The sequence below is a fragment of the Ornithorhynchus anatinus genome, chromosome 11 (assembly GCF_004115215.2).
Source record: "Ornithorhynchus anatinus isolate Pmale09 chromosome 11, mOrnAna1.pri.v4, whole genome shotgun sequence".
Taxonomy (NCBI): Eukaryota; Metazoa; Chordata; class Mammalia; order Monotremata; family Ornithorhynchidae; genus Ornithorhynchus; species Ornithorhynchus anatinus.
The window spans coordinates 3377973-3516373 of record NC_041738.1 but is presented as its reverse complement, the minus strand read 5'-3'; the positions used below and the strand labels follow the sequence as shown (position 1 = coordinate 3516373).

Genomic DNA, 138401 nt, shown 5'->3' with positions numbered 1-138401 from the left:
TTTGGGAGAGTGTGAAGAAGTCCCGGGAAGTCAGGGAGCGACCGTCCTAGTTCCTGGAACTTCCCTGCCTTTCCACCTTCTGCCATCCATTGTAACCCAGAAGGCAGCTCAAGAGTCGTAAGACACCCCTCCAAATGACAAAGGAGTGTAAAAATATTCCAATCTTCCTGGATAAAAGACCTCCGTTTACACCTGGCTGTAGAAATATCATTATCTTTGGCATTTCAGCCGTTGGTATTCGTCGAGCCCTTCCTGGGTGGAGAACACTGTGTGAAGCACTTGGACGAGTACAGTATAACAGATTTGGTAGACATGTTCCCTGCCCACAAGGACCTTACCAGTCTAGAGCTTCTGGTGGACCGAGATCGTGTCTACCATCTCTGTTAATTCTCCCAAGCACTTAAGTACAGAGCTCTGCACACATAAAGCACTCCAGAAATTCCATTTTTTTTTTATGGGTATCTCCGCCTCTTTTGAAGCTTCTGCAAAAAGCAGCCACTCTGTCCTCGATGGGCCACGCGAGGCCGGTCTCCGACGTCCTCGTCGCACACGGAATTAGTTCCCCTTCCTGACGTGAGCTCAGCAGAGCGCCAGTTCCCTCTGAGATGCCTCCTTTGGGGCACGGTACGGGACGGTCTTCCCGGTGCCTTTCCGTTGCTCGCAGTCCTCTCCAGTCACAAGCTCTCCGGTCACCACGGTTCTTTGGACCCACCCCTCGAGGTCTCTCCGAACGCCTAGCCCCCCGAGAGCCCCGAAGAGAATCCGACGTCCCCGATGCGCAGCCCATTACTTCAGTTTACTTAATAGATTTTCCGAATCGGGCCCTTTGGGGAAATCATTCAGAACCCAAGTACACTAAAGGAAGACATTAGCGTCTCGGTCTAGTTGTTTTTGCGTTTTAATTAAACATATCTCTGTGAGAAGGGAAGCCAGGGTAAAAGCAGCCCCCCGGGCCGGGTTGCGTGCGCTTACGCAGCTGCCGAGAGAGCTGGGGCGGAGGGGATACGAGCACGGAGCCCCCCCCCAACTAGCAACAGGACCGAAAGAACCACAATCAGGGCGAGTTACGGGGCCTCCGGGGTGACGGAAACAGCCGGGCTGACGGAAGCTTCTCGGACCGGGTAGGACTGAACCCGGAGGCAGGAGAGGGATAGTAGAACCGGGAGCCGAAAGCTGCCTGTTACACTGTACTCTCCCAAGCCCGTAGTTCAGAGCTCTTTTAGTACAGTAAGCGCCCCAAAATACGACTGGCTGACCGACATTAAATATATGAGGTCCCTGGCGGCTGGGACCCGATCAGATGCTTAAAACAGTGCTCTGCACACAGTAAGTGCTCAATAAATACCCTTGAATGAATGAGGCAAGCCCAGAGGCAGTCAATCCGTCGTATTTGAGTGCTTACACGCGCAGGGCACTGTGCTAAGCGACAGAGTCGGTAGGCATATTCCCTTCCCTATAGAGGGGGGATCTATCAGTCCGTGCGTGGTATTACCTGGGGTATTTATCGAGGTCCTTGAGGGTAGGAATCGTGTCTACCAGCTCTAGAGTGTTTTACTCTTCCACGTTTTTAGTACAGCGCTCGGGCACACGGTAAGCGCTCTAAAGATGCGATCGATGGGTCGACTGCTCGAGCCCCCAGTGTGCGCTCACTGAGTAATCAGAGAGGGATTCAGCGATCGAGTGGCTTGGCCCGGAGGTGGGTGGGACCCCGGGAAGAGGGGGGTAAGAGTGACTGGGAGGTGGGGGGCTGGAAGGGAGCGAGGGCGTGGAAGTCAGACAAAGGGGAAAGCAGCAGGCCAGAAATGAGAGGACTAGCTGCCCTCCCAGGGGGACAGACATCAGGGAAAGTAAGGAAAAGGACTGAAAAGCAACAGAAATAGCAGGTCTCAGCAGTGAGGAATGGACATCCTCCCTTCTGTTGTTCTCATCCGTGTTGCCGCCCCATCAGCCTACTCACTGGGCCGTGATAATAATAATTATGGTATTTTTTAAGCGCTTACTGTGCGCCAAGCACTCTTCTACGCGCTGGGGTAGATAGGAAGTAATCAGGAGGTCCCACGTGGGGCTCACAGTCTCAATCTCCATTTTGCAGATGAGGCAACTGAGGCCCAGAGAAGTTGTGACTCGCCCAAGGTCACACAGCAGACGAGAGGCGGAGGCGGGATTAGAAACCCACATCCTCTGACTCCCAAGCCCGGGCTCTTTCCACTGGGCCATGCTGCCTCTCGGTCTTGTCTGTCTCGCCGCCGACCTCTACCCTACGTCCTGCCTCTAGCCCGGAACGCCCTTCTTCTTCGTATCTGACAGACAATGACTCTCCCTCTCTTCAAAGCCTAGTGAAGGCCACATCTCCTCCAAGAGGCCTTCCCTGACTGCGCCCTCCTTTCCTCTTCTCCCACTCCATTCTGCGTCACCCGGATTTGCTCCTTCGATTCCCCCCTCCCACACCCCCTCAACGTTTATGTCCGTAGCTGTAATTTATTAATATTAATTTCTCTCTCCCCCTCTCGACAGTAAGGTCACTGTGGGCAGGGAGCGTGTCTACCAACTCTATGTTGTACTCTCCCAAGCGCTTAGTACAAGACTCTGCACACAGTAAGCACTCAATAAAGATGATTGATTGATTGATTAGCCCCTTGCCATTGCATTCTAGGCGATCAGTCAGTTCTCTCCCCCACTTCTTAATTATCCTCACTCCCCTCCCACTATAACCCAACCTGTACACTTCACTCCTATACTATAATATCGATGTGTTCTACATTCCTATCCTTGATCAGGAACTATAATATAATAATAATTGTGGTATTCAAGCATATGTGCCACGCACAGCATTAAGCATAGAAGATACCGACACTAAACTTCAGGTCGGACACAGTTCTTGTCCCACAGAGGGCTCACAGCTTAAGGAGGAAGAAGAAGAGAATAGGAACCTTTCGGTTAAATACATTTATCGCTGTCCTTTGGAGGTTTCAAAGGTGATCCTTCGGAAGAGATTTTCAATCGTATTTATTGAGCGCTTACTGTGTGCAGAGCACTGAATTAAGCGCTTGGAATGTGTAATTTGGCAACAGGTAGAGACAATCCCTGCCCAAGAATGGGCTCACAGTCTAAACGGGGGAGGCAGACAGCAGAGCAAAACAGAACAAGCTTTTGTTAACCCATGCTAGTGTGTCCAGTTAAATTCGCTAGATGGCCGACGATTCCCCTTGGCATGAGATGCAGCGAAGATCACCCCTTGCCAACGCTTCCCATCGTCGGGCCTTTCAAACGTTTCTTCGGGCCGCTCTTTGACAGTTCCCTAATTCCAGCTCATCGTGGAAAGGCTGCTTGGAGACCTCGCCCTGGCCCGTTCTCACTCGATCAGTGGTATTTACTGGGTGCTTACTGTGTGCAGAGCACTAAGCGCTTGAGAGAGTAAAATAGAACGGAGTTGGTAGACACATCCTCTGCCCACAGGGAGGACTTTCAGCCTAGAGGGGGAGGCTGACATGGACAGAAATAGTCTGTGCTCCACGCCCCATCCGGTGAAGCCTCTTGGAAGAGATGCTGTGCCTTCGTGCGGCTGGCGGTCTGGCTCGTAGCCCAGGACTCGCTCTTTGCCCCTCTAGACTGTAAGCGCGTTGTGGGCAGGGAATGCGTCTGTTTATTGTATTGTGCTCTCCCGATCGCTTAGTACCGCGCTCTGCACGCTCAATAAGTGCCATCTTCCGATTGATTGTAGTCTCCTGGGGTAAAATCCCGTTTCTCGGGTCAGAGGAGGGGGATCCCACAACCTCTCTAGAAACCTCCTGTTCTGTGTGAAGCTTCCGAGGTCCCGTTAACACCACACACCTCAGCCTCCGGAAGGTGGGGATTCAGGAATTAGCTCTTGCTTTGATTTCACTTCCCGAGGAACGTCCCCCAAAGTCTCACTTTTCCCCCGCCCAAAGAGATGAGAACAGCGGACCGGAGAGTTCCTTATTAGGGTGAGATTTTGCCAGTTAGTTTCCCCCCCGCAAGAAAAGATCCAAAGAGCGGAACAGATAGTTCCTTAGTGCGGTAAGATTTTCAAGCCCCTTTTCATAATCAGCTTTAAAAGTTTTTTGTTAATTGTGAGCGAGGTGTTTTCTTTTTTCTCCCAGATTCACTTAAGTCCGGAAACTAAGCCTAGAACAGTAGCATTGGCGTTCTCGGTAACGGACTGGGCCGTTCTTCCCTTTTACTGAAGTGTCTTCTGTGTCTCTAGGTGTGCACAAGCTGTGAAGACAATGCAGAAGCCAACGGGTTCTGCGTGGAGTGTGTGGAGTGGCTCTGCAAAACCTGCATCAGGGCCCATCAGAGAGTCAAATTCACAAAGGACCACACTGTCAGGCAGAAAGAAGAAGTGTCCCCAGGTGAGTCCCCCAGACCCCTCCCGAGAAGCAGCGTAGCCTAGTGGATAGAGCACGGGCCTGGGAGTCAGAAGGACCTGGGTTCCAATCCCTGTTCTTGTCTGCCCGTCTCCCCCGAGTAGACCGTGCGCCCGTCAAAGGGCAGGGACTGTCTCTATCTGTTGCCGATTTGTACATTCCAAGCGCTTAATACAGTGCTCTGCACATAGTAAGCGCTCAATAAATACTATTGAATGAATGAATGAATGCTCTGCCACACATCTCCTGGGTGACCTTGGGCAAATCACTTCTGTACCTCCGTTACCTCCCCTGTCAAAGAGCGTGAGACGTGTGGGATAAGAGACTGTGCCTGACCTCATTAACTTGTATCATTCCCAGTGCTTGGCATATAGTAGGCGCTTAAGTACTATTATTATTATTAATAAATATGATCAATTGATTGGTCTCGTGTAGCACCCTCCCCCCCACCGAGCATCCGCGCCCTTAAGGGCGGTGACCGTGAGGCTGAATTTCCTCTCCTCTGCTGGACAGTCTGAATGGTGTTCCACAATAAAGTAGCATTTAAGAATGTTTGTCGTTAGGTTGCCAGATATTGAATGAATTGAGCCTTTTTTAAGAGGGCCAAGTGAGACTGCCTGCGTGGCAGTAAACTCGCCAGAACTAGCCGGTAGAACTCATCTGGGGTTGGTCGATCCCGTCGATAGCGGTGAACGAGGAGGTGATCTATCTGGGCTCATTCAGTTCTCGGCGTGGGTTTGGGATTGATGATAACTCCTGGGATTGATAATAACCGTGGTGGATGGGATTTTTTTTTTTTAATGGTATTTGTTAAGCGCTTACTATGTAGCAGACACTATACTAAGCTCTGGGGAAGATGCAGGCTGGACACAGACCCTGTCCCATGTAGGGCTCACAGTCTTAATCCCCATTTTACAGATGAGGGAACCGAGACCCAGACAAGTGAAGCGATTTACCCAAGGTCACACAGCCGACAAGAGGCGGAGCCGGGAATAGAACCCAGGTCCTTCTGACTCCCAGGCCCGGCCTCTATCCAGTAGACTGTTCTGCTTCTCAGGGAGTGAGATCTGGAGCGTGGGCAATAGGTTCCACCCCAGATGACCCAGGGTGGGAAAGTCACCCCGCCAATCGCTGCCCTCTGAACTCTCCAGTATTGGGGGTTTGGGATCCTCAACTCCCAGTGGAATGTGGACAGAAAGGCTGGAGGGGCATATTAAGCCCATCGTAGCGGATCGGATTTTTCACAGACTTGCCAGCTGGGCCCGCCCCCCCCCCCCCCACCCGCCAACTCTCACCTAACAGCAATTCTGACTGCCGTTTCGTTTTTCCAGAAGCCGTTGGCGTGACCAGTCAGCGCCCTGTCTTTTGCCCGTATCACAAGAAGGAGCAGCTGAAGCTCTACTGCGAGACCTGTGACAAGCTGACGTGCCGGGATTGCCAGTTGCTAGAGCACAAAGAGCATAGGTGGGCGTTCTCGTCACCGGCGGCTCCACCGTTCGCGGCGGAGCGCCTCGTCTACAGAGTCGTTCGAGACCGGTCTGGGGCCCGCCGAGCCGTTCCTTTTACTGGGTGCCCCGTCTCCTTCCCCCCCAGCCCCCGTCGTCTCCGGGGACTTGGTTGATCTTGAAATAGGCTAAGTCAGGACAACCCCAATCCCCGGGTTATCGGAAGGGACCCGACGGCCCCCCTCCGACCAGCTTTGGGGGGACCTAGATCCAACTCCAGGGGCTTTTGGCAGCTCCCGCTTGGCTCGTCCCGGCAGGCCGCAATTGTTCCGTCGCCCGTGGAAAACAGACATTCACGCGGATGCACTTGGAGGGTCGTTTCGTCAGCCGGGAGTCGGGGGCCGGCTAGCGAGGCAGCTTCGGCCACGGAGGTCTGCAGATCTTGGGGGGAAGGGACCGCTTTCACCCCTCCCGTGAAAGGGTTTCCCGGCGTCGAGGGGTCCACCGTGACGTGGGGGCAACAGGAGCTGGCGCGGAGGCCGAAGGGCCGGTCTGCGGGGAGGGAGATCGGCGGGGACCAGACAGAGTTTAAACAGATTCCTGTTTTTCTGAGGAGGCTTTCCACCAAAGCCATAGGTGGAAAACCCATTCCACTCAAAATTCTTTTGAATATAAACCAAGGTGGTAATAATGATAATAACCGGTAGTTGTTAGGCACTTAACTAGGTGACAAGCACTGTGCGGAGTGCTGGGGCAAGCTACCAGATAACCGGGTCAGACGCAGTCCCTGTCCCACATGGGGCTCCCATTCTAAGGTGATTGCCACAAGCTATGCTAGAGAAGCAGCGTGGCTCAGTGGAAAGAGCCCGGGCTAGGGAGTCGGAGGTCATGGGTTCGAATCCCGGCTCTGCCACTTGTCAGCTGTGTGACTGGGGGCAAGTCGCTTCCCTTCTCAGCGCCTCAGTTACCTCCTCTGTCAAACGGGGATGAAGACTGTGAGCCTCAAGTGGGACACCCTGATGACCCTATAACTCCCCCAGCGCTTAGAGCAGTGCTCGGCACATCGTAAGCTCTTAACAGATACCAACGTTATTGTTAGATGGTCAGGATTACCCATGTTTTATTGTGGGTTTGGCCTTTGCCTTTCCAGTTGTTTTTCCCGGCTTTCGGACCCTCCCGTTAACGTGACCAAATTGTGTCCCGCAGGTATCAATTCATTGAAGAAGCTTTTCAGAACCAGAAAGTCATCATTGACACACTGATCACAAAGCTGATGGAAAAAAACAAGTACATCAAATTCACAGGGAATCAGATCCAAAACAGGTAACGGTCCGCGGTACTCGTGGTATTGCGGGGGAGTCGGCTTTGGGTGAAAATATTCCCCGGAGAGCCTTGGAAGATTTCCTGGCGGGAGATCTCCAGATATCCCTTCGGCGGGTGATGTGGAGGGATGATTTCCAAGTACTTGTTTCTGATGGGCCCGTAGAGTGACCATCAGGGCTTGTGCGGAGATCGGGGACACCGTCTGAAATCATCAGCGGTATTTATTGAGCGCCTACTGTGGGCAGACTACTGAGGCCATACTGCTCACCTCCTCCAAGAGGCCTTCCCAGACTGAGCTCCCCTTCTCCCTCTACTCCCTCCACCGCCCCCCTTCACCTCTCCGCAGCTTAACCCTCTTCTCCCCCCGTCTCCCTCCGCTCCTCCCCCTCTCCCTTCCCATCCCCTCGGCACCGTACCCGTCCGCTCGACCGTATATATTTTCATCACCCCATTTATTTTGTTCATGAAATGTACAGCGCCTCGATTCTATTCAGTCGCCATCGGTTTTTACGAGACGTTCTTCCCCTCGACTCTATTCATCGCCATCGTTCTCGTCCGTCCGTCTCCCCCGATGAGACCGTGAGCCCGTCAAACGGCGGGGACCGTCTCTATCTGTTGCCGACCTGTTCATTCCAAGCGCTTAGTACAATGCTCTGCACATAGTAAGCGCTCAATAAATACTATTGAATGAATGAATGAATGCTTCTACGAAAACGCCCCTTCGGAGAGCTTTCTACTGCTGGATCTCACAGCTTCCCCTCTTCCTTTTACCAAGCGATTCCATGAGTGGCAAGAGGCGGAAGACAGAATCCCTGTAATAATAATAATAATAATGTCGGTATTTGTTAAGCGTTACTATGTGCAGAGCACTGTTCTAAGCGCTGGGGTAGATACAGGGTAATCGGGTTGTCCCACGTGAGGCTCACAGTCTTCATCCCCCTTTGACAGATGAGGTCACTGAGGCCCAGAGAAGTGAAGTGACTTGCCCACAGTCACACAGCCCTGTACGGAAGCGGACCTCGGTTTTGCAAAGTCAGTGGGCCAGACCGACTCTCAAGCTCACCCACCCACGCGCACAACCCTTAAATAATAATAATAATAATGTTGGTATTTGTTAAGCGCTTACTATGTGCCGAGCACTGTTCTAAGCGCTGGAGTAGATACAGGGTCATCAGGTTGTCCCTCTTGAGGCTCACAGTTAATCGCCATTTTACAGAAGAGGTAACTGAGGCCCAGAGAAGTGAAGTGACTTGCCCACAGTCCCACAGCTGACAAGTGGCAGAGCCGGGAGTCGAACCCATGACCTCTGACTCCGAAGCCCAGGCTCTTTCCACTGAGCCACAAAAGCAAAAATATACTCAGGTCGCTTTTAGTCCTTCAGGAAGATAATAATAATAATTATGGAATTGAAGTGCTTACTGTGTGCTAGGCACTGTGCTAAACACTGGAGTAGGTACCAGCAAATCGGGTTGGACCCAGTCCTGGTCCCACGTGGGGATCACAGTCTCGATCCCCATTTTACAGATGAGGTGACGGAGGCACAGACAGTCGTGTTCATGTGGGACCGGGACTGTGTCCGATCCGATTATCTTGTGTCTGCCCCAGCGTTTAGAACGGTGCTGGAACATAGGAAGTGCTTAATGAGTACTCTCAAAAAAATGGGATTTATGGAGGGCTCACTTGGTGCAGAGCACTGTACTAAGAGCTTGGGAGAATATAAGATAACGGAGTCGGTTGACACATTCCCTACTCACTGTGAGCCTCACGTGGGACCACCTGATTACCCTGTATCTACCCCCAGCGCTTAGAACAATGCTCTGCACAGTAAGCGCTTAACAAATACCAGCATCATGAGAAGCAGTGTGGCTCAGTGGAAGAGCCCGGGCTTGGGAGTCCGAGGTCATGGGTTCGAATCCCGGTTCTGCCACTTGGCAGCTGTGTGACTGTGGGCAAGTCACTTCACTTCTCTGGGCCTCAGTTATCTCATCTGTAAAATGGGGATTAACCGTGAGCCCCACGTGGGACAACCTGATTACCCTGTATCTACCCAGTGCTTAGAACAGTGTTTGGCACATAGTAAGCGGATAACAGATACCATAATGATTTGACCTCTAAAAGCAACTCTCTTGTGCTTGCACTCCTCCATTCATTCATTCATTCAGTAGTATTTATTGAGCGCTTACTATGTGCAGAGCACTGTACTAAGCGCTTGGAATATACAACTCGGCAAGAGATAGAGACAATCCCTGCCCAATGACGGGCTCGCAGTCTAACTTTAAGGTCATTACGGGCAGGGAACATGTCTGCTAATTCTGTTGTAGTGTACTTGCCCAAGCACTTAGGACAGTGCTTTGCGCATAGTAAGCGCTCAGTAACTACCAGGGCTGATTGATTGATTGTTCTGCACAAGGTAAGCATCCAGTACACGGCATTGATTGATTGAGAGATTCAAAGCCACCGTCGGGTATAGAACAGATTAAAAACGACAGCGTTTATTTCAAATTTGAATTATTATTTTTTTTAAAGCCGTCCGGTGGCTTCCAACCCAGTCTCTTTCTGTCGTTTGAATTTCCAGAATAATTGAAGTCAATCAAAATCAAAAACAAGTGGAGCAGGATATTAAAGTTGCTATATTTACCTTGATGGTAGAGATCAACAAAAAAGGAAAAGCTCTGCTACATCAACTGGAGGTGAGTTGCCTCGGGAGCCCCCCCCCCCGGCCCGGGGCTCTGTCTCCGCAGAGCCCGGTGCCGTGGAATAACGGACCGGAAAGTCACCCCCCCGGGATTCCCTTCAAAGCCCGTGCCGTCCAGAAATGATGCCAAGCCCCCGGGGGCTCCAGTTTCCAACAGTCCGGAAGCGAATCCTCCCAAGGCATCTATTTGGTCGGTTGGCTGGCGTTTGCGTAATTCCGTTTCTCTCCTCGGGTTCCAGTTCTCCTCCCGTCTGGCCCGACAGTGGATTTAGACTTAACCGTGCATTACATCCCATGGATTTTCCTTAGAAACAGTTGCGTCGTTGAGCCGCTCAACGTTTCGGGAGCGGTCAGGACTCGGGAAATAGAAGTCTGCTCAAAAGACAGAAGAAGCTCGAACTGTGGGCAGGAAAGTGAGATCCGGCATCAGAACGCTCTATTAATGGGCATTTTTGAAGAAACAGTGGGGCCCCAGTAGTCTGCCCGCAGCCCAGTCACCAAAACTGGGCAGGAGCAAAGTCACTCGTATTTCTCGAGCACTTCCGTGTGCCGCACATCGTACTGAGCGCTTGGGAGAGTGCAACGTAAAAATAGACACATTCCCTGCCCACGATGAGTTTACGGTCTAGAGGGGGAAAGCCCCTCATTGATAAAACGGTAATTCAGGATTCGGAGCTGGCCGCCAGAGTAGCTGGGTAGCCATCGCCTTAGCCGAACGGCAGACCTACCCAATATCGATGAGTTTGGCCGAAAGAGTTTGAAAATCCGCCCGCAGAGGGGAAAGAGGCGTGGAAGGGTACGGTGAGTGGGGATGGCGAGAGGGAGATTCAGACGGTTTAGTCGCCAGAAGGGTTCAACAGGCCTTTCGGATTGGGAGCTATCCAAACTTTTCCTCATCTCCAACTCCCTTCTGGGTCACCCTGACTTGCTCCCGCTCCCCCTGTCCCCCACAGCGCTTAAGTATATATCTGCCATTTTATTTATTTGTATTAATGTCCGTCTCCCCTTGTGAACTCGTAGGCAGGGAAATGTCACTGTTTATTGTTGAGTTGTACTTCCCCAAGCGCTTAGTACTGTTCTCTGCAAGGGCTTAATAAATGCGATTTAATGAATGAATAATAACTGTGGTATTTGTTAAGCGCTCTTTATGTGCCAAGCACTCTACTGAGCCCTGGGGTAGATACAAGATAAGCAGGGCCAAAGTGGGGTTCACAGTCTAAGCAGGAGGGAGAATAGGTATAGAATCCCCATTTTGCAGATGAGGGAACTGAGGTTCAGAGAAGTGAAGTGACCCACCCAAGGTCACACAGCAGACAGAACGCGGCCGGGATTAGAACCCAGGTCCTCTGACTCCCAGACCCGTGCTCTCTCCCCTAAGCCACACTGCCGGTCGCGGCCCTTGTCCCGGGACGGGACCAGCCCACGGCCTGGAGCTTGAAAGAGGAGTCCTCCTGATAATAAATAATAGGTGTGGCTTTTGCTAAACGCTTACTATGTGCCAGGCTCTGTACTAAATGCCGGGGAGGATACAAACAGATTGGGGAGGACACAGTCCCAGTCCCACGTGGGGCTCATGGTCTCAATCCCCATTATGCAGCGGAGGTAACTGAGGCACAGAGTAGTGCAGTGACTTGCCCAGGCCACCCAGCAGACTAGGGGCAGAACCGGGATTAGAACCCATGACCTGACTTCCAAACCTGTGCTCTCTCCACTAGGCCACGCTGACAGGGATCATTTGCCCCAAGCAGAACTTTTCTGTGAGGCGTCCTAAAGACGGGCGTCTCTTGGGCACCCAGCCGATGGCAGGGGGTGCTTCGGTCCTATGAGGCTTCTTCCACAGCGTGGCTCAGCGGAAAGAGCCCGGGCTTGGGAGTCAGAGGTCATGGGTTCGAATCCCGGCCCTGCCACTTGGCAGCTGGGTGACTGTGGGCGAGTCGCTTCACTTCTCCGTGCCTCAGTCCCCTCCTCTATAAAATGGGGATTAACTGTGAGCCTCACGTGGGACACCCTGATTACCCTGTATCTACCCCAGCGCTTAGAACATTATTAATAATACCAACATTATCATTATTATTTTGTGGCCGTCGGTGGTCCCCCCGAAGGAGCCAGGGTTGGGGGAGCGTTCTGCGGCCAGGACGTCCGCCTGAGGACTGTTTTCTTACTTTCAGAGCCTGGCCAAGGATCATCGGATGAAACTGCTGCAGCAGCAGCAGGAAGTAGCCGGACTTTCTAAACAGCTGGAGCACGTCATGCATTTTTCCAAATGGGCGGTGTCGAGCAGCAGCAGCACGGCGTTACTGTACAGCAAGCGCCTGGTAAGGGAGAAGCCTCAGCACTTTCCGGAGCACCGAGCCCCTGGAAGTTCCCTCTTCGTATTTCTATTTATTTTCATACTTCCCTCTTTGAGAAGCAGTGTAGCCTAGTAAAAAGACCCCGGGCCTGAGGGGCAGGAAACCTGGGTTCTAATCTGCTGTGTGACCTTGCGCAAATCACTCACGTCTCTGGACCTGAGTTTCCACATGGGTATAAAAGGGAGATTAGGTCCTATTCCCTCCTTACCTAGTCCGTTCGGGGCAGGACTGTATCCGAGCTGATTACCTGGCATTCATTCATTCAATAGTATTTCTTGAGCGCTTACTATGTGCAGAGCACTGTACTAGGCGCTTGGAATGTACAATTCGGCAACAGTTAGAGACAGTCCCTGCCCAGTGATGGGCTCATGGTCTAATCGGGGGAGACAGACGGACAAAAACAAGACAACATAATCACGATAAATAGAATCAAGGGGATGGACACCTCATTAACAAATTAAGTAATCAAGAGCACATTTTTGATGCATTTTCTTACGTCCCGATCGGCCTCTATCAACTCACAACCGGGGAGCGTGAGCCGCCTTACCTCAGAAAGGTACAGCCGGAGGAAGCTGTTTTTTGCAAAACACCTCCACGGAATGCATCCGCTTGTAAGTCGAAGGAAGCGACGCGATGGTGACGTCGTAGAAACCCGAGACAGGATTAGTGTTGCTGCCTCATCTATCCTCCCATTTTATAGGTCAATTATTTGCTTGTGTATATTTTGAATGGTATTTTTTCAGCGCTTGCTATGTGCCGGGCACACGCTCACCAGGTTGGATGCAGTCCGGACCCCCACATGGGGCTCCCAGACTTCATCCTCATTTGACAGATGAGGTAACAGGCCCGGAGAAGGGAACGGATTTGCCCAGGGTTGCAGAGCCGGGATTAGATCCTGGTTTTCCCTGTGAGGTAGGCAGGGGATCAGTTGAGAAGAGAACCGAAGTCTGTCACCCACCAATCCAGTAGCGGCACTGGAAAGGGATCATTGCCCGTCCGGTTTGATATCTATTAGACAACTCTGCCTCCCGGCATCCTAATGCCACACTGACCCAACCAGAGTGGTCGGATGCTTTCAAAAGACCGATCAACCTTTGCTTTTGCACGAATTATCCGGCTGCTGAGGAAACACCGGTGGCTTTGACTACCTGCCACAGCCCCTCGCCCTCCGGAATGGTAATTGCCGAGCCCCCCAACGCCCCGGCCCTGCGTCTGGCCCGTGAATACGGGGCTTCCTCTCTTTTCACGGGTTCTTTCTAGAAGTATTTCCGTGCTACAACGTCCGGAGTCGTGGATTTGAGCCCTCCCCCGGCAAGCCAACATACCTCTCTCCCTTCGGTAGAACAGAAACTTGAGTTTCTCTTTCTGGTATCCATAAGGGGTCCGTTCCCTCTCGTCGACTGCTTACGGAGAAGAGAAGGGTTTCTCTTCGGTAATTTTTTCCCCCCTTGCCGACTTTCAGATTTCCTGGCCCAGAGAGCCCCGGTCCCCACTCCCCCTGCTGCGAGAATTTGCGGGCCGACCGTGTGTCCCGTTCACACCGTACTCCCGCTCGGCTCTGGAGACGGTTTCCTTCCCTTCTCATTTGAGGCCAAGCCAGTTGCGGGTGGGAGGGGAAGGCCGGAGAGAGAGAATGAGAAAATGAGATCGGTCCCTGCCGCGGCTCCCCAACCTCCCAGACCTCTCTAGCGGGAGCTGGCGATCTAGCGGAGAGTTTGCCCATACGGCAGACGTTCAGCAGCTCATTCTCCGGTCCGGAACTAAGCCACGTTTTTCGTCTCTCCCCGTCCTTCCAGATCACCTATCGGCTGCGATACCTCCTGCGGGCCAGGTGCGATGCTTCGCCGGCGACCAACACCACCATCCAGTTTCACTGTGATCCCAGCTTCTGGGCCCAAAACATTTTCAACCTCGGTAAGTCGTTCCTCCCGCGTGCCCCGCTTCAGGGGGGCCGTCCACCTCTGACCATCTGCCATGTGGCAAAGGAGAAAGGGTCAGGTCATCTGTGGTCTGCCACCTCCTCGTCATGCGATTCAGCCCCCCCCAAGGGGGATTGGCCGGACGTATTTTTGGCAAAGCGTCGTCGTTGCCAGTTAACCTTAGCCCGGGACTGGGCTTTTAAAGTATTTGTAAAGCACCTACTATATATCGGGTGCTGGTCTAAGTGCTGGGTTAGACACGGGGTCGATGCGTTATTGTGAGGTGTTTGTCTTTTGACACGAAGCGTGACCTTTGGGTATTGATAATCATGTGGATTAGGTCTGGGTTTTGGACTGAGTCCCTTCTGTTTTACTTGCCCAAGCGCTCAGCCCTGTGCAGTGCCCTCAGTCGGTACTGAACGCGTATCCTTTCTATTACTGCCAAACCAGAGGAAATTAGAGAGGTCATTTGGCTCTGAGAAAGGAGGAGTGAGCTGGAAGGTGTTGCAGTGCGGGGATGAGGCAGATTGAGGACTCTTCTCTTCTAGAAGAGAATAATCCGCCAATCTCCAAGGCCATTTAGGCTCTCTGCATGATGGAGGCAGGGGACTGGATCAGATGACCTCTCGGGGAACCATCCAGCACTCTGATTGCCGCAGTCGATTGCAAGGAATTTCAATGCTTAGAGATTCTCCCCTGACATATACACCGTTTCTCCACCCAGGAATAAAATGATGCCCACCCTTGACCTCTCTGAGGAACGGTTTGTCCTGGGTCTCTGAGGGGATTCGCGGTTACTGTTCAAGAAGTGAGCCTTCCTGCAGATTCCCCCAAGGGAGGGAGAGATTCGATGGGAGCGGCGAATCGGTGATGAAATTGCAAGCCCGGGCAGAGCGGGTGGAGACCCACCCCTACTTCGAGCGGAAAACGTCAGCTCTCGGGAAGCTTCTGCTCAACCCTGGCCTTTTCTTTCCCATCAGGCTCCCTGGTCATCGAAGATAAGGAAAGCCAGCCCCATCTCCCGAAGCAGACACCGGCGGTGGAGCCGAGCGCCCAGCCCCCGGGCGGCTTCGCTCCCAACCAGCTGTCCAAGTTCCCCACCCAGATCAGCCTCGCCCAGTTACGCCTCCAGCACATGCAGCAGCAAGTTATGGCGCAGAGGCAGCAGGTGCAGCGGAGGAGCGGGCCCGGGCCCGGGCCGTTACCGAGCCCCAGGGCGCAGGGCGCCGTCCAGCAGCCCGCCGGCTCCCATCAGGTAGTCCCCGGGCCGGGCCCTCGCCGCCCACGGGGCAGAGGCTTTAAAAATCTCATCGCTTCCCTCTTCCCTCACCTCACTGATTTCCTACCGCACTCCACCCCACACAATCAGATCGCCTCCCTTCTCCCTGGCCTCTCTGATCTCCTACTTCGCTCCAGCCCGCACACTTCCGCTCCTCTTAAAGCCGGCCCATCCCCGGGGCTTTGATCTCATCCGTCTCACCGCCGACCCCCTGCCCACGTCCGCTCTCTGGCCCGGAACTCCCTCCCGCTCCACCTGTGACAGAGCTCCACTCGTCTAATTGCATCTCCTCCGAGGGGGCTTCCCCGACTAAGTCTTCATTTCCCCGACTCCCTCTCCTCTCCACTTCCCCTGTGCGTTTGGATATTCAGCCCACTCTCAGCCCCACGGCGCTTGTAAACACAATCCTAATTTATTTTAATGTCAGGTTCCCCTCTGGACTGTGAGCAGCTTGCGTGATCAGTCGACTGGCCATTGGCACTTTGAAATTCAGCCTGTTTGTCCTCATGGGGTGTAGAATTTGTGTATCGATCAGAAACCGGGACTAAAGCGACCAAGCATTCCTCTTGCCCAGAAGTTCTTGAATTGCAGAGATCTAGAAACAATCAATACGTAGTATTGATTGAGCACTTACTGGGTGCAAAGTACTACACTAAGTACTCAGGAGAGGACAATGCAATAGAGGGGGGAGATGCGTTCCTGCCTTCGAGGAACTTCCGCTCCAGAGAGTTGACTGCTGCTCTTTGCCATTCAGCCCTGGATTATTCCCGGATTATCGAGAAGGTGATCGGAGCTGGGGTTGCCTGACCGAGCTCTGAAATTCCCAAAAGGAATTAGGGTTGGCCGGTGAGAACCTAACTCGCCGGCCCAGGCGGGCAGACCGTTTTAGGAGCTTCCGCTGGGGGATGATCTCCAGATCCAGGAGGCGTGGCCCACAGGAAAACACAGATTTCCTGAGGAAGTCAAACAGAAGGAGAATGTGGTTCCCTGTCACGGTCCCAGAAACTTGTACTCCCGCCTTAGAAGCCCGTATAGAAAACCCATTCAAATTTTATGAACGACAGCGCGTCCCTTCAGTTCGTGGTTGCCTGACGTAAAGCCACCAGTGCCTCAGCCATGGCATATGCCAAATATTTGCAGGGAGAAATTGGACCGTGCGTGCGAAAAGGGGTGTGATTTGCGTAAGAGCTGTTTGATTTGGATTACGACCGTGTCTGAACATCCTAACAGATCAACCGTTGCCTAGGAGAAGAGGTCGAACGTGGCACGGCTAAGCTAATGGCGTCGGTGCCCAAGCAGGCCTGATCCGAGGAGGTGTGGAGAATTCCCAGATTGTTCTCACAGCTTAATCTCACCGTGAGCAAGGGATTTTACATCGTACTCTCCCAAGCACGTAGAACAGTGCTCTGTACACAGTAAGCACTTGATAAACACCACGGGTCGATTTAGGGGAAGATCGGTTCAGGTCAGTGGATTGACACGCAGGAATTAAGGTGGGTCTCTCCTGCAGGCGTTGTCCTGGCAGAGATTTTGGGCGATTTTTTTTTCAACGGTGTTCATTAAGCGCGTACTCTGTGCTCAGCACTGTACTAAATGCTGGGATAGATACAGGCTAATCAGGTTAGACGCTGTCCGTGTCCCCTGGGGCTCAGAGTCTTAACCCCCATCTTACAGATGAGGGAACTGAGGCCTAAAGAAGCGAGGTGACTTATCCAAGGTCACACAGCAGCTAGGTGTGACCTAGCCAGAATTAGAACTCAGACCCTCTGGCTCCTGGGCCCCGTACTGCTTCGAATTCTTCACCTTAAAAATAAAGACACCACTGAGATTTCAAGTCAAATTTACTAATTTTCTTCCACACCCAGTTCCCCTAGAGGGTGAAACCCGAGGTCTTGCAAAGTCTTTCATGAAGAAAACCCCACATCGAAGTCATAATATGTGTGGTATTTAAGTGCTTACCACATGCCAAGCACTGTACTGAGCATTAGGGAAGATTCGAGATGATTAGGTTGGACAGAGTCCCCGGCCCACATGGCGCTCACGGTCTAAGTAGGGAGAACAGATATTGGATGCCCCCGGTTCAGATGAGGAAACTGAGGCGCGGAGAAGTTGGTGCTCACCCTGTCGCCACCCACAAACGCTTCCATAACGTGGCACGCCGAGCCCCAACAGGCTACCGTCGTCAGAAGAATGCTCCCTCCTCATTCACTAACTGCACACTCGTCCAAACGTGGAATTGGATGCGTTTCTGGAGGAGGAGGAGAAGGAAAAGGGCAGGACTTGGACAATCAGTGAAGTTCTAGGGAGAAACAAGATCCTGACACAGTTCTCTCTCCTCAGGAGGTTGGGGGATTGTCTGTCAGAAATCTCCAATTCTTTTTTTTGAAGCTGGTTTTCCTTGAACAGAGTAAACTGGCCCCCTATGTATAAGTAGCAACAGAAAAATTATCCCTCATCCCCGCTGACTTAGCTTTTCCAAAATGGTGCCAGCTTAGTGCCGGGAGGGGCGGTCCCCTGCAGGAGGACCATCGCCCCTCGTCGGGGCGTGATCTCAGTTGTCTTTTGCAGGCAGAATGCAAGATTATTTCACCGTTTCCACAGTGTCCCGCTCACGAAACAATCACCGTTTCTTTTTCAGCAGCCCCCTCCTCGTTTGATAAACTTTCAGAACCACAACCCTAAGCCGAACGGTCCAGCTCTTCCTCCTCATCCTTCGCAACTGAGATTTCCTCAAAACCAGAACCTGCCGCGTCCGCCCGTAAAACCCAACCCGCTGCAGATGGCGTTTTTGGCCCAGCAAGCCATAAAACAGGTAATGATTAACCCCACCTTTCCTCCTTTCTGTAGATGAAAAGAAAAGTACAAATTGCTTTTGAGTCTTTGCGTCGCGTCAGGTTAGAGGCGGAAACAAAAATGACACTTGCTCCATCCAGTCCCAAGTCGTAGAATGCAACATAATAATAATAATCACAGCAGTAATATTTGTTAAGCGGTTATTTTGTGTCACGCATTGTGACAGATTCCGGATAATCAAGTCAGGCGCAGTCCGTGTCCCCCGGGGGACTCACAGTCAGAAGAGGGAGAACAAGCACCGAATCCCCATTTTATAGATGAGGAAACCGAGTCACCGAGAGGTGAACGGACTCGCCGAGCCGGCGAGTGGCAGAGCCGGAGTGAGAACCCATGTCCTCTGATTCCCAGCCCCGGGCTCTTTCCGTGAGGCCATATTGCTTCTTTACTGGATTTAATGGAGGGGCTCCCCATAAATCTCTTCATTTCAGACCAGGGTTGTCAAACGAAACACTCCAGGATTCCCGAGTGTGCGAACACCCTTCATTGAGGTCAATAATAGTAATAATAATAGTAACAATGACGATATAGGTGTCCAGCGCTGTTCCAAGTGCTGCGGTAGATAGAAGATCATCAGGTTGGACACAGTCCCTGTCCTACATGGGGCTCGCCGTCTTCATCCCCATTTTACAGATGAGGTAACGGAGGCCCAGAGAAGTGAAGTGACTTGCCCAAGGTCACCCAGCAGACAAGCGACAGAGCCGGGATTAGAACGCCGCTCCTTCTGACTCCCAGGCCCGGGCTCTACCCACTAAGCCTCACTGCTTCATAGGCCCGGAAGAAAACTTACCGGGGTTTCCATCCGCTTCATCAACAGTATTTGGGCACCTACCATGTGCAGCGCCCCGGATTAAGCACTCGGGGGGCATTCCGCAGAAGGAAAAGATGCGATGCTTAAGTGGCCCCAGGATAATAGGAGACAAGCCCCCGGAGATAAGACAGTAGTAAAGAGAATGCAGAAGCAGCGTGGCTCAGTGGAAAGAGCCTGGGCTTGGGAGTCAGAGGTCACGGGTTTGAATCCCGGTTCTGCCGCTTGGCAGCTGTGTGACTGTGGGCAAGTCATTTCCCTTCCTCTGGGCCTCAGTGACCTCATCTGTAAAATGGGGATGAAGACTGGGAGCCTCACGTGGAATCACCTGATTACCCTTTATCTCCCCCAGCGCTTAAAACAGTGCTCTGAGACATAGTAAGCGCTTAACAATACCAACATTATTATTATTATTATTAGAATGACCGGAATAATAACTAATGGACTGAAGCGGACAAATAAAATCTTTAACGGAGACCTATGCATATGAGTCCTGAGATGATTAATTTGGGTGTTTATTAAGATTAACTGGGTGCTAAAGACTGGGGCAGGGACGATAATCAATTCACACAATAGACCCTGCCCCTCAGGGGCCTCTGGCCTCCGACTTGGCTATGCGCTCCACCGATGCAGGTAAGAAAGGGGGTAACTGGGGATTGCCTCACTGAGGAGGTGGCTCTTTTTAGGAAGACATCAGAGACAGGTGTCATTGCTTGAGAAAGCTGGAGGATTTCTAGGCAGAGGGAGGAGTAGGAATCAGTTCTGAGATCTTCTAGTCCATCTCCCTCTCTCTAGGTGGGATTTTCACAGAAATCACCCCAGCTAGTCAAGGGGTGACCTGTTACCGGTTCGTATCTGAGGAGGAAATCCTGTTATTTCCACCCCCCAGATCAGAATAGAGGACTATTCATTCCTGCAGAAATCCGCCACGTATCTGCTGTGTGACCTTGGGCAAGTTAATTAATTTCTTAATTTCCTCATCTGTAAAATGGGATTAAGAGTGTGAGCCTCATGTGGGACGGAGACCGCGTTCAACCTGAATGACTAGTATCTGCACCGGTGCTTAGTGTTTGGCACGTAGTAAGGGCTTAACAAATACCATAATTATCATTATCGTTACTATTAACAATGTAAGAGGCCGCAGCAAGGCAAGCTGCCAGTTGGCTTGTGAGGCGGGAACACGCTTGTGGAAGAACTTCGCCAACCGATACGGGAGACCATTTCGATCCGGACCCCCCAGGCCAGGGGGCCCGGTGACAAAAATGTTCTCTCTCTTCTCTCTCCCCCAGTGGCAGATCAGCAGCGGCCAAGCAGCCGCTGCCCCGTCGACCGCCAGCAGCACCACCTCCACACCTTCCAGCCCAACCATCACCAGTGCCGCCGGTTTGGATGGGAAGACGTTCGGTCTCCCCATGATCGATCTGAATTCCCCCATGGGAAGCACCTATACCCTTCCGTCTCTTCCCGACGTAAGATTTCGTAGAGCCAACCCCCAGTCCCGTTACCACGGAGTTTAGAATCCCCCAAGCGCAGTGAACTTGGAGAACCAGAAAGGGGTGATGACAAGGTCTGGCTGCCTCATTAATGGGCCTTGGGCCCCAGTTTAGAGGAGCGATCTGGGGTGTGGAATAGAAGTTGATGATTTTTTCCCAACCCCTGGGCCGCGCAGGCACGTGCGAAGTCGTGCTGCCGGACACGTAGCTGAAAGGAACGGGTGTGATTTGAGTTTTGGAAAACGAAACGAACAGCCGCCTAATCGATCCTGGGCTATCCATCTATTGAGGGCAGAGTGGCGCCCATATTCTCCTCTCCCATCCCCGCCCGGTCAAGGTGAACAACCGAATCAGATTGCATTATTGGCCATTAGGCCCCTCCTAGCAGTCGCGTAGCTTCCCACGATTTGTTTCTTTTCGTCCCTAATCTCTGGACTGGGGCTTCTGGATGTATTCAACCAAGGTGGAGCAGTGAGACGTTTCGAGTCCCGTAATTCTGATGTGTTTTGGGAAGTCTGTGATCCCAAACTCTTAAGAATGTGATACATTAGTGAGTTTTTTACTTCACAGTACCTCCGCCAAGGAGCCCTCGTCGAAGAGGGCAGTCGTATCCACTCTTACAATTCTGTGTACCTCAGTTTCCAAATGTCAGATGAGCAGGATAGTAGTTCCGCCCAACTCTAACAGCCTATTTTTGTGTGTGTGTGTGTGTGTGTGTGTGTTTCAAGATTGACTGTTCAAGCACTATTATCCTGGACCCCGTTTTGAGGAAAGATGGCAGCGTGGAGCATAACCAACCGAGACCCCCTTCAAACAGGACGGTGCAGTCGCCAAATTCATCTGTTCCATCTCCGGGCCTCTCAGGTACACCGTTCATCAATCAGTCGATGGTAGTTATTGAGCATTTACTGTGTGCAGAGCACTGGACGGAGAACCTGGGAGCCTACAATACCACAGAGTCAGTAGACACATTCCCTGCCCAGAAATGAGCTCACGCTGTGCTTGGGACTCAGGATCAGCCGTCCCAGGTTTCTCGGGAACGAAGCCGGTCCACTGAGACGAAATGCGGGGCGTTGAAATGTGGAGACGCTGGCTTCTCCCGACACGCGAGGGTCGGGGGCGGTCCAGCATTGCAAAGTCAGAAACATCTTGCAGCCTCCCGTCAGCCGTCCACTCCACGGTTTCGGTTAAGGGTCAGCTAGCTTTGGGATATATCTCTCCGGGGAGGACATTGCTGCGGTCAGAGAGGTCACCTCGGAATCCCTCTCCTCCTGGACTGGGGAGATATAGCCTAGAATAAAAATAAAATAGAATAAAATAAAAATAGCCCCCCGCCCCGGCAAAGTCTGGCTCATCTGTAGATGGGAAGCAGAGAGGAGGGTAATTCCTCTCTTCCTTTCACGAGACCAGAGGGGTCAGCAGAAACTACTTCTCCTTATAAACTGTGAAAAGCAGTACTTTATCCCAAAAGGAAGCTCGTTGAATTTGAGAACCTGGAATTAACAGAAGTTTTTGCAGGGCTGCTAGCAAATGCTCATGCAGTACCCGAATCAGCGGAGCCCAGAGTGGACGGCGGTCCATGGGCCCGAGGAAATTCGCTCTGCCTCCCCCAACCTTTCCCCGCTTTCTCGTCCGACTCTTTCAGGACCGGTAACGATGACTAGCGTCCACCCCCCGATTCGCTCCCCGAGTGCCTCCAGCGTTGGGAGCAGAGGGAGGTAAGTCTACAACTGGCTTTCGGTCCCGATCCGGGCACAGACCTGTCTTGACCTCACATACCCATTCCTTCACCGATGTCCCTCAGTCGCTCCGAACTGCTTCCTCGGGCAAGAAATTTCTCAGCGCAGTTGCCGGCTGTGGCGCGGTCCTGCCGGACTTCTTCCAAATCCCTTTTAGGCGAGCAGTCGGTTATCGTCCCGAACAGTTGTCTCGCGGGGAAAGAAACAGCTCCTTGGGTTCTCGGTAAAGTTGGCAGGGCCGCCGGGAGTAGGCTCGGCCCTTTGGGATAAGTCTTTTGAAAATCCAAATTCAGTGATTCCTTTTTGCCTCCTCGGAACAAGGGAAGGGGCCGTGTCCGTGGACTCTCCAAAGGGAGGTGGGATTTACATCTTTTCTGCCCCCACCGCCCCGGACAAATCGATCAGCCGGGCGTATTTACTGAGCACTTAGAGTTTGCGGAGGACTGTGTTAAGCATTTGGGAGATTATAACAGGGATGCTAGGAGGTTTGCTGGAGAGGAGCAGACTGGTAGAGTGCTGAGGAATTCCAGTTCTGTGGGGTTTGAGGATTCCCTCCGGCCCCCCTTCCCACTTTTTAGGGGTCCCAGTTGTCCCCCCAAAGTTCACCTGGTGCCGCGGGGGAATTTGGCATGAGAGACAGTATGCTCGCTGGCCACCATTTTTGATTAAAGACGTCGAGAGACGAGGGTTTCCAGAAAACCGGGGGGTTCCCAGGCGCTATGAGAGTACTACAGTCCTTCTTTCTTTTCCCTTTCACCCCCGCCCTCCAGCTCCGGGTCCTCCAGCAAGCCGACAGGAGCCGACTCTACCCACAAAGTTCCCGTCGTCATGCTGGAGCCGATCCGGATCAAACAAGAGAACAGCGGGCCTCACGAAAACTACGATTTTCCCATCGTTGTCGTGAAGCAGGAAACGGAGGAAGAACCTAGACCCAATGTAAGACTCCTCTCGAGGGGCAGGACGGGTGGAAAGGGGTTGCCTTTCAGAGTCGTGAAACCCCGTTCCCATCCAATGATGATGATAATAATAATCGTAACACTGCTACTAATAATAATTAGGGTATTAAGTGCTTACTATGAGCCAAGCACTGTACCAAGAAGAGATTCTAACGCTCGCCCCAAAGGGAGAGGCGAAAGGAGCATTAAAAATGAATTGTTTCGTCTGGGGGAATTTTCCTCATCCACACTGTCAGCACAAGAGTTTGATCTTAATGCTCTTAAGTCTCATCCTGGAAGCAGTGGAGGTGTTTCCAGCTGGAAACCCTGAAGCTAATATGTACACACATATTGGTACTTACTGAGCGCTTGCTGCTCGGTGAGCACGTGGACTCGGTGCTTGGGAAAGTACAGTGTAACAGAGTTGATAGTTATAAGCCGGGAAGGGGGAGACGGACATTAAAATAGATTAGAGAGAGGGGAAGTAGCCGAGTACAGTAGTAAGAATCAGTGAGTCAGTGGTATTTATTGAGCACTTACTCTGTGTAGAGATCACTATACTAAGTGCTTGGGAGGGTACATTCCAACACATTCCCTGCCTACGACGAGCTTCTTGCCCTTCCTGGCTTGTAGATGTAGGGGGTCGCAGTAGAACAGCGCCCGGCACATAGTAAGCACTTAACGAATACCGTCATCGTCATCAGAAGACCCTCAGCGGCTGCCATCCTGAGGGAGCCAGCGGTCCACCCAGCCCAGGATTCTCTCTCCAGCAGCCCGAGCAGAATGCTAGCAAGGGCCACGTGATCTGTCTTTCCAGACACCTGTCCGCGGAGGGGCAGTTGTAGAAAAATCATTTTCTCGACGTAGTCACTTCCAGACAGTCCCCTAACTCCCGTGCCCTCCTGCTTTGTCAGGCAGTTGTATTTATAGAGCGCTTACCGTTTGCAGAGCGCTTGGGAGAGTACAATATAACTATATAGCATCTTACTCTCGTCAACTTCTCATTTCCCCTTTCTCACCAGCACCGGCCCTTTAGAGCTTGAACAGCCCGCTTTTCTTTATGGTATTTGTTAAGTGCTTACTCTGCGTCAAACACTGTTCTGAGCACTGCAGTAAATAGAAGTGAATTGGGTTGGACACAGCCCCTAGCCCACATGGGGCTCAGAGTCCTGCTCAGAGTTATTTGTTCCTGTGTCCCTTCTCCCGCTGTTGGGGACGCTCCGCCAGTAGGCCCGCGGCCAGGCCTATGTGAGAGCCAAGCCCGGCTCCCTCCCGCAGCCGGATTCTGGGGCGAAGGGGACGGGGAGGTGGCCGCGGAGTCTCGCTGTCACCAGCCGCGCTTTGAGTGTAACCCTGATCCTTTTCAAACTCTCCCTCCCGTCTCCCTCCCAGACCAACTTCTCAAGAAGTATCCTCACCTCCCTTCTCCTGGATAGCAGTCACAGCTCCACCCCGGAGGACGGGGCCCTCAGAACGGACGCCCCAGATAGCACCGGGGACCGGCCCGGCCCCCGCCAGGCCGGGGCGGCGGCCAACGGGAAGGCCCCCTGGATCGGGGCTATCCAGAAGTCACCGCTCCACGGCGGGGAGAGCCGGAAGGAGGAGGATCCCAATGAGGACTGGTGTGCCGTGTGTCAGAACGGCGGGGAACTGCTGTGCTGCGAGAAGTGCCCCAAGGTGTTCCATCTCTCCTGCCACGTGCCGACGCTCATGAACTTCCCCAGGTCAGCTTCCGGCCTCGGTCCCTTCGGCGTCGGGGGGACGTTTTCCGGGGAGTTTTGAAGTCGGCCTCCTGAAGGGGCCGTCTGGGGCTCCGGGCTCCCGCTCCCGGGCCTGCCCCAGCCTGAAGGGTGGGGACTCCTTGAGGTAAAAGGCCCAGACTCTGCCCCCAAAGAGCTTCCAGGCTAATAGGGAAGGCAGGCTGGCCTGAAGTGTTGACAGATTGAGCCAACAGAAAGAATATGGGAAAAGCCTCCTAGTAGCGATGACAGTGATGCTGAAAACGATGTGTGGTGAACGCCGACTCGATGCCGAGCACTGGGCTAAGCGCTGAGATAGATCCAGGATAATCAGCTCAGACACAGTTCCTCCCGGGCTCGCGGTCTGTTTGAGAGAAGGAGTGTTTTATCACCATTATATGGATGAGCAAACAGGCATAGAGAGGTTGAGCGACTCGCTCCCGGTCACACGACAGGCCAGGGGTGGAACTAGAACCTGGGACTCCTGCTTCGTAGGCCTGCCACTTTCCCCTCAGCCACGCAGCCTCCAGCGGCTTCCCCGTCTCCACGGATTAGCCCGGGGGATTAGTCGGGGAGTCTGGCACGGCCTGCTGGAAAGGTAGTTAGGAAAGTCATTTTGGACTCCTCGATCCAGCTCAAGAAAATGGACATTGAGACCGAAAGAAAAACTTCCTCAAAGCCACGCTTAAGACAGAATCCTCTCAACCGGAGGTTGGTAATCATCTGTCGTCTTCTTTTCTTCTTTCCCCCAGTGGAGAGTGGATTTGCACCTTCTGTCGGGACTTATCCAAGCCAGAAGTGGAATACGACTGCGATGATCCCAGTCAGAATTCAGAGAAAAGGAAGATGGAAGGTCACGAGGGATTGATGCCAATCGATCGAAGGGTGAGTTCTTAGGGTTTTTGACTTGTTGCAGTTCCCAAATTAGATGTGTTTCTCTGTCCTTCACGGCCACTTTATCGATCCTCTTTCCAGAAGTGTGAACGGCTGCTCCTGTTCCTTTACTGTCATGAGATGAGCTTGGCTTTCCAAGATCCAGTTCCTCCCACGGTAAGTATAGCCTCGCTCGGATCTGGTTCGCGAATAGAGCAGTTTCTCCCGTCAGGACCTGCGGAAAGCCGTGGGAAGCTGGTCGGTGTCCCCTGCTCCTGCCAACCAGCGTTCGGTCACTTTGCAGTCCGAAACTACTCCAGAGTGTTTTCGCTTCCTCTCTTCGCACATGCCAGATGGAATTCCCGTTTCCTTTACGGGTCCCACGGCGTGATGCTTCCCGTAACAACCAGAGTGATGGAATTTTTCTGTCAGGATCCAGGTCCCTAGGCGTGTTCCCAATAACTTCCTCTTGGCCCAGAGGCCAGAAGAACTGCGCTTCTGTTGGCAGCTTCAGATCTGTCCAGATCAATGAGCTTCCACTCCCCAGCGGAGTAAGTGGAGGCATTGACTTCTGCTGTCCAGACGTGATGATATTAATAATTATGGTACCCGCTAAGCGCTTGCTATGTGCCAAGCACTGTTCTAAGCACTGGGGTAAATACAAGGTCATCAGGTTGGATACGGTCTCTGTCCCACATGGGGCTCACCGTCTAAGTAAGAGGGAGTGGGATGTAATTCCTCATTTTACAGATGAGGTAACAGAGGCACGGCGAAGTTAAGTGACTCGCCCAAAGCCACACAGCAGAGGAGTGGCAGAGCTGGGATTAGAACCCAGTTCTTCTGATTCCCAGATAGCCTACCAAGGGAGTCAAGAGAAATACAGAAAAATACACAGAAGCATAATAGTAACAGTACCGAGTGTGGTGGTTGTTAAGCAGTAGCTATGTGCTAAGCACTGGGGTGAGTATAAGATAATCCAGTTGAGGGAGCGGGGAGGGAAAAAAGGAGCAATTGGGCCGGAGTAAATTGGCATTTACTCTGCTGAGCCAGTATCCAGACAGCAGCTGAGTTCCACCCTAGGCAAACTCAGTGACCGTGTTTGGATCCTATTTTTCAAGCAAAGCAGAGAACATCGCGAACAAGAGTTTCGCCCACATTTTACTCAGCTCCATCAATCTCCATCTTTGTCCGGAGGCCTCTTGGCTGGAGCGTGTCAATCAATCGTTTGTATTTATTGAGCGCTTCCTGGGTACTCGTCCAAGCATTTGGGAGAGTGTAATATAACAGAGTCGGTAGCCACATCCCCTGCCCACAATCTAGAGGGGGAGACAGACATTAAAACGAATACTTTTTGTTATCCATTGAATTATGGAGAGGTGCATCCAGCGCTCAGTACAGTGCCTGGCACGTACTAAGCTCTTAACAAGTACCGTAATTACTATTACTGAGGCTGGGGTAAAAGATGGGGGCAAATCCACGTGCCAGGGCGACACAGAAGGGAGAGGGGGAAAGGGAAGGGAGGGCTTGGTCGGAAAAGGCCTCTTGGAGGAGGTGGGCCTTCATTCGGGCTCTGGAAGGAGGGCAGAGTGATGGCCTGTCGGAGATGGAGGAGGGAGTTGCAGGCGAAAGGCGGGATGTTGGTAAAGGGCCGGGGTGACTTAATAATAATGTTGGTATTTGTTAAGCGCTTACTATATGCAGAGCACTGGTCTAAGCGCTGGAGGAGATACAGCGTTATCCTCGGGCACCAGTCCTTGACTGGTCCAGGAGTCCGTCCAGTCGACCGCTGCTGCCCGGGAGGTCAGCAGGCTCAGCAGGCACTCTGGGGGCACCTCACAGCCACCGCTGGCAAGAGAAGCCCCTCATTTCCCCTACTCCCTCTCCTTTCTGCCGTCACCCTTGCACCTGGATCTGTACCCTTTAAGCACTTGATATTCACCTCCCGCCTTGGGCCCTCAGCACTCATATACATAGCGACACTTTATTTTAATACCTGTCTCCCCTTCTAGACCATCTGCTCCTTGTGGGCAGGAAACAGGCCTCCTAAATACTCCTAAATACCAGTGCTCTGCATAGAGTAAACACTCAATAAATACAACTGATTACTGAATATTAATCGTCATCATAGTCTCGAGCACTTAGAGTGTTGCAGAGCGCTGTACTAATTGCTTGGGTGAGTACAGTTCAACAGAGTTGGTAGACACGTTCCTCGTCCACAACAAGCTTACAGTTTAGAGGAAGATATAATCCATTGACGATGCCATCACTAACCACTGCTTTTCCCTTTTAATAAGATAAGAAGTTCCGCAAGGCTGCGGATCCATAACATTAAGAAGCAGCATGGCTCAGGGGAAAGAGCCCGGGCTCGAGAGTCAGAGGTCATGGGTTCGAATCGCGGCTCCGCCACTTGTCAGCTGGGTGACTGTGGGCGAGTCACTTCACTTCTCCGGGCCTCAGTTCCCTCATCTGGAAATGGGGATTAACTGCGAGCCTCACGTGGGATAACCTGATGACCCTGTATCTCCCCCAGCACTTAGAACAGTGCTCTGCACATAGCAAGCGCTTAACAAATACCAATGTGATTATTATTTGATTCCTCCCCCCGACCCCGCCAAACCTGATTATCTCTTAGCAACGGGACCCTTGGAACATCCATGAGGGGAAATGAATTTTCCCAGGCAGTGGGAATCTGGCCCCGCTCGCTGCCGGCCGGGTAGTTGTTCGTATTGACATCTCCGATTGATTTTGCAAAGGTGCCCGATTACTACAAGATCATTAAGAGACCCATGGACCTGTCAACCATCAAGAAGAGACTCCAGGTGAATTCCCCGATGTACACCAGGCCGGAAGACTTTGTGGCCGATTTCCAGCTGATCTTCCAAAACTGTGCCGAGTTCAATGAGGTGAGATGGGAGTGAAGCGGTGGGAATGTGGATCAGCCAGTCAGCGGCGTCTGTCGAGCGCTTACTAAGCACCTGGGAGAGCGGAACTAGTGACCACGTCCCCTGTTCAAAATGAACGTACAATCTAGAGGAGAGAGACCCTGCGGGCAGCGAGCAAGCCAAAGTCCTTTGAGGCTTGGCTTTCTCAAGTGGAAAACGAGAGAGTCGATTAGAAGAGTCTACCGGGCAGTTTAAAGAAGGCCAGGCTCACAAATGGCACTTCACTCTCCCTCCCCAGAGATCCTGAAATGGCTTTGGGCTGCATTGGGCCTCTGCCCCTTTTAATCAATTGGTCCTCAAGTCCAGTAGCAGGATTGGACGTCAGGAGACCCAGTTTCCCAGCTCTGCCTGCTGCGGGACAAGTCCTTTAACCTCTCTGGGCCTCCATCTTCTCCCCTGTCAAGTGGGGATGACGAAGGGAAGTAACTGGGCCACGGTCACATAGGCGATTGGCAGAGCTGGGATTAGAACCCAGACCGGGAGCCCCGTGTGGGTCAGGGGCTGTGTCCAATCTGATCAATTTTTATCTACCCCAGCGCATAGTACCGGGCCTGGCTCAGAGTAGCGCTTCACAAGTGATGTCCGCGTGAGGACAGTGAAAGTCGATAGGGAAGCTCCGTGGAAAACGAGAAGCACTCTTCTTACAGGTGCTACTTGGACACATGGTGTGGACGCTGGCGAGAGACCCAGCCAGGAGGAGCCTGGTGCCCTGTAAAAACCCGACTCTCGCTGGCCTCCCCGAGCCAGTTTTCGTCTGGCTCCCACCTCCGCAGTGGTCCCCACTGTTGCCTGTTTTCAGTCACCCGCAGACCGAATTCTCTCTCCTTCGTGGCCACGTGTTCCCCCCGGGAGAAACGTCCCTGCAGCCGGCCCGGGAACGGGCCTAGTTTAGATTTCCGGGGAATTTCTAGGAAAGTTAGGCTGGAGGGCTCCCCGACCCATTTCGCTTGAAATGTTCCTCCCCTTCCACTCCGCAGCCCGACTCGGAAGTGGCCAGCGCCGGCATCAAACTCGAAAGCTATTTCGAAGAGCTCCTGCGAAACCTCTACCCCGAGAAGAAGTTCCCCAAGCCGGAAGTCAAGAACGAAGCGGAAGAGACCAAACGGAGCGACGATTCGGACGACGACGTCGTGCAGCCCCGGAAGAAACGTCTCAAGAGCCTCGACGAGCGGCTCCTGCTCAAGTGAGCGGCCGCGGACAACGTCACCGGCGGGGGCTCGGAGAGCCCGGCCCGCCGAGGGGGAGGAGCCCCCGTAATTGGGACCCGGAGGTTTGTGGGTGTTCTACTCCTTTCTCATCCCTTCTTCCCCTCCCTGCCCCTCAACACCGACGGGAAGGAAGCATCCCCCCACCCCAACATCTTGGGAGAAAAAGCCTGGATCTTTTCGACAGCCAGGAGATTAGAAAAACTCTGTCTCGGCTCCGAGCCGAACGGCTTCTGCCGTCTCCACGTGGGGGTAGGTCCCCGGAAAGGAAGCGTGAAGCTGCCGTCCTTTCGTCTTAAACGGAGGCCTGCGGCCGGTCCCGTGAAATTGGCCCCGCTGCCTGGGATGCCGCGTCGTGGTGAAAACACGTGACCCGTCTTTGGCCTCCGGACCCCGGCGGGGGCTTCGGAACGGAGCCCCCCTCCGAGGAAGGAGCCGACGTGACCGACGTCCTCCGAGGTGGGCCGTGTGTTCAGAATAAAGGCAGGATGTCGGGGGTTGTTTTATGGGTTTTTCAGGCAGGGTGGTTGACTTGCCGACTGCAGGAAGCACCGAACTTTTGGGCGGAGGGGCGGGGCGGCCCACCTCACCCGGTCTGGCTGCCGGCCAAGCCACCAGAAGCCCATTCACTGGCTGATCCCCGCCCCGCCGGCCCCGCTCCGCTCCCCGGCGGGCCCCCGCCAGACCGCAGTAAACAGGAGGCTGAGTTTCTGGGGTCATCACGATGGAGGGAAGCGTGTCGCGGTCCAGCAGTCGAACTCTTTCCGAACGAGACCCGGACGGGGCCCCAGCGACCAACGGGCTCCCAGCCTCTGGAGGGGCCGGGCTCCCCGTCCGCCCGCGGAGACGTGGCGCTCGCCGGCCGAGACTTCCCCGGCCCGAGCGGCGAACCCACAACGCCCCACTCCCCGAGGCCGGCCTGGGGCTCCTTAGGCCAGGGGTGACAGCTTGGGCCCCGTGAACTCGGGGCCCGAGGCTGAACGCCACAGACTACTCACTTTTCCCATTCGCCGCAATCTTAAAAGCACTGGAACGTGAAAATTATTTAATTTTGCCAGCTAAGTGTTTTCTAAAGAGTCGTCGCTGCTTCCTGGCAGGAGGCGGGGCGTTTCGGCAGGACCCCGAAGAGTGAACTCTGTCTTGAACTGTCAGCTGCCAAGGAAAAAAAGCATTAACTGTCCCTTAGGATCCTCCTAATTTTGACCTGACTGCAGAAAAAGTTGTTTTTCTTTTCTCTTTCTCTTCTTAGGTGCTACTGGAGAAAATAGGTCCTGACCTAGCTCTTAGCCATAGTGTGCTAATGTCAGTTTCTACAGGAGTGGTGACTAGTTGTAATATCACCTCCCCCGGTCACTGAGGTGTTTCAGAATATGATGTTGTCCCCCGGGGTCGAGGGGTGGAAATCACTTGGGCTCCACTTCCACCTCGGGGGTGGGATGGCCTTCTTGGATCCATCAGCTCTCGCAGACTGAGGCGAGGGGAGGGTTGTGAAGAGGAGCCGGGGGTGCGGGTGTAGAGCTCCCCGACATTCCTGATGGTGCCGGTCCCCATTTCTAGCGTTATCGGACTGGAACTCCACCCGGCTCCTGCCTAAAATGTCCGTCTTCCCCCCTCCTCCTCTTCCAAGAGTGCTCCGGGGAGAGGATCACTGGTCTCTGGTCCGCCCCGGCTACGAGTCGGGGACGTCCTCTCGGGCGGCGCTTAGAGGTCGATGCTTAGCGGCCGGCCCGACTGCTCATCCCTTTCCACCAGTCTCGCCCCTGGGGTTCTTCGTCAGGCTGCCTCCCCGTCCCCTCCGTCTTGACGCGAAGCCACACAGCACCCGTGACGGTTGAGGAAAGGAGGGAAGAAACTAAAGGAAAGGGGTGTCTGAGGTGGGAGGAATCCATTTTCCCCGGTCGGGATTGGGCCTGGATAGAAGCGCCCTGGGATTTGATGTCGGGCAGGGGAAGGTTAGGCCCGGCCTCTGCTCTCCCCAGGATGGCCCGGGGTTCAAGGTCTTCCGCAGCCAAGATCTACTCCCGTCGGCTCGCCGGAGCTTCCGGCCCCTTCTTTCCACTACCCACCGTGTCTGACCTGATTGTTTTTCACCTGCCCCTTACAAGGGTCGATTTAACTTACGAGGTTGGAAAAGATAAAGCCATCCCCCGGACAGCTCCCAGCCGGCTCGAGCCCCAGGTTCCTCCCTGCAGACCGGCTTCTTCAGGCCTGTGGAGAGAAATGGGGGTGGGCGTGGGGAGACCCGGGCTGTCCCCATCTCCCTCCCTCCCTCAGGTGGATGCGAGAGACGGGTCCTGGGCCCGGCTGGCTGGAGGGCATCCCGGTCACATGGGCTCCGACCTCAGTCACGCCGAACTTCCCCCTCTCTGGTCCCTTTCAGCCGGCGGCCCGGCGCCGCCACAATTTCAGGCCCTGGTCCTCGCTCTCCGTCACCGACGGAAACACCTCCTTGGGGTGTCCGCTGCCCTCGGGGGCGGATGGGCTGTCCTCGCCTCTTCCCTAGACCACTGTTGGGTGGGGGGAGACCGACCGGGCGGCGCATTGCCACGACGTGGATGGTGTCTGTTCTTCCCCCTCCACGGATACCACCGCCGCCCAGCGGGGATCCTCTCTGGCCCAGCAGCAGGCCGACGGAGCCTACGGTCCCTTCCGTCCCGAGGAAGACCGAGGCTAGAAAGGCAGGTCTGGCAAGCACCTCCACCCCATGCGGAAGTCAGACCCGCCACGTCTGAAGATCGAGAGCAGGCCCCCGGCCTGGGAGAGGGGCTCGACCTATTTCTAGGGCCAGACCCGACCAAACAGACCTAAAAATGCCGGTCCGCCCAGCCTCGGTGGAGCAGAGGACCGTCCAAACTATTTACCGTGATCAGGAGCCCCCGAGAGCGACAGGTCTAATGATCGGCCGTTAGAAGCACAGGGGGTCATCGTGAACGACCTAATTTCCTGCTTGAAGTTGAACTCCTTAAATTAACCGTGTAAATATTTTTAAAGCATTTTATAACACTGTGTACATGAGCATTTTAGCGTCTTTCTACAAACTCTGATCCCCTCCCCGACCCCACCCCCGGTTCTCCCACCGTCTTCGTTCTCATGAATTGCCGCCCATCCGGGGGCGGAGTGAATGGGCCCGGATCCCGTTCCCGAACGGCAAAGATCCCGGCCATTCAGATCTTGGGATTTCTGTCTCTGCGGGGCAGCGGTTCCTTTCCTGGGATGGCCGTCTAAGGCAATAGTCTCTGTTGCTGTTACACATCGAAATGTTTCATTTGGGCATACCGTGGTGCTTTGATTTAATAAAATAAACTTGAATGGATTTTCAGAATGTGAACGATTTCAGAGCATCACCTCGGCCTCTCTGTCCCTTATCTAAACGGCACCTTCCGACCGGGAGGGCCTCGGGCGGGTGGAAGAGGGACGCCCCAGAATGCTGAAAATGGGTCTTCAGGGGCCGCGGGTGTGGTGGGACGTACACGCCTGCGTACGTTTATTTACCTTGTTTACCAGAGTATCGGCCTCGATGTAATTTCCTGGAACCGCTGAATTTCAGGAGAGCATCTCGTGTCGGCGACGTAGCTCCGTTCGCTCTTTGTTCACGACAAAGTTTCGAGCTGGCGGGCTAAACGGTAACTTCAGGCTACAGTTAATCCTTCAGTAGTATTGAATGAGCACTCTCTCGGAGCAATGCACGGGACCGAGCACTTGAGAGAGTAACACAAGAAGGAGACCCACAAAAAACACATACCTCCATTGTTATAAGTAAGCGCTTTTCCTGTGTCAAGCACTCTAACAAATATGAGATACAAAATTCTATTTCTAGATAGTTCATCCACGTCCAAAATACATTTTTAACCCAGCCAAGCACGTGTTCGCCCTCTCACCACCCGCAACGCGTACACGACACCCAACGTGTTCCCCCACACGAACCCCCTCTTTTTTTGGTCTTCATATCTGTGGGTCAATTAGAGGCTCCATCAGAAGAGGAAACCGAGATCTTTATTGAATCGCAAGAAAAAGAACACCCCTCGGTGCATCACCTGCACCTAAGAGTTTTTTTAAAAAAAATCAGAAATGCTTCGAAAGTAAATCACCAAAAAAAGTCCCCAAAATCCCAGTGATGAGAAACCTGGCCTTTTTCTTTCCCACTTGGGTGCAAGCCTGCAGCGTCACCTTTCACTTAGTTTGCTGTAAAAGAAAACAAAAATGCATCAAGCTGTGTCTCGGCAAGCAAGGCGACGGTCTAATCCGAAATGGCTTTCTCCCCTTCATCCCCCAGTAGATAGTAGGCTCTCTGAAGACGGGGATGGTGTCTGTCCCTGTTCTGCTCTCGCCCAGTAATAATGCTGGTATTTGTTGAGCGCTTACTATGTGCAGAGCACTGTTCTAAGCGATGAGGTAGATACAGGGTAATCAAGGTATCCCACGTGAGGCCCACGGTTAATCCCCAAGCCGCCAGCCGCCCAATCCTACTATTCAGTCCATAGTATGAGTCCTTACTCCGTGCAGAGCACTGTACAGAGAAACAGCGTGGCTCTGTGGAAAGAGCCCGGACTTGGGAGTCAGAGGTCGTGGCTTCTAATCCCGGCTCTGCCACTTGCCAGCTGACTTTGGGCAAGTCACTTCACTTCTCTGTGCCTCGGTTCCCTGATCTGTAAAATGGGGATTAAAAAGCGTGAGCCCCACGTGGGACAACCTGATCACCTTGTATCCCCCAGCGCTTAGAACAGTGCTTTGCACATAACAAATACCACCATTATTATTATTATTATTACTCTGCAGTGAGGTGGGGGGTGATCCCTGGCATTCCCACCTCAGGACTTGGACTGCACTTTTCCCTCCAAAGAGTCTTTCAGCCCCTTTTGACCCTATTCGTTATTTGGCACCCTCAACTTTCCAAGGGGACGACTTCCATACCCGTGTTCCTTCCTACTTAAAAAACCTTCAGTAGAGGACCCTGAACCTATAAACATCAGCTTTGTCCCCTAATAATAATATTAACTGCAGTATTCAGAACTTACCGCTTGCCAAGCACTGTATTAAATCCTGGGATAGAGGCGAGATAATTAGCTCAGGCAATCCCCATCCCACATGGGCCTCACAGTTTCAGGGGGAGGGAGAAGAAGTGTCAAGATCCTCATTTTACAGATGAAATTGGGTCCCAAGGAATTTAAGATTTCCCAGTGTCGTTCTGTATTCGCTCCACAAACCTCCTGATTTCCTGCCTGTTGGGTTTGCCCAAGCGGCAAACTTGTCGGGTTAAGTCTCGCCGGGCCGCAGGCCACGTGCCGACTGGTCCTTCTTCCCTGACTGACGCTCGGGTTTCTACATACTTTTCTGTATTTGTCTCCCCTCCCTTGCTAGCTTCTGACGAGAAGCAGCGTGGCTCGGTGGAAAGAGCCCGGGCTTGGGAGCCAGAGGTCATGGGTTCGAATTCCTGCTCTGCCTCTTGGCAGCTGTGTGACTGTGGGCAAGTCACTTCACTTCTCTGGGCCTCAGTTACCTCATCTGTAAAACGGGGATGAAGACGGGGAGCCCCACGTGGGACAACCTGATGACCCTGTATCTCCCCCAGCGATTAGAACGGAGCTCTGCACATAGTAAGCGCTTAACAAATACCAACATTATTACTATTCTGAGTGCCCGGAAGGCAGAGTCCAGCACTTCTACTTGCTTCCCTTAGCACTGAACACAGTGCTCTGCATACAGTGGAAGCTTGCTTTATCCGGTGGACCCATGCTGTCCCTCCCTTACAAAAAAATGGTTTCATGTCCAATAGCAGAAGAGCGCTCTGCACACAGTAAGCGCTCCATAAATACGATTGAATGAATGAATGAGTGGCAGAGCTGGGATTAGAACCCAGGTCCGTACTCTCTCCAGTTGGCTAATTCTGTCCTTGGGTAGAGAATGGACCCGAAAGTCGAAGGACCTGGGTTTCAATCCTGACTCTGCCACTTTAACTCATTCAATAGCATTTATTGAGCGCTTACTATGTGCAGAGCACTACACTAAGCGCTTGGAATGGACAAATCGGTAACAGATAGAGACTGGGTTCGAATCCTGACTCTGCCAGTCTTCTGCTGTGTGACCTGTGTGACCTTCTCTGTGCCTCAGTTACCTCATCTGTAAAATGGCGATTAAGACTGTCAACCCCATGTGGTCCAGGGACTGTGTCCAACCTGATGATCTTGTATCCACCCCAGTGTTTAGAGCAGTGCCTGGCACCTGGTAAGCGCTTACCAAAGGCTATCGTCGTTATTGTCTGGGCCTCCCGGAGCGGGGAGGGGTTGGCCGGGAATGGGGGTGGAAGAGCCCGTGCCTCGGTGGAGCATCGCCCTGTCTCCCCCTCCCTCCCCGCCCCCCCAGTGGGGCAGCGGCTCGGTGCCGGGGCTGGGGGGGGGGCCGGCAGCTGGCCCCCTGACTCTGAGGCTTCCTACCTGGAGGGCGCGTCCTCGGGTCTCGATGGGCAGCGTCAGGGCCGAGATGGAGCAAACCAGGCAGACGGCCGCAAAGAGGCACAGGGCTCCCAGGAACGAGGCGCTCATCAGCACCTGGGGGGTGGGGAGGGAGGCGGGCACCCCGCTCAGACCCCCCCGGGCCCGCGGGCACAGCTTCCCCTCCCCTCGGCCCCCCGGGCACCCCTTTCCCGTCTCGTCCGCCGCCCTCGCCCGCTCCGACGGCACAGGGCAAGCGTTCTACCTCCCCCAGATGCCTTCGGGGGAACGAAGCCCATCTGCCAATGTGTTCATCCATTCCATCCACCGGCCCTTCTGTCCACCCTCCCCAAGGACCAACAGAGTAGGGGCCAGGACCGTGGGAGGCCCAGCTCAGTTCTGCCCGCAGGAGGTCGGTCAGTCATATCTATCGACTGCTCACTCTGCTCAGAGCACTGAACTAAGTGTTTGGGAGAGTCCAGTGTAACAAAAACAGATGCATCCCCTGCCCGTAAAGAGAGTTTACGGTCTAGAGGGGGAGGCGGACATCGATATCACGTCTGACCGGGGCAAACGCCCTCTTGCTCCACCAGCTCGGAGAGGCCGGGGGCTTCTCACCTGGGAGATGAACGGCGCCACCATGGCTCCGATGCGGCACAGAGATCCGCTGGTGCCCATGCCCAGGGCCCGCATCGGGGTCGGGTAAACCTGCGGCAGACGTGGGCCCAGAGCAAGTGGGCAAGGGTCCTCCCTGCCCAGCGCTGACCTGCCCGGGCCCCGCGGCTTTGGAAAGTGGCAGTCGGGGGGCAAGGAGCGGGGGAGACGCCCCACTCCCACCCCCCGGCCCCAGGCGGGACCCGGCCCGCGGGCCCCGCATCGCCTCCCTGCTCGCCCAGCCTCCCCGACCCCTGGAGCTCCAGCTGCCGGACTCACCTCCGCGGTGTAAATGTAGATGGTGTTGAAGTTGGCCGACACCAGGGCCCTCAGCATGAACAGAAACCCGATCAGACCAGCGCTGGGCCGGGCGGGCGGGAGAGGAAGGGGACAACTTAGCGTGGTGTTGGCGGCACCAGCTCCTAAGCGACTCAGCCCCACGGATCCGTCCAGCCCAAGACATTCGCAGGGCGGCACCGGCCTTCTGGGATGAACTCTGTGCTGGTACCTTCCTGGACTTCCACCCTCGAGGTCAGGGATGAATCGTGCAACACCCCCGACTGTCCCCCCCCCTCCATCCCTGAAGCTTCCCCAGGGACCCGGCCGCCCCGACTCTCCTCTCCCCACTCTGGACTCTCCCCAGCGACCCAGTCCGGACCGTCAGTCCATCCATCCTTCCATCCCTGACTCTCCCCCAGTGATCCAACACGGACCATCCAACGTCCCCGGACCGTCCCCTCTCCATTCCAGACTCTCCCCTCGGATATCCTGCTCCCTCCGCTGCCTCTCTGCTCCCCCTTCACCTCCCCTCAGCTGAGCCCCGTTTCCCTCCTTTCCCTCTGCTGCTCCCCCTCTCCCTTCCCCTCAGCACTGTGCTCCTTTGTATATATTTTTATTACCCTATTTATTTTGCTAATGAGGTGTCCATCCCCTCGATTCTATTTATCGTGATTAAGTTGTCTCGTTTCTGTCCGTCTCCCCCGATTAGTCCGTCGGCCCCTCAATGGGCAGGGATGGTCTCTATCTGTTGCCTAATTGTCCATTCCAAGCGCTTAGTACAGTGCTCTGCACAGAGTAAGCGCTCAATAAATACGATCGAATGAATGAATATCCTGCAGGCGACTCAAACTCAACATGCCTTAAACGAAACCCCTCGATTCCGCCCCCCCCAATTCCACCTCCTCCAGGAAGCCTCCCCCGATCCATCCCGTCTTCCCGCCCGTTGCCATTTCGGCCCATCAGCCCGGTGGCCAAAGTGCACGGGCTCTCTCCCCCGCGACACCCCGGTAGGCTTCGTGTGCCCTTTAGCGCAGTGCTTGTCACCCGGTGAGCTCTCTGTCGCTCCTCCTCCACCTCCCCTCCCCGGCGGGTAGAACCTGGTGGTGCAGACGTTGAGCAGCAGGAAGAAGAGGGCCGTGCAGCTCATGGTGATGGCCAGGGTCAGCCTCCTCCCGAGGAAGTTGAGGCCCAGGATGTTGAGCGGGTTCACTGTGAGGGCAGAGGTCGTTCGGCGGGCAGGATGGGTGGGTGGACCCCCCGGGCTCTCCCACCCGGCGGCCCCCCGTCTCCCGGGCTCTCACGCGCGATCTCTCCGGCGGTGCTGATGATCATGGTGCGGTAGTCGGAGGGCCCGAAGGGTCGGCAGTGGCAGGGGCCGTGGGCCTCCTCGGAGCCCTCTTCCAGATCCGCCTGAGGCTGCTGCTGCGGCTGGGCCCCGCACACCAGATCCCGCTCCAGGAGCTCTGCGCTGGCCAGGATGACCCCGTAGTAGGCAAAGGCGATGCCCAGCCTGGACCCGCGGCGCGATCACGGGATCGGTCGTCGGCACCCCGCACCGAGGCCCGGCTGGGCCGCCCTCGTCAGCCCCAGGACGGGCGACCCCGACCCGCCCGCCCGGTCCCCCGCTGGACACCTCCCTCCACCCCGCCCAAGGTTACCAGATGACCCAGATCTGCAAGGTTGTCCGCAAGTACTTGGCATCCAGCAGGTCCAGGAAACGTCCCCTTCCCTCCTGGCCGGGAGGGACACGGGCGGCTTTGATTACGGGGGCACCGGGGACAAGCAGGACAGTAGGGGAGGAGTCCGTCCAAGCTGAAACCTGGTCCCCCGCTGCCTTCCCTGGGGTGGGGGGATGTCCGAGCTCCCGGCTGGGCCCGGCGGAGCAGCCGGACCAATGGCCCCTGGCCCAAGGGGTCGGACCGGCCCCTGAGCAGGTGGGGGGCGGTCATGGGAGGCCTCCTGGAAGCGGTGGCTCTTTGGGAGGCTGTTTCCTCAAAGTCAGAGAGAGACAGGGATGGGGAGAGAGGCAGAGAGATAAAGAGAGACACGGGGAGAGAGACCAAGAGACAGAGAGCTGAGGGGAGAGAGGGACAGTGAGACAGACACAGTAGAGACAGACAGCTAAGGGGAGAGAGAGACAGAGATTCCGATAAAAAGGGGAGACAAAGAGGCAGAGATAAGGGAAGGGAGAGACAAAGGCAAGCACAGTGGGAGAGAAAGAGAAATAAGGGGAGAGAGAAAGAGTCAAACACAAGGAGAGACAGATAAGGGGAGAGAGAATCAGAGACACAAACACGAGAAGAGAGACAGAGAGGTAAGGGGAGAGAGAATCAGAGAGACAAACACGAGAAGAGAGACAGAGAGATAAGGGGAGAGAGAATCAGAGAAACATACACAGGGAGAGAGACAAAAAGGCAGAGAGAATGACACAGAGAGACAGAGAGATAAGGGGAGAGAGATCAGAGACAAACCAAGAAGAGAGACAGAGAGATAAGGGGAGCGAGAAACAGAGAGACAAACACAAGAAGAGACACAGAGAGATAAGGGGAGAGAGAATCAGAGAAACATACACAGGGAGAGAGACAAAAAGACAGAGAATGACACAGAGAGACAGAGAGATAAGGGGAGAGAGATCAGAGACAAACATAGGGAGAGAGACAAAAAGACAGAGAAACTGAGAGACAGAGACAGAGAGAAAAGGGGAGAAGCAGAGAGACAAACACAGGGAGAGAGAGATAAAGGGAGAGAGACAAACATAGGGAGAGAGACCAAGAGACAGAGAGAGACTGAGAGAAAGAGGGAAGCATCTCGGGAACACACTGTCAAATGAGGAGGCCCAGTAGCGTCCAGTCTAGCAGCCTGGACACACTCTTTCACCCAGTCCAGTGCCCTGCATTCATTCATTCATTCGATGGTATTTACGGAGCGCGTACTTTGTGCGGAGCACTGTGCTGATCACTTGGGAAATAACATTACAACAGTAAACGGCGACACTGCGAGCCCGCGACCAGCTCACGGTCCGCACACGCCGTGCACCAGGTCAGTCCAGAGGGGGTCAGCCCTGCACACAGCCATTCAGCACCTTGTGCGCGCACGCACGTAGCGGGGGTACAGCCAGTCCCGCGCCCCGTACACGGCGGGCACCCATCCAGCGCGGCCTCCCGCACACGGCCGGCCAGCCGGCCCGGTAGGGCACCGGCCTGCCCACGGTCCCAGCGGCGGTGACCGGCGCCGGGAGGGAGAAGGGGCGTGAAGCTCGGCTCTCACCGGCACCGGCTCCACCAGGGCCCCGTCCGGCATGACCGAGCGGTTCGTCCTGGCGATCCGCTGCAGGATGGACGTGGCCGCCTCGGTGTTTCCGGTGGACACGTGGAAGCGAGCCGACTCCGGGATGAACTGGAAATAAGTGCGGGCACGCGGCCGGCTCCGACCCAGACCTCCCGGCGCCCGGACCTGCTCCCAGTGCCCCCGACCTGCTCCCGATATCGCAGACGTGCTTCTGGTGCCCCCACCCCTCGGTGCCCCGGATCTGCTCCCAGACCACAGGGTGACTACGCTGGCCATTAATTCCCAAGTCTCCAGCTCGGCCAGAACCTCGTATACGAAAGACCACCGCTCTCCCCAACTTCAAAACCCTAGGAAAATCCCATCTCTTCCAAGAGGCCTGCCCAACTAAGCCCTAATTTCCCCTACTCCTCCTGCACCCGTACTTGAATCTTAACTCCCCCCTCCTCAGCCCCAGAGCACGTTATATCCCTATCCATAATTTCTCTTATGGCTGCCTTCCCCGTCTAGACCGCAAGCGCTCTGTGGCCAGGAAAAGTGTCGACCAACTCAGTTATTCTCTACTCTCCCAAGTGCTCGGCTCAGTGCTCAACACAGAGTAAGCGAGTAATATATAGCACCGAATGGTCGATTATTTGACGGAAGCCGGGCGCCCCTGCCCACCTTAAAGACCAGGATGAGGATGATGCCCGGGATGGAGGCGATCCGGACCAGCCAGCGCCAGCCCAGGGTGGGGATGACCGCGGACGCCAGCCCGATGATCAGCAGGGACCCGGCCAGCCAGAACACCTGAGGGGCGACGAGCCCGCGGCAGCAAGAGGACGAGGGGCAGGAGGAGGAGACGGAAAGAGTGGTCAGTCGTCAGCCGTGGGCCCCTAACCTTCGGTGCTACTCACCAGGCCAGCTCCGGAGCAGTTGGTCTGTTGGCCCAGACCAGCCTGGGGCGGCCTTCCCCTCCAACCCACTCGCCCATCGCCCTCAAACCTCCTCGAGAGCCTGGACTGTGTGTTTTATTTCTTTTTGATCACAAAGAGAAGCAGTATGGTCTAGTGGAAAGAGCAAGGACCTGGGAGTCAGGAGGACATGGATTCTAATCCCGGCTCCGCCACGTGTCTGCTGTGCGACCTCGGGCAAGTCGCTTCACTTCTCCGGGCCTCAGTTCCCTCACCTGTCAAATGGGGATTAAGAACGGGAGCCCCATGTGGGGCAGGGACTGTGTCCTTTCTGATTAACTCGTACCTACCCCAGCGCTCAGAACAGTGCTTGACACCTAGCAAGCCCTTGATTCTATTTACTGCCATCGTTCTCGTCCGTCCGTCTCCCCCGATTAGACCGTAAGCCTGTCAAAGGGCAGGGACCGTCTCTATCTGTTACCGATTTGTACATTCCAAGCGCTTAGTACAGTGCTCTGCACGTAGCAAGCGCTCAATAAATACTATTGAATGAATGAATGAAGCCCTTAACAAGTATGCTAATTATTATGATTACTATTATTATCACAAGTCCCGGGACCACTGTCCACAGTAGTCACCAGCCCAGCACCCAGTGCCCAGCCCACCGGCCGCAGACCCTCAACAAATGCCCCGTCCATACTGGAGACGTTGGCATCAGGGATATAACATTTGTTTTGCCCAGTGCCCATGCGCTGTCCCCACATTCGGAGCCGCCCTCTCACCTGAGACAGGGGCAGCATGTACCCCCGGTACTTGGTGGGTAGAAATTCCGTCTTTATGATCAACCTGGAGAAAGGACAGGCCTGTTGTCAGATTCACAGACAATCACTCTATCAATCAGTCCTATTTAGTGAGCGCTTCCTGGGTGCAGAACATAATGATAACGATAATTATGGTATCTGTTAAGCGCTTACTATGTGCCAAGCCCCGTTGTAAGCGCTGGGGTAGATACAGGGTGATCGGGTCGTCCCGCGTGGGGCTCACAGTCTGGATCCCCATTTTACAGATGAGGGAACCGAGGCGCAGAGAAGTGAAGCGACTTGCCCAAGGCCGTGCGGCAGATGAGTGTCGGAGCCGGGATTAGAACCCATGTCTTCTGACTCCCAAGCCTGCGCTCCTTCTGCTAAGCCATAATAATAATGTTGGTATTTGTTAAGCGCTTACTATGTGCAGAGCACTGTTCTAGGCTCTGGGGTTGACACAAGGGAATCAGGTTGTCCCACGTGGGGCTCACAGCCTTAATCCCCATTTTACAGATGAGGTAACTGAGGCCCAGAGAAGTTAAGTGACTTGCCCACAGTCACACAGCTGACAGGTGGCAGAGCCGGGATTCGAACCCACGATCTCTGGCTCCAAAGCCTGGGCTCTTTCCATAATGCCGTCAACGTCACACTACGACTAGACTACTGTGTCAGCCTTCTCTCTGACCTCCCTTCCTCCTCTCTCGCCCCGCTCCGGTCTATTCTTCACTCCGCTGCCCGGCTCATCTTCCCGCAGAAACGATCTGGGCGTGTCACTCCCCTTCTTAAACAACTCCAGTGGTTGCCTATCGACCTCCGCTCCAAACAAAAACTCCTCACTCTAGGCTTCGAGGCTCTCCGTCACCTTGCCCCTTCCTACCTCTCCTCCCTTCTCTCTTTCTACCGCCCACCCCGCACGCTCCGCTCCTCTGCCGCCCACCTCCTCGCCGTCCCTCGGTCTCGCCTATCCCGCCGTCGACCCCCGGGTCACGTCCTCCCGCGGTCCCGGAAGGCCCTCCCTCCTCACCTCCGCCAAACCGATTCTCTTTCCCTCTTCGAAACCTTACTTAAAAATCACCTCCTCCAAGAGGCCTTCCCAGACTGAGCTCCTCTTCCCCCTCTACTCCCTCTGCCACCCCCCCTTTACCTCTCCGCAGCTAAAGCCTCATTTTCCCCTTTTCCCTCTGCTCCTCCACCTCTCCCTTCCCATCCCCACAGCACTGTACTCGTCCACTCAATTGTATATATTTTCATTACCCTATTTATTTTGTTAATGAATTGTACATCGCCTCGATTCTATTTAGTCGCCATCGGTTTTTACGAGATGTTCTTCCCCTTGACGCTGTTTAGTGCCATTGTTCTTGTCTGTCCGTCTCCCCCGATTAGACTGTAAGCCCGTCAAACGGCAGGGACTGTCTCTATCTGTTGCCGACTTGTTCATCCCAAGCGCTTAGTACAGTGCTCTGCACATAGTAAGCGCTCAATAAATACTATTGAATGAATGAATGAATGAATACGAGCTTGGGAGAGTACAATACAACGATCTAACGGAGTTAGTAGATACACCCCCTGCCCACAAGAAGCTTAGAGTCCTAATGAACTTCCTCCAAATAATTCCCAGCCCCTGAGACGTATAAATCCATCATCCGATCACCTGCAGCGTTTCTTTATACCCACATTCGGCGCTTTCATTATCTATCTACTCCTAAATACTTTCCGTCTCCCCCGTTGGAGTAGAAGGTCCCTGTGAGCAGGAACAGGTCATTTCTTTGTCCACACTTCCGAAGCGCTTAGAACGTTGTCCAATTTGGGCGCTCAGTAATTACTACTAAATGACCTGCCCAAGGCCACTCAGTGGAGGTGAGGCAATGGCGGTAACTGGTTGCGGGAAGGTGCGGAGGACGGCCGGACGGCCGGGCTCGGACCGCGTAGTCCCGGCCGCGGGGACGGCAGGGTGGGGAGGGGCCTGTATAGCTTGCGGGGGTCCTGCCAAGTCACCGTGGGTGCCCGGTCAATCCCACCAAGGCTGGCGATGAGGCCCCCCCCCCCACCGCACCCCAAGACAACAGGGCACTGGCTTTGGACTTGCTTGGCAGTGGGGAACGGTGGGAGCCCAGCCCAGAAGCAGCGCGGGCTTCGGAGTCAGAGGACCCGGGTTCTGATCCTCGCTCGGTCACCTGCCTACTGTGTGACTCTGGGAAAAATCACTTCACTTCTCTGTGCCTCAGTTACCTCATCTGTAAAATGGGGATTAAGACTGTGCGCCCCATGTGGGTCAGGAACTAAGTCCAACCTGATTAATTTGTAGCTACTGCAGTGCTGAGAACAGTGCTTGGCACCTAATAATAATAATAATGTTGGTATTCGTTAAGCGCTTACTATGTGCCGAGCACTGTTCTAAGCGCCGGGGTAGACACAGGGGAATCAGGTCGTCCCACGTGGGGCTCACAGTCTTAATCCCCATTTTACAGATGAGGTAACTGAGGCACCGAGAAGTTAAGTGACTTGCCCAAAGTCACACAGCTGACAAGTGGCCGAGCCGGGATCCGAACCCATGACCTCTGACTCCAAAGCCCGTGCTCTTTCCAGTGAGCCACGCTGCTTCCCAAGTAGTAAGCGCTTAACCAGTATTATGATGATGATCCTGGCTCTGCCACTTGTCTGCTGTGTGACCTGGGGCAAATCAGAGAAGCAGCGCGGCTCAGTGGAAAGAGCCCGGGCTTGGGAGTCAGAGGTCATGGGTTCGGATCTCGGCTCTGCCACTTGTCAGCTGTGTGACTGTGGGCGAGTCGCTTCGCTTCTCTGGGCCTCAGTTCCCTCATCTGTAAAATGGGGATGAAGACTGTGAGCCTCACGTGGGACGACCCGATGACCCTGTATCTACCCCGGTGCTTAGAACAGTGCTCTGCACATACTAAGTGCTTAACAAATACCAACATAATTAGTATTATTAAATCACCTCACTTTTCTGGGCCTCAGTTTCCTCAACTGTAAAATGGGGATTAAGACTACGAACCCCGTGCGGGGCAGGGACTCTGTCCAACCTGATTAGCTTGTTATCTACCCCAGTGCTCGATACAGTGCCCGGCACAATAGTGAGCACTTAACAGATACCTTTAAAAAAAACCCAAACCGTATAAAACCCTGTGAGAAGCCCACCCGGCTGCCCAGTCTCAAGCCTCACCCGGACCGCTTACCCCTGGGCGTGGCCCGACACGCCACAGCCCACCATGGTCCGCAGGAAGACGAACCAGATGTAGGACGGGGAAAACGAGGTGAGCAGGGAGAAGTAGGCCCCCCACAGGAAGGACAGCAGCAGGATCTGGCCGAGGAACGGAGGGAGAAACGGAGAGGGATATGAGGGAAAAGGTTCGGAGGGCTCAGCCCCAATCTGAAAACCCAGACTGGAGTCGGCACGGAGGAGCCTCCGGGTCCGGGCACCGATCCCCCGGGCGGGAGTTAGGGAGGTGGGATTTGCCTGACCGGCTTGGCAATGATAAGGGGGTATCAGGGTCTACTCTCCTGGGCAGTCGGACCACTAATAAGGGCTTCCTGGGGGAGAGTCGGGGGTGCCCGGCGGCGCGTGCTGGGCGACGGAGGTGCCCTCGTTCAAGGACGGATGCCCTCCGGACAGGCGTAACTCCCGGGATGGGGTCCGCTCAGTCTAAGGAGGCCCGACCTACCTTCCAGCGCCCATAGCGGTCTGCCAAGAGTCCAAAGACGATGCTGAAAACCATGTAGCCGAAAAACACCATCTGGGGAGGCGGAAAGCGTTCTTGGAGAAGGAGCCAGGGAACGGCACCGTCTCGGGCGAGGTTCCCAGAGCCAAACCCCTCCACACCACCTGGCTTTTTATGCACCGCTTTGCTCTTCCTCGTCAGTTATCTCATTTTACCCCCACAACAACCCTGAGAGAAAAGGGAGCGGGTGTTATCGTTACCCCTTAACCACGTCCTCTCTCTGGCCTGGAACGCACGCCCTCCGCAAATCCGACAGACCGTTACTCTCCCCCTCTCCAAAGTCTTATCGAAGGCCCGTGTCCTCCAAGAGGCCCTCCCTGACTAAACCCTCCTTTCGTCTTCTCCCGCTCCCTTCCGCGTCACCCTGACTTGCTCCCTTTATTCATCCCCCCTCCCGGCCTCACGGCACTTATGACCGATCTGTCATTTATTTCTTTATATTCATGTCCGACCCCTCCTCTAGACTGTAAGCTTATTGTAGTCGGGGAGTGTGTCTGTTTACTGTCATATCGTACTCCCCCAAGGGCTTAGTAGAGTGCTCTGCACTCAATAAATACAATTAAATGAATGAATGAATACTCCCATTTTGCCGGTGGGGCAACTGAGGCACTGAGAGGTTCAGTGACTTGCTTTGGCACTTGCTTTAGGGTAGAGCCAAGACTAGAACCCGGTTTCCTGACCCCCAGCTCCGGGGTCTCCACCCGAGGCCAGGCGGCGCGGCCCCAGGCAGAGGAGGGGGGGGTCTCTAGCTAAGCCCCTTCCTCCTACTCCACTGCAGGTGTGAGGTCACTGATCTGCTCTCCGGCCACCGGCCACAACGGTGACATTAAAGATGCCCACCCCCGGGGTCTGGCTGTCCCTAACCACTGCCCCCCCCGCACGCCAGCTTGCTCGGCCGCCCCTGGGAGCAGGTGGGCACCCACCTTGGTCACCGGGCCCACCCGCCACGGTCACCAGAGCCACCTACCGTGGTCACCAGGGCCACCTGCCAGTTCTCCAGGCGCCACTCGCAGCGGATGACGGGAGACACCACCGCGATCAGCATGATCTCCATCGCCTCCGCCACCTGCATATCGGGAAGAGAATCTCCAGCCCCTTGTCCTCACTGGCCAGAACCCAGGACTCTTTGTCGTGTCCCACCCTCGCCCCCTCCCCGGCCCCGAACGCAGCCTCCCTGACCGCAACTGACTGCAGCCTCCAGCCACCCCCCTCAGTCCCCTTTTCCTCCAGCTTCCCTCCTAGTGCTCCTTTCCTCCAGCCTCCTCCGGTGCTCCCGCCTCCAGTCTACCCCTCTGTGCTCCGGCCTCCAGCCTCCCCAACCAAGTACCTCGCGGGCCCCAGTCCCTCCCAGCCCCTCTCCCAGCAGAGCCACTTCTGGGCAACGCAGAAGCTTCTGGGAAGCAAGAACAGACAAGAGAAGTAGAGTGACTTAGTGGATGGAGCCTGGGTCTGGGAGTCAGAACGTCCTGAGTTCTAATTCCCGCTCTGCCACTTGTCTGTCCGTGCCCACGGGCGAGTCAGTTCACCTCTCTGGTCCTCAGTTACCTCGTCTGTAAAATGGGGATGGAGACTGTGTATCTGTGCAGCTCGTATCTACCCCGGCTCTTAGAGTGCCTGGCACATAGTAAGTACTTAACAAATGCCATTTTTTAAAAAAAATACCATTTAAAAAAAAAAGTCCCTGATGGGGTTGATGATTTATTGGAGGATCCAGCGAGGGAGCGGGGGGACAAGTACTGGGGGAGGATCGAGGGGTCAGAGGTCACGGTGGATGGAAGGGGGGATGGTCAAAGCCTAGCAAAGGGGCGGGGATATCAGTCCATACCCCGGTGCTGCCCATGATGAGGAACAGGGCGATATGGAAGCGGCCGAAGCCGATGGTCTCCACGGCCTCCTCCACCGTGAAGGTTTTCTGCTCTGAAAGCACAAGGCAGAGCCACGTGAACCCAACCGAACCGACGGACAGAACCGCGTCAACCGAGCCCGAGACCGGAGCCGCCCCGTCGGAACCGGGTGAACCGAGCCGCGCGATCCGAGCCGCGTGACCTGAGCCGTGCGGCCCGAGTCGCGTCGTCCGAGTTGAGTGGAACGGGCCCGGGAACCAAGCTGCTGAGTTCCGGTCCGCCGAGGGTTGGCCCGCTCAGCCCCAGGATGCCTGTCCCTCCCCCTGGGCCCTGCACGTAATGGGTGCCCGGTCCGGTGCCCTGCATCCAGCAGATGCTCAGCCCAGTGCCCGGACCCAGCAGGTGCCCAGCAAATACTGATAGGGTTGACGGTGATGACGAAGATGAAGGGTCCCCTTCCCGCCGAGCTCCAGAGCGGCGGGAAGTTCCCGGGGATGGACGGCCCCCTTTCTTGGCCGGCCCAGAGCCCTCCGCCCCACCCCACGGGAGCTGGCAACTGCAGCCCGGAACCGGTCCTCCGCCTCGGGCCGGGGCCGCGTCCCTTCCCCACGGCCCTCTCCCGGCTGGGGCCCGGGGCCGGTGCCTGCCGCACGACTCCCACGGGGATTTGACCGGGACAGAGGGCGGGGGGTGCCCGGGGGTCCGTCTGGCCAGAGTCATTCAGCCTTTCAGCTCTCAGCTCTCCCTGCCCACACGGGCAGAGAAGCAACGTGGTTTAGTGGATAGAGCACGGCCTGGGAAGTCAGACGACCCGGGTTCTAATCCCAGCTCTGCCGCTCATCTATCGTGCGATTTTGTGCAAATCACTTTGCTTTTCCGTGCCTCAGTCAGCTCATCTGTAAAATGGGGGTGAAGACTGTGAGCCCCATGTGGGGCATGGACTTCGTCCAACCTGATCGAGCTGTATCTACCCCAGTGCTTAGAACGGTGCCTGGCACATAGTAAGCACTTAAATACCATCAACATTATTATTATTATGGGTCTCACCCGAAGCGGGAAGTTCCCGGCCCTCGGGGCCCAGCTCCTCCAGGCTCATGGCCGGCCCGGCCCCGGCCACGTGGTGCTCCTGCTGACGCTGCTCCTGCCGGTGCTCCTGCCGGTGCTCCTCCTGCCCCACCACCATCTCGTCCCCACCACGGCTCAGCTCAGGTCCAACGGGATCTGCGAAATGCTAAGATGACCTCGGGATCCACAGCCTCTCGCCCCGGGTGGGGCGGGGGTCCTCCGCTCCGACCTCTGGACTTCTGCGGGAGCCTGTGTCTGTTTCCCTGGGGGGCAGGAGGGCGGCGGGGCAGCCGCAGGGTCACCGGGGGTGAGGATGGGGCAGCCCGGCGGGGATGTTGGATGAGCCTTGGGCCCGAGGCGACGGGACCGAGAACCCACGGATAGGAATCGATCATAGTGGTCATTTGGGCGGGCCTGGCGCTGCTCGCTCATCTCTGTCCGGGGTCCCCCTGGGGTCACGCAGTGCAATGAGCCAGGAGGCGGGCAGGGGCACAGCCCAAGGCCCCGCTGAAGTGCACGACCCACTGACGGCCAAAGCGACCCCAGTAAAGTGCCCGTTCCGGGCCGGAGTGCCAGAACTCAGCCAGCGGCCACCGCGGTGACTACTGCGGTCTTCGCCGCCCACGTCAGCCAGCTATTTTTCAGGATTCCTGCTGGGAGAGGCAGGGGTGTCACAGGGTCCGTGCCGGCTCACTCGGGGAGAGTCAGGGTTGGAGAGGGTGCCGGGAGTCAGGGGTGTTGGATGGCCGGTGCCGAGTCACCGAGGGAGAGTTAAGGATGGAGAGGGGAGAGTCAGGGGTGGTGGGTGGTCCTTCCCTAACGGCGAGGCGGGTGCCCTGGAGGGCGACCAGTACCCAATTCCTCCAAGCGCCTTGGCGTGGCCGGGGGAGACTGCAGAATCCCAGGCCGGCTGGGCCGGGCGGGGGGCCGATCTGGGGGCCGATCTGGGGGCGTCACCGTCTTTCTACTCATTAATCCATCCTGAGCCCGGATTAATCTCGGATTGTCCTAAACCCACTCTTTATTCACAAAACACATTCCCGTCAAACCAGATTTCAGCCCCAGGAAAATATTTCCTCCCCGGCCTGGAGCATTCTCTCCTGGAGAAGGGCTCGTTTGTTCCTCTGTGTGATCTTGGGCAAGTCACTTCACTTCTTTATGCCTCAGTTACCCCGTGTGCAAAATAGGGATTGAGACGGTGAGACCCCTGTGGGACGGGGACTGTGTCCAACCCGAGTTGCTGGTATTCACCCTAGCGCTTAGTACAGTGCCTGGCACATAGTAAGCGCTTAACCAAAACCATAATAATTATTTCCTCCATTTGACTAAAACCACCCTGGATAAGGATTCTGGGGTGGCTTTCAAGCTGCTGGCTGGTGGGGCTGTTGGAAATGGCCTCAGTTTTTTGGGGGGGGTTGGCATTTGTTAAACACTTATTATGAGACAGGCACTGTACTAAGCACTGGGGAAGAAACGGGCTAATCAAGGTGGAAATAGCTTCTCTCTTAAATGGGGCTCCCTGTCTTAATCCCCATTTTACAGGTAATTGAGGCCCAGAGAAGTGAAGGTACTTGCCCAAGACCACATGGCAGACAAATGGAGTCAGAAGGACTTGGTTTCTAAACCCAGCTCTGCCACTTGTCTGCTGTGTGACTTTGGACAAGTCACTTCACTTCTCTGGGCCTGTTACCTCATCTGTAAAATGGGATTGAGAATGTGAGCCCCGTGTGGGACAGGGACTGTGTCCAACCCGATTTGCTTGGATCCACCCCAGTGCTTAGTATAGCGCCTGTCACACAGTAAGGGCTTAACAAATTCCCCAATTATTATTATTACAAGTGACGATGTGGGATTAGAACTCGGGTCTTTCTAACTCCCAGCCCAGGCTCTATCCATTGCGCCACGCTGCTTCTCGGTTCCGCTCATTGCCAGCCAAGGGGCTTAAGGAGGCCGTCCCTCCGCCCTGGCTTCGGTTGGACCAGGGTCTGTCGGAGGACTTGGGCAGGACCCCGTGACGGAGGGATGTTGGCCCATCAAACCGAGCCGGTCTGGCCGCTGACCACCTCAGAGCAGAAAATCCACCCCGTGGCCCCCACCCTCCCCCAGTGGTTGGGATCTAAAGCCCTGCAAGGACCTCTCCAAAGCGTTTAGTGCAGCGCTCTGCACACAATAAGCGCTCAGTAAATATGACTGACTCTCCAGAGAACCTCCTTCTCGCCAGACCCACCACCGACCCCCTCGGTCCTGCCGCTCCCTCCGCCCAACCACCCCCTCCCTGGCTCTGCCAACCCCCAGCCCGCCCCTTCGGCGAGCCCTTTCAAAAGGTCACCTCCTCCAGGGAGCCCTCTGGGGTCAATCCCTTCCCCTCTGTTCAGCCATCCTGTCAGCTCAGCGCTCGTCGACTGAGCGAGTGTTTTAATTATTTTTTTTTTTGGTAATCATTTCTAAGAATGACTTCTCTCTGATCTCACGCCTAAGGTTCATTCCTCAGTTTGCTGCCTACCGCTTCTCCCACTGTTAGACCGAAAGCCCCTCGAGGGCGGGAATCCCACTTTTTACTTCTGTTTATCCTGGGCACTCAGTCCAGTGATCTGCATTGTAGTAGACACCCAGTCCAGTCCTGTATACACAGCAAGTGCCCAGTCCAGTGCCCTGTATCATATCTTTAAACTATATATTATAAATTACCAGTTTATTTATATCACTGTTGATCTCCTCTTCTAGATCAAGCTCGTTACGGGCAAGGAACATGTCGGGCTAATTCCTTTGTTTTGTACTCTCCCAAGTGCTTAGCACATAGTAAGTACCCAATAAATACCACTGATTGATTGATTGATGGATCCCAAGAGACGCTCAGTCCAGTGTCCTGCACTCAGTAGATGTTCTGTCCAGTGCTCTGCACACGGCAAGTGGCCCAGTCCAGCGCTCTGCTTGAAGTAGGCACTCGGTCCAGTGACCTGCATATAGTAGACACCCAATCCCTTGCCGTACACACAAGAGGGGCCCAGGCCAGTGCCTGCACACAGCAGGAACCCGGTTTTAGTGCCCAGCACCCAGCAGACGCTCAGTCCAGTGTCCCGCGAACGGTACACCTACCCAGTCCAGTTCCTCCTCCAGTTGCCCACACAGAGGCCGGGAGGCACTTCCCCAGGAGCACGGCTGCAGCCCCTCAGACAGCGGCCCCCTCGACCGCTGGAGTCGGGCGGTCCGGACCCCGCTCCGCTCACCCCGGTGCCCCGGGGAGGCCCGTGGCCCCTCGCCCAAGAGCCCCCCGGACTTCCAGGGCGGACAAACCCCAAAGGGTCATCGGCCCGAGGGGTGAACTCACCTCGGGCCTCTGGGGCGACTCGGGCGGGCTCGTCTCCTGGGGCACAGCGCCCGGCTCTGATGCCTCCCAACCCAGTGGCACCCCAGGGGGCGGGGTGGAGGGGGGTGGGCCTGGCTCTCCTCCCCCCGGGGGGATCAGGTGTCTCGGCTGGCTCTGAGTTGCTGCTCACCGGAACCTGCCCCAGGATGCCAGCGAGGAGCGGCGGCACCCCACCCCCACCCCCATTTCTTTCCCGCCCAACTACGAGGGCGATGCCAACTAGCCGGGCCGGCCGATGGGAGCCCCCGCAGCCCCTGGCCGGACCCACCCTGCCCCCCAGACCGGCCAGGCCTCGGCCTGCTCCGTCTTCAGAGGCCCACCCCCCTCCAGGGAGTCTTCCCGGATTCATTCCAAATGCTCCCCCTAAGCCCGTCTGCATTCCCACTTCTCAGCACACATAATCAGTTTTCCACTCAATCACGTATCAGCTACACCATCCTGAGGGAAATGTGCTGCTATCTCCTTTTTTTTTTTTAATGGCACTTTTAAGTACTCACCATTCACTCATTCATTCGTATTTACTGAGCACTTACCGTGCGTTGAGCACTGTACTAAATGCTTGAGAGAGTACAATACAGTGTGCAACACACCGAAAGCGAAATCCCATCATTCTCTTGCAATCCACACTGCTCATAAAAATCTCAGAAGCCAACTTTCAAGACCGCAAAAAGAATGGTCCCCAAGGATAGATCACTACGTACCCAACACCGTTCTAAGCGCCGGGACAAGCTAATCAGGTCGGACACAATCCCTGTCCCTCATGGGGCTCACAATCCTAATCCCCATTTTACAGATGAGGTAAATGAGGTTCAGAGAAGTGAAGTGATTTGCCCAAGGTCACCCAGCAGAGCTTCGATCTTGATCTCCTTGATCTTACGCCTGCCCCGGGCCAGGCTGCCTCTCTAGTTGAGCGCTTACTCTGTGCAGAGCATTGTACTAAGCACTTGGGAGAGTACGATGTAACAGTTGGTAGACGCATTCCCCGTCCACAGAGGAGCTGGTCAGTCGATTAATCGATGGGAGGTGGGAGGGAGGGGGACCCTGGGCAGTTGTGTGTGCAGGCCTTGCTGGCAACCTACCGCTAAACCAACTCCACCCTAACAGTAAGCGCTCAATAAAAAAATTGAAGCAGCACGGCTCAGTGGAAAGAGCACGGGCTTGGGAGTCGGAGGTCATGAGTTCAAATCCCGGCTCTGCCACTCGTCAGCTGGGTGACTGTGGGCGAGTCACTTCACTTCTCTGGGCCTCAGTTACCCCATCTGTAACACGGGGATTAACCGTGAGCCTCACGTGGGACCACCTGATTACCCTGTATCTACCCCAGCGCTTAGAACAGTGTTCTGCACATAGTAAGCGCTTAACAAATACCAACATTATTACAAATACGATTGAGTGAAATACGACGGAATGAATGGCTTGGCATTGGCCGGTCAGGAGCAGCGGGGTGGGCCCGGCTCCGGGGGTGGGCGGGTTTGGCTGCCGAATCGGCCGGGAGCGGTGGTTTTCCCACTGGGCTCGGGGATTCCGGGCAAGTGGGGATCTAGTCCCTGGGCACCAATGTGGGAAATGGCCCTGGAGCCTGGACTGATCACAGGCCCGAGGGCAGCTGTCGGGACTCCTGCCCTGGGCTGTCCCCGGGTGCTCAGCGGCATGCGTGGCTCAATGGAAGGAGCCCGGGCTTGGGAGTCAGAGGTCATGGGTTCCAATCCCAGCTCCGCCACCTGTCAGCTGGGTGACTTTGGGCAAGTCACTTCACTTCTCTGGGCCTCAGTTACCTCATCTGTAAAATGGGGATTAAGACTGTGAGCCTTATGTGGGACAACCTGATTACCTTGTATCACTCCCAGCGCTTGGAACAGTGCTTGGCATAGAGTAAGTGCTTAACAAATGCCATCTTTATTATTACTGCCAGGGCCTGGGTGGAAGGCAGGGAATGTAGCTGTTATACTGTTATACTGTCTTCTCCCAAGTGTTGATTACTACTACTATTATTATTATATAATGGAATTTGTTAAGTGCTTACTATATGCCAGGCACTGTTCTAAGCAAGCCGGGGGACACAGTAACCCCACAGTAAGCGCTCAATAAATAGGATTGAATGAATAAATGGATGAAAGGCAGTTGCTGTTGGGCTCCTGAGAATAATAACAACAGTGGTATTTGTTAAGCGCTTACTATGTGCCAGGTGCTGTACTAATCGCTGGGTGGTTACAAGCAAATCAGGTCGGATACAGTCCCTGTCCCACGGGGGGCTCACAGTCATTCATTCATTCATTCATTCATTCAATAGTATTTATTGAGCGCTTACTGTGTGCAGAGCACTGTACTAAGCGCTTGGAATGAACAGGTCGGCAACAGATAGAGACGGTCCCCGCCGTTTGACGGGCTCACGGTCTCATCGGGGGAGACGGACGGACGAGAACGATGGCGATAGATAGAGTCGAGGGGAAGAACGTCTCGTAAAAACCGATGGCGACTGAATAGAATCGAGGCGATGTACATCTCATTCACAAAATAAATAAGGTGATGAAAATATATACGGTCGAGCGGACGAGTACGGCGCCGAGGGGATGGGAGGGGAGAGGGGGAGGAGCAGAGGGAGACGGGGGGAAAAGAGGGTTAAGCTGCGGAGAGGTGAAGGGGGCGCGGTGGAGGGAGTAGAGGGAGAAGGGGGGCTCGGTCTGGGAAGGCCTCTCGGAGGAGGTGAGTTTTAAGTAGGGTTTTGAAGAGGGGAAGAGAATCAGTTTGGCGGAGGTGAGGAGGGAGGGCGTTCCGGGACCGCGGGAGGACGTGGCCCGGGGGTCGACGGCGGGATGGGCGAGACCGAGGGACAGATGAAGGAACTGAGGCCCAGAGAAGCAAAACGAGTTGCCCAAGGTCACACAGCAGACAAGTGGGGGAGGCGGGATTAGAATCGATGACCTTCCGACCGCCGGGCCCGTGCTCTATCCACTAGGCCGTGGTAGCCGAGAGGCTCCGGCACCCAGGGCCGATTCCAGGGACGGCAGGGGCTGGAGCCGACTCCGGCAACGCCCTTCCATGTCCAAGCCGGGTTCACACACCGCATAGCATACGGCTGTACGCTCTAAACTGCACGTGAACCGCCACCTCACCCTGTGTGTTCCTCGCATATTGCCCTGCACGCAACAGGTACCCAGTCCAGCGCCCGGCACAGTTCTTTTGTTGTTTGGGTTTTTTTAGTGGTATTTTTTAAGCGCTTCCTCTGCCGGGCACTGGTCTAAGCGCTGGGGTAGATCGACGGTAATCAGGTTGGATAAAGTCCCTGTCCCATATAGGGCTCAGTCTTAATTCCCATGCTACAGAGGAGGTAACTGAGGCACAGAGAAGTTGTGGCTTGCCCAAGGTCACTCAGCAGACAAGCGGTAGGACTGGTACTAGAATCCAGATCCTCCGATGCCCAGTCCAGCGCCCTGCACACAGCTAGCACCCAGTCCAGGGTCCTACACACAATAGGCATCCAGTCTAGTCCCCTACACATGGAAGTCACCCAGTCCAGTGCCCTACAGTAGGCCCCCGGTCCAGGTTTTAAATTTTCAACTGTTATTTTCCACCACTGGGCTCAAAGAGGATACCCTCTTCCTGGCCCCGGGCCTCCGGGATCTAGCCCCCACTGCCCTCGACTTCATCTCTGTCTCTTCTTCGAGGTCTCTCTGGGCCTCTGTCGCCTCCCTCCCATCTCTCTCTCCCCGGAGGAGTCTCTCGGAGTTGTTTGGGAGGAAGCGTTCCCACCTCACAAACCACAACATTGTTTCCTGTTTGTTGCTTTGCCGGTCGGACAACATGTCTGGAAAGGTCTCGTCCCCCGCCCCCCTCACCTCCAGGCCTCCACCCCCACCCCCGTGGCTCTGCAGCGCCCGGGAATGATTAAACTTTTTTTTGAAAACGAGCATCCCCACCCCACCAGCCCCCCTGCCTCGGGAACTGGCACAACTCAACCCAGTGCAGTAGATTGGGGGGGGGGGTGGAGGAAGGGGGCAGCTAGAGGGGCAGAAGGGGTGGGGCCAGATAAGGAGGGGTGGGGGAAGGCATCCCTGCCAGGAGGGTCTGCTTGGCGTCCCTTCATTCCCTGAGGTTGGGGGCAGGGCGGACTGGGGGCCCAGAAGGGCAGAACTGGGCACTTGGTCCCCAGAATCCCGAGCAACCGTCTTCCCCCTCACGGGTCGGGAGGTGGGCTCGATGCCCCGCGCTGCAGCTTGTTCCTGTCTGTCCTCGAGAATAGCCTTCGCTAGGCCTCAGGGCCAGGACTTGCCCTCTGCATTATAATAATAATAATTATGGGATTTGTTAAGCACCATGTGCCAGGCACGGTACCGTGCGCTGGGATCGATACAAGCAAATCGGGTTGGACCCAGTCCCTGTCCCATCTGGGGCTCACAGTCTTAATCCCCATTTTACAGATGAGGTCACTGACGCCCAGAGAACTGAAGTGACTTTCCCAAAGTCACAGAGCAGAAGAGTGGTGGAGCCGGGATTAGAACCCAGGTCCTTCCGACCTCCAGGGTGGGGTTGTATCCACTAGGCCACGCTGCATCACTCCCAACCCTCTGTCCCCGGATCTCGGCCCCCATCCCGGCCCCTCCACCTCAGACGCCAGGACCGGGGATCCTGAGACCGTGAGCTCCACGCGGGCAGGGAATGTGTGCTTCGCTACTCTGAACTCTCCCAAGCACTTAACTCAGCGCTGCGTGGTGGGAGAGCGCTCAGTACACAGTCTCGGCGGACTGGAATGAGGAAGGGCTGCGGGGTCTGTGGGTGGGCGGTGGTTTATTCCCTTTCTACCGAACCCACCGTCGACAGCGGCGGACGGACCGCTCTCCCCGTCCGAGTCCCGATCGGTCCTTCCGCCCGCGTCCAGTCCAGAGTCACGGGGGCCCGCCGGCCCTCGGTCCCAGGTGGGCAGCACTGGCCTGGGCGGCCGGGTGGGCTGCCAGGCGAAGGTGCGGGAGCCGGGGAGCCGGCCACCCCGCACCTAAACCTCGCTGTTCCCATCCAGGATGTAGCCAAAGGAGAACGGAGCAAACTTGTAGCCGGTGCCCACGTAGAATTTGTTCTGGAACTCGACCCTGGTAGGAGACAGACAGGAGACAGAAATAATGATAATGTTGGTATTTGTTAAGCGCCTACTATGTGCAGAGCACCGTTCTAAGCCTGGGGGAGATACAGGGTCATCAGGTTGTCCCACGTGAGGCTCACAGTCTTCATCTCCATTTTACAGATGAGGGAACTGAGGCCCAGAGAAGCGAAGCGACTCGCCCACAGTCACCCAGCTGACAAGTGGCGGAGCCGGGATTAGAACCCATGACCTCTGACTCCCCAGCCCGGGCTCCTTCCACTGAGCCACGCTGCTTCTCATATTCGGAGCTCTGTACTGAGTGCTTGGGAGAGTACAAGAGAATAAGCAGATCCATTTCCTGCCCATACCGAGCTTACAGTCTAGAGCGGGGGAAGACCTGATAGTGACTTTTGGGGATAGGCAGAGCAGGGTTTGGACTTCTGGGTTCTACCTGCCCTCCCATGCGTGGCTCAGTGGCAAGAGCCCGGGCTGGGGAGTCAGAGGTCATGGGTTCAAATCCCGACTCTGCCCCTTGTCAGCTGGGCGACTGTGGGCGAGTCGCTTCACTTCTCTGGGCCTCAGTTCCCTCATCTGTAAAATGGGGATTAAAACTGTGAGCCCGTGCGACAACCTGATCACCCTGTATCTACTCCAGCGCTTAGAGCAGTACATGGCACATAGTAAGCGCTTAACAAATACCAACATCATTATTATTATTGTACGCTCTCAATAAATACCAACTGATTGATTTAGACCAGTCCACTCCACTCTGCCATCTGCAACAGTCTAAATGTCGTTCTGCTCACGTCCTTCCTGCCCCCCAAACCTCCAAACTTTGCCCAGCCAGTGCCCCACCAAACCCAGTCACCGGTTTTCAGGTGCTCAAACAGCTCATTCCCCCAGATTGATCCACTCTCTCCTCCCATTACACCCCAGCTCACCCCATTCATTCCTCCCAAACCCACCTCTTCCCTATGCCTCCTCCTCATCTCTCCCACTTCCAACCTCTTGCTCACGCCCTTCTGCCTGCCTGCAATTTCCTCTCACTTCCCATCTGACCGACCACAGCTCCACCCAACTTCTCCACCTCCGCCAGGAGGCCTCCCATGATTCGTTTTTCTTCTTCCCGGGTTGCGGCCTCCCAACCACGTTCACGGCATCGTGGGCCTCTCCCCGGCCACCCAGAAAATCTCCACACAACAGTGACTTGCACAGACTACTGTTTAAGCACCACCTTATCCACACTTTCATCTTTCCGTTTTCTTCTTCCTCCTATTTATTTTGCCCATCTCCCTGCTAGGCTGTAAACTCCCTAAGGGCAGGGATTATTTCTTCTAACTCTCTATCTCATTCTCCCAAGTGCTCGGTAGGGTGCTCAGCACGTAGTAGACACGCGATAAATTCAAGGTTCTAATCCCGGGCCTGCCACTGGCCTGCTCTGGGAACTTGGGCAAGTCACTTAACTTCTGTGGGTTTCAGTTTCCTCATCTGTAAAAAGGGGATTAAATACCTGTTCACCCTCCTTCTTAGGCGTGAGCTCCTTTGGGCCCGGACTAAACTTAATCTGATTATTTTGTATCTACCGCAGTGCTTAGTAAAAGTGCTAGGCACATGGTAAATAATACATACTACAATTATTATTCCATTAATTATTATCACTGTAAATTCATTGACTGATCGGGAGGATGGGGTGTTTCTTCATTCATGCATTCGCTCAATCATATTTATTGAGTGCTTACTGTGTACAGAGCACTGTACTAAGCGCTTGGAAAGTACAATTCGGCAACAGACAGAGACAATCCCTACCCAACGACGGGCTCGCTGACTAGAAGCGGGGAGACAGGCAACAAAACAAAACAAGCAGACAGGCAATTTTCTTCCCATGCCTGGCCAGGAAGCCGTCCATGTCCATTCCAAATCCGTCCATTTCCAAATCCACTTCCTTCTGCCTGTCACACATATTGGCCATGGGAAGCAGCAAGGTCTAGTGGATAGAGCCCCGAACTGGGAGTCAGAAGGATCTGGGTCCTAATCCCGGCTCTGCCGCTTGTCCGCTGTGTGACCTTGGGTAAGTTACTTCACTTCTCTGGGCCTCAGTGACCTCATCTGTAAAATGGGGATTAAGACTGTGTGCTCCGTGTGGGACAGGGATGGTGTCCAACCTGATTAGCTTGTGTCTATTCCAGTGCTCAGAATGGTGCTTGGCACATAGTAAGTGCTGAACAAATACCATAAAAAACTAACAAACGTCCCCAAGCTTGATGACTCTGTTTCGGCCACCACTTCACCTCTTGGGGCCGGGGCACAAGCGCCGATGCCCAGCCTGGCGACGGCCCGTTGCCAGTGACTCCTGGGGGGCAGGTTGGGGGTCGGGGGGGGCCGTAGTTGGTGGTCCGGGGGCGGGGGGGAGACCCACCAGTGTAGGCGCAGCGCATGCAGGAAGGCAGACAGGCCCTCCATGACCAGCAGGATGGCGACGGTGAGGACGGCGAAGACGGCGAAGATGATGAAGACGCCAACGAGCCCCGCCCAGCCATCCCTGTTGAGTCCGATGCTCATGACCATTGTCCACAGCACCTCCGACAGCTCTAACAGTAGTAATAGTATAGGGTTACTATGTGCCCAGCACCGTTCTAAGAGCGGGGCAAATTCTACAGAGCGAGCCCCAGAACTGGCCCCCACGTGCCCACCGCCCTGCTCCCCGAGACCCCCGTCGGGGCCCTGTCCCGCCTGGACCCTCCCCGTGTTCTCTCCGGTAGCCACGTCTATCCATCCCTCTGCCGGGCTTCCCCCTACCGGGAACCGGCGTTCCTCTGTGCCAGCTCGGTGGCACGGGTTTTCGGGCGGGAAGTGGTCCCGCCGCCTTTCTGGCTCACTTCCTAAGGAAGTTTAACGCCGATGCGAGACCCCCGGTTGGGGCCAAGGAGGCACTGTGCTCCACTGGGCCCACCCCACACCCCACCTAAACCTTGCTAAATCGTTATACTGTACTCTTCCAAGTGCTTAGTACAGTGCTCTTCACACAGTAAGCGCTCTGACTGGCTGACTGGCTGTCCTCAAGTGCTGAGCACTTCAGTGCGGGGAGGGACAGAGCAGCCAGACTCCTGTGCGTCGTCTTTCAGGTGCACAGGAGATCTCCCCTGGGACCGGAGGAGGTGACCCTTCCCTCCTCTCCCGTTCCACAGCCGTAACACGCAGCCCCGGGGAGCTGGGCACTCACGGGCGTGGGCCAGGCTGAGGGCCCAGAGCCGCAGGTAGGAGGCCGTGTTGGAGATGCAGCCCAGGCAGTACTCGATGGTGTGGATGGCTTGGTGCACGAAGACGTCGCCAAAGCTGAACTGAAGGGTGAGAACGCGGGCGGTCACGGGCAACCCGACGGCGAGGAACCCGTGGGCCTACAGGCAGAGGCACCAGGCAGGGGGTGGTGGGTGGGGAAGGTGGGGATGGCGCTGAGAGAGGGTGAGGAGCCCCGGCAGCGGAGGGAAGAGGGAGAAAGTCTGCCAGCGGGCCCTGCTCCTGGTCGGGGCTACCACAGTGGACCGGACCCATGGGGATCAGCTGGCAAACTGGCACGGCGGGGGCCACCCCCGGGACTCTGGCAGCCACGGTGGGATGGTTCATTGCTTAGGCCCCGGGGGCTCGGACCGCCGGGGCTCACCCTCGAAGGATCTGTTGGCCCTAAGTCATTTTCTGTCCTATCCTCGGTTAAGCGGTCACTCCCTGTCACATCTGCACTCGTAGCAAGCGTCTCCCTCGGGGACACAGCGAGGGGAAGGGGAAAGAGGATGGGGACACGGGTCGGGAGACCCAGAGACCCGGCTCCTGCCTCCTCCAGCTCCGCTCCGGGCCTGAGGAACCGGTTCGAGGTGCTGAACCTCTCGTGGCCTCAGTTTCCTTATCCGGCAAATGGGCGAGGGTGGAAGGTCCTTCCTTCCCCGCCCTACCTGGGCATCCTGGGAGGAGGAAGAAATGCGATCACTGAGGCAAATCAGCCTTGGGACAACTGAGGCGCCTGGCAGACCCGCGGTGTTATTTCTCCACCACTCAGCCCGCGGGGATAATTTACCCACTACAGTTCACTCCCCGCGCCTTTGACAGCCTGAAGGTTATGTCAATAGTGATAGCTAGACTGCTGGTCTCCCTCACGGGTTTCCGCTCAGTCGGCTGCCCTCGGGAGTTGGCGCCTTCCCTGCTCATTGGGCTGCTGCCTTTCGGGGAAATGCTCTATGCCCTGGCCATCAGCCTGACCCCGGGTCGGGGGCGTGATCTGCCCGGACGCTGGTTGGAGACTGAGGGGGCCAGGCTGGGGGTGGAGGGAAAGGGGCAGGTGCTGGGGATGGAGGGGCCAAGGGGGTCACGGCCGCATCCACCGAATAAGTGCTAATGGTCCGAGGGCGAGCCTGGTCTCCTGCTTCCCAAAACATACCTGGAGAGCCCACCCCGATGGCCCCAGCCTGACCCCAGCCCCACCCCAGGTCCTTTCCCACTCCCTTCCACAGACATTACCAGGAACCTGGATTTCCCGTCCAAAGACCTTGCCCATTTCGGCTCCAAAATCCCAAGCTACACACTCTTCGGCGAGAAGACACTCCCCTTACGCCCCCCACCCCCGCTGTCCAGGTCCCTGACTGGCTGCGGGCTGCCGACCCCCGACCCAGACTGGGAGGTCAGGCCCCCAACGGGAAGGGTCACCGGCCCTGCGTCCCACAATACCTCCTCCTTGTCCTCGTGGGGCTGCGGGGAACCGGTGTCCCCGGCCCGGGGTCCCCGGCCAGGCTTGTTGGCGTGATTGGCCTCGATGACGTCCACTTCGATGGCATCGGAGGGACTCTCGGGGTCGCAGGGGGCCTGCAGCTTTTGGGGCACGAAGGGAAGAGCGGCTGTCACGGCGGAAGCAGGGCCACCCCACGGGCACCCGGGATCCCTCCCACGGGGGCCGGGACTAGGGTCTGATCGGAGCCACCTCAGGCTGACCAGCATGGCCCAGGTGCCCACCGTGACCACAGCACTGGCCCGGGGGCCCAATCAAGGCTAGTAGTGTCTGTCCTCTGGACCTGCCCCTCTCGGTCCCGTGGGTCTCCCCCTCGGCCCACAGTAGTGCCCCCCCGCCCTGGCCTCACCCAGCTTCGCCCGGGCCCCGAGGACCAGCCCTCACCATCCTCTGGGTCTTCCGGTGATGCGCCCGCAGGATAAACGGCTTGAACAACAGCATCCACGGGACAGAGATGAGGGCCATGACGACCAGGAAGCTCTGGACTTCCCTCTGCAAGAGCCAGGCGGGCACCTCGGTCACGGCCCCGGCCCCACGCTCCGCCAGGGCTCTGCTCGGACCCCAAGCCTCCGGCCCGTCCGCCCCGGAAACAGTGACCACGGCCCCAGCTCTACATGCACCTTGCTCTTTTTACTGGGCATGGTGATCACTTCTGCCTTGGGACTGGGCGGTCAACCCAGCTCTAAAATGGGTCTGGTCGCCGTTCGCCCCCTCCCCACCCCCCAGCCCTAAAGAGGGGCCTCAAGGAGAAGCCATGAGTCCAGACCTCAGGAAATCTGGTTCTGGCCCGGCTGTCCTGCCTACAGACCTCAGGCCAGTCAGTCTCTTGGGCCTCGATTTCACCACCCGTACGATGGGGGCCACACCCAGGCTCTGCCAGATTGCACACTCTGGCTGTGCGGTCCGGGGAGGATGGAGTCCGTCGAGGCCCACGGTCCACATCAAACCCGGCCCTGCCCCGAACGGGCCGGCTGGGAAACGTGGCTTGAGTCCTCCGGAGGAAGACGGAAGGCTGGTCGACCTGGACTGACGATGACTTGGAAGAGGAGACGGGGTCCGGGGCCCTACCTGGGGTCCGTAGAGTGGCCCGTTGCCAGGGTCGTTGTAATTGAACAGGAACATGTTGATGAAATGGATGAGGATGCTGGGGGCGTGCTGGGAGCTGTGGACGTCGAACCGGCACCACTTGAATATGATCATGAAGACCAGGTACCCGAACAGGCTCAGGATGAAGATCAACTCCGGAATGAACTGCAGGATTATGTCGGCCGTTTTCCTGAAATAGCTGAAAGGCGACCCCCGCGGCCCTCTGAAAGGCGATCCCGCGGGGAGCCTCGAGACCGCAGAGGCCTTCTGAGATGCAACCTCTGCGGGGAGCCTCGAGACGGCCAGGACCTCCCGAAGGGCAACCCCCGTGGGGAGCCTTGAAAGAGCCAAGGCTCTCTGGAAGAACCCAGGGGTCCTATCCCAGTGACTTCAGGGGGCCCGATTTCCATCCCAAACACCCTTGCCCTTCTCGGCCCTGTGTGCGACAAAGCTCTGGCCAATTTGATCGGCTGGGGATTGTTCTGGAAGCACAGCAGGAAATTTAAGGAAGCAGTTGGAGAGAAGGCAGAGAAGCAGAAACACCAGGAAAGGAAGGCTAAACACGGTGAGCTTGTGTGCGTGGATGCGTGTGCGTACACATCCCCCACCCCCAGACACACACACTCTCCTCCTGGTGGGTTGGAGAGCAGCAGCTATAGCAATCAATCGATGATCCACTGAGCAGAGCACTGTACTAAGGACTCGGGAGAGTCCAAAAAAAGAGACTTGGTAGACACGTTCCCGGCCCAAAAGGATCTATCGGTCTCCAAGCAGAGCCCCCGTTATCCCACCCGACTGCGTGTCAAGATGGTCGAACCCCTGCCGTTTCCCACGGGGCTGACTACGGGAATATTCCAGCCGACACCAGGGAATCCGGGAACGGGGCACTCACATGTGGTTGAAGAGGCTGAGGACGACCCCGAAGACCATGTGTGTGATCCCCACCACCACGGACATTTTCATCTTGTAGGAGTTCAAGAAGGTCAGCTTGTTGGATGCCACATTCCAGATCTGGAAGGGGGAGGCGGAGAGGGGCCGGTCGGTCACTTCACTTCTCTAAGCCTCAGTTCCCTCATCTACAAAATGAGGGACTCAATACCTGCGCTCCCGCCTACTTAGACTGTGGGTCCTCCTGTGGGCCCCGATTAGCTAGTATCTCTTCCAGTATTTAGCGCAGAGGTTTGCGCACGGTAAGTTCTTAAATACCACAATTATGATTACTACAGTATTCGGCGGTAGTTATTGATGTAGCGGATAGAACACGGGCCCGGGAGGCAGAAGGTCATGCGTTCTAATCCCGGCTCTGCCACTTCTCTGCTGTGTGACCTTGGACAAGTCGCTTGACTTCTCTGTGCCTCAGTTCCCTCATCTGTAAAATGGGCACTGAGACCGTGCGCCCCACGTGGGGCGGGGACCGCCTCCGACCCGCTTGGCTTGGATCCACCCCGATCCTTAGTAGAGTGCCTGGCACACAGTAAGAGCTTAACAAAAACCATCATTATTATGATCGTTATTATTTTTATTATTATTACTGCCTGGGTGCAGAGCACTGTACTAAGTATTGAGAAGAGGCCCACAGGGGAGAATTAGACAAGGGCTCGGGATGTACGAATGAGGGGGAGGGGAGGGGGCTGGGGGAGGCCACCTTAAGAACGAAGAACCAGTAAACCCCCCAACAACCTAAAAGAGCAGGCAAGCCATCGGGGCAGGGGGAGGCTGAAGGAGCGGAGGGAGTCCGCGGCCGGAGGAGCAGAGCGTGCAGCTCAGAGTCCGCAGTCCCAACCGACACAACCACAGCCTGCGTTGCAGTGGCTGGGTGGGCCTCGCACCTTCTCCTCTGTACGGTGTGGGAGGACGCCTGTCCCCGACTCTGGGGCGTCAAGGGAAGGGGAAGTGGACGGGGACCGGAACCCTTTGAGGGAAGCCCGGTGTAGTGGATAGAGCGCGGGTCTGGGAGTCAGAAGGTCACGGGTTCTGATCCCGGCTCTGTCGCGTGTCTGCTCTGTGACCTTGGCCAAGTCACTTCACTTCTCTGCACCTCAGTTCCCTCATCTGTAAAATGGGGATTAAGACTGGGAGCTTGTGTGGGACAGAGATGGTGTCCAACCCAATTATCTTGTGCTCAGACTAGTGCCCGGCACATAGTAAGCCCTTAACGAATACCAAAATTATCATTATCCCTGAACCTTGGACGGAAAGCTGCACCCCCAGGCTACCATGCCCACGCACACAACACACACGTATGTCCCGTGTGGGGCACTTCAAAGGGCAGGTTGCCGCCCCCGTGGCCAGATTGGCCATGGATAACAAGAGTTCCAGGCCGAGGGTCAGGAGACCGGGGTTCTAGTCCCAGCTGTGCCAGGCTTGCTGTGTGATCTCGGGCAAGTCACTGTGTGACTGTGGGCAAGTCACTTAACTTCTCTGTGCCTCAGTTACCTCAACTGGAAAACGGGGATTAAGACTGTGAGCCTCACGAGGGACAACCTGATTATCCTGTGTCTACCCCAGCGCTTAGAACAGTGCTCTGCACATAGTAAACGTTTAACAAATACCAACATTATTATTATTATTATTATTATTACTTACCCTCTCTGGGCCTGTTTCCTCACGTGTAAAATGGAGAAAATATTCCACACCTCTCCCTCTCAGACAGAGCCCTGTGTCGGGCAGGGATTGCTGGGTCCAATTTGGTGATCTTGTATTTACCCCAGAGCTTAGCACAGTGCTTGGTGCCTAATAAGCCCTCTACAAATACCAAGATGATTATGACTTCACACACCTTTGAAAACCGGAGCAAACCACCCGAGAGCAGGGTTCGGGTCAAAAGAGCAGAAGAGCCCATTGTGGGCAGGGAATGTGTTTGATGTTTTATTGTACTCTCTCAAGCGCTTGGTACAGTGTTTCGCACAGAGTAAGCCCTCAATAAATAATAAGTAATAATCATAGGCAGGAGGGATGGACAGAGGAAGAGAGAGGAAGGGAGGGAGGGAGGGAGGAAACCAGGGGAGAGGAAGCACAAACTGGCTGCCGTTACCGGGTCGATGCCGAAGGGGTACGGGTTTCCAGAGAAGACACCGGGGACGGCCGGATCCAGTTGCAGGAACAGATTTGCCTCAACGTCTTGGGAGCTGCCGAAGCCAGGGAAAAGTGGGATCGGGGGAAGCACGGGTGGGGATGTGGGATCAGGCAGTACGGGGTTGGGGGGATGCGGGATCGGGGAGGGTCAAGGAGAGGCGGGGTGAGGGAGATATGGGATGAGGGAGACATCGGGTCAGGGGGATGAGGGGTCAAAGGGATGAGGAGTCAGAGTGACGAGGGGTCGGGATGCGGCTGCCCGCGGCCTGGGAGACAAGGCGAGGGGTCAGGGCGAAGAGATGGCAAGAGGAGCTACACTAAAAGAGTATCCAGAGAAGAGGACGGGGGGCAGAGACCACCCTGTCCACTAGCCCAGCCCGACGTGCCCGGTGCCAGCTCCGTGGGTGGTGGAGGCCGTAGCTGCCAGATTTCAACTGTGGGGCAGCTGTCACTCTGACCTTGTAGCTCCCCCGATTAGACCGTAAGCCCATCATTGGGCAGGGATTGTCTCTATCTGTTGCCGAATTGTCCATTCCAAGCGGTTAGTACAGTGCTCTGCACCTAGTAAGCGCTCAATGAATACCACTGAAGGAACGAATGAATGAATATAGCTGCCCAGGCTGAACTCCAGCCACGCCAACTCTGGTCTCTGGCCAGACCTCAGAGCATCCGCGTGGTCCGGCAGAGCCAAAAGCAGGATTTCTGACCTGCCGGCCCCCCAACAAACCCAGATGACCCACCCCCTGCTCAGACCCGCACCTTCCCCCGTTGCCCCTAGGTCCCCACTTGAAATCTGCCCCCGCCGGCTGAGCCTGGGGCACCGGGGTCCCCCCTCACTAGGTAGTCAACCCCAGGGGCGGCAACCAGGCCCCGGAGGGGCTCGAGGCAGCGTCCCCGACGAACTCCATCCGAGGGTCGGGCCGCCGGCCCCGGGACCACCGCCCGAGCCCCTGGACAGCAGGCCCCCCCGTTAGGGCCCGCGAGTGATGCCCACGTTGGGTGGGGGGTGGAGGAGGGGCACCGGGCCTCACTTCCACGTGCCGTTGAGGAACATGTGCCGGACGCTCCAGGACGACCCGAAGATGTTGACGGCTTTGGAGAAGCAGTCGTTGTAGATGAAGCCCGTGTAGATGGAGAAGATGCCCATGAGCAGAATCAGGTAGCGTCCGCCGAAGAAAGTGCTCCAGATCTGCCAGGCACAGAAGGAGGCCGAGGCGGGTCGGGGGCCGAGCTCAGGGCAGGGCACTGGGCCGGGCGCCTGCGGTGCCCAGGGCACCAGCTCGTAGTACGGGGTACTATGGGAGCAGTGCGTCCTAGTGGAAAGAGCACCGGCTTGGAAGTCAGAGGTCCCGAGTTCTAATCCTGGATCCTCCACTTGTCTACTCTGTGACTTTGGGCAAGTCACTTAACTTCTCTGGGCTCCAGTTCCCTCATTTGCCAAATGGCGATCCAATGTCCGTCATCCCTCCTACTTAGACTGTAAGCCCCCACGTGAGACCCAGCTATCCGGCATCTATCCCCGTGCTTAGTACAGTGCTTAGCACACAGTAGCACTTGACGAATACCACAATCATTATTAGTATTTATTATCATTACTATTACTGGAAACAGCAGGGGCTTGGGAGTCAGAGGATCCGGGTTCTAAACCCACCTCTGCCAACTGCTGTGTGATCTCGGGCAGGTCACTTCACAGCTCTGTGCCTCAGTTTCCTCAACTGTAAAATGGGTTTACCTGTTCTCCCTCCTATTTAGACTGCGATCCCCTCGTGAGATGTGTCTGACCTAAAAAACTTGTACCTATCCCAGCACTCGGGACAGTGTTTGATTCATAGTAAGCGCTTCACAGATATCATTTAAAAAAGAAAAGAGCACGGCCTAGGAGCCGGGAGATTATTATCATTTTCATAGGCTGTAAGCTCCCTGAGGGTAGGGATTGCTCCTCCTGCTGTTGCTGGAGCCTCTTTTCTGGTATGGTATTTGTGAATCGCTGTTCTAAGCGCTGGGGTAGAAACAAGCTAATCAGGTTGGACGCATGTCCCACATGAGGTAACTGAGGCCCAGAGAAGTGAAGTGACTCGCCCCAGGTCACAGAGCAGACACGCGGCAGAGCCGGGATTAGAACCCAGGTCCTTCCGCCTCCCGGGCCCGTGCTCCGTCCACCAGGCCACGCTGCTTCCTGGGAGGGAGGGACCCAGGAGCGCCCACCCCCTTACCTCGTTGGTGTTCTTCTGGGAGAGGAGGGTCTTCTCGTTCAGGACCATCCAGAGGGCGAAGGCCAGCATGACGGCCCCGTGGCCGGAGTCCCCGAACATCACGGCGAAGAGGAAGGGGAACGTGATGATGGTGTACGGGGCTGTAGGTACGAGAAGTCACGGGCTCGGGGCCGGCCGGGGGCCCGGGAGAGAGAGGAGCCCCGGGCCCCGCTGCACCCCCGTGGGTTTTCCGACCCGAGGAGCCAGAGGGCAGACGGAATCAACTCATTGGTGGTATCTAGTGAGTTCTTACTGTGCGCTGAGCACTGCATTAAACACTTGGGAGAGCGAGAAGCTGGCTGGCTCTGTAGTTCCGCAGACGGTTAGGCCTGGCCGAAATCTGCTGCCCACACGCCACGGAGCCCGAGCAGAAGGTGCAGCTGGGTCGGTCCCTGACGCCCGGAGGGGGCAGGGGTGCAGCCACGGGGCTCTCCGATCCCCAAGTGGGGCAGACCCTGGACCACCGGCTCCTCCCACAGGGCACCCGGCATCCAGAATCCACCTTCCTAAACTCCTCTCCCCTGGCCTGGGGGCTTGGATCGGACCCCACGGAGACCCCGGCCAGGCCCCGGCTAGGCCCCGCCCCGAGCCCCGTCCCCTAGAACCCCACACACGAAACTGACCAGGGAGTTGATCAGGGGACTGACCTGAGCCCTCACCGGGCCACCGGCCGGGGGACTGATCTGGGCACTGACCCGGGGGACCGACCGGGGGGACTGACCCGGATTCATCTCGCGGTAGCAGCCGACGCCGTAGGCGTCCACGATGTTCTGGAAGCCGGCCGTGAAGCGATTGGTGCGGTTGAAGGTCGGGGGGGCTGCCTTGGTGGGTACCGCCGTCAGGATCGGGGCGATGGAGGAGCCGCTCCGTTCCTGCACGGGCCGGGGGCGGGAGATGGGGGGCAGGTGGGGTCCCCGGCTTCTCCCGTTCCTCCATCCCGCTCCCCACCTCCCCTGCCCCTCTAGCTTGGATCTGGCGTGCTTCCCGACCCTTCCGCCTCCTGCCTCCTCTGCATTTAGAAAAGCGCTCTGCAGTCAATCAGTGGAATTTATTTATTGAGCACTTACTGCGTACAGAACATTTACTGAGCACTTGGGAGAGGACAATACGGCACAGTTAGTAGACACAATCTCTGCCCTTCCGGATCTTACAGTCTAGTGGGGGGCTTACAATCTAGTGGACGCAGTATGATTGATTTTGTTTTGTTTCATTTAATTTTTTATGGTATTTAAGTGCTGACCGTGCTAAGCACTGGGGTAGATAGAAGACTGTCGCGACATAACACGATGGCTCTATACCAGTAGGGTCGCCATTGCAAACTTTAATGAAGCTAATCTTGGTTCTCCGGGTGCCTGGGCGGGTGCGGACATTCCCGCTGGGAGCCTCAGTTTGCCACCCCAGAGGGTTGGGGGGAGGCTGGCGATCCTCCAAGCTCAGGGGGCACTGGGTACTTCCCAAGTCTTCGGGGGGGTTGTAAATCCCAGCAAACCACAGGGGTCATCTCTGGGACCACCTGGGAACCAGCATGGGCTAGTGGATAGAGCCCGGGCCTGGGCAAGTCATTGCCACTTATCAGCTGGGTGGTCTTGGGCAAGTCACTTCACTTCTCTGTGCCTCTGTTTCCTCATCTGTAAATGGGGATTGAGATTGCGAGCCCCATGCGGGGCAGAGACTGTGTCCCCCTAATAATAATAATGGTGGCATTTGTTAAACACTGTATGTGCCAGGCACTGTACTAAGCGTCGGGGTGGATACAAGCAACAAATTGTGTTGGGCACCGTCCCTGTCCTGCATGGGGCTCACAGTTTCGGTTCCTAGTTGGCAGATGAGGTGACTGAGGACCGGAGAAGTGAAGTGACTTGCCCAAGGCCACTTGGGATTAGAACGCATGAGCTTCTGACTCCCAGGCCCGTGCTCTCTCCACTCCACCATGCCGCTCCCCCAACTTAATTAGCTTGTGTCAACACCAGCTCTTAGCAGAGCGCTTGACACAAAGTACTTAATGCCATCATCACCGTCACCACCATCGAACCTGGTGTCCGGCCTCGATGGGGAATGTCCCCCCGGCTAGTTCCCCCTGACCGAAGCCCTCCCCCCCGACCCGGAGGTGCCCACCCCTACTCACCACCCCCAGCTCCAATGCCTTTTTGATGCGGGCGGCGTCGGCCTGCGGGAACCAGATCTCGGCGATGACGCACTGCTGGGTGACGTCGATGTTGCAGGAGTTCAGCACGTGGTAGATGGCCTTCATCTTCTGCACCTTGATGCCCCAAATCCGCCAGCTGCTGGCCGCTTCCTGCAGAAGCTGCTGGCGGTGGGACTCCGTCTGGGTGATCACCTGGGGACGGCGCAGACCCCTGGGTCCCGCCGTCCCAGAGAACCCGGTCCCTGTCCCGGCCCGTGGGGGGGGGGGGGGGAGGGTGTCGGCCGCCTGGGCTGGCTGAGCTCGTTCATTCATCCGATTATAGCGCCTGAGAGCTTACTGTGTGCAAAGCACTGTTCTAAGCACTTGGGAGCCCCTCTCCCCGGTCAGCACGGCCCAGCCAGGCCCGGACCCCTTCCCCGCCTCGAGAACCGAGAGACCAAGGGAGTTTCCCTGCGGGAAGGAGAGCGGGGAGCGGAGGAGGGGTCCACGGGGGGACCCTCCCATGTTGTCTCTTCCTCATGGGATGCTGCGAGGCCCGGGGGACAGAGTGTGTGTCCGGGCATCAGGGGACCTCCTGTGTGACCTCAGGAAAGTCATGTACCCTTTCTGGGACCTGGTCTTCTTCTCCCTCCCTTCCCGGCAGGGACAGGTGCTGGGAGGGGGACGTGAGAACTGACCGGTGATGGGGGGGGGGGACTACCACGCCCCCCCCCCCCCCGGTATCACTTCCAGCCGGGGAGATTTTTTTTTTGCTTTTCTGATATTTGTTAAGCACTTAGTAGGTGCTAGACACCGTACTAAGCGCTGGAGTAGATATACGTTTATCAGGTTGGACCACCTGGGGCTCACGGTCTTAATCCCCATTTTACAGATGCGGTAACTGAGGCAGAGAGAAGTAAAGTGACTTGCCCAGCAGACAAGTGTCAGAGCTGGAATTAGAACCCACGTCCTTCCGGCTCCCAGGCCCGTACTCTATCAACTAGTGCTCTGCACAGAGTAAGTGCTCAATAAATGCCACTGAATGAATGAATGAGCTAGACCACGCTGCTTCTCGAGGGGAGATGGGGGTCCACAGAGCCCGGCCCGGCCCCTCCGGAGGGAGTCGGGCCGGGGATGGCCGCAGGGCGAGAGGCGACCAAGAGGGGAGGGAGTGGCACCCCTCGATGTGGGGAGGAGGAGGGCCTGATGCTGCTGGGTGTCTCTGAGCCGACTGGGGAAGGTTGTAAAGGGAGAACCTCTTTCTGGGGTGCTGGTTCCGTCCCACAGACTGTTCACCTGGGAGCGAGTCCAGGGACCGTGGTTCTGGGAGCAGATCTGGTCCCACTGGGGCTGAGAGGGGAGAAGCCCAGAGCAACGACCCCTGACCTTCTCTAAGGGTCACCCTGAGCCCCGCTCAGTGGTGTTCCAGCCCGGCCTGCAGACGACACGGTGGGGCGGGGGGGCCCGGAGGGCCAGGGGAAACCGGGGGCTCCGACTTACCGCGTTCAAATCTTCCAGCTGCGTGTTCACGCCCGCCAGCATCTCCCTGCGCTCGCTGGCAGCCTCGGGGCAGGGGTACACGGTGGCCCGGAACCTGGAATGCACGAACCCAGCGGCCGGTGGGGAGGCGACGGCCTCCGCCTGCCGGCCTGGGCGCCCCTCCCGACCCCCAGCCCCTGGTCCCACAGCTCCGGCACCCGCCGGCGGGCAGCACCGGCACCGCCGAGTATGGGAGAGGGTGCCCGGACATCCTCCTCCCAAGCCTGGCCTACAATCTTCCTGGCGGAGGGTATAGAGCGGCGCCTCCACCAGCCGGTCCCCCCAGCCCCCGAGTGACGTCGCCCGGAAGACTTGGGCGCTGAAGGCCAGCCCTGGGGTTCTGCCATCTGGGTCCATATAAGGGCGACCCAGTGAAAGGGCTCTGAACCAAGGCTCCTCAGGGTCGGCACGGGGGGTGGGGAGCGGAGTGGGCTGGGGGCAACGTCACCCTGTCCCACGGCTCCTCTGGGCCCACACCTCTCTCACCCATCACAGATCTTCTGGATCTTCTGCTTGAGCTGCTCTCCTTGGTAGAAAATGATGAAGGAATTCTTCTTGATCTTATCTTTCTAGGAGAGCCGACGGGCACATCGTCAGGAAGAGCCATTCCCTCTGCCGCCCCTCGTTGAGCCCAACGCTCTCCCCTCTGCCCGGCCTCGGGATCCTGGTTCCCGCTCGAACCCAGCACGGATCCTGGATGGGTTCCACAGACCCTGGGTCTTGCAGGGAAGCGGGAGGGGAAGACACACATCCAACTCGCACACTTCACTCCTCTGATGCTAACCTTCTCACTGTACCTTGACCTCATCTTTCTCGCCGCCCACGTTCCTGACTCCGGCCTGGAACGCCCTCCCTCCTCAGATCCGACAGACACTGAATCTCCTCTCTTCAAAGTCTTATTGAAAGCACATCTCCTCCAAGAGGCCTTCCCTGACTAAGCCCCACTTTCCTCTTCCCCCACTCCCTTCTACACCACCCTGACTTGCTCCCTTATTTCATCTCCCATCCCAGCCCCACGGCACTTAACGTCCATATGCCATTTATTGATTTATATTAATGTCTGTCTCCTCCTCTAGATTGTAAGCTCATTGTGGGCAGGGAATGTGTCTGTTTATTGTTTGATTGTACTCTCCCAAGCGCTTAGTACAGTGCTCTGCACACAGTAAGCGCTCAGTAAATACGACTGACTGAACGACGGCTTCTCCCCGGGGCAGGAGGGGCAGCGTCAGAGGCAGGACGGACTGTGGCCGCCCGGGCCCGGTTGATTTGGCCGGCACGGGGAAGCGTGACGGGGGGCAGAGCCAACCCCAAGAGGATCCTTGGAGCCGTGACCAGACTCCTGACTTTCCCAGGGGAGGTGGAGGAAGAGGACGGGGAGGAGGAGGCATCGGTGAGTACGGCGGACACTCTCACAGTGACGGGATCCTCGAGGGCGGCGTCCATCTCGCTGTGCCTCAGGTACACGTTTCCCCGGCAGGCCCGCCACAACAGCCGCTCGAAAGGAGGCAGCCGCTCCCTCTGGATGACGCCCGCGGTGAACCTAGGCGGGACCGTGGCGGGGGGCATGAGCGGGCAGCCGGGACCACCCTCCCCTCCCCCACCGCTGGGAGCAGAGAGGGCTCAGGGAGGAGCAAGCACCGGGGGTCCCGGGCCGGGAGGGTCCTTGGGGGAGACAGGGAGAGCTCGGATGCTCCGGGCTGAGGAGGCTGACCCGCAACGGGGAGAGGCCGGGCCGCTGGCCCTCCGCTGGATGCCCCACCGGCAACCCCGGGTCCCTCCCAGCGGTCCACCAGAGAGACGTCCGGTGGCCCTTGCCCGGACGGGCCCCCGGAGAGGGGGACCCGGCCCCTGGACTCCACTGACCCCAGTTTCCCCGCCACTGCCGCAGGAGAGGTCCTCAACTCCAAGAGGCCGGAGGTGTCTTCGTTGAAGAAGTCATCCGTCAGGTTGGTTTCCGTCTGGAAACGAGAATCAATCGAGTGTTTACTGCGTGCAGAACGCTGTCCTGAGCACTTGGGAGAGTATGATACAACAGAGTTGGCAACATGATTCCTGGCCTCGAAGAGTTTACCCTCTAGTGGGGAGAAGTCCCCTTGTCCTAATGAGCCTCACGGCACCCCCTTCTTGCCTCCCCCAAGGTGTAGAGAAGCAGCATGGCCTGGTAGCCTGATCGACAGAGCACGCGCCTGGGAGTCAGAGGTTCTGGGTTCTAATCCGGGGTCCCCCGTTTGCCTGCTGTGAGCTTGGGCAAGTCACTCGATTTCTCTGTGCCTCAGTTACCTCATCTGTAAAATGGAGATTAACACTGCGAACTCCACATGAGACAGGGACTGTGTCCAACCTAATGAATTTGTAACTGCCCCAGTGCTTAGAACGGTGTTGACACATAGTAAGTGCTCAACAAATAGCATAAAAAATCCCAAACCCCTTGCAAGTGTACATACACACCTCTTTGATGGTGACTCCGGCCCTGTCGTCCACCCCCTGTCCCCGACCACTGCCCGTCACTACCCCGCTGCAGCCCAATCAACCCCCCCGACCTCTTCCGGGGTGGGCGATCCTAACCTCGAAGAAGTCTGGGTCTCTTGAGGAGGTGCTTCAGCTCTGTGAGCTCCAGGAAGCTCTTCTTCAATGCCTGCTGGCTCAGGTTGGCTCCCTGCAGTTCCCCCTCCAGCTTCTCCAGGACGCTCTGCCACGGCAGGGGGGTGGCGGGTGTGACCCCGGCATCTGCGGAGCTCCATCCCCGGGATGGGAGGGGAGAGGGGTCGCCCGCCGCCCGCCCGGTGGGACCAGGGAGGTGGGTTTGCATGGTGCGGGGGGATCCTGAGAGCTGCAGCCCCAGGTGCCAGCTTCATTTTGGGGTGGGGACCGCCAGGGGCCGGAGAGAGGTAGATGCAAGCCGCAGGAGGTATGGCGAGGAAGAAAGAGAGAGAGAATGAGAGAGAGAAAAAAGATGGACACGGAGATGGAGAATGGAACTAGGCCCACGGAGGCAGAGAGATGCAAAGACAGAGACCCCGGGTGGTAAGAGAGACATGGAGAGACAGAGACCCAGGGAGGGAAATATAGTCAGAGAAACAGAAAGGACAGCTATCACAGGGAGACAGAGGAGAGGCATCCAGGGAGAAGAGATGTAGAGAGACAGGAAGGTGGAGGCTGAAGTCGTCCATGCCCCCTCCCCTCTCTGGGTGAACGGCAGGTGGGTGGAGCTGTGGGTAGAGGGGCTGGGAGGGCAGCAGGGGTGGGCAGAGCCGGGCCCTACCTCCAGATCGATCATGTCCCGGGGCAGAGGGGTCTGTGGATATTTCTCAGGCTCCTGGATCACGATCTCGTCTTTCATCTCATCTTCCAAGAAACCTGTGGAAACCCACGGACCACCCCCCATCACAGCACGAGTAAACTCTGCCTCCCGAGAGCTGGTTTCCCCCGGGGCCCAGACCGAGACTTGGACAAGACCCCTGAAGCTGCAGCGATGCCCTCCGGGGTGAGATTCCCGGTTGAGCCGGTCCTGGCTCCCAGGGACGCTGGGGAAGACAGTGGCATTTCACCCCAGGGATGCTGAGAGAAACAGTGGCTTTTTCCTATCCAGGAAGGCACCTGGATTTGCTTTACTAAAAGCCTGCAATTACCCGCTCCCATGAAGCGCACAGTGACCCAGATAATATAAAACACGGGCCTATCCCCCCCTTCCCTTTCAGGGCTTGGGGTCCCCCGACTCCAGTACATCTTAATAATAGTTACGACGGTATTGGTTAAACGTCTGTTTAATGTCGGGCCCCGTGCTGAGTGCTGGGGTAGATTTAAGAGAATCAGGTCAGGCAGAGTCCCTGTCTCTCACGGGTCTAATGGGGAGGGGGAAGAGATGTTTTGCTCCCATTTTAGAGACGAGGAAACTGGGGCACCAAGAAATTAAGCGACTTGGTCAAGGAGGCCCAGCAGGCAGACGAGTGCGGCGACGAGATGCCCGGTGGATGCCCAGGCTCCATCGGCCACACCCCTAGAGTTCCCGCGTGGCACCTTGGGTCCTGGGCGCCCGCCCCCTCCTGCGGCCCGCCCCCCGTCTCCCAGCCCCTTGACTCACGCAGGATCCTCTCCAAGGATTCGCACCGCCGGACTTCGTTCACAAACTTCCTCTGGAAGCTGTTCACGTTGGCATTGAGCTGAAACACACCCCCGAGCGTGGGGAGCCCGTAAGCGGGGACTCTGGGCCTCAGGAGGGAGGGGAGAGGTGGCGGGGAGAGGGGTCAGCAGCATGGTGTAGAGGATAGAGCAGGGGCCTGGGAGTCAGAAGGTCACGGGTCCTAATCCCGGCTCCGCCACTCGTCTGCTCTGTGGCCTTGGGCAAATCACTTTACTTCTCTGTTACCTCACCTGTAAAATGGGGATTAAGACTGTGAGCCCCATGTGGGACAGGGACTGTGTCCAGACTGACTTGCCTGTACCCACCCCAGCGCTTAGTACAGTACTCGGCACGTAGTAAGCGCTCAACAAATACCACAGTGATCATTATTATCAAGAGGAAGCCGAGGAGGCTGACGGGGCAGGGATGTCGGATGTCCGGGGGGACAAGCATTCGCCGCCAGCCAAGGATGGGGCAGACAACCACACGGGGGGGAGTCCTGCCCCGGTGGTCAGCCCCCGGGCACCCAGCTCTTTCCTCTCAGGGATAAGGCCAAACCGTTTGGAAGTTGGACCAGGGAGGGAGAGAGAGTGAAAAAGGAGAAAGGAAGACTACGCTGGAGGGGAAGTGGCCACGGACCCTACTGAAAGGGTGGACTAGACTGTGGACTAACCTCCTTGTGGGCAGGGAATGTGTCATTTTATTGTCATATCGTGCTCTCCCAAGGGCTCAATACAGCGCTCTGCACACAGTAAGCGCTCAATAATCACCATCGACCGGCTGACCGAATGAGCGGGCTTAGCTAGGAAAGGGCTTCTGGAGGGGGCGACCGTGAAGTACAGATAGGAGGAAAGGGAGGTGAGGTGGGTGGCTCTGGCCGGGCCGGGGAAAGCAGGGAGTTCACGTCGGGGATGGTGCGGTCTGGACCCCCAGGCTCCTCCCGGGGTCACCCGGAGCCGCTCCCGCCCACCCACCACCGAAAGGCCGGACTGTGCCCCGAGAAGGGCAGAGGCCATAGAAGGGGTGGAGGCCGAAACCGGTGAACGAGGCGGGGGCTGCCCCGGGACGGTATCTCTCTCCCGGGCCAACGCGGCCCACCCCTGCCGCCGGGGACCCTTCGCTCCCCCCAGACTCACGTCTTTGAACTGGGCCAGCCCCAGGTCCCCGAGCTCGGCCACGCAGCAGTAGGCCGCCTCCACCTGCAGAAACACCTGCGACAGGCACATCTCCTCGCTCCGAAACACGGACGCCATGGCGGGCCGCTCCGGCCCGCGGGGAGACGTTGATGGGTCTCTAGTCCTGGGGGGCGGGCGAGAGGGTGTCAGGGGGTCCCTTCGAAGGCGGGGACGCCCCGGGGAGTTGAGCAGAGGCGGGCAGAGGGCGCGGAGAGGGTGCGGAGCAGGCCCCGGGCGGTAGGCCCCGGCCCACGGTGCAGCGGCGCCGGGCTCCGCTTGGAAATAGTTTCACCCCTCCCTTTAGGTGACTCTAAAACGGTAAGGGCTGGTGGTCTGCTCGGGGAAGACCCACGGTGGCTTCCGAGGCCCAGGGGAAGGCCAGTGGTGGCCAAGGCCAAGCCCGCTGGTCGCCGTTGCCCAAATCAAGGTGCGGAGCGGCCGGTGACCTCGGCTCGGGCCGCCAGGGGGCGCTCGGCCCCGGCCCGTGCGCCGTGCAGCCGCGGCCGCCAGGGGGCGCCAAAGAGCCCCCTGGCGGCTGGGGGGCCGATTCTGCGGCTAGTCGGAAAATCGGGCCGGGAGGCCGAGAGCTGAATGATAATAACAATGATAATAATAATAATAACAATAATAATAACAACAACAACGACGATGATGATGATGATAATGTTGGTATTTGTTAAGCGCTGACTCTGTGCAGAGCACTGTTCTAAGCGCTGGGGGAGATAGAGGGGAATCAGGTTGTCCCACATGAGGCTCCCAGTCCTTCATCCCCATTTTACAGAGGAGGGAACTGAGGCCCAGAGAAGTGAAGTGACTTGCCCACGGTCACCCAGCTGACAAGCGGCAGAGCCGGGATTCGAAAGCGGGTCTGGCTTTTCTTTTGGCCCCCTTCCCCTCGGGGGCATCACCTGCCGAGGTACAGCGATGATAATAATAATAATAATAATAATAATGTGAGTATTGTTAAGCGGTTTTACTATGTGCCGAGCACCCTTCTAAGCGCTGAGGGGGATACCTGGTAATGAGGTTGTCCCACGTGAGGCTCCCGGTCTTCATCCCCATTTTCCAGAGGAGGGAACTGAGGCACCGAGAAGTGAAGGGACTTGCCCAAGGTCACCCAGCAGACGGGTGGCGGAGCCGGGATTAGAACCCACGTCCTCTGCCTCTCCAAACCACGGGCTTTCCACTAAGCCAAGCTGCGGCACTGCCCAGTGGACAGGCATAGAGCATGAGATCACTGAGGCACCGAGAATAATTATGGTATTTTGCTAAGTGCCCACTATGTGCTCAGCACTGTTCTAAGCGCTGGGGGAGATAGAGGGTAATCAGGTTGTCCCACGTGGGGTTTCCAGTCTTCATCCCCATTTTACAGATGAGGGCACTGAGGCCCAGAGAAGCGAAGGGACTTGTCCAAAGTCACACAGCTGATGGGTGGCGGAGCCGGGATTAGAACCCATGACCCCTGTCTCCTAAACCCGGGCTCTTTCCACTGACCCACGCTGCTTCTCATTATTATTATTATTATTATTATTATAGGTGCCAAGCACCGTTCTAAGCGCTGGGGTATTCATTTGCACCCTCAATTCACTCAGTCGTATTTATTGAGCGCTTACTGTGTGCAGAGCACTGTACTAAGAGCTTGGCAAGTACAACTGGGCAACGGATAGAGAAAATCCCTGCCCAACAGCGGGCTCACAGTCTAAACGGGGGAGACAGCAGAACAAACCAGAACAAAACAAAACGAAATCATCAAGATAAATAGAATCATAGATAAATACACGTCATTAACAAAATAGAATAATAAATAATATATAGAAATAGGCACAAGTGCTGAGGGGAGGGGAAGGGGGAAGAGCAGAGGGGAAGGGGGAAGAGCAGAGTGGGGAGGAGGGGGAATGGGAAGGGGAGGAGGAGCAGAGGGAAAGGGGGGGGAATCAGTGTGGGAAGGCCTCCTGGAGGAGGCGAGCGCTCAGGAGGGCTTCGAAGAGGGGAAGAGAGTTTGGCGGATGTAGACGGGCATCAATAACCTCAAAATAAATAAATAGAATTATAGATATATACAAATCCCGGCACTGCCACCTGTCAGCTGTGTGACTCTGGGCAAGTCACTTCACTTCTCTGTGCCTCAGTTCCCTCCTCTGTAAAATGGGGATTAACCGTGAGCCTCCCGTGGGACAACCTGATTCCCCTGTATCTACCCCAGCGCTTAGACCAGTGCTCTGCACATAGTAAGCGCTTAACGAATACCAACATTATTATCAATGCAATAAAGAGAATAATAAATATAATTATTTATACTATTATTATTTATAATTTATAAGCACATACATACACAAGTGCTGTGGGGCGGGGAGGGAGGCGGAGGGGAGGGAGGGAGGCGGGGTGATGGGGAGGGGAGGAGAAGGGGGGGCTCAGGGTGGGAAGGGTAGATACAAGGTCATCAGGTTGTCCCGGGGGGGGGGGGGGGGCTCGCAGTCTTAATCCTCATTTTACAGATGAGGTAACCGAGGCCCAGAGATGTTAAGTGACTCGCCCAAAGTCACACAGCTGACAGTGGCGGAATCAGGATTAGAACCCACGACTTCTGACTCCCAAGCCAGTCAGTGACTCCACTAAGCCAGGCTGGGATGGACACGGAGGGAAGAGGAGGGATTTTTTTTTTTTCCCCTTCTAAAGTATCTGATTTTCAGATCAATCGAGCTATCGATCAATTAAAGGCATTGATTGGGCGCCCTCGGACGCCCGGCTCTTTCGGCCTCGTGGCCTGTTCTCCCCCGCGGTGGCAATGGGGAAACTGAGGCCAGACAGGTTAGGTGACTTTCTCGAGGTGGTCCAGGACCCGGATGGGTCGCCCCCCCCACTGATCCTGGATGTCGCAGGGCCTCCGAGGAGAGGGGCGGTCTGGGGAACCTCTTGAAGGGATAAATAATGATAATAAGAATAATAATTATTATGGTATTTCTTAAGTGCATACTATGTGCCGGGCACTGTACTAAGCGCTGGGGGGACACAAGCAGATCAGGTTAGACACAGTCCCTGTCCCACATGGGGCTCACAGTCTCGTCCTCCATTTCACAGATGAGGTAACTGAGGCACAGAGAAGTGAAGTGAGAAGAAACGTGGCTCAGTGGAAAGAGCCCGGGCTTGGGAGTCAGAGGTCGTGGGTTCTAATCCTGACTCCGCCACTTGTCAGCTGTGTGACTTTGGGTAAGTCACTTAACATCTCTGTGCTTCAGTTCCTTCATCTGTTAAATGGGGATTAAGAGTCTGAACTCCACGTAGGACAACAAGATTACTTGGTATCTATCCCAGCGTTTAGAACAGTGCCTGGCACATAGAGAGCACTTAAGAAATACCATTAGTAGTATTATTATTATTACGGTCACACAGCAGACGAGTGGCAGAGCCGGGATTAGAACCCATGACCTTCCGACTCCCGGGGCCGTGCTCTAGCCACTACGTCAGAGAAGCAGCGTGGTTTGGTGGGAAGAGCCCGGGCTTGGGAGCCAGAGGTCGTGGGTTCTAATCCTGACTCCACCAGGTGTGTGATTTCGGGTAAGTCATTTCACTTCTCCGTGCCTCAGTTCCCTCCTCTGTAAAATGGGGATTAAGACTGTGAGCCAGCCGTGGGACAACCTTGTATCTATTCTGGCGCTTAGAACAGTGCTTGGCACATAGAAAGCAGTTGATACCATCACCATTGTTATTATTATTATTATTCAGCCATGCTGCTGAGGAGGCTGTGGGGGGAGTCTCTTGGGGAGAGATCTGCTGGAGGAAGGGGTCCTCAGGGGATTCCGGAGGGGGTGGGCTGCCGGGGGGCGAGGGGAGTGTTTGCAGGGGGCGAGGTTGCTCCGTGGGTGGGGGATTTGGGGGCCGGTCCTTGGGCGACAATCATAACAATAGAGAAGCAGCGAGGCATAGTGGAAAGATCCCGGGCTTGGGAATCAAAAGTCACGAGTTTAAATCCCAGCTCTGCCACTGATCGGCTGTGTGACTTTGGCCAAGTCGCTTGCCTTCTCTGTGCCTCCGTTCCTCCTCTGTGAAACGAGGATGAAGACTGGGAGCCCCACACGGGACAATCTGCTCACTTTGTATCTCCCCCAGCGCTCAGAACAGTACTCGGCACAGAGTAAGCGCTTAACAAATGCCATCATCCTTCTTCTTATCATTAACCCCCGTTTTCCAGACTGAGGCCCCCGAGTAGAGAGGCGACGGGCCCAGGGTCACCCGGCTGACGAGTGGCGGGATTAGAACCCACGACCTCTGACTCCCAAGCCCGGGCTCTTTCTATGAAGGCGTGAGATCCGCAGGGGAATCCCGGGGGGCGGTTTCTGGCGGGGGGAGGTCTCGTGGACGGGACCGCTTTGGGGGGGAGAGGATGCTCGCTTACCTGGCGGCGGTCGCCTGCCGGCCTGCAGAGGGTCTGGGGGTTCGCTGCCCGCCCCCCCGGACCGGAATCGAGGAGGGGCCGGAGGAGCTCAGGGTCGGTCCGGGTCCGGCCGGGGCCAGGGGGGCCTTTTTGAGCTGGAGGGGAGGGCCAGGCCGCGGAGCCACCGCGTTGTGGCAACAGGCCTCTGTTGTGACTCACAACAAGGCCAGGGTCTCCTTCTGACCCCTCCTTCCTTCCTTCCTTCCATCCATCCATCCATCCATCCGCCCCCCCAAATCCCCGCCCGGCCCCTCCTCCCTCTTCCCTCCCTCCGGTCGCTTGACCGGCCTCGCCCGGTCCCGTTCCCCTTGTCCGGGACCTGATCCAGCCGGCGAAGTCAGGCTGCGGCCACACCCGCCGCCCAGGTTCGGCAGCCCCACCCGGGGGCCCCGGGCCCGCGGGGAAGCTGAAGGGGAGCCAGGCTGGACCGGTCAAGCGCGGCCCCAGGGATAATAATAATGATAATGTCGGTATTTGTCAAGCGCTTACTATGTGCAGAGCGCCGTTCTGAGCGCTGGGGGAGATACGGGGTCATCAGGTGGTCCCACGTGAGGCCCACAGTCTTAACCCCCATTTTCCAGATGAGGGAACTGAGGCACAGAGAAGTGAAGGGACTTGCCCACAGTCACACAGCTGCCAGGCGGCAGAGCCGGGATGATGATAATGATGATGTCGGTATTTAAGTGCTTACTATGCGCAGAGCACCGTTCTAAGCGCTGGGGGAGATGCAGGGTCATCGGGTGGTCCCACGTGAGATTCACCGTCTTAACCCCATTTTCCAGATGAGGGAACTGAGGCACAGAGAAGTTAAGAGACTCACCCGCAGTCACCCAGCTGCCAAGCGGCAGAGGCGGAATTCGAACCCGTGACCTCTGACTCCCCAGCCCGGGCTCTTTCCACTGAGCCACGCCGCTTCTCTCGTTGCCCAGCCAAAGACGGGATCACAGCACCCATCCCAGCCAGGGACTGGATAATAACAACAATCATAATAATGTCGGTACCTGTTCAGCGCCTACTCTGTGCCAAGCGCCGTTCTAAGCTCTCTGGGGGAGATACAAGGTCATCAGGTTGTCCCACGTGGGGCTCCCAGTCTTCATCCCCATTTGACAGAAGAGGTCACTGAGGCCCAGAGAAGTTAAGTGACTTAGCCTAGGTCACGCAGCTGACGAGTGGCGGAGGCGGCATTAGAACCCACGACCTCTGACTCCCAAGCCCGGGGTCTTGCCACCGAGCCACGCTGCTTCTCCAGCCGAGCGGCCGGGGGGACAGGCTGCCCGTCCGGGACTCCGGCCGCAGTCTGGGAGAGAGGGGTCGGGGGCCCCCGATCTGGGGGGGACCCCGGCCTGTGACCCCCTCCCCGCCACCCGTCGGCCTGAGCCCCCCGGGGTCTAAGCTCCCCGACCCGAGCCCCTCCAGGCCCCAACTCTCCTGGCCCGCCATCGGGACCCCCGCGGCCCCAGAGTCTGCCCCACCCCCAGTCCCGGGCTCCACAGCCGTCTGAAAATGCCTTTGGCACAGATAATAATAATAATAGTGGTATTTGTTAAGCGCTTACTATGTGCCAAGCACTGTTCATTCCTTCATTCATTCAATAGTATTTAAAGAGCGCTTACTCTGTGCAGTGCACTGTACTAAGCGCTTGGAAAGGACAATTGGGCAACAGGTAGAGACCATCCAGACTCTGCCCCTTGTCAGCCGTGTGACTGTGGGCAAGTCACTTCACTTATCTGGGCCCCAGTTCCCTCCTCTGTAAAACGGGGATGAAGACCGTGAGCCTCACGTGGGACGACCTCATTCCCCTGTATCTACCCCAGCGCTTACAACAGTGCCAATGCCATCGCCATCGTTCTCGTCCGTCCGTCTCCCCCGATCAGACCGCGCGCCCGTCAAACGGCAGGGACCGTCTCTATCTGTTGCCGACTTGTTCATTCCAAGCGCTTAGTCCAGTGCTCTGCACACAGTAAGCGCTCAATAAATACTATTGAATGAATGAACGGACAGTGCTCTGCCCGTAGTAAGCGCTTAACAAATACCAGCGTTATTATTATCCCCGCCCAGTGACGGGCTCCCAGTCTAAACGGGGGAGACAGCAAAACAGAACAAAACAAAAACAAGACAAAATCATCAAGATAAATAGAATCAAGGAGATATACACCTCATCAACAAAATAAATAGGCTGATTAATAACTATACACAAATAAGCACAGTGCGGAGGGGAAGGGGGAGGAGCAGAGGGAAAGGGAGGGCTCAGAGTGGGAAGGCCTCCCGGAGGAGGTGAGCTCTCAGGAGGGCTCGGAAGGGGGGGAAGAGAGTGGGTTTGGCGGAGGTGAGGAGGGAGGGCGTTCCGGGACGGCGGGAGGACGCGGGCCGGGGGTCGACGGCGGGATGGGCGACAACGGGGGACGGCGAGGAGGCGGGCGGCGGAGGAGCGGAGCGTGCGGGGTGGGCGGTAGAAAGAGAGGAGGGAGGAGAGGTAGGAGGGGGCGAGGGGATGGGCAGTGTTCTGAGCCCTGGGGTAGATACAGGGTAATCAGCTTGTCCCCCGTGGGGCTCCCAGTTTTAATCTGCTTCTCTCTGTCGTACGGTGCTCCCCCAAGCACACAGTGAGCATTCGGTGAATACGATCGACTGATTTAGTCGGAAGGTTTCCATCCCAGCTCCGCCACTTGCCTGCTCTGAGACGTTGGGAAAATCGGTCGGCTTCTCCGGGCCTCAGTTGTCTCATCTGTACGGTGGAGGTTAGGATTGTGAGCCCCACGTAGGACACGGACTGGGGCCTCTGGACTGAGCCCGTTGTGGGCGGGGATGGTCTCTCTCTGTTGCTGAGTTGTACTTTCCAAGCGCTTAGTACAGTGCTCGGCACACAGTAAGCGCTCGATAAATAGGATTGGATGAATGAATGCTAATAATAATAATTTTGGTATTTAAGCACTTACTATGTGCCAAGCGCCGTTCTCAGCACTGGGTAGATACAAGGTAATCAGGTCGTCCCACATGGGGCTCACAGTCTTAATCCCCATTTTACGGATGAGGTAACTGAGGCACAGAGAGGTTAAGTGGTTTGCCCAAGGTCACCCAGCAGACGAGCGGCGGAGCCGGGATTAGAACCCACGTCCTCTGACTCCCCAAACCATGGTCTTTCCACTAAGCCACGCTGCGGCACTGTCCAGCGGACAGAGCACGGGGCCAGTTGGCAGGTGACCCGGATCCTAGTCCCAGCTCTGCCCCCCGCCTGCCGAGCGACCTCAGACAAGGTACTCGATCTCTCTGGGCCTCAGTTTCCCCACCTGTAAAATGGCGAGAAAATTCCCAGCCCCCCACCGTGAGAGCCAAGTGAGACGGTGGCCTCGAAAGCGCTCCGGGACAATAGAAGCGCCCGACAAACTGAAGGTCTAGTTATTATCGATCTCCTTCCCAAAGCGTCTCCGGGTCGGGACCGCAGAGCCTGGGACCCGTTCAAGTCGAGCAATCCCCAGAGGTAACACACTCGGGGAAATCACGCGGGGCTGAGGTTCCAGGGGTGCGGCATGTGTGCATTTACGCACAAGCGCAAACACACACACTGTCTGTTGTCGGGCTGCGGTGCTTGTTGTTTATGGCACCCGGCCACCCCACGGGTCCTCCCGGGGAGACGCTCCCTCGGACGGCGCCGGCCCGGGCGCCGTGGGACGCGCCGGTCATCATCTTCGGGAGGCGGCCCCGCCCGGTGGAAGGAGCACGGGCTGGAAGTCAGGACACCTGGCTCTCGCCGGTGGCCCGCTGGGTGACCTCGGGCAAGTCACTTGCCCTCTCTGGGCCTCGGTTTCCTCACCTCTAAAAGGGGAAGAATTCCTGCTTCTCCATCCCTCCTTCCTTAGGCTGTGAGCCCCGAGTGAGGCAGGTACTGTGTCCCAGTCGCTTATCTTGTCCCTACCCCAGCGTTCAGCATATAGTCCATAATAATAATAATAATAATGTTGGTATTTGTGAAACGCCTACTTTGTGCAGAGCACTGTTCTAAGCGCTGGGGTAGACACAGGGTGATCAGATCGTCCCACCCGAGGCTCACAGTCTTCATCCCCGTTTTACAGATGAGGTAACTGAGGCACAGAGAAGTTAAGTGACTCGCCCACAGTCACACAGCTAAGTGGCGGAGCCAGGATTCGAACCCATGACCTCTGACTTCCAAGCCCGGGCTCTTTCCACTGAGCCATGCCGCTTCTTCTTATGTACTAGTCCATAGTACATGCTCGGTACACTGTACGTGCTGAACCGATACCCTCACCGTCACTCTCGTTATTTCTCTGATTTCCAGCTCAAACTATCAACAAGAGCGAAGGCCTTACAACTATTCCCTGCTGCCCTGGGTTTAATTTACTCCCCAAGCCCCCCTCAGGGAGAAGATGCAGGGCTAGTAAACACGCTGACCACCTCCACCCTCCTGCGGGCCAGCACACGAGACCCACGGCGGCCCCATCGGCCCCGGGGTCGGAGATCGCGGACGTTCCTTCCCGATGATTGTCTCCTTCCCAGGGTGGCCCCAGACAACATTGGAAAACTCTGAACACCCCATTTTCCCCCTCTCCGTAATTTATTTCTATCTCCGCCATAGACCGTCAGCTCCCTGAGAGCAGAGACTGCCTGTCCCTCTAGGGACTGGCTTAGAGAAGCAGCATGGCCTATCAACTGGACTCCCACGGACCTGGGAGTCAGAAGGACCTGAGTTCTAATCCCAGCTCTGCCACTTTTCTGCTGTGTGACCTCAGGAGAGTCACTTCACTTCTCCGGGACTCAGTTACCTCATTGGTAAAATGAGGATGAAGACTGTGAGCCTCATGTGGGACAGGGACTGTGCACGTTTGCCTGTGTGCAACCCGGTGCTTATCACAGTGCCCGGCACATAGTAAGCACCTACATGCCATAGTTATTATTATTACAGTCGCCTGCACGCAAGAAGCTCTCAATAAATACCATCGTCTGACTGACCTGGAAGATCACTTGCATCATGTAATTCATTCGGTAACGTGAGGGCATCCCAAGGATTCTTAGTACAAGCGCTTAGAACAGTGCTCTGCACGTAGAAAGGCTGAATGAATGACCCTCGGGACACCAGCTCTCTGTGGAGGATGACAGAACTGATAGCGCGGCCCAGGGGAGACCCTCCCCACCCCACCTCAATCGGGAGCCGTGTACGTCCCGCTCCGGGCTCTCGGTGAACATCGGCACCGCTTCCAGGCCGCGGACTCGGTGGCAAGAGCCGGGGTCGGGAGGCGGAGGGAGGCCAGGCTCCGGAAATGGCAATAGCTGATGGAAATACACCCGCCTACCCCGCAGACGGGGGCCGGGCAGCTGGAGACCGGGCGGCCCCGTTCCAGACCGGATCGGACAAATGGCGCCCCAACCTCAGATTCACAACCCGCACCCTGGCCGGCTCAGGTGAGAGCGCTTCCTAGAACAGAGGCGGCCTTGTGCCCGGCCCCCGCCCATCTGCCCGCCGTGCCCTTGTACCGGGATTAATAACGTGTTCCGCCAAATCACATGGGCGACAGTTTCAGGATCGGCTTTCAGGGGCGATGTTTGAGAGCCAGGGAAGCTATGGCGGCTGAGACTGGGCGGAGGGCAGGTGACGGGGCAGGGCGGAAAGCGGGCGGTGGGGCAGAGTGGAAAAGGGTCAAGAGGAAGGGAGAGGGAGGTAATATTTGCTCCGTTTCACTGGTGAGGAAACTGAGGCCCAGAGTAGTTTGGTGACTAACCCAGGTTCAGTGGCAGAGCTGGGCCTGGAACCTGGGTCTCTTGACTCCCAGGCTCTGCTCTTTCCACGAGGCCACAGTGCCTGTTTCTCTCCCACCTCCACACATGCTTGGATCTTCGCTCTCCCCTTCAGGCCTCCGACCCTCCATCATTCATTCAATAGTATTTATCGAGCGCTTACATCATTCATTAGTATTTATTGAGCGCTTACTACGTGCAGAGCACTGTACTGAGCGCTTGGAACGGACAGTTCGGCAACAGATAGAGACGATCCCTGCCCATGGACGGGCTCACAGTCTAATCCGTCAGAGCTCCCTAAGTCTCAGGGCTGGGGAGGCGGGGACGGGGCCGGGGGGAGCAGGGGCAGCTTGGGAGAGGAGCTCTGCAAGGCTTTAAGAAGTCAATCGAATATCCACCACTGGCACCTTCTGGGTGAGGTGCCACCCTCTGAGCAGACCCATCTCCTTTCCCCTCTCAGGACGCAAGCTGGCTTGGCAGCAAGAACGGTCTCCGACCCGCTTGTTCAGGAAGCCTCCCTGGCACCTTGCCCACCGCCCAGAACCCAGAGAATGCAGAGCTCAGAGACGCAGAGTTCACTCAGAGCTCAGAGAATTCAGAACTCGGAGAATGCACAGCCCATATCTCAGAGACCTAGAGCTCAGAGACTGAGGGTTCGGAGAATCTAGACCTCAGAGATTCAGAGCTCAGAGAATGCACAACTCAGAGACCCAGAGCTCAGAGACCCGGCGCTCAGAGACCCAGTGCTCGAGACCCAGCGCTCAGAGACTCAGAGCGGAGAGATCCAAAATTAACTCTGAGCTCGGAGAATTCAGAACCCGGAGAACGCACAGCCCATATCTAAGAGACTTAGAGCTCAGGGACTGAGGGTTCGGAGACTCTAGACCTCAGGGATTCAGAGCTCAGAGAATGTACAACTCAGAGACCCAGAGCTCAGAGACCCAGTGCTCGAGATCCAGCACTCAGAGACCCAGAATTCACTCAGAGCTCAGAGAATTCAGAACTCGGAGAATGCACAGCCCATATCTCAGAGACCTAGAGCTCAGAGACTGAGGGTTCGGAGAATCTAGACCTCAGAGATTCAGAGCTCAGAGAATGCACAACTCAGAGACCCAGAGCTCAGAGACCCGGCGCTCAGAGACTCAGTGCTCGAGACCCAGCGCTCAGAGACATCCAAAATTAACTCTGAGCTCGGAGAATTCAGAACCCGGAGAACGCACAGCCCATATCTAAGAGACTTAGAGCTCAGAGACTGAGGGTTCGCAGACTCTAGACCTCAGAGATTCAGAGCTCAGAGAATGCACAACTCAGAGACCCAGAGCTCAGAGACCCAGAATTGACTCAAAGCTCAGAGAATTCAGAACTTGGAGAATGCACAGCCCATATCTCGGTGACTTAGAGCTCAGAGACTGGGGGTTCGGAGAATCTAAGCCTCAGAGATTCAGATCTCAGAGAATGCACAACTCAGAGACCCGGTGGTCAAAGCCTCAGAGCTCAGAGACCCAGAGTTCACTCAAAGCTCAGAGAATTCAGAATTCGGAGAAAGTAGAGCCCATAGCCCAGAGACCCAGAGCTCAGGGAATCCAGAGTTCAGATCCTGCAGAACTCAGAGCCCCAGGGCTCAGAGAATCCAGATCTCAGAGACTCAGAGCTGAGACACCCAACACTCAGGGACTCCAGAACTCAGAGCTCAGAGAAGCCAGAACTCAGAAACCCAGAGATTCGGAGCTCAGAGCACTGAAGCTCAGAGATCAGCAAATCCAGAGTTCAGAGTGTGGTGAACACAGAGCCCAGAATTCAGAGAACGCGGAGCCCAAAGCGGAGAGAACACACAGCCCAGAAGTTAGAAAGCATGGAGCTCAGGGAGCAGGGCACGCTCACAGAGCACAGCGTGTCCCTGTGGTGTTGGCAGGGCTCCACCCCTTTCTTTTCCCCTAAACACCGGGGCCGATATTTCCGTGAAGAAATCATTTCTGAGTTTCTCCCTGCCAGATCCCGGTGGGCAGGCAGCGCGGTCACCGGCATGACCCCCTACCCCAGAACGACCGGCGGGCCGACGGCCCTGATCCTGCTCCTGACCCCGGCTCTTCTCTGGACCGTCTGCGCCGCAGGTAGGGGCTTGGCACTGAGGAGGAGAGGCCAGGCTTCATCTCCGAGACTTTTTCCGTGGAAACAGGAAATAGGACTTCCGGACGGGAGGGTGGGCCTGGTGCCAGGGATTCTGGATCCAAAGTCCTCCCCGTTACTGGTGCTTTCGGGTAGCTTGTCTGCCGTCAGTATCGGCACCACCAAGGTGGACTGGCAACCTGCTACAAGGTGGTCGCGGGCAGGGGACGTACCCACCAACCCTGTCGTATTATACTCTCCCAAAGCTTAGTACAGTGCTCTGCCCGCAGTAATAGCTCCGTAAATACAGTGGACTGATTAATAAGAATAATGGCGGTATTTGTTAAGCACTTACCCTGTGCCGAGCACTGTTCTAAGCGCTGGGGTAGAGACAGGATAATTGGGTTGGACCCAGTCCCTAGACATAGGGTTCATGGTCTTAATTCCCACTTTACAGAGGCCCGGGGAAGTGAAGTGACTTGCCCGAGGTCACGTGCCAGACGAGTGGCAGAGCCGGGATTAGAACCCAGGTCCTCTGCCTCCCAGACCTGTGCTCTACCCACTAGGTCATGCCGCTTCCACGTGAGGGGCACTATACCGGTTGCTTACTCCGGACAGGGGCACCGGACTGGGTGTTTGGGCAACCTCCAGCATAAGTGAAAGATGAGCCTCCCGTCCCGGAGGAGTCTGCAGTCTCCTGGGGAAGAATGAACGCAGAAATAGACTATTAGACCTTGGTTATAAAAGCGCCAGGCAGGGAGAGCAAGAGACTGGCTAGGGGGAGGAGTGCCAGGCTCCAGATGCGTGTGGAGGCTGCCCTGGGTCACCCGCTACCCAGACAGCCCCTTGCGAGCGGGGCGAGGGGAGACTGGACAGATTTAGGAGCAAAGTAGAGCTTGGGTGGGCTGTGGGAGTCCTGGGGGGGGGGGGGTCTGTGAGAGGGCTGGTTGTGACCTGCGAGTCTGGGGGTCCTGTGGGGGACTGGCCATATCTGGAGATTTATGTTCCAGTCCCAGCTCTGCCCCCGACCTGCTGGGTGACTACGGGCAAGTCGCTCACCTTCTCTGGGCCTCGGCTTCCTCACCGGCAATTCGGAGCTAAGATCTCCCTCCCTCTGCGAGACAGCGACTGCGTCCAATCTGATTATCTCTGTACCCTAGGGTTTAGCAAAGTAATCACCCTAAAAAGAATAACTAGGCCTTCCTTGCCACCCATTCACTCAAAGGTAAATTTCACTGTCAAGGGTGTCTTTGAAAAAGGACAACAAAATAATAAGAATGATAGTATCAGTGAAACGCTTAGTATGTACTAAGCACTGAGCTTAGCAGTGGGGCAGATTGGATCCAGAACACAACTTAAGTGAATAATTAGCCATAAGAGGGAGGGGAAAAGGGTGAGGGGAAGGAACCGGGGGTGGGGGCGGGGGTAACCCTCTGGTTTGACCGTGCCACCGGCCAGACAGGTGATCTCTCTCAGAGCAGGGTCGGCCAGCCGGTGTGGAAGGGCACGGTGTCCTTCTCGGGGGTTGGGGGGTGGGCAGAAACTCTCTCCAAGCCGAGGGAGCGGGCAGAACCGGTCCCGACCGGGCGGCTGCGAGGTCGGGCCGGCCTGGAGCCGGGGAAGGTCTAGTCCGTCACCTGCTCCGACCTACAGAGCATCTGGGAAGGCGCGAGGGGAGGGCAAAGGGGAGAGGAGTAGCTTCTGGAGGTGGAAAGGCTGGAGGGAACGGGAGTCTGCAGGCCCAGAGGAGACAGGGCTGGATTTTCAGGCCCAGAACTGGGAAGAGGCAGGGGGGCGGGGGCACGGAGGCAATACGGAACTGTCGTTTACCCATTTCCAGAGCCCCAGGGGAGGGGCACCCGCTGAGGCTGGAGGGTCGTGGGGTCCGAAGAGGAAGAAACACTTCTCCTCTCACTGAGGGGGGAGCCCAGGAAATCGGTCCAGCCGGGAGCACCAGCAGGTTCAGGGATTTTGCATGGAGCCGCAGATGAGCGGCCCGTGCTGGGTCACTGGGGGAGTCGGGGATGGAAAAGGGAGAGTCGGGGGGGTGTTGGATGGTCTGTGCTGGTCACTGGGTGGAGAGTCAGGGCTGGAGAGGGGAGAGTCAGGGGTGTTTGGATGGTCCACACTGGGTTACTAGGGGAGAGTCAGGGGTGTTGGATGGCTGTCCCCAGCCATGAGGACGGCCAGCACATCGCTTCTCCAAACATCCTGGAGCCACTGTGAGAATCAGAGTCCTGCCCATGACCTGTGGCATTCAATCCATCTTAGGGGGGGTCACAAGCTCCTCCACTCCCCGTAGCATTCTTTCTTCACACCCGTCTCCCGACTCCTCTGCCTTCTCTTCCCACCCATGTATTTGAACTCTCCCGTCCTCTCTTCTCACCCACATCTGCCCGCTCCCGTGTTCTCTCTTCCAGGAGCGCCCAGCAACTCCTCCACCGCTCCCACCCACATCCACCTCGACGGGAACCCGGCCCAGTGCCCCGGTGAGCCCCCGCCCGAGCGCTGACCCCGGCATCTGGGATCTCACCTAAGGGTGCGGCGGGGAAAGGGGCCACGAACCACAGAAACTCAAACGGTCAACGAAAGGGGGCCGGCGGACTCCCCATAAGAACCACGGGTGTGCCTGGGGTTGTCCCTGGGTTACCCGCATGGCGTAGCGGCTAGAGCACGGGCCCGGGAGTCAGAAGGCCATGGGTTCTAATCCCGGCTCGGCGGCCTGTCCGCTGTGACCTTGGGCAAGTTACGTCGCTTCTCTGGCCCTCGGTCGTCTCATCTGTAAAATAGGGGTCGAGACTGTGAGCCCCACGTGGGACGGGGACTGTGTCCAACCTGATCTGCTTGTATCCACCCCAGCGCTTAGCACAGCGTCTGGCATACAGTAAGCGCTTAACAAATACCATAATAATAATTGTCATTATTATTATTATGTGGGCATGTTTGGGGGTGCACATTTGGGTGTGTTTTAGTGCGGTAGCGTGGACGTATGTAAATGCATCTTTCTGAAAGCTGGGATGGATACCGGGCCCGCCCTGCGTGTCGAGTGGAGTTGCGGGTAACTGTCCCTCCCCGAGCCTCACCCTTTCTCCCTGCCCTGTCGCTCCTCCTCTTCCTCCCGCCACCTCCCAGGGGCTGATTTCTGCATCAAGGTGTCGCGGTGCTGCCAGCTGGGCGTGGACGAACAGGGCTGGGTGGCAGCCGCCGTGGGCTGGAGCCTCTGGTTCATCACGCTCATCCTGCTCTGCGTCGACAAGCTCGTGAAGTTGCCCGCAGATGAGCCCAAGGACCTGCAGGCCTGAGGGCTGGGACCCTCGACCCGGTGACACCCCCCTCCCCCCCGCCCCCAGCTGCAGACAGAGGCCCGGGCTGGCAACCAGTACCAACTCCTTCTGGGGGAAGCTCCGCCCGCCGACATCGGTGGGGCTTCCCCGCATGGCGTAGAGGATAGAGCCCGGGCCCGGGAGTCAGAAGGTCGCGGGTTCTAATCCGAGCTCCGCCACTTGTCCGCGGGGTGGCCTAGGGGAGTCCCTTCACCTCTCTGTGCCTCAGTTACCTCATCGGTAAAATGGGGATCGAGACGGTGAGCCCCATGTGAGACGGGGACCGGGTCACCCCAACTGGCCTGTAACCACCTCGGCGCCTAGGACGCCGCCTGCCGCATAGTAAGTGCTCGGACACCCCACAATTATTATTATTATTACTATTACTGCCCGGCAAACTGACCCGCAACCGGAAGCCAGGACCCGAGTTAGCGTTCGACCGGTCCGGGGCCCGAGCGGAGAGGCGGGCCGGGGCAGGGCGCCAGTGACTCCGCCTCTCCCCAAACCCCGGCCGGAGAGAAGCGAGTGATCCCGAAGGCCGGGCCCATTTGAGCTCCCACCCACCGACACCGGCAGGACCGGGACCGAGGGGTCCCCGCGGGAGCAACCCTGGCACCGGCGGCCACCCCTACACGGATGATGCCACACGCGAAGCCCCACAAGGGTCCCGCGCAGGCCTCAGCCTGGGCCTCTCACCACGCGCCCCTGGGGAAGACCCAGCGGGGAAAGGAATCCCGATCTCCTGGGGAATTTGCGGAGGGTGACGGTCCGGCCCAGGGAGATGATGTTCTAGAGTCGGGGGCAGCCCCGCACAGCTCCGGCCAGTGTCACGACCCCCACCCTCCGCCTCCCCCCGGCTCGGCCGCAGCCTTGTCCCTGACGCGCCAGCTCCGGGCTGGGGACTGACCTTCTCCCCAAAACACGCAACTCGGACAGCCGTAACCTAGAGGCAGCAGCCACACCTTGGACTCCAAGAACGGTCGGTTTACCCTCAAGCAAGCTCGGGGGTCCCCTCTCTCTCGCACCCTCTTCTTTCCGACACAGATGAGTCCAGCTCACCCCGCGTCCCACTCTCAGTGTAGGGTATGGGGGTCTTTCTGGTGACAATCAAAGGGAGTCGGAAGGCCAGGGATCTGCTCCTATCCCAGCCCCTTGTCTGCTGTGTGATTTTAGACAAGACGCTAAATTTCTCTGTGCCTCATTTTCCTCATCTGAAAAATCGGGATGAAAAAGCCAGTTCTCCTCCTTAGACTGTGAGCTCCCACGTGGGAAGGGGTCTGTGTCCGACTTGATTATCTTGTATCTACCCCAGGGCTAAGTACAGCGCTCGGCACATAGTAAGCACTTAAAAAATACTATTGTTATTGAGACCAGGAGCCCGAGTTCAGAACCAAGCATGGGCGGGGGGGGGGGGGGGGGGGACAAAAATTTGGAGGTTATTGGAGGGTGTGGGAAAAACACTTAGGGATGTATGTGTGGCGGGGGAGAGGGAGAGTGTGTGTTCGTATGTACGTATGTATGTACGTACGAGAGAGAGACAGAGAGAGTGCACACACTCTGCTTCCTGCCCACCCAGCCAAGGGCCCGGTCCAGTGGCCCAAAGGCCCGGTCCAGTGGCCCAAAGGCACAGTCCACGAGTCGCAAAGGCATCAGTTAGCAGTAACTACATAAGCAGATAAGATCGAGACTGACAACTCCTTGAAGGCAGAACTGGCGTCTACTAACTCCGTTGTCCTCACCCCAATGCTTAGTAAAGTGCTCTGCACGCAGTAAGGGTTCAGTAAATACAGTCAATTGACAAATCTGGCACTGCTAAGATGGCTGAAAGGATTTTTTTTTGAAGAGGGGGATCGACCAGGGAAGGCCTCCTCTAGGAGACTGAGGGAGACTCCAGTCACATTTATTAAGCGCATACTGTGTGCAGAGCACTGGACTAAGAGGAAAGTACCACAATAAATGATGATGATGAGGGCTGGGTGGGATTGTGGGGGCTCCAGGCAGGGGTTGGAGCCCCCTGAATGGGAAGGGGTTTGCTGAGGAGGAGATGAGGGCCAAGAAGGAAGGAGAGGAAAGGAAGGGAGGGGGGAAAAGGCCTTAAGCCTCAGCAATGGGGACAGACGCAATCTTTCCTTGGAAGGCCGAATAGGGCTTGGCCCCACGGGCTAGTGCTGGGGTGGACCCTTGGATGGTGGTGGTGGGGTCACCCTAGGTCTGCACATCTCGTGTCCCCCGGCCCTACCTCACCCCCTCCCACGAGCCCGCAAAGAGGCTGACACCCTAGAATTGCCTTTCCTCTTCTTCCTTGAGGCTCTTCCCCCCTTCCCCGATCAGAGGGGGGCCTAAGGAGAGTTAAAGGGGCCAAGCCCCTCTGTCAGCCAAGTGGAAGGGGCACCCCCAAAAAAACCGGGGACCCCTCCAAGAGATCAGAAAGTCAGATGACACCGTGCGGCTAAACAGCTGGGAATCCTGGGGCAGCCCCAACCTCTCCTCAGAGACCCCTCCTCGGTCTCAGACAGGGTTTCTGGAGTCCAGTGGCTTCAGTCTCCTGGGAAGGTAAGACTCTGAGTTAAACCCCGCCCAGACGGGCCCCACGTTTGGGCGCCTCGATATTCGTTTCCAACACGTCCGATGCCCACCGTCCCCCACCGAGGCCCCCTCGCCTCCAACCGGATTCTGCAAATTTCGCTCCGAGCCACAGGCCAAGCGGGAGACCGCTCCCTGCTCAGGACGTCGGCCACGGGGAAGTCTGGAACCCACACTACCCTCCGGCCAGAATCACACCGTGATGTCAGGTGGAAGGATGAGATTTCCTCCGAGGATTGGCCCCGGGGGCTTTTACATGGTGTTTGTCTTTAACGTAGCCCAAGGTGCCTCCCCTCCACAAACTGGGCGTGGGGAATCCCTTGGCGAATTTGGCTGCCTTGCCAAGTTCATCCAGGGTTCAACCAAGGTGCCCTGCCCAAGCAGCTTCCAATCAGCTACTGAGCCAAATGGGGATTAGCGGCGGGACCCACCCCGTTCAGCCTGTCCGGGCGACTGTTCCGGAGGACGGAACGAGGGGTCCGGTGAAGGCCCGGTGCCCCTGCGCCTCCGGGCGACTCTGACCCTTCAGGAGTCTCGGAGCCTCGGCTCAAGGTCCCCGAGGCAGCTCTCTGAAGCCCAGGTCCTGACCCTAATCCCAGAGGGCCCTCTTTCTGAAAACGAGTTGCCCCACGGGCACTTTGGGCTTCAAATGCAGGAGCAGAAGAGGGGCCGGACAATTCCCGCCCCCCCCCCCAGCCCTCTGCCCACGACTGCCCAGGGTCACCTTCTTCAGGACGCCTCCTCCAATCGACCCTGTGCACTGCCTAACTCCCCCAGCCCCTGCTCGCCCTCGGTCACGCCTGCCAGCGGGGCTTGTCTCGATAATTGGATGGGCGAGAGCCGGCTCTGAGGCCTCTGCCCCAGACAACACTCTCGCACCCACCACTGGGCTATGCCGGCCGGGGGCACCGGATAAACACTGTGAAAAAGAGGAGAGTGGGAGCGACCGGGAGAGGAGAGGGGCCTCGGGCCAGGCTCTGAGGGGCACAGGGCGGCCGAGCGTCTTCAGGCCCTCGACTCCGCCCTCCGCCCTCAAGCCTCAGCGCCCCATTCCCGCCTACGTCCATCTTCCGGCCCAGCAGGGCTCCTCGGCTGCGGAGACGGGGTCGGGAAGCTGGGGAGTTGCTTCCTCTGCTTCCCGTCGGGAAGGCAGAGGCCTGGCGCCGCATCTCGGGCCCGGCCGGCGATGTCGCCAGCCTGCCGGCGACGGGGGGAAACCGTTCTTCCCAGGGCCAACGACCACGCTGAGACCCACAGCTTGGGGCCAGAGGAGGGTACGGTTCCCGCTGAGCTCTCCCAGGCGCTTAGTACGGTACTCTGCACGTAGTGAGCACTCAATAAACACCGCTGAGTCCCAGCCACAGGGTCGGGGGGCTACCGTCACCGAAGAAACATCGCCGGAGTCACCGTGTGTGCAAAATAGCATCTCTTATTTTCGCGCCCACAGCGGGGGCCGATCGGTACCCAAGTCACAACAGAGATGACGAACGGGGGGGGGTCAGGAACCCTTCTACGGACATAACCCCTGCACCGACCGCACACGGGGGTGGTTGGGGTAGGGGGAGAGGGTCCCGGCCCGGGCTTGTCACCTGGGACTTCCTGGGACGACCTGGGTCAGCGGGAGCACCGGGCCCCTCGGCTCCAGCCCATCCCTTTCACTGCCCCAACTTGACCGGTTCCGAGGGAGAGTTCCGAGGGAGGTCCAAGCACGGCCCGGTCTGAGCCTGACCGGTTACCACCGTGCCCCAGGGTGGCCAGCTTTGTCCCGATAACCGGCCACAGCCCGGGCGTGAGATACCAACTCTGAGGAGCCCGGTCCCATAAAGACGCGCTCTCTCGGTCTCTGGCCTCCAGGCTCGTTTCCAGTTCGTCCCACTGGGCCGCGAAAATCTCCCCTCCCCGGCCCCCCGAGGGGAAGAGGTCCCGGCCCAAGTGCGGGGCCGTCCCAAGGGCTGTGGGGGCCACCCCAACTCCCGCAAGCAGAGCGTGAGGGGCAGGTCCCCGACATCCCGTCTGGCAGCGCGGCGAACCCGAACCTTGCCCGGGCCCGACCGAGGGGCTCTGCCGTGGACAGCCGCTCGTGCCCCCAGGAGACGTGCTTTGGGATCCTCGGAGAACTGGGGGCTCCTGGACAGTCCGGCCCACCGCCCCGAACCCTGCCCACGCGTCCGCCCGCCCTGGGCAGTCTGGTGCCGGGTTGGGAACCCAAAACCTCCGCGGGTACCCGATCCGCAACCGAACCGAGAAACTCCGCGGGGGCTGCCGGATTCGCATCCCGGTCCTCAACGCTGGGTGAAACGGCCACGCCGCTAAATCCCTCGCTTCTATAGGGGCTGCGGGTCCCCGGCCAGAACCAGCCTGGGCACCTCCCAGTGCCCCGAAAGAGCCGGGAGAGGGGACGCGGGCAGAGGCTGGCCCGCGGGGGGCCGGCCTGCCAACCGGGTCCCGCGTCGGTCAGCCGGGCCTCCTCCTGGTCAGCGGATCCTCCCAGGGGGAGAGGGGTGAGTGGAACACCTCGTCACCACCGTCTTCGCTCCGAGGGTGGTGGCCAGCAGCACTCAGGTGAACCCCACGGGCGCTTCGGTCACTCCGGTCCACTCCCTGCCCAGCTGGGCGCCGTCAGGAGTTTCCCACAGAGCCCTTCTGCCGGCTGGACTGGATGGGGCGGGTCTCTCCTGGGGGCGAACCCTTCGCTTCCGAGCCACGGCAGGTGAAATCCGGTCCCGCGGGTCCAGGAGCAAGCCGACAAGGAAGCGGAGCCCCGCGGGGCCCGGGCAGTTCCCGGCAGCGGGGGCTCCCGGCCGCCTTGCTTCCACGGGAAGCGGATGGAGCCCCGGCCGGGGCAGTCAGCTGTGGAAGGGAGCCCCCACGCTCTGTTTCTGGGCCAAGCGCAACAGCTCCTCGCGGATGGCTTTGATCAGGGAGGCCGAGGAGTGGGCCGGGGGTGGGTCCGCCGCGGTGCCGGGGGAGAGGCCGGGACCCCGGTGGGCCGTGGGGGCCGAGGGCTCCCGCGCTAGCGTCCTGGGCCCCGGAAACAGGGAGGAGGAAGGGTATTCTTGGACTCCCAGCACACAGCTCTGAAACGAACACGGAGAGAGGGCGAGGTCACGGACCACACCGGGAAAGGTTTAGAGTCGCCCTCCCTCGGGGCAGGCCCCGCCAGGACCCCCTTGCCAGCTGAGGGAAGTGGGGAGGAATGAGGACGAACAGCCACGACATGCCATCGGGGAGGTTAAGGGCCGGGAGACAGGTCAGGGGCCCCCCCCAACACCGCAGGCTGCCATCACCAGACAGAGCACAATCCACCACGGGGGATCGGCGGAGTCAGGGCGGGCAGGGGAAGGGGCCGACGCCGGGGAACGGCAGGAAACTCGGCTCGGAGAGAGCAATAGGATGCATTACCAGGCAAGAGCGGGTGGGTGTTTCTGCTTTCAATCATCCATGCACGGAGTCGGGAAGGTACCCATCATCGAGGTGGATAACCATTGCCTATTTCTTAAGCGCTTACCATGTGCCAAGCACTTCGCTGAGCACGGGGGGGGGGGCGATGATACAGCGTAATCCGACCTGACACATTCCCTGTCCCGCGTGGGACTCACAGTCTAGGTAAGAGGGACGGCAGGCACCGGAAAACCCATTTTCCAGAGGGGGAAACTAAGGCCCAGAAAAATGAAGCGACTTGCCCGAGGTCACAGGGCAGGCAAGTGGCAGAGCCGGGGATGAGAATCCACGTCCCCTGACTCCCAGGCCCGGGCCCCCTCCACTAGGCTGCACTGCTTCTCTAATGGAGAGATAACCAAGACTGTACTTACACGAGGACCACCGGGGGCCAAGGGATCGGAATTAGGAGTTTCAGATTTACATCTCGCCATTAAAAACTCCTTCTCGGCAAGCCGGCTTGGAAATCAAATGAAAAGGGCCACCCGCCACCCCCAAACCCAGTCTCCCGTACCCCCTCCACCCGCAACCAGTCCCCGCCTCAGGGACGAGGGCAAAGGCACCGGGGGAGGCAGAGGGGGAGACGGGTGGAGACGGTACAGGGCAAGAAGGGGGTGGAGAAACCGCCTTCTGGGGTCAGAGGGAGCCAACTCCAATACTCACGGCCTCTCCTCTCCTCACTCCCTGCTCCCGGCCACCGAGCGAGGGCCAGCCCGGCCCCCCGCACTGGCCGGGCCCGGCTCTTCCGGTCGGGACGTCCGCGGGCTGGGCTCCGACGCGGCCGGGGAGGTCCAGCGGGACGAGCTGCTGCGCCTGGGGCCCTGGCGAGGAAGCGGCGGCGTTCAGCCTGGCGAGGGGAGGGGTCGCGGGGTCTCACGGGCCCCAGGGACCGGCACCGGGGCCGCTGTCCCGAGAGGCCGGTCAGGGGAGGGGGGGCCCCGGGGCACCTCGGGCCGCACGGCTTGCCCCTGGCGGAGCCGGGCGTGGCACGAGAACAATCCTCCCTTGGGTTGGGGCGCGTTCGAGGCCTCTCCGGTGCCGGCAGTTCGGAGTTCTGGGAGTACCCTTTGGCAACCCTGGAGGGCAGGGAAGGGCAGGGGTCACCGCCCGCTCTACGGTCAGGGAGACAGAGACCCAGAGTGGCTAACTGACCCCCGCCGAGGTCACTCGTGGGAGAGACCGGCCTCACTACGCAGCCGGAACTCTCGGACGGGGTCAGGGGCTCAGGCGAGGAGTGAACGCTATCGTTATCGTCGTCATTAGTACCGTTATTATGAGGGGAGGAAAAAGCCCTTCTTAGTTTCAAAAAGTGCTTGACAAGACTCCTGACTCCGTCTTAGAATATCCCCGAGGAAGCGACAGAAGATCTGGAGGGGTGAATGCTCCTCCTCGGTTTCAGATACGGGGAGAGGGGGACAGTGAGGTCTCCGGGGCCTAGCCCCAGCCTCGGAGGGAGAATCGGGGTCATTGGATGGGCCGGGTCGGGTCCCTGGCGGGGGGGGAGAGAGAGGCGGAGAGGGGAGAGCTGGAGGTCTGCGAAGGGTCACTGAAGGAGAGTCAGGGATGGCAAGGGGAAAGTCCAGGGTGGTGGATCACTAGGGGAGAGTCAGGGACGGCGAGGGGGGAGTCAGGGGTGTTAAGACGGTCCGCCTCAGGGCATGAACGCGGACGCCCGCCCAGGAGGGTAACCGGCACGCGGTGCCTCTCAGCGCCCTGGTGCTGGCCTGGGCCGGACCCGAGCCCGAGCCGGGACCGTCCGCCCCGGGCGGAGCTGGTCCCAGCACCCAGGCCTTCGGACCCCCGGCCCAGTCTCGCTTCTCTGTCCCCGCTGGGGCTCAGAAACGGGCCCTTCCGTCCACCCCCTACCCCGATCTCCAGAGTCTCACTGCCCATTTCACCTGAGGCGATCCGGGCAGAGCAGGGAGGTTTCAGAGGGGGAGGGGGGGCCCAGCTCCGGATTAGTTGCTAACGAGGCTCAGTTGAGCCTCCCGCCCGCCCCGACCCGCGCGACCTAGCTCAGGGAGGCCAGCAGGCTCCGGATCTGACTCGCAGCTGCCAGGGGCTGGGGTCTGGGGTAAACAGAGCAGGGGCCCTGCCCGCCACTGAAGGGACAAACACAAGACCCGAACTGGTTTCGGAGCCCGGGGCCGGGCCCTATCAGCCGACCAGTCTCCCTGAAAGTCTCCCGGCCCGACCTGGTCCTTGGGGGTGGAGGAGGAGCTTCCGGGTGCTGCTCTCCGGCCCCCTCCCCGGCCCCCCCCCCCCCCCGCACCCGCCCCGGACGCCGGGCCTCCGGGACCTACCTGTGGCGCCCCCGATGGGCCGGGGTCGGGCCACGGATGGCAGCTGCTCGACGGGAACCCCGCGGGTGGCGAAGGGGGCACCCGGCGCCGGCTGCTGGGGCTCGGGGGGTGGGAGGAAGCCGGGACCGAAACCGGGCCTGGGGACGAAAGCAGGCGGGCATCACCTGGGCCCCGATACGGTCCGGGCGCAAAGAGGTGCTGCCCCACACCCCTCTGCCTTTGGTCTCTTCGCTGTAAAATGCAACATCTGAACTCCCGGCAGACCTCCCGGGACAGGGAACGTGTCCGACCTGATCATCTTGTATCTACTCCGGCGCTTAGCACAGTAAGCACTTAAATGCTACGTTTTTTTAAATTATTATTATGCCACCCTGTTCCCCCCGACACGTCCCGCGTGCCCCCCCCCCCCCCCCCCGGTCCCCACCCGCCCAACCACCCATCGTCTTTACCTCTGGGCCGGGGCTGGAGCCGGCTGGGGCGTCAGACCGTAGCCGTCGTAGCGCTAGGGGAGAAGAGCCAGAGCGGAGGGGGTATCACAGGTGTTGAAGGGCGAGCGGACCAGCCGTGCCCGAGGACGGGGGACAGAGGCTTCGACTGGGCGCCGCCTGCGGGCGGGGGACGGGCAGGCGGATGGACCCGTGCCCGTAGCCTTGGGCTGCCTGAGCCACGGTGGACCGGGAGGCATTCGTTCAAGTGCACGGTTCGAACGACAAACTGCCCCCCTGAAAGGGCGGTGGCGGGATCAGGAGTCTCCCGGGCCCTCCCCAGCTGCCCCAAGGTGGGTGGGGGGTACACCGACGCTGAGAGGCAGTGCCAACCTCGTGTAGCCCTCAGTTACTGTGATTGGGACTGAGAGGAAGGGGCCTTGGGAGAGGGCACTTTCTGTCCACTCTGCCCCCCATGCAGGGCCAGAGTGAGTCTCTGGCCTGCCCCCTGCCCCGTCCCCGCGGTCCCTGCTCGTGTTTGAGCCACCGGGCAGAGGCAGGACATTCTTTTCGGGGCACCTGCCAGCCTCTGGTGGTCCCAAATTCTTCTTGCCCTCAGCCCCGTGGAAACCTCGCCGCTGGGCCAGAGGTGCCCGGTCCAGTGCTCTGCACCCAGCGGGCGCCCGGTCCGGTGCCCCGCGTCCAGCGGGTGCTTAATCCAGTGCCCTGAATCCAGCAGATGACCGGGCCAGGGCTCTGCACCCAGCAGGAGCCCGGCCCGGCACCCTGCACAGCACAGTCCATCCCGACGAACCCGTTGGATTAACGTGCCCGCCGGAGCGCTTGGCCGGGTCAGGTCCTGGCCCTTTCCGGCCGGGTCTCGGCTCTCCCACGGGAAAGAGGGTGAACCTGGTCCTCACCCGGCCGGGGAAACCCGACCCGGCTCGAGCGGTTAGTCAGCGTCTGCTCGGCCGCCCACGCTGGCCGGCGCCAGGACGGCCCCGCGGGAGGAACCGCGCCGACACGAGCGCGCTCGGCAGGACGGATGGGCGGGCGTCGGGGTCCTCGGAGAGGGAGCAGACCCCGATTGGCCTCTGGACGGACAGACCGCCCGAAGCTCCTCCGCCGCCTCCGAAGCCGTGCGGCCCCGGGATACCACCCTATCTCGCCCTACCCAACCGCCGCCGTGACACCGATCGAGACCAAGGCACTGACCACGTGGCCCAGCGATCCCGCTCCCGGCCCGGCGCTGCCCACCCGTCCCCCCAGGGAGAGGCAACCCAACGGCTGAGAGTTGGGTCGGGGGCGACGGGGACACCAAACGGGCACCACCTGCAGGTCCATGTGACCCGGCAATGACTGGGGGCGGGGAGGAGCCAAAGGAAGGGAGGAGGGGAGGGCGGGAGGGACCCTTCCGGGGCTCAGAGGGAGGGGGAGAGACGGCAAACGGTTCCCACTCACGTGGCTGGGGTTGTGGGCCACCGACGCGGGACCCCACGGGCCGGCTCGCCTCCCTTCGGCTCCGGGGGTGCCGTGGCTGGCCGGGGGGGGCCCGGGCCACGGGGGGCGTGGCGCAGGGGCCGCCGGGGGCCACCAGGGCGAAGGCGTCATCCAGGAGGCAGTGCATGGTGTGGCGAGCCTCTTCGATGGACGGGCGGGGCGGGACGTACTGGGACGGGCCGCCGGGCCGGTCCGCATCCCCCCCGGGGTCCTCGGAGGAAGGGGTCCGCGGCTCGGCGGGGAGGTCGGGGTCCGACTGGGCCCACGTGCGGGGAGAGACGGAGAGACGGCGGTAGAGCCCTCGTTCGTCTGGGCTCACCCCGCGGGTCAGCTGGTCCAGAAGGAGCCCCTCCACCCTGCCTTCCCACTACGCCCCGGCTCACACTCTTCGCTCCTCCCGAGCACACCTCCCCACGGCCTCTCGCTCTTGCACCTCCCCACTACGGCCCGCCAAACCGCAACCCGCCCCCGGCCTCCTACCGAGTCCCGCCGTCCGACTATGGGTCCCCGCCCCCACCCACGGGGTCCCCGCCACGTACGACGTAGGCGGAGTTGTGGACGCCGGGGGGCCGCTTGCAGGTGCCGTCGCTGTCGGTGGTGAGGAGGCGGTCGCGCTCGGCGTCGGCGGGGCCGCCGCTAGCGGCCGGGTGGCGTCGCCGTAGCTTGGGGGAACGCTTGGCCCGGGAGCTGGAAGCACGAGGGGCTGCTGAGGGGGGCGCTCGGAGAGGATTCCTCCTCGCCCACCCTGGGTCGCCCGGCCCCCAGGACGCTGCCAACTGGGGTCTTTCTGGGCCGGGACCTCCAGCCCCCAGGATGGGCATAGGCCGGGGTTTGGAAAGCGGGCTTGCCCCCTCCCCGGGGCCGTCAACTCCATCAGCATCAAACACGTGCCGACAGCTCACCCCTCCGGGGACTCGGGGCCCACGGCACTGGGGGCGCGGACCGGAGCCCCCGTGCCCCACCTGGGCGGGACCCCGCCAACCGCGCCGAGAAGAGGGGGGTGGCGCCAGGCCGCGGGTCGGCGGGGACGCGGCGGAGCTGGCGGGATGGGAAAGCGGGGGGAGGCAGCCAGGGGGTCAGACGGAAAGGGTCAGGAGGTCACTGCCCACAGAGACGCGGGACGGTGATGGGGGCGGGTGGCGGGGGGAAGGGAACTGGGGCCGAGAAAGGAGTCGGGGCCGAGGCCTCCCCCCAGGTCCCGCCCCGCCGGGGTCCCCGCAGCCTGCGCTGGGTGTCGGTGGGTGAGGCGGCAGCGGGATAAGGACAAACCAGCAGATCTTCTCCCAGAACGGAACCAGCCACTCCAGCCGAGACACCTTTCCCGGAAGGGGAACACCCGTGGAGACCCTGCCCCGGGGGGTTGCCGGTTCCGCCAAGCGCCCTCGGGAATGCCACAGGTCCGGGTCCAAACCAACCCACCGACAGGCCTTAACCACTAGTAGGGGTGGGGGAACAGGGAGGTTATTGGGGGGTGCGGGGGAGGGAGGTGGGGGGGGGGACGGGACGGGGGACCCTCCCCGGCTCATCCCCTTCTGACTCCGGCAAGCCCCGGCAGTGGCCGCCCCCTCTCTCGGCACCTCTTCCTGGGCTCAATGAAGACGCTGGGCACGCCGGCCCCCGGGTCCAGGATCTTGTCGATCTGCATCTGGGCCTTGCGGTAGACGCGGTGCCGCTCGCGGGAGTCGCCGGACGCCAGGTCGTCTGCCACGGGGAACTCATAGTGGCCACGCCGCTTGGCCCGCAGCCGGATCTTGTTGCGGTGGTGCTCGATCTCCGACTTGTGCCGCAGCGCGGTCTGAATCTGGGCCGGGCAGGGGGCGAGAGGCACGCCCCGATGCTCGCCGCTGGCTTGACCCCGCCGTCCCAGCCCCCCAGGGCGGCTGGATCCCCCGAGCGGCACCGGCCTGCCCGACCCCTCCCCGTGAGGCATCCCCCTGCCCCGGGCCCTCCCTCCGGATCCCTAAATAGAGTTTATTCTGGCTTCGCACGGCGAAGGGACCCGCTCCACCCGCCCGACCCCATCCTGCCGGCTCTCTCATCCCTAGCCCCCCACCCCGGGTCACCCCTGCCTTGCCAGGGATAGGGAACAGGTCAGGAGGCGGCAGGCAGGGCTTGGGCCAGGTCACCTCTGGGCCCGATGCCCAGATTCTTCCCTCGGGGACCCAACCTCGCCTCTCTGCTGGGGTTCCAGAGGGAGCCGAGCCCCACCCCAGGTTGGGAGCTCCAGATGGCAACCCAGATCGAATCCACCCGTGGGGGATGAACCCCAGAAATCACCGAATAGGGCTGATCTCAGGAGGCCCCCAGCACCCACTGAGGCCAAGTGCTGGGGTGGGGCTGCTCCCTGCCAGCCTCCCCCTCCTGACCCCCCCCCCAGAAGCGGGCACCCCCGGTGGGTACAAAGGGGGCACAGAGGGGAGGGACGGTCCCGGCGGTGGGACGGGGGGGTGCTCGCGGACGCTGACATGGACACGCACACCCACACCGACACACCCACCTCCTTGTTCATCTTATTGGTCTCGGCGACGCGGTCCGACAGGGCCGGGTCGGCCAGCGGCGGGGCCGGGATCGGCTGCATGGCGATCAGCTGGATCTTCCCGGGGAGCCTCCGGGCGGGCTCGGGGGCCCGGGGCATCCGGTCCACGTGCTCGAAGAGGGACGCCGAGGATGGAAGCTCGTTCCCGCCCCCAGAAACCAGCGGGCCTGGAACGAGAGGCGTGCTTCGGTTGCGGAGTGCCCCGGGTCCCCGATCCCGGACCCCCCCCGGCTCCGACCCGGTGGAGGGGCCGGCTCTGCCGGCCTCCACCGGGCCGGATCCCGCACTGGAAGGCCACTGGGGGGTATCACAGCCTGTGTTTCCCTTAACTTAGGGTTCGGCAGTAGCTCCCCCTCTTCAGGGTGTTCTAGGATAACGGGGAGACCCAGGGGCACTGCAGCACCAGGGCCCCCCGATGCCCAGGAAAGCCGGAGACCAACTAGGGGGGCGCAAGGCAGGAGTCAGCGGGCAAGGGCAGGACGGGACTGCGACGGAGGGCCCCCGGCCCCTCGCCCCGTGGGTTCTGGGGAAGCCGAGGGGAGGACCAGATCAGGGCTGTAGCTTCCTCCCCCGCCACGGAAATGAGCCTTCCTGAGTGCTCAATACACCCCACCGCACAGAATAAGTGCTCAATAAACAGCATCGACTGAATAAGGAAGAGCCCGGAGGCCATCCTGGGCCCTCTGGCTTGGACGGCCACGTTCTGTCCCCCTGGCACAGAACCGCGGGTCCCCCTCCGATCGCTGGGCCCTGGCTAGGGGTCGCCGGCTACTTATTCATTCATTCAACCGTATTTATTGAGCGCTGACTGTGTACAGAACACCGTACACGAGCTTGGAAAGTACTAATTCGGCAATAAAGAGAGACAATCTCTGCCCACACAGGGCTTACAGTCCAGGAGCGGGGAGACAGACATCAAAACGAGTAAACGGTCTCCCTGGTCCAGCCGGGGACGGGGGCCCCGAGCCCCTTGGAGATGGGAGCCCGGCCCCGGAAACAGCCGGGGGTCAGGGGAAAAAACTGGGCGACCCCAGCCCTTGCCGGGGGGAGCGGCAGGGCAGCCGAGCAGGCCGCCGCGCCCAGCTGGCACGAGGCGACACGCAGGCCGGCCAAGACCCCGGCCGAGCCGCCGGCCTCTCAGCCTCGCCTCTGTTCCCCTTCGGCGAATCCCCGGTCCCCAGAGGCGCCGGCCGAACCAGCTCCCCGCGTTCGCGGCCCCCGGGGGAGCGGGTCGGGCAGACGTCACCAACTCTAGTTTCCTTTACCAATTTGGCTTCCCCTTCACAACCGAGGGCAAAGAGAGAAAACGCCGTCACGGCACCCCGGGCAAACACATCCACCGCGACGAGGGGGAAATGAACTGTACGCGTGGCGTGTGTCCGTCTGTCCGTCTGTCCCAAGGGTGTACGTCCCAGGGACTACAAGTACCCTGCCTCAGTGCACGCTGACTAGGCCTCTGAAGACTAGCCACCTCCATCCTGTCGCCAAGCTACCCTGAATACGCTCCCCCAAAATACTGCTCTCCCAACTGGGCTGGCCCTTTTCACATACGTATAAAATATCTGTATTTAAGTGTTCCAAGCACTCTACTAAGCGCTGGGCTAGATACAAGCCAATCAGGTAGGACCCAGTCCATATCCCGCTTGGGGCTCACAGTCTTAATCCTCATTTTAGGGATGAGGTGACTGAGACCCAGACAAGTGAAATGACTCATCCAAGGTCTCAAAGCGGACAAGTGGCATAGCTGGGATTAACACCCAGGCCTTTCCGTCTGCTTCCTAGTCCTCCCAGGTCTCTTCCTGAAGCAAGTCACTGCAACCCCCCCCCCCCCCCCACCACCCCGGGACCGCCCCCACCGCCCAAGCAGGCCGACGATATCTATCGCCAGGATCGAAGCGCAGCGGGCCCCTATTCTTGGGTCTCAATACCCATTCTCCCTCCTACTTAGACTGTAAGGCCCGTGCGGCATCTGATCATCCCGAATCTACCTCAGCGTTTAGTACGGTACTCGACCCAAAGAAATCGTTCGACAGGGGCCACGGTTATTATGATGCCACGGCCCCTTCCCCAACGAGCTGCTACTCAATTCCCGCCTCGGACCGCCAGCTCGAGGGCGGAGGCGATGGCCTTCGCTTATCCCGGGTGGGCCCCCGGCGTGCAGGAGGCGGCCAGGACGCTCCGCCCCGCACCTGGTTACCCACCCCGGCGCTTAGTACAGTGCACTGCACATGGCAAGCGCTGAGCAGACATCGTCGTCTGACGCCGTCGGGCGGCCCACGGCGACGTCGTGGATCCGTCTCTCCCGGAACGCCCCACCTCCACCTGCATCCGTTCTGGTGGTGGATCCGGAGAGTTTTCCGTATATCCACGTACCGTATGCAGATACCGTAATTATCATCGGTCATTGAGGTGAACGGTGAAGGGAGCCTCCCGGTGGCCGGGAGGAACCGCCTCCCTCGAAGGGCCCGACGGACCTTCGCCTCAGGCCAGCGGGCGGAAGCGGAGCACGGAATCGGACGCCGAGGTGACGGCCAAGGGGGGGGCGGATACGATCCGCTCTCGAGGATGTCACGGTCCGGCTGGGGTCGAGAGACCCTAAAAATAATCCGAGGAACCGCGTGGCCTCACGGATAGAGCCCGCGTCCGGGAGCCAAATGGACCCGGGCTCCGCCACCCGTCCGCTGCGTGAGCCCGGGCTTCACTTCTCTGGGCCTCGGATCCTTCATCCGTAACACCGGGATCGAGACGGCGAGCCCCACGCGGGACGGGGACCGTGTTCAACCCGATTCGATCCACCCCAGCGCTCAGAACGGTGTCTGGCGCGGAATAAGCACTTAACAAATACCACTTATGATTACTGTAATCTCCAGACAGGAGGAAGAAGCAGCACGGCCTAGCGGGCAGAGCACGGGCCTGAGAGTCAGAAGGACCTGGGTTCTAATCCAGACTCCATCACTTGTCTGCTTGGAAAAGTCACTTGGTCTCTCTGGGCCTCAGTTACTCTAGCTGTAAAATGGGGATTAAGACTGCGAGCTCTCCGCCGGACGGGGACCGCGTCCGGCCCTGCTATCTCGTACGTGGCCGGGGACCTAATAGGAGCTTACCGAATACCATTAAAAAAAGGAGGAAAGTAACCGCTGAAATAGGTCTGGGAAAACACGGACGCAGAGTTGGGGAAGAAGTGCTTAACGTGGGAGCTGCAGGGGATCGAGCCAAGGGAGAGGAGAGGTGAATCGGGGAAGGCTTCCTGGAGAGGTGATTTCAGAAGGCACTGCAGGTAGGGAGAACTGGGGCCTGGAAGGTTCACACGCGTCTCCCCGCTCCTCCAAAACTTCAGACGGTGACCCTTTCCTCTCCCCATCAAGCAGAAACTCCCATTAGAGTCTCCGCTCCCTCCTTCCACCGCACCCCGGCTCACGCTCTCTGCTCCTCTCACGCCGACCTACTCGCCGTACCTCGTTCTCGCCTCTCCCGCTGCCAACCTCCGACGAGCCGGGCGGCGGGCGGAGTGAGGACGGACGGCGAGGAGGCCGACGGCGGGACGGGGCTGGGGGGGGGGCTGACCCCGCCGCCCCGGGAAGCCGGCGGACACCTACCGCTTTTGGGCTCTCGGGAGGCTCTGGCCGCCGGGGCCGGGAGGCCGGCCGCCTCGTCCGTGGCTTCCCTCTCGCTCGACGGCTCGCTCTCCGAGGAGTCCGCGTCCGACGGGGACACTCTGCGGGAGCGGAGACGGAGCGGAGGGAGGGATGGGGGTCGCCCCGCCGCCGGCCACGTCCCCGGGAGCCCCGCCGGCCCACCCCCCCCCGCCCCCCGCCCGGGAGGACGGTGCCCAACGCGCCCGATAACCACCTCCCGCGGCGACGGGTCGGCGGCGGGGCCTTGGCGGCCGGGTTCCCCGCGGGGCCGGCCACCTCCCCGTTCTCGGAGGGGGGCGGCGCGGGCTCCTTCCCCGGGCCGGGCGGCGGCGGGGCGTCCGGCTCCTGGAGGGTCAGGATGTCGTCCTTGCTGTGTTGGCCCAGGTGCTGCTTGGCGAAGTCAAAGCCCTTGACGCTGGGGACCTGCAGCTGGAGGAGGGGAGACGAGGAGAGAGGAGCTGCGGGGGCAGGGGAGCGCCGGAGAAGCGGAGGAGGAAGAGGGGACCGAGTGACCTCGGCCCAGCCAGCCCCGTCCGGAGGACGTGGGACAAACTGGATTTCGGCCGGCCCCTCCCCGCCCGGTCCGGGTGCCGCCGGCACCTCTGTGCCCGTTGTCCGTACTCTCGGCGCCGCGTCTCCCGCGGCCCAGCGGCGTCACCCCCAGGGAGCCGGGCAGCCGGGAACGCCGGCGGGGTCGGGAGGGGCCGGCCGGACACCCGGACGCCCGGTCGGCGCCGGGTCACTGAGGGAGAGCTGGGGGAGCTCGGCCTATCATTCCGGGGACCTCCGAGGCCCAGAAACTCCCTCTCCAAGCCCATCCCCTCTCGGCGACATCCCGGAACCGCTCTGTCCCGACGAGCGCGTTCCAAGCCCCGGAGAGGGAGGGGCGGGGCGTGCGTGCGCACGTCCGTGCGCACGGGTGAGGGGGGCGTCCTAGTTCCCGGTCCTTCCGTGTCCAGCCCAAGTGAGCCTCTGTGCCTCTTCCCACGCTTCCCTCCTGTTAAGTCTTCGGCGTGGACTGGATCGCAACCCCACGCCAGGTCCCGTCCGGGAAATTTCCGGAGGCCTCCGGTCGACCCCTCACCCCCCGGCGAAGGCCGAGGACCCCTCCCCAACCCGCTCTCGGGTGTGGCGTGGCGACAGAGCCCGGGCCTGGGAGTCGGGTGGTCACGGGTTCTAATCCCGGCTCTGCCACCTGCCTGCCGTGTGGCCTTGGGGCAACCCTCTTCACTTCTCTGTGCCTCAGTCACCTCCTCCGTGAAAGGGGATTGAGACCGAGAACCCCCCCGTGGGACGGGGACCGCGTCCAACCCGCTCCGCCCCTATCGCGGTGCCCGGCACGGAGCAAGCGCTTGACCGATACCGGGACTGTCGTTATTACCTTCTGGCGGGGCTGGACGTTGCCGCTGGGGTCAGTCTGGAAGTCCAGCTTGTCGGTGCGGCAGAGTTTCCAGTAGAGGATGACCAAGACGGCCACGACGACCACGGCGGGCCCCGCCACGCCGACCACGATCCACAGGTTGTTGCTCCGGGACTCGGGGGGGAGTCCCCTCGCTCGGTCCAAGGCTGCCGAGGGCAGGGCCCGAGGGCCCGGTCATTCCAGCGGGCCCGCCCTCCACCCCCCGTGCCCACCCCGGGCCCGCCAGACCTCCTTTTCGAAGGACGCGACCATGCTTCGCGTACTCCGTATCACCGAGAGCCGGGCGGAGTTCCCCGCCCGCGACGGGTGCTCGGTACACAGTCCCGAGGGCGGCGGTTAGCTACGTACTAAACGCCTACTCGGGCCCAAGCACGGCGCCGAGTGACGGGCCCGAAAGGGTCCGACCGACCCCCAGGCTGAGCCGTCACCTGCAGGAGAAGCAGAGCGGCCCGGTGGAAAGAGCCCGGGAGTCCGGGGACCCGGGTTCTAACGCCGGCTCCGGGGGGCCCCCGGACGGGTCGCTTAATCTTTCTGTGCCTCAGTTTCCTCATCAGTAAAAGGGGAACTCGAACGCCTGTTCTCCTTCCCCCTCAGACGGTCGGCTCCGTGGGGGACAGGGATGGCGTCTGATCCGAAGATCCAGTATTTCCCGCAGCGCTCGGCACAGGGTGAGTGCTCAGCCAATACCACCACCCTGACAATTACTACTGATACTATCAGAAGCAGCTCAGGGCTTCCGGCTGGAGCCGGCCTCCGCGCTCGGAGCTTAAGAGCTCGGCTTCCCACCTGGCAGGGGCGGGGGGGGTCCCCTTGGCTGCACGGCTCCTCCGCCGAATCAGCGCTGCACATCCCACAGACGAGCGCGCGCCGGCACACACGTGTCCACACGCGACTCTAACGCTCACAAGCCCACACACGTACAAAGACGCGCAGCCAAACAGGCGTGCAGAGCTACCTCCACACCCACGCACGCAGGCGACCTCTCACGCTCGCTCCCCCGTGTCACGCCCACCGCTACGCACGCACCGACCGCTACGACGCACGCCGGCGCCCGCGTCGCTCCGCCCGACCCCCGCGGAGCAGTCGTGCACAGGACAGACACTCACCGACGGCGCGCGCGGGCGCGCACCGACCCCGGCCCCCTCGGTGGGAGCGGTTCAGCCGGGGGCCCCTCCGCCCCCGCCCCCGGCGGACTCACGCTGGGCGAGGGAGCCTCGGATGCGGTAGCCGAGGATGATGGCGGCTCTCTGGAGGTCGACGCGGTTGATGAGTCCGGAGGCGGCGGCGGCCCCGAGCCTCTGGCCGTCCTGGTCCTCCACGAAGTAGACCAGCTGCACCGGGCTGTCGTCCCCCTCCAGCCGGGACACGTTCACCACCTGAGAGGGGACGGGAGCCGTCGGGGGCCCCGCCGGCCCAGGGTGGCCCGCGGCCGGCCGCCGACCCGCCCTCGCCGCCACCCACCTGCACCACCCGGCTCCCGGCGAAGCTGGCCCGTCTCCACAGCCGCCGGCCGGCCAGGGCCTCGCTCAGCACCCGGGCCAGCTTGCGCTCCATTTCGGCCCGGAAGACGTCGCTCTGCAGCCGTCGCTCGATCACTCCCAGGAGAACTGCAGCCGAAGCCGACCGCGCGCGCCGGTGTCGGTACCTTCCGGCCGACGGGAGACCCGCCCGGAGCCCCGAAACCACCCTCCCTCCGGCGGCGGCGGGCGGACGGGTCACGGGGGTGGCCGCGGCCCGGCGGGGTCGGAGGAGGGGGTTCTCGATCGGGGGCGGAGGGTCGCGCGGGGCCGGGGGGGGGGGGGGGAGTCGCCCCGGCGGCTCCATCGGCCCCCCGCCCAGGTGGGCCCGAACTCCGGAGCGGCACCTGGGCCTCCGGCGTCGGGGTCTTCCGGGACCCCCCGCCCCGAGGGCTGAACACACCTGTCCTCACCCACGATGACTTCATCAGGTGTGAGACGTTAAGCTGCGGGTACTGGAAAGCTGTGAGGTCAAACGGCGGGAGTCAGCGGCGGGGACGGCATTCCCTGGGGGTAGGGCCCAGCCCCCGTCGGGGGGGGGGGGGGGGGCCCCGGTTGGAAGCGGGAGGGGTCCGAGATGTGACCGTGGGGGAAGGGGAGGACGGCCAAACCCAGCCCGACGAGGGTCCGGGCGGGGGTCGGCGGAGAGGAAGGGGAGGCCGGGCAGCGTGTCGGCGGAGTCCGAGAGCGGGCGCGGAGGCCGGGGGTCCCTCGGGCCCGTGACCTCTCCCTTTCTGCGGGAAGGCTGAGCACGAGCCACCTCTCCCTGACCCCCAGAGGTGGCAGGCGAAAGGTGGGCTGGGGCTGAGGGTCGGTCCGCTGGGGAGCGGAGAGATGCCCCTCTTGATGTCGGTTGGGATTCTAGGGTCCGTCCGCCCCCAGTCGCTAGGTTCCGGGAACGGGGCGGGGGAAGACGGGGGCCGGGCCGGACGCTCCCGCCCGGCCATCTGCCGGACCGGGGGAGGGAGGGCCGGGGGCCGGGCCAGATATTCACACTCGGCTATCTGCCGGACAGCGGGGGGAAGGGTGCCGGGGGAGGGAGGGCCGGGGGCCGGGCCGGACACTCACGCTCGGCGATCTGCTGGACGGGGAAGCCCAGATAGAAGCTGAACTCGACCCGGCTCAGGTTGCGCAGCAGCTCGCTGACCTCCGAGCCGTTCAGGAAGCCGTCCCGGCCGCGGACCGCGAAGACCACGCTCACGGGGCCCTGGCGGGGGCCCGTCCAGGGGGTCCCCACGGTCACGTTCAGGATCTGGTGCGGGGACAGCAGCCGGGGGAGGCGGGGGTGACCCGGATGAGGAAGGGAGGGAACGGGGCAGGAGGGAGAGGGGCTCGCTCCCTCTCCCCGCCCGGAGGCCCGCGGGACCGAGGCGGGCCAGACCCGCCGGGACCCCCGCCGACGCCAGCCCGGGACCCGGCGGGGCGGAGGAGCCCGGCGGCCGGCGCGGAGCTCCGCCCCCGTCCTCCGGCCCCCGCACCTGCACCGTGAAGTCGTGCGTCTCCCGCTGCTGCTTCCTCACTTCCGCGAACGCCGTGCGCAGGCCCCGCTCCACCCGCTGCGTGAAGTTGCAGAAGCGCGGGTCCATGCCGCGCGGCACGAACTGCAGCACTGGGGGCCGGGGGGGGGGGGGGGGGGGGGAGAGATAACCGTCACGGCCACCTCTGTCACCGCCACCAACACCACCTCGGCTATCGCTGCCGACCCCGGGGCCGTTTTAAACAGTCGCTCCGAACGGCATTTAAATGATTATCCACTCGTTCGTTCGATCGGATTTACGGAGCGCTTACCGCGTGCGGAGCCCCGTACCGAGAGCTTGCCCTCCCTCCTCACATCCACCAAACTCTCTTCCCCTCTTCAGAGCCCTCCTGAGAGCTCGCCTCCTCCAGGAGGCCTTCCCAGACCGAGCCCTCCCTTTCCCTCCACCTCCCCATTCCCCCCACTCCCTCCCACTGCTCTAGCTATCCCCTTTCCCTCCCGACGGCACCTGTGTATATGCGCACGTATCTATTACTCTCTCTCATTAACGATGTGCATATATTTATAATTCTACCGATCTACTTCGATGGTACTGACGCCCGACTACTTCTTTCGTTTGCTTTTGTTGCCCGTCTCCCCCGTTTAGACTGGGAGCCCGTTGTTGGGCAGGGATTGTCTCTCCCCGTTGCCGAATTATACATTCCAAGCGCTCGGTCCAGTGCCCTGCACATAGTAAGGGCTCCACAGATACGACCGACCGAACGAACGAAGGTACCCTTCTCGCCCGGCTCTGGCTATTACCAGTCCAGGGGCCGTTTCTTCTCCCAGCCTAACTATATAAAACACGTCCACCTGTCTCCCTGGCCAGTCTGTTTAGCTCCACGAGGGCGAGGACTGTGCCTTCCACCTCTACTGTCCTCCCCTAATTGTTTAGTAGATTGTGAGCCCCCCAAGGGACAGCCGTTGTGCGTAATTCCCAACGGTGTGTCCGCTCACTCGTATTTACTGGGCGCTTACTGTGCACAGAACACCCTACTGAGCGCTTGGAAAGTACAGTTCGGCAACAGATAGAGACCGACCCTACCCAACAGCGGGCTCACGGTCTCGAAGCGGGGGGAGACAAACATCCGAAGAAGTAGGCAGGCATCAATACAGATAAATAGGATTATAGATAGATGGTCGTCGTTAACGAAATAAATAGAATAAAAAACATGCACGTTCAGATGCACAAGTGCCGCGGGGTAGGGAGGGGGAAGAGCGGAGGGAGGGAGTCGGGGCGATGCGGAGGAGGAGCAGAGGGAAAGGGGGGCTCAGTCTGGGAAGGCCTCCTGGAGGAGGTGAGATTTCAGTAGGGCTCGGTGGGGGAGTGTTCTGTTCTTTCCCAGCATTTAGCACAGTTTTCTGCACACGGTACAGGCTTCATAAATACTATTCCTCCTCTCACCGGCACTATTTAGCACGGGTCTCGGCACACCGTAGGGACTCCAGAAGTGTGACCGACTGCAGCGTAATGCGGCGGTAAAGCGGTGGTGACCGTATTTACTGAGCGCCCACTGGCTGCAGTGCAATGCGCTGAGCGCTAAGGAATGCCCCAGACCCGTCCCCGGTCCCCGGTCCCCAAGGGCCGTCGGCCCCGGCAGGGCAGACAGACGGGACAGAGGTCCGCGGATAGCGGACGACGAGCTGACGAGCACGTGCGTCGTACAGGTGCCCAAGACGAGAAGTGACCGCCAGTTGCCAGCCGGGGCCGGTACCGAGTACCTCCGACAACGCCCGGCCCGGGCAGGACATCGGGGAGAGCGCTCAGAAGGTCCCATAAAGAGCTCGTGGCCCGGGCCCGGGCCTCACGGCACAACACGGTAACGCGGGGGAGGCGGGGAGACTTGGATATTTTCACCCAGCGGCAGGGAAGACCCGGCCACAACTCCAACGCGCACCGAGACGGAGGTGGGGATGGTGGGATGTGATCGGGTGACGCGAGGCTCAGAAGCGGCGAGGGCGATTAGGGAAGGCTCCCGGGGAGGTGGGAATCGGGAGTCAGAGCGGGGGAGGGGCGGAGCGGATCGCCGGGAGGATCGGGAGAGTGGCGCGGTCAGACCCGGAGGAGGGGACCCCTTGGGCATCCTAGTCGGTCTCGGCCCCTCGGACGGCACCGGCCGGAAAACGCTAGCGAGTGCTTAACGCGTGCGGACCACTGTGCCTTACACAGCGGCGCGGAGTCAGTCGACACGCTATCTGCCCTCGGGAGCTCGCCGGCCAACGGGTCGGGGCCCCGGGGGACCTCGGCCGCTCCCCCGGCTCCGCCTGCGACCCCGCGGCCGGCGCTGCCGGACACTCACCGGTCTGCACCTGGTAGCGGGCGCTGGGCACGGAGAAAGCGGGCTGCACCGACAGGATGAGGGGGGTGCGGTGACGCACCAGGCTGCTGTTGATCAGGACGTTGACCACGGCGATGGCCGTGTAGACGAACGGGCCCGAGGTCACCAGGAAGGAGAACTCGGGGAAGATCTCGTACACCTGGAACCGAAGCGGAAGCTCAGCCCGGTGCCCCGCCGGCCGCCCCCCTCCGCCCACCAACGGGGCACGGGGACCGAGGCCGGGTTACGAACTCGGAGCTAACTCCCTGGAAGGTGGAGAATGACATCGTCGGCGCGCTTCTCCCCGGCCCGGGGCCCCCAGTTGGACAGAAAGCCCTCATTTCTTGATTTATATTCACGTCCGTCTCCCCGTCTGGGCCGTCAACTCACTGCGGGCAGGCTACGTGTCCGTTAAATTGTTATACCGTACTCTCCCAAGTGCTCAGTAAGGTGCCGCGCACACAGTAAGCACTCAATAAATACGACCGGCCGACTGACGTCCAGGCAGGGCGAGTGACACGCCCGAGGTCACGTGGCCGGCTCGGGCCCGCGGCCGGGGACCGCCCGGAGATGTGATCCCCAACGCCCCGACGGGCCCGAACGCTGTCCGGGGCCCACGAGGCTCGCGGGGAACGGGTCACGTCCACGGGAGGCGGGCAGGGCCAAGGTGGGCGTTGACGCAAGTGGACGTGACCGGGGCGGACGGGACGCCCAGCGCTTACCTCCAGCTCCACGGCCCGGCCGAACTGGAGCCTGAGCACTTCCTTGATGGCCATGATGATGTACTCCTGCACCGCTCTGCGCGCCAAGACTGCCGACACACCCCAAACCACCCGGCGCGTCAGCCTCCCCGCCGGCCCCCGCGCCCTCCCCGGCCCCCCCGGCCGGCCGCCGCCCGGGGCTGGGGGACGGGAGACCCGGGTCCCGGTCCCGGCTCCGCCGCCGGCCGGCTGTCGCGAGCCGCTCGACCTCTCTGAGCCTCAACCTCCTCGTCTGCAAAACGGGGATAATATCCTCGCTTCTCCCCATCGCCGAACCCCACAGGGACGAGAATAAACAAGAGAGTAACGGTACTCGTTAAGGGCCCGCTAGGTGCCGAGCGCTGTTCTAGGCACTGGGGTAGATTCGAGCCAGTCGAGTCCCTGCCCCACACGGGGCTCACTCCTAATCCCCGTTTTACAGACGACGCGTACGGAGAAGTGAAGTGATTCTGCCCAGGGACACGCGGCGAACAAGTGGCGGAGCCGGGACCGGAACCCCGGTCCTTCCGACTCCCAGGCCTGTGCTCTATCCACTAGGTTACGCTGGCGACTGGGCCTGGGGCTGAGCACAGTGCTCGGTGCAAAGTAAGTGCTCACTCCCTACGAGGGATCACTCAGGGAAGGCGGACCCCGGACCTCAAGTACAAGCCCGAGCGGACATACGGCTGGACGCCGGTGGCCCTCCTACCCCGGTTGTCCCCGGCCCGCTAGGCCCTTTTTCTCTCGTTTTAGCATCCCCAGGGGTCAGGGAGGGGCCGGGGGGGGGGGGCCCTCCCCCCACCATCTTACAGAGGAGTAAATTACCCAAGGACACAGATCCCGCACTATTCGGAGGCGTAAGGAATCAGACTCCAAGGACCCGGGCTCCGTCCCGGGCAGGGGGCAGGGAGGATCTGGGTTCCGTTTCCCCGCCGGACACCTACTCGCCACTCTCGCAATTACGGACGGACCACCCGACACCCCTGACTCTCCCCCGGTGATCCCTCACAGACCATCCGGCCCCCCTCCCTCCATCCCTGACGCTCCTGCGGGGACCCAGCCCAGCCCATCTCGCACCCCTAATTCTCCCGCCTCCAGCCCCCGTCTCCCCTACAGCGACCCGGGGCGAACCGCCCGACGCCCCGGATTCTCCCCTCTCCCGCCCTGCCCCTCCCCCAGTGACCCGGGACCAACCGTCCGACACCCCGATCCTCCCTTCCCCATCCCCGACTCTCCCGCGGTGATCCAGCAGGGACCACCCGGCACCCGTAACTACCCCGCTTCCCTTGGCGAGTCCCCTTAGCGGCTCCCGGTATCCTGACAGAGCTGTGAACTCCTGGTTTCCCGTTTTAAATTTCGTGCCCATCTGAGCGGCCGACGACTTCGGCTCCCCCCCCCCTTCCCTCCGAGGCCGGCGGGTCTCCGGAAATCCGCCCTCCCCGACGGTGGTCCTCCCGGGTTCTCCCCATCCCAAGGGGTTCCCGGGCCCGGTTCCGCGAACGGCGGCGGTCCCGCTCCCGCTCCCGGCCGGCCACCGGGTTTGGTGACCGCGCGGCCTTCCCGGAAGAGCCCGTCCCGCCCCGCCCCGACCGCAGGCCCGGGAGCCGGGTCTTACCGGCGGTGATGAGGTAAGCGTCGGGGACGGTGATGTCACACACGTACGGCTGTCGGGTGGCGGCCGGGGTCGGAGTTACGATGACTGGGCCGGGCACGCCGGGGGTTCCCGGGGATGGGAGAGGTGAGCTACCGGGGGCCCCCGGGGACGGGAAGGATGGGGTGCCGGGGGCTCCCGGGGACGGGAGAGGTGAGCTACCGGGGGCCCCCGGGGACGGGAAGGGTGGGGTGCCGGGGGCTCCCGGGGATGGGAGAGGGGAGCTCCCGGGGGCCCCCGGGGACGGGAAGGGTGGGGTGCCGGGGGCTCCCGGGGATGGGAGAGGTGAGCTCCCGGGGGCCCCCGGGGACGGGAAGGGTGGGGTGCCGGGGGATCCCGGGGATGGGAGAGGGGCGCTACCGGGGGCCCCCGGGGACGGGAAGGGTGGGGTGCCGGGGGATCCCGGGGATGGGAGAGGGGCGCTACCGGGGGCCCCCGGGGACGGTAAGGGTGGGGTGCCGAGGGTTCCCGGGAAGGGGAGAGGCGAAGTACTGGGGAATCCCACGGAAGGGAGGAGTGGGGTGCCGGGGGATTCCGGAAACGGGAGAGGTGAGCCGCGGGAGGCCCCCGGGGACGGGAAGGGCGGGATGCCGGGGGTTCCCGGGAACGGGAGAGGTGACTCGTCGGGGAACCCCCCGGACTGGAGGGGCGGGGTGCCGGGGGTCTCCGGGAACGGAAGGGTCGAGGTGCTGGGAGTCCCCCGGGACGGGAAGGGAGGAACGCTGGGGGGTTCCCGGGACGGGAGGGGCGGAGCGCCCGGGCTCCCTACGGACGGGCGGGGCGGAGTGCCGGCGGCCCCCGGGGACGGGAGGGGCGGGGCGCTGGGGGTCACCGAGGGTAGGAGGGCCGGGGTCCCGGAGGCTCCCGTGGACGGGAGGGGCGGGGCGCTCGGGGTTCCGAGGGTCGGTCCCGGGTCCCCCGGGCCGACGCCGGGGGTGGCGGTCAACGCGGGCGTGACGCTGGCCACGCCGGCCACGCCGGGGGCAACGGAGAGGTGGCCCAGGGCGGGGCCCCCGGAGGAGGCCTCCAAGCCCGACGGGGACGACGAGGGGGTCACCTCGGGGACGGGCGGGGAGGGCGACGGCGGCCAGGGTCCGCTCGAGACCCCCAGCTCCCGACCGGGCAGGATCCCAGAGAGGGGGGGCCCGGGGGACGCGGGCCGAGGGCCTCCGCCCGCGGGCCGCGGGGGCGGGGGGGAGGCCGGCCCCTCCGTCCGGACGGGGGCGGCCGAGGGAGAGGAGGGCCCGGGGGCGTCGTCCTCAGAGAGGCCGCGGGAGGGGACCGCCCGGGGACGCGTCCCTTCGGACGGAGGCCCCCGGGATGCAGGGAAGGCCGGCGAAGACTCCGGGGCGGCGGAGGCGGCCGCCTTCCAGGCGGAGGCCGACAGGGCTCCTGAATCCGGGACCGGCGTCGGAGCCGTTTCTGGGACGGCGAGGGGGCCGGAGGCGGGGCCGGTCCGTGACGGGGGGAGCTCCGAACCCGCGTCGGTCGGAACGGAGGGAACGTCTGAACCGTAGAGGTCGGCGGTCCGCGCGGGCCAGGGAAGGACCGGGGTCCCGGCCGGGGGGCCCCGGGCCGGTCCACCGGAGGCTGCCGAGGCCGCCCCCGGAGGCTCCGGGGAGGCCGTCCGGGGAGGGCCGGGGGCGGAATCCGGGCCGCGTCCCGGTCCCCCTTCGGAAACCCCGGCGGCCCCTCGGAGGGAGAACGGCGGGATCTCGGCGAAAGGAGCCGGGCCGGGAGAGGCGGACGGCTCTCCGGCCCCCGTGGCGCCGGGCGGCGGGGTCCCGTCGGCCCAGCCGGAGACCCCCAGGTCCCGGCGACTGCCGGGGGGCGCCGAGGGGAGCACGGACGGGACGGACGGGACGCCCGTCGCCGAGCCCGACGCTTCGGCCTCGGAAGCCAGGACGCCTCGGGAAGCGGAGTCCGCGAGGGTCCCCGCCTCTGGCCGGGCGAAGGAGGCGGAGATCCGGGCGGTCCGGTCTCCCGCCGGACCGGCCCCGGTCGCCGCCGCGGGGGTCGCGGTCGGCCACGGTTCCCCCGCCGGCCGGGAGGAGGACCGGACGCCGGGTCTCGAGGGGAACGAGGAATCAAAGGCATCGCCCCCCGGCTCCCACGCCTCCTCCAGCGACTCCGTTTCCGGCCGGGGCCGCCGCGCCGGGCCCGCCCGCCCCGGAGCCGAGGTCGGCGTCCCGAGGTCGTCCCCGGACCCGGCATCGCGCTCCCCGGGGCCGGCCGACGGGCCGGGGGCCGGCGGGGGGCCGCAGAGCGCGCAAGGGGTCGGGGGGCCGGAGGCGGGGGGCGGGCCGGGCCGCTCGGGAGGGCTCGCGGAGGGGGAGGCCCATGTCCCGGCTGACCGGACGGAGAGGGAGGCGGACAGAGGAGCGGCCGGTGGCCGGGTGGGATCCAAGGTGGGGGCGATTCCGGGGAAGAGGCTGAGGCCGCCGGTCCACCCCACGGGAGGGGTCGTGGGGGCGCCCCGGGGCTCCCGGCCGGAGTCCCCCCGCCGCCGGCCGGGCCGAGGAGCCCGGTGGGCCGCCGGGCGCCGACCGCCGCTCTCCGCCATCGTCCCCTCCCGCCGGCGGACCGGCTGCCCCGTTCCCCGCTTCCGCCGGGTCCGGGGGCCGGCCGGGCGACGCGGCCGGCGCGTCGGTGCGGAGCCGGAGCCGTACGGAGGCGGGGGGCAGGGTGACGCGGCCCGAGCGTCGGGGCCGTGGAGCTCGGGGCCCACGCCGGACACCGGGGCCGACGGGCGCACGGCCCCGGAGGACGGGGCGGCGAGGGGCCCGACGGGGCCGGCAGAGGACTCGGCCCCGACCGACCGCCTCTCGTCCTCAGGCGGAGGCGCGACGGGCAGAGACGGGCCGAGCCCCCGCCGCCCCCGCGTCCCGAGGGGCGGCCGGGCGGGGGCGGCCGGGCGACGGGGGTCGGGGAGGGCCGGTCCCACCCGTCCTCGCCGCCGGAGGCTTCGCCGCCGGACCCGTCCCCCCCCGCCCCGGCGGGGGAGGCCCCGGGCGGCCCGGCGGGCGTGGCGGCCGGGGCCGAGACGGCGCGGGGGCAGCCGGTCCCCGGGGCTCCTGGCGCGGGCGCGGCTTCCACCGTGGGTGCCGGGGTCCGGTCCGGGAGCCGGCCCTCGGAGGGCTCCGGCAGCGGCTCGTCTGGGAGAGAAGCGAGCAGCGGGAGCGGGTCACCCCCGGGGGCGGCAGAACGCCCGAGGCGCGCGGGCATCCGAGCCGTCCCGCGGGGGGGATCGGACCCGGGGCCGCGGCGGGGGGCCGCGTTGGCGACCGCCGCCTGGGTTTAGGGGGTCACGGCGTCCGTCAGACGCTCCCGACGCGCCAGGCAACGTTTCGGGCGCCGGGGCGGGTACGAGCCGGTCGGGCCGGACGCGGCCCAGAGAAGCAGCGTGACTCGGTGGCGAGAGCCCGGGCTTGGGAGTCGGGGGTCGCGGGTTCGAATCCCGGCTCTGCCACTTGCCAGCCGGGTGACTGTGGGCGAGTCCCGTCGCTTCTCCGGGCCTCAGTTCCCTCATCTGGAAAATGGGGATTAACTGGGAGCCTCACGTGGGACGATCCGATTCCCCTGTACCCCGGCGCTTAGAACAGCGCTCCGCGCGTAGTAGCCCGGCTTGGTGGCAGGAGCCCGGGCTTGGGAGTCGGAGGTCGTGGGTTCGAATGCCGGCTCCGCTTGACCTCTCTGGGCCTCGGTGATCTCAAATGTCAGTGCTCTGCCCATAGTAAGCGCTCAATAAATACTACCGCACGGGGATGAAGACGGGCAGCCCCACGTGGGACAAGCCCGTTCCCTTGTACCCCACCCCCTCAGGGCTTGGAACAGTGCTCGGCACATAGTAAGCGCTTAACAAATGCCATCGTTATTATTATTATTATTATTATTATTAACAGGCGCCCAATCAAGCGCTCTGCACGCGGTAGGAGTGTCCCGCACACGGTGGGCACCTCATCCAGGGCCCTGCGTGCAGAAGGAGTCGGAGTCCGCTTCCGGTGGACGCGACGCCGATTAAGCTCTCACCCAGGGCGTCAGATCCTGGGTGCGAACGACGGCCCGCGCCTAATAATCATAAATGATAATAACGATCGTGGCATTTGCTAAGCGCTTCCTGTGCGCCAAGCACCGTCCTAAGCGCTGGGGTAGAGACAAGGTGATGAGGTCGCCCCACGTGGGGCTCACGGTCTTCGTCCCCATTTGACAGACGAGGGCACCGAGGCCCGCAGAAGAGAAGCGACTGGCCCGAGGTCACACGCCAGAGTCGGGATTGGAACCCAGGTCCTCTGACTCCCAGGCCCGAGAAGCAGCGTGGCCTGGTGACAAAAGCCTGGGCTTGGGAGGCAGATGTCGTGGGTTCTAATCCCGACTCTGGCGTGTGACCTCGGGCCAGTCGCTTCTCTTCTCCGGGCCTCGGTTCCCTCGTCTGTCAGATGGGGACCAAAGACCGTCAGCCCCACGTGGGACGATCTAATAATAATAACAATGATGTCGGTATTTGTTAAGCGCTTACTAGGTGCCGAGCGCTGTTCTAAGCGCTGGGGGAGATACAGGGTAGCCAGGTTGTCCCACGTGGGGCTCACACACTTTTAATCCCCATTTTACAGACGAGGGAACTGAGGCCCAGAGAAGTGAAGTGACTTGCCCACAGTCACGCGGCTGACAAGTGGCAGAGCCGGGATTCGAACACACGACCTCTGACTCCCAAGCCCGGGCTCTTTCCACTGAGTCTACCCCGGCGCTTAGAGCAGCGCTTTGCACAGAGTGAGCCCTTAACAAATACCGTCATTATTTCAGCGCTTGGAACGGTGCTTCGCACGGAGAAAGCGCTTCCCAAATACCGTCAGTGTTTCAGTGTTTCGAACAGTGCTCTGCACAGAGTAAGCGCTTCCCAAATACCGTCATTATTTCAGCGCTTAGTAAAGCACTTTGCACGGAGTAAGCGCTTCCCAAATACCGTCATTATTTCAGCGCTTAGGACAGTGCTTTGCACAGAGTAAGGGCTTCGCAAATAGCATCATTATTTCAGCGCTTAGTACAGCGCTTTGCAGAGAGTAAGCGCTTCCCAAATACCCTCATTTCAGCGCTTAGAGCGGTGCTTTGCACAGAGTAAGCGCTTCCCAAATACCGTCGTTATTTCAGCGCTCCGAACGGCGCTCTGCCCGTAGTAAGCGCTCCCCAAATACCGTCGCTATTTCAGCGCTCAGAACGGCGCTTTGCCCGTAGTAAGCGCCTCACAAATACCATCATCATTTCGGCGCTCAGAAGACGGCTAGGCCCCCAGTAAGCGCTTCCCAAATACCGTCGTCGTTTCGGCGCTTAGAACGGCGCTTTGCCCAGAGTAGGCGCTTAACAGATACCAGCGGCCCGGCCCGCTAAACCGGTCTGCTCATTCCACGGCTCGGGGGGAGAGAGCCCGGGGCTGGGGAGTCACGGGTCGTGGGTTCTAATCCCGCCTCCGCCGCGCGTCTGCCCTGCGACCTTGGGCCAGTCCCTTCTCCGGGCCTCGGTGACCTCCTCGACAAGCCCGTGGCCATCCCAGCGCTTAGAACGGGGCTCGGCACACATCGGAAGCGCTGAACCAACGCCAGCCTCATCACCATTATTATCCCGTCGGTGGTAAAGCGTGGTTCAGCGGAGAGAGCCCGGGCTTGGGAGTCAGAGGTCACAGGTTCGAATCCCGGCTCTGCCACTTGTCAGCTGGGTGACCGTGGGCGAGTCACTTCGCTTCTCTGGACCTCAGTGACCTCATCTGTAAAATGGGGATGAAGACTGGGAGCCTCACGTGGGACAAGCCGATTTCCCTCTATCTCCCCCAGCGCTTAGAACAGTGCTCCGCACAGAGTAAGCGCTTAACAAATACTAACGTTACGAGTATTATTTATCGAGTGCTTACTCTGTGCAGAGCACTGTGCTGGGACAACGGGGCCATAAGGAAGCCCATCAACGGGGAGGGAGGGTCTCTGCTGCCGAATCGTCCATTCCAAGCGCTGAGTCTAGTGCTGTGCACCTAGTAAGCGCTTAACAAACACCAACGTTATTAGTATTATTTATCAAGCGCTTACTCTGGGCGGAGCACTGTGCTGAGCGCTGGGCAGGGACAATGGGGCCATAATGAAGCCCGTCCATGGGTAGGGATGGTCTCTGCTGCCCAACTGTCCATTCCAAGCGCTCAGTCCAGCGCTCTGCACCTCGTAGGCGCTTCACAAATACCAACCTTATTACTTACTGAGCGCTTGCTCGGTGCAGAGCATCGTGCTAGGACAACGGGGCCATAATTCAGCCCGCCCACGGGGAGGGACGGTCTCTGCTGCCCAACTGTCCATTCCAAGCGCTCAGTCCAGCGCTCTGCACCTCGTAGGCGCTTCACAAATACCAACCTTATTACTTACTGAGCGCTTGCTCGGTGCAGAGCATCGTGCTAGGACAATAGGGCCACAAATTCAGCCCATCCATGGGGAGGGACGGTCTCTGCTGCCCAACTGGCCATTCCAAGCGCTCAGTCCAGCGCTCTGCACCTCGTAGGCGCTTCACAAATACCAACCTTATTACTTACTGAGCGCTTGCTCGGTGCAGAGCATCGTGCTAGGACAATAGGGCCACAAATTCAGCCCATCCATGGGGAGGGACGGTCTCTGCTGCCCAACTGGCCATTCCAAGCGCTCAGTCCAGCGCTCTGCACCTCGTGGGCGCTCAATTAATACTCTTGGATGAATGAATGCATGAATGAATGAAGAGAGAGAGAGAGAGCGGCCGCAGAGAGGGGTGCGGCCTAACCCGTCCTGGGGGGGGGTCTCGGTGACGTCACATGACGTCATAGGGCAGGGGCAGCCGGGGCCCGCAGCGCCCCCTGGCGGCGTCCGGGTCTAGGGCGCCTCCCCCCCCCCCGGCGGCGTCCGGGGTCTAGGGCGCCCCCGCGCGGCGGAGGGCGGGATGGGGGATCCCCGGGGAGGGAGGGGGAGGGGCGTCCTTACCCGCAGCGCAGGGTGTGAGCAGGAGCAGCAGCAGGAGCAGCGGGCGGCGGGGCCGCGGGGCGGCGCCGGCAGGTGTCCCGGGCCGGGAGGAGCGGAGGGCGGCCATGACCTCCGCCCGCCTGGTCCTGCCCGGCCCCGCTACCTGCGGGCGGGAGGGGGGGGGGGACAACAGGCGTTCAGGCCCCACCGCGCAGGCGCGCGCGCTCCCCCGACCCCGGCGGGGGGGGGAAACCCGAGGCGCGAAGCTCCCACTGCGCACGCGCGCGCGCTTCCCCCAATGGGGGGGGGGGAAAAAAACCAGTGGAGAAGCCCCGACTGCGCACGCGCGCTTCCCCCATCCCCGGAGGGGGACGACGAGGCGCGAAGCCCCCACCGCGCACGCGCGCTCCACCAGCCCGGGGGGACGAGACGAGGCGCGAAGCCCCGATTGCGCATGCGCGCTCCCAGACCCCCCCCCCCGCCCCACCCCCCGGGAGGGGGGCAAACTGGGGTCTCCCCCCGCCTCTAGTCCGGGGGTGGGGAAACGAGGCGCGAAGCCCCGATTGCGCATGCGCGCTCCTACCCCCCCCGGGGGGGCAAGCTGGGGGTCCCCCCCCCCCCCCGGTGCGCGCGCTCGCGCCCAACCCGGGGGGTGGGGGGGGGGGGAAACGAGGCGCGAAGCCCCGACTGCGCATGCGCACGGGCGCTCCCAGCTGGGGGGGGAAAGCCTGGGGTCGCTCTCCCCCATGCGCATGCGCGGTCGCGGGGGGGGGCAGGCCCGGGGTCGCTCCCTCCGCGCGCATGCGCGTCCCCCCGGGAGGGGCCGGTGTGACGTCACGCCTCCCTCCCCGCCTCCCCCTCTCCATCCTCAGCCGGTCCTTTCATCCCTTCACCCCTCCGCCTTTCTAATATTGCCCCTGTCTGCTCCGGGCTTCCTAGGGGCCAAGCCCCGTTGTAAGCGTTGGGGGGAGATGCAGGGTCACCAGGCCGTTCTCCCCCCCCCCCCCCCCCCCGGGCTCCAGCGCTTAGAACCGGGCTTGGCCCCTAGGAAGGGCTCATCGGATACCATCATCGGCATCCCCATTTTAGAGACGAGGTCACTGAGACCCAGAGAAGGGAAGGGACTTGCCCGAAGTCACACAGCGGACAGGTGGCGGAGGCGGGATTAGAACCCAAGACCTCTGACTCACAAGCCCCGGGCTTTTTCCACTAAGCCTCGGGTTCCTTCCTTCCTTCCTTCCTTCCTTCCTTCCTTCCTTCCTTCCTTCCTTCCTTCCTTCCTTCCTTCCTTCCTTCCTTCCTTCCTTCCTTCCTTCCTTCCTTCCTTCCTTCCTTCCTTTCCTTCCTTCCTTTCCTTCCTTCCTTTCCCTTCCTTCCTTCCTTCCTTCCTTCCTTCCTTCCTTCCTTCCTTCCTTCCTTCCTTCCTTCCTTCCTTCCTTCCTTCCTTCCTTCCTTCCTTCCTTCCTTCCTTCCTTCCTTCCCCTTCCTTCCTTCCCCTTCCTTCCCCTTCCTTTCCCTTCCTTTCCCTTCCTTTCCCTTCCTTCCTTCCTTCCTTCCTTCCTTCCTTCCTTCCCCTTCCCTTCCTTACCCTTCCCTTCCTTCCTTTCCCTTCCTTCCTTTCCCTTCCTCCCTCCCTCCCTCCCTTCCTCCCTTCCTTCCTTCCTTCCTTCCTTCCTTCCTTCCTTCCTTCCTTCCTTCCTTCCTTCCTTCCTTCCTTCCTTCCTTCCTTCCTTCCTCCCTTCCTTCCTTCCTTCCTGCCAGGCAGTGAGTCATTCGTATTTACCGGGCGCTTATGGTGCGCAGGGCGCTGTACTAAGCTCTTAGGAGACTACGGGATAACAATAAATGGACACATTCCCGGCCCACCGTGAGCTTACAGTCTAGGGGGGGAGAGACGTTAATGGAAATAAATTACAGATATGGACATGGGCGCTGTGGGGTTGGGAAGGGGGGGGATGAAGAAAGGGAGCGACGCAGGAGAGACATCCGACTGGACGGGGCGAAGGGCTTGGCGTCGTACAGAAGAAGGCATAAGCTCTGCCCTCAAGGGATTTATCATAATAATAATAATGATGTTGGTATTTGGTAAGCGCTTACTATGTGCCGAGCACTGTTCTAAGCGCTGGGCTAGATACGGGGGTAATCGGGCTGTCCCATGTGAGGCTCACAGTCTTGATCCCCATCTTACAGATGAGGGAACTGAGGCACGGAGAGGTAAAGTGACTCGCCCAATCCACCCGGAGAGGCGGTCTTGCCTTGCTTGACGCCGTCGGGTCGTTTCCGACCCGCAACGACACCGCGGTAGCGGATCCGTCGAGTTTCCTTGGGGAAAGGTCCCGGAAGCGGTCGACCGTCCGGGCGGTAAAGTCGAGGCTCCGCCCTCGACTCTCTCCCGGGCCGCCGCCGCCGCCCAGCACGGGGGAGTTTTGACCGGTAGCCGACGGCCCGCCACGCGCTAGTCACTGCCCGGGCTGGGAATAATCATGTTGGTATTTGTTAAGCGCTTACTCCGTGCAGAGCGCTGTTCTAAGCGCTGGGGGAGGTACGGGGTCATCAGGTCGTCCCACGTGAGGCTCACGGTCTCCATCGCCGTTTGACAGGTGAGGGAACCGAGGCACGGAGAAGTTAAATGACTTGCCCGACCGGGCCTCCGCCTGACCCTCCCTCCCGCAGCCGAGACCGGGAGGGGACTGGAAAGTCTCCAGGTGCCACCCCGAGAGGGGAGAGACGGGAGACGGACATCCGGCAACAGAGGATGGTCCCCAGGGAGAAGAGGTTCTGGAAACTGACACGAGGGAACGAATAAATGCTAAATCGTCCAATTACACCGGGCACTGAAGTAGCCAAGGGGATGGCGCGAGCAAGAGGAGGATGAGAGAGGAAGAGAGAAAGAGAGGTCCCGGGAGCATAAATGTCACTTTTCCTTGTCTGCCGACTCTTAGGGAAGCAGCGCGGCCCGGTGGAAAGAGCCCGGGCTTGGGAGTCCGAGGTCATGGGTTCGAATCCCGGCTCTGCCACTTGTCAGCTGGGAGAGTGTGGACGAGTCACTTCACTTCTCGGTGCCTCAGTGACCTCATCTGTAAAATGGGGATCAACCGTGAGCCTCACGTGGGACCACGCGAGGACCCCCGTAGCTACCCCGGCGCTTAGAACAGTGCTCGGCACAGAGTAAGCGCTTGACAAATACCAACGTAACTATTGAAACGGGGCTCGAGCCGGCGAACGCCGTGCGGGACGTGAACTGGGTCCGGCCTGAATATCTCGCATCTACCCCAGAGCTGAGGAGAGCGCTCGATACATAAGAAGCACTTAACAGGTGCCGTAAAAAAGCGCTCGATAAAAATCGCTGGTTGATTGATCGAAGGAGGCTCTGTAGGAAGGGGAAGGAGGGAAGGCCAGTCGGGGGAAATAGTGAGGGCAATCAGCCGGAAGCCACCCCCGGGCCACGTCCTCCCCGCCGTCCCCGGAACGCCCTCCCTCGCTCCACCTCCGCCAAACTCCCTCTCTTCCCCTCATCCAAGCCCTACTGAGAGCCCACCTCCTCCGGGAGGCCTTCCCACAACTGAGCTTCCCCTTTTCCCTCTGCTCCTCTCTGCCCCCCTTCGCCTCCCCTCAGCTGAGCCCCCTTCCCCCCCTCTCCCTCTGCCTCCTCCCCCTCTCCCCTCCCTCAGCACTGTGCTCCTTTGTATGTATTTTTATGACCCCATTTATTTGTCAATGAGGTGTCCGTCCCCTTGATTCTATTCATCGTGATTAAGTTGTCTTGTTTTTGTCCGGCCGTCTCTCCCGATTAGACTGTGAGCCCGTCAGGGGGCAGGGATGGCCTCTGTCTGTCGCCGAATTGTCCACTCCAAGCGCTCGGTACAGTGCTCCGCCCATAGTAAGCGCTCAGTAAATACTACTGGATGAATGAGTGAATGAATGAAGTTAGTTTTGGCGCGGGGAGAGTAGGGCTGGAGTGGAAGAAGTGAGCGGACAGGTCAGGAGGAGCCGGGCGGAGGGGTCGGCGCCGGAGCCGATGACCTTCGGCGGCCCGACGGACGGGCGGCGGGAGCCCCGTGTGGGACAGGGACCGGGTCCGGCCCGATGGTGTCGATCCCACCGCTCAGTACGGTGCCTGGCACGTAGTAAACCCTTAACGAATACCCTAGAGAAGGAGGAGGAGGAGGAGCCGGGTGACCTAGTCGACAGTCTGGGACTCCCCGATGAGACCGTAAGCCCGTCAAACGGGCAGGGACCGTCTCGAGCTGTGGCCCGACTTGTTCATTCCAGGCGCTTAGTACAGTGCTCTGCACGTAGTAAGCGCTCAGTAAACACTAGCGAATGAATGAATGTGGGTTCTCGTCCCGGCTCCGCCACCGGTCCGTTCCACCGCTTCTCTGGGTCTCGGTTACCTCGACTGTCAAATGGGGGTTACGACTGTGAAGCCCACGTGGGACGGGGGACTGGGTCCACCTGATGACCTTGTATCTACCTCGGGGCTTAGGACGGTGTCCGGCACAGAGTAAGCGCTTAACAAATACCATTAAAAAAGAAGGAGGAGCAGGAGGGGGAGAAAGAAAGATAAAGGAGCAAAGGGTCTTTACCGACGCCAACAGGCCGGGGGCCGGCAGCAGAGGGGGCCTGCCCCAAATTCGTTGGTTCAATAGTATCTATCGAGCGCTTACTATGTGCAGAGCACTGGACTAAGCGCTTGGAATGGACAAATCGGTCACAGGTAGAGACGGTCGCTGCCCTCCGACGGGCTCACGGTCTGATCGGGGGAGGCGGGCAGACGAGGACGATGGCGATAAATAGAATCGAGGGGATGAACAGCTCATTAAAACAGTAGCAAATAATAGCAAAAATAGCAAATAGCAAAACCAAATGCCCCAGCACAGGACCGTGCGAGGAGCTGGGGCGGGTGGGTCATTTGAATGACTGAGCCTCTGAGACCCCCTCCCGTCCTCCGCCCCTCATTTCCGGTCCCCGCTCACGGACAAAGACGGTGACACGGATACTCTGTAGGCTCTCCTTTCCGGGTGCAGTCAGCCCGGGACCGGGCATGGCCCAGCTCTGGGGGACCCAACGCAACTCCAGCCCGCTCCCTAGAAAATAGGCAGACCGGCACGGACCCCGCCCCACACGGGCTGGCCATCTAAGGACGAGGGCAGGACAGGTATTGATTCATCATTTTACAGATGAAGAAACTGAGGCCCAGACAGGTTGGGTCACTCGCCCCAAAGTCACCCGGCATGCCAGCGGCGGGAGCCGGGACCGATTGATGACGATGAAGGTCCTTGTTAAGCGCTTACTATGTGCAGAAGCACTGCTCTAAGCGCTGGGGGGATACAAGGCCATCAGGCGGTCCCCGTGGGGCTCCACAGTCTTCATCCCCATTTTACAGACGAGGGAACCGAGGCCCAGAGAAGTGAAGTGACTCGCCCGAGTCACACAGCCGACACGCGGCGGAGCCGGGATTCGAACCCACGACCTCTGACTCCCAAGCCCGGGCTCTTTCCACTGAGCCGCGCTGCTTCTCAGTAACCCCGGTCGGCCCGACTCTCGGTAATGATGATAATCATCATTTTTACTATGGCATCTGTTAATCGCTTACCGTGAGCCGGGCACTAAGCAGTGAGGTGGGTACAAGCAGGTCGGGTTGGGCACAGTCCCCGTCCCACGCGGGACTCCTGGTCTCAATCCCCGTTTTACAGATGAGGTCACTGAGGCACAGAGAAGTGAAGCGACTTGCCCAAGGTCACACAGCAGATGGGGCTCCGTCCACCAGGCCGTGAACCGGGGGGCGCCTCTGGGGCAGGTGGGACCAGTAGGTTCTCGGGGAACGAAGCGGATAAAAAAAGCTCTGCTGGCTCACGCTTGCCACCCCCGGAGGGAGGACTGGCGTCTCTGTTCTCTTTAGAGAAACTGTAACTGCACGTCTGCCTTCCTCCCCCATGAGACTGTAATAGTAATAACAACGTCGGTATTTGTTAAGCGCGTACTCTGTGCAGAGCGCCGTTCTAAGCGCTGGGGGAGATACGGGGTCCTCGGGTGGTCCCACGTGAGGCTCACAGTTGATGCCCATTTTGCAGATGAGGTCACTGAGGCCCAGAGAAGTGAAGCGACTCGCCCACGGTCACCCAGCTGCCAAGCGGCAGAGCCGGGATTCAAACCCGTGACCTCGGACTCCCGAGCGCGGGCTCTTTCCGCTGAGCCACGCCGCTCCTTCGGTGGGCCGGGAGAGAGGCAAGGAAGCGTGTTGTCCCCTCCCCTCACCGTGTGGACACTCGGAGATTCCCCGGGGCCGGGGGCCGGGGGGCCGGGGGGCCGGGGGGGTGGAGATGCCTTCCCGGTTCCCCTCTCTCCCGACCACGGCGCCCGGAGACGCGGGGGCGGGACGGCAGATCGGGCTGCGACTTCAAACAGTTTAATGGAATTCCAAGACAGTGTGGCTACGGTCCTACACATATACAATATGCATATGTGAGTTTACAAAGTTTGATTTAATAACTCGTTTCACCTCAGAGACCGAAAAAATGATCGGAAAGAAACTGTGAATAACAAGCTATAACATAGTTTCACCACAACGGGACGCCCCTCCCCGCCCCGCCCCTACAGGTAGTCATATTACAATTAAAATAACTATATTCTTCTATAATATCTTTTCTGTTAAAATCATCTCATAAATTTACAATGCTATTATTAGTTTCCAAGACTAATATAAATTCACTCCATTTTTCTACAACGAAAATGATTATTCATTAGAAGCACACGACGTCATGATGGAAAACACAAGCATTTCTTTTTTTTTTTTTTCCTTTTAGTAGCAAGAACTCGATCGGGGAAGAATTAGTTTTCTTGTAAAACATTCTAAAGCCAAGTAAAATATCCATTCTTATAACATACCTACGAGACTAAAGAACAGGTCACACGGAGAGCCACGGACACGTCGGCTTGTCTCAAACGGAAGAAGACGTTTATAAATTAAAAAGAAAGGCGGGGACGATTCACGCGAAAAGAAAAAGGAGTCCACGAGAAACTAAGCAGTCACCTTCACGAGGGGTAACGGGAGTTACCGCTCTCATCACAGAAAGGGTACGGGGCGGGGGAGGCCGGAGGGGCTGTCGGACCCAGATGAGGCCGGAGAGGAGGATTCCCGTGTGTGCTTCTGGGCCCCGACGGTCCGTGGGTCCCCGGCCGGACGGCGGCTCCGGGAGCGGAGGGGGCGACGCGACCGTCGGCCGGACGCGGTCGGTGGCCGGCGGGGCTTCCCGGCCACCTCTCTGACCGGACGGACCGCGTTGGGGATGACCGGCCGCCCTCCGGCCCGGCCCGGGCCTCCGGCTCTCGGCCCTTCCGGGTGGCCGGGGGCCGAAGTTTCACATCCAGTGAGGGGGTCGTGGGGGCGTCGTCGAGGCCTCGGGCTCTTCCTTTCCTGGGTCGCCCCTGAAGCCCACGCTCCTCCTCGGGCCCGCCGGGCCGGGCGGGCTCCCGGGGGGCCGGGCGGGACCGGGGCGGGACGGGTCGGCTGGCTGTTGCGGCGGTGACGGAGAAGCAGCGGGGAAGGGGGAGGTGGGGCGTCCGGATGTCAAACCTCAGCGGCTCTGGCTTGGCTCCGGGGGGGGGGGGGGGGGGGTCCCCCCGTTCCACCGGCGGCGGGGGGCCCGGGGGGCGGCCGGCCCAGTGCCGGGGCAGGGGGACCCGGCCCGAGAGCCGGCCCGGCCCTCTCCTCGTCAAAGGCCCCGGGCCGGCGGCCGAGGCTCACGTGGTCCGGCTCCTTGTTGGGAGGAGCGGGACACGAGGACGGCGGGACACGAGGACAGTGGGATCCCAGGTCGGGGGGACGAAAGGTCAGCGGGACACAAGGGCGGGGGACAAGAGCGCAGAGGGGCGTCAGGTCAGCGGGAAGCTAAGACAATTGGGTAGCGGGACACAGAGACGGAGGGGACGTGAGGACAGAGGGACAACAGGGCAGCGGGACAACGGGACGGTGGCACGTCGGGTCGGCGGGACAGCGGGACAGTTCGGCAAGAGGGTAGTGCGATACGAAGACAGCGGGGACGTGAAGACGGAGGGACGACAGGGCGGCAGAACCCAAGGCCGGGGGACAAGAGGACAGCGGGATACCGGAACAGCGGGACAAGAGGAGAGGGGCACACGAGGTCAGTAAGACCCAAGGACAGCGGGATGCGCGGACCAGGGGACAAGAGGGCGGCCAGAAGAGTGGGACAGCAGGACACGAGGAGAGTGGGACACCAGGTCGGGGGGATAAGAGGACACTGGGCCACCGGGCCACGGACAGCAGGATGCGAGGACACCAGGGTAGCGGGCCCCCAGGCAGGGGTGGGGCGCGAGGACGACCCCCCCCCCCCCCCCCGAAACTCAGACCAGGCTCCGGCCCCTCGGGGACCCAGCCGGGCTGGCTCAGGGTGCCGGTGGCTCCCCTGGAGAGGGACGACGGGCCGGGTCTTCTCCCCCCTCGAGTCCACGGGTGGCGGGGGGCGCCGGGGGGAAAGCGGAGGGCGGGCAGCCGTTCCCTGCCACCTCTACGGAGCGTTCCTCCGTGGAGGGGCAGGGGTCCAGCAGCAGGCCAGCCTCCCTCGGACTCTTGGGTTCCTCCTGCGACGGAGGCGATCTCTGCCCACTCAGCGGACCCCCCGCTCTCCCGACACCCCCACGGGACCCTTCTCCCCCACCGCCTCGGTGGGCCGGCGCCCCTCAAGCCGCGGCGGCTCGACTGTAGAGGAAGAAGTTTTCTTTTCCACCGGAGTCGCCTTCCAAGTGCGCGCCGGCACACGAACGTACACGTACACACACACGCACGGACACACGCTCCCGCTCGCACAACAGCGACGGGCGACGGTTGACTTCTCCCTCCTTCTGTCAGAGGGCCGCGTCCTAAAGGACAAGAGGCAGCCACCGGGCAGGGGCCGGTGGGAGGCTGTGATTCACACCCAGACATCTGCATTAAAAAGTACCGGTTTCAATGTAAACTCTAAAATACCGTCACTCGAAAACGCGGCCGCCTCCCCCGCTCCCCAGCTTAACTAGCCACGGTCAATGACTTACTTCATATTAGCGTCAAACGCGACTCATTAAATACCTTCCGCGGGACGAGAAGCTTTTTACGGTAGCTATAAACGTATACAACAATGAATATACTTAGAGGTGCATGTTGACATCACGGTTGAGCACAATACACGCACGCACGCACGCACACACACACAATCTTCAGAGATCCCTCCAGCGACAATAACCGGGGCAGGCATCTGTCGTTATTTTCAGCCCAGACCGAGTTCAGCGTCTCTGTATTCCAAGTTCAGGCTGGCTACATGATTTCACGAAGGCTAAAACCAGGATGAATGCCCACAGTTGAGGTAATTATTGCCATTAGATGGGTCACAGTTTGTCTAAGAACGACGGAGCGGAATCCCCCTTGAGGAACACCCCTCCCAGGGAGCGGGGGGGGCGGGACCCGAGGCCGAAACCCTCCCGACAAACCATCGGTACCGGGTCCGCCCGGCCACGGAGTCAGAGCCGCCGGGACCGCACGCAAATGGATCCGGGAGGCGGGCACCCGGGGCTGAGGACTTGGAAAAGCAAAGAAAGGAGGGAGGGAGAGATGGAAGTGTGCCCCGTGGGCGACTCCGGGTCCCGAGCATCTCCGGCGAGCGCCGAGAAACGACCCCCGGCTCAACTACCGACCCCGAGGCCCGCACCCGGAGAGCTCCGGGCCCCGAGTCCGGGATTCGGCGGCCTAGCTGCTGCTCCGAGACGGGGAGCCCCGACTCGGAAGGAAGGGTGTCGGTCTCGGAGAGGAAATCCTGTTTTTATTTTGGTTTTTTGTTTTTTTTAGAGAAAGAAAGAGATGGTTCTGGAGGCCAGACCCACCCAAATGGTATCTACAGGGTGGGCCTGACCCTAACCCCTCCCCCCGCCCCCTCCCCCCCCACGGTCGGCTGCCCCCAGCCGAGCGGGTGACCGGTTCCGCAGATCCGAGTTGTTCTTACTATTATCAGTGCAGTAAAAAATATCATCTTGAAAAAAATATACCTTTAGTATTGCCTTTCTCGGATTAACTATAAGCAAGCAAAAGATTCTATTTTTTTTTTTTAAAAGAAAAGAACACTTTTTTTTTTTCCTTCATACTTACAAGAAGTTTTGTAGCAGCATTGCCAAGACTGGAGGGTAAGGCTACCCATACGCAATGGGAGTTTCAACGCTATTCCCCTACAGAGACTCTCAGCACGGAATACAGTCACCTTTTTACCTAAGATTTTTCTCCACGAGCCAAGCCGATTCTCCCCGCGACTATTACCGCGATCTAAACGGGACTTCGCACGGCCGGCGGTCAGTCCGCGGCATCGGCTAGCGCGGGAAGGCGCGCGGGTTCAACGGAGTGTGCAGATTCAAGGGGGGTTCGGCTAAATTCACGGACAAGAGGACGAGGTCCACGCTGAGGCATCGTGGGGAGAGTCAGGGACGGAGAGGGGAGCGTCAGGGGTGGCGGGTGGTCTGCGTTGGGTCACCGGGGGAGAATCGGATGGGGATGTCGGGTGGTCCGTTCTCAGTACCGGGGGAGTCGGGGACGGGGAGGGAGGGTCGGCGGGGGGGGGGGGTCGGATGGTCCGTGTTGGGTCACTGGGGGACAGTCAGGGTGGGAGAGGGGAGAGTCGGGCGTCGGATGGTCCGGGCTGGGTCACGGAGGGAGAGCCCGGGACGGAGAGGGGAGAGTCAGAGGTGTTGGACGGTCTGAACTGGGGGAGTCGGGGACGGAGAGGGGAGAGTCGGGGCGTCGGATGGTCCGTTGGGGAAGCCGGGGTTGCCAATCGTGGTCGGATGGGCCCTTCCCCTTCGCCACCCTCGCAGCGGGGCTCAGTTCCCCCAGTTGGATTCTCCCGGTCCCCGGTGGGCGGATCCGTCCTTCCCTAGGGAATGGAGATACGGGGAGAGGACCGGGCAGTCGTCCCATTCAACCCGCTTCCCGAACTGCCCGGCCGATCCCGGGCCCACAGGCTGCGGGCGGGGCAGCTCGGCAAGACGGCCCCTCCCCGCCCTCCGGAAGGGGTGTCCCCGGCCCTAAAGGGAACCCAGGAGTCACCTCCGTGCCTCAGGGGGCAGGAAGACACGTCAGTCCCGCGGCCCTTGTCCCCGCTCGGCCGGATCGAGGACGTCCCCGACAGGCCACCGAAGAGCCCCCCGGGCCGGGCAACGATGAGAGCCTTGGGGCCCGTTCTCACGGGATTAGGTCCCTCGGGTGGGCGGGGGGGGGGAGGGGGGGCAGTTATCCCATTCCGTGTTCAGAGGGAAACGCCCCCGCCTCCGTTGCCTGGGCTTTCCCTCACGGGTTTCCACCGCCAGAAAGTGGGCGAGTGGGGCCTAGTCTCAGGAGAACGGAAGTACGAGTCCTGAGAGTTGAAAGTCCTCCCCGCCATCTAGAGCTTATTCCTTTCCGGCAGCCATGGCCCCTACAACCGGGGGTCCCCGTTCCCACCCAGCCACCGCAGGGGCACACAACCTCCCCCACCCCTCGCAACACACACACACACACACACTCTCACACACACCGGGTCCCCGGGGGGCCTGCCCGCTGCCCGGAAGCCCGAGGAAAGTAGCACGTAGAGGGGTCGCTCTTGAGGTTTCTTTGGTTAAGGAAATCAACACTCATCATCCTCTCAAGTTGGGAGATGGAATTCTCTTCGGGCCAACTTCGAGGCTGAACGTTGTAGAGACAGGGAGAGGGCAGGGAGGAAAGAAGGAAGGCAGAGAGGGAGCAAGGAGGGAGGAAGGGAGGGAGACGGGAGGAAAGAAAGGGAAAACCTAGGCCGGGGCGGAGGGAAGCCCCGGCCAAAGCGCCGGACGGGGGCTAAGGCTATAAGGAGCCCCCGGCTGGGAAAGACATTCCGGGGCTCATATCTTCACCGAGCCTCTCTTCCGCCTTTTGAGGGACCCGTCAACAACTCCTTCACCTTCCGTAGTCCTGCCCGCGGCTCTCTGGGCACGACCCCCTGCCTACATCCGGCCCGCCCGCCACGTTCTGGGGCGACCTCTCCCAGGATGGCCAGAAAGGGTCACCTAGGGGTTCGGTCCGAAACCACCGGTAATACACTTCCCCAAGTCCTTCCCGCCTCACCTCCCCACCCCGCCTCCATCGTCGTGATCCTCGCTTCCCCCCCGACAGCAGCTCCCGGCTCCCAGCTCCAGCTCCCAGCTCCCAGCTCCAACTCCCAGCTCCCAGCCAGGGTTTTACCTCCTCCACCCCGGTTCGACGCCGCGCCTCTCGCCTCCTTCCCTCTCCCGGGCCTCCGGCCCGTTCCTCCAGCCTCCCCGGAACACGGGGAGGGAGGTGCCGGGCCCGGCTCCCCTGGTACCCACTCCCCCCCCAGAGCAGCGCGGAACGGAACCGCGGATTCAACCCGTCGCCGTTCTCCGGCCTCGCCCGGTCGCCCTCCACTTGATGACCTGTCCGAGAGCCCCCGGGGACCCCCCGACCCAAGCCTCGGAGGCCGGAGTTCCCTCGTGCACGCACGCCCCTCCGACCACGCCCAAGATGCCCACCTACGGTTTGACCACAAGATTGGTCAGATGTCACCCCGGGTGCCCTCGGGGGTGACAGCGGCCAAGCCGGGCGCCCGGCCTCGCCCCAGCTCTCTGACGAGGACCTGACGGTTTTCAGGCAGGGCCGAGAAGATCCCAGATTGCGGCTTTCGGGCCTA

At 59.4% G+C, this 138401-nt stretch overlaps 5 protein-coding genes across 6 annotated transcripts in view; 2 read left to right on the top strand and 3 right to left on the bottom strand.

The window, feature by feature from the left end:
• Nucleotides 1-33317, top strand: part of TRIM24 (tripartite motif containing 24) — a 58284-nt gene extending 24967 nt beyond the window's left edge. Inside the window, exons 3-19 of one of the 2 annotated variants that reach the window (XM_029075056.2) lie at nucleotides 4226-4373; nucleotides 5720-5852; nucleotides 7040-7156; nucleotides 9732-9846; nucleotides 12020-12166; nucleotides 13999-14116; nucleotides 15102-15376; nucleotides 18042-18212; nucleotides 20348-20527; nucleotides 21280-21415; nucleotides 22197-22269; nucleotides 23061-23226; nucleotides 24618-24949; nucleotides 25717-25849; nucleotides 25940-26014; nucleotides 28591-28740; nucleotides 29757-33317. In XM_029075056.2, the coding sequence (XP_028930889.1) occupies nucleotides 4226-4373; nucleotides 5720-5852; nucleotides 7040-7156; nucleotides 9732-9846; nucleotides 12020-12166; nucleotides 13999-14116; nucleotides 15102-15376; nucleotides 18042-18212; nucleotides 20348-20527; nucleotides 21280-21415; nucleotides 22197-22269; nucleotides 23061-23226; nucleotides 24618-24949; nucleotides 25717-25849; nucleotides 25940-26014; nucleotides 28591-28740; nucleotides 29757-29966 (2679 nt within the window). In that variant the 3' untranslated portion in view covers nucleotides 29967-33317. Of the gene's footprint in view, nucleotides 1-4225; nucleotides 4374-5719; nucleotides 5853-7039; nucleotides 7157-9731; nucleotides 9847-12019; nucleotides 12167-13998; nucleotides 14117-15101; nucleotides 15377-18038; nucleotides 18213-20347; nucleotides 20528-21279; nucleotides 21416-22196; nucleotides 22270-23060; nucleotides 23227-24617; nucleotides 24950-25716; nucleotides 25850-25939; nucleotides 26015-28590; nucleotides 28741-29756 lie in introns of both variants that reach the window. The other variant, XM_029075055.2, reaches the window with a different exon arrangement.
• A 657-nt stretch (nucleotides 33318-33974) lies between these two features.
• Nucleotides 33975-46078, bottom strand: SVOPL (SVOP like). The gene is made up of 12 exons (XM_029075822.2): nucleotides 46007-46078; nucleotides 45521-45645; nucleotides 42306-42369; nucleotides 41294-41419; nucleotides 40613-40741; nucleotides 39004-39077; nucleotides 38647-38855; nucleotides 38443-38554; nucleotides 37346-37427; nucleotides 37031-37120; nucleotides 36416-36529; nucleotides 33975-34166 (listed from the first exon to the last, which is right to left on the bottom strand). The coding sequence occupies exons 1-12, from the start codon at nucleotides 46076-46078 to the stop codon at nucleotides 34155-34157; spliced, it is 1209 nt and encodes a 402-aa protein (XP_028931655.1). The 3' UTR covers nucleotides 33975-34154.
• Nucleotides 46079-57243: 11165 nt separating this feature from the next.
• ATP6V0A4 (ATPase H+ transporting V0 subunit a4) lies at nucleotides 57244-82032 on the bottom strand. The gene is given in 22 exon segments (XM_029075758.2): nucleotides 57244-57423; nucleotides 59830-60001; nucleotides 60634-60751; nucleotides 62127-62267; nucleotides 62569-62676; nucleotides 63253-63469; nucleotides 64163-64281; nucleotides 66305-66398; nucleotides 67377-67534; nucleotides 68559-68698; nucleotides 69319-69469; nucleotides 70723-70935; nucleotides 72223-72316; nucleotides 72748-72830; nucleotides 73675-73801; nucleotides 74125-74219; nucleotides 74827-74842; nucleotides 74844-74950; nucleotides 75524-75618; nucleotides 76343-76421; nucleotides 77518-77680; nucleotides 81950-82032. Coding segments are annotated over 21 exon segments (2538 nt in total). The 5' UTR covers nucleotides 77635-77680; nucleotides 81950-82032; the 3' UTR covers nucleotides 57244-57329.
• A 7645-nt stretch (nucleotides 82033-89677) lies between these two features.
• Nucleotides 89678-93353, top strand: TMEM213 (transmembrane protein 213). The gene is made up of 3 exons (XM_007666254.3): nucleotides 89678-89847; nucleotides 92263-92331; nucleotides 92975-93353. The coding sequence occupies exons 1-3, from the start codon at nucleotides 89760-89762 to the stop codon at nucleotides 93142-93144; spliced, it is 327 nt and encodes a 108-aa protein (XP_007664444.1). The 5' UTR covers nucleotides 89678-89759; the 3' UTR covers nucleotides 93145-93353.
• A 5143-nt stretch (nucleotides 93354-98496) lies between these two features.
• Nucleotides 98497-121972, bottom strand: KIAA1549 (KIAA1549 ortholog). Its single transcript, XM_029075234.1, is given in 23 exon segments — nucleotides 98497-98825; nucleotides 99850-100007; nucleotides 101490-101626; nucleotides 101939-101991; nucleotides 103376-103463; nucleotides 103465-103670; nucleotides 103954-104101; nucleotides 104992-105215; nucleotides 105912-106117; nucleotides 109547-109665; nucleotides 109800-110014; nucleotides 110967-111151; nucleotides 112204-112381; nucleotides 112467-112612; nucleotides 112926-112985; nucleotides 113591-113774; nucleotides 114001-114131; nucleotides 116339-116516; nucleotides 117079-117167; nucleotides 118712-118839; nucleotides 118910-119103; nucleotides 119517-121569; nucleotides 121692-121972. Coding segments are annotated over 23 exon segments (5592 nt in total). The 3' UTR covers nucleotides 98497-98594.
• Nucleotides 121973-138401: the final 16429 nt, after the last annotated feature.

Bases quoted from the DNA above. Each gene is read 5' to 3' on its own strand.
- TMEM213 (XM_007666254.3), top strand. From the start codon at position 89,760: ATGACCCCCTACCCCAGAACGACCGGCGGGCCGACGGCCCTGATCCTG. The intron at 89,848-92,262 runs GTAGGGGCTTGG...TCTCTCTTCCAG, and splicing joins CTGGACCGTCTGCGCCGCAG to GAGCGCCCAGCAACTCCTCC. The intron at 92,332-92,974 runs GTGAGCCCCCGC...GCCACCTCCCAG, and splicing joins GAACCCGGCCCAGTGCCCCG to GGGCTGATTTCTGCATCAAG.
- SVOPL (XM_029075822.2), bottom strand. From the start codon at position 46,078: ATGGTGTTTTTCGGCTACATGGTTTTCAGCATCGTCTTTGGACTCTTG. The intron at 40,742-41,293 runs GTGGGCAGGGGC...ACTTATTTCCAG, and splicing joins TCCTCATCCTGGTCTTTAAG to TTCATCCCGGAGTCGGCTCG. The intron at 37,428-38,442 runs GTTCTACCCGCC...CGCCCGGCCCAG, and splicing joins CTCAACGTCTGCACCACCAG to CGCTGGTCTGATCGGGTTTC.